Here is a 144,179-nt window from a genome sequence, read left to right on the forward strand (position 1 = left end):
CTTGGGTTCTGTTCCACAAACACATTGCTGTTTCCTGACCGAGATGTGAGAGATAAGTGAGCCGGACAAGCAATACACATAGAGCACATAAGCATATTAAAGCACCTTATACCTGACAGCGCAAATGTTACTGTGCGGTCACGCTAATATTTAAAAGATGGTTTTGCCAGAGTTTTTCGTCAGGTTAAAAAGATTCGCTCGGCCCACCTTCCTAGGAGGGACGGCAGTCGGCGCAGAGCCGGGCAGCGGGGGAGATCGGGCGCGGTGCTCCCGTTGGCTGTGGGGAGAGCGGGGCTTGTATCGCCCGCTCCCAGCCTTCGCACCTGGGTGGTGTGGAGGCAAAGCCGGCCGATGGCCGCACCGCTGCCCGCCCACCCACCCGCCCTCCCTCCCCGGGGGGCTGCCCCGGGCCGGCACTGTCAGGCGGCGGCCGTTAACGGCTGCGACCACGCGAGCCTCCCCCCCTTCCCTGATCCCGGCTCCCGCTCCCCACCGCAACCGCCGCCCGGAGCCGCCGTCGGTGTCGCCGCTCGCAGAGGGCGCTGACCCCGCTCCGCCCGGCAGCGAGGGGAGGAGAAGGAGGGAAAAGGACGAAAAGCAGAAGGAGCCGCCGGCATCGGCTCCTCACCCGGAGACGGGGAAGGACCGAGGGCTACGCGCTCACCTGGTCTCTGCCGCCCCGTCCCGCGGGACAGGAGGAGGAGGAGGCGGCGGAGGCCATGTTGCAGTGCTCCCAGGCACCTCTCCTCACCTCGCCCAGCGCGGGGGCAGAACCGTCCCGGGCTCACCCCCTCCGGCGGGCGGGCCTGTCCCTCACTGTCGCCGCCGCCCCCTCAGGTGTAGCTGGGCCGAGCCGCTGCCTGTCCTCCCGCTGCAGACAGGCAGAGGAGGGACGGGCGCTCTCGGTCACCGGGGCTCGGCTGGCCGCTCGCTTGCTCCAGGGACCGCCGCCGTCCCGTCCCGCCCCGTCACTGGGCAGCGGGGCGCGGCCTGGCAGCTGCAGGCCCCGACGGTGGGGGCGACCGGGCGCCCGCGACGAGGTGCCTCGGTTCTCCCTGAGAACCGGCAGGGCGGCTGCTGCTAGAGGGTTCTGTTGGGCCGGGGAGCCCCTGCGCCCCGTCGAAGCCCCCCCCAGCAGCAATTCAGCCCCGGGGGCAGGCCAGGTGGCTGCCACTCCCTTGTGTCTGCAGATCACTCCCGAGGATGCAGTCCAGCTAATGTTTATTAAATAAAAAAAAAAAGCCAAGTGAATCCTCTAGGTCGTCATTGAATAATTTGTTACCAAAGGTAGAAGGTTGCCGTTGGTTTCCCATTTTAAGTACGACAGATGTAGTATATTTACTATAATACAAACTCCAAGTCTCTCACATGTGAAAATAAAGTACCTCACATGCTGAGTACAACCGGGAGCTGCTGGGATGGATGAGGAGGAACTGATGCTCACTCATGACCTTCTTTAAGCCCGGGTGAGTCAGCTCCAGGCTTCCTCCCCAAGCCCCAGACAAAGCTGACAGCTGTGCAAACCTCACACCTCAGCTGCTCCATACATCAAACCAGTAGTTCCACTTGTAGCTTTTCTTAGTATTAAAACAAACTATTTGATCTTATCAAAGCATGTTTTATCATAGGACTTAAAATTGTGATAGTACTGCAAAAGCGATTACTTTAGTTTTGGCTTAAATGACTTCATCTCATCATCTTATTTTTCTTCCCCTCTCAAAAACCTGTTCTGATTCTTCAGCCTATTTTCCCATATTCATTAGAACTTGATTTATCAGCTACCAGCTGGTGAACAGGACAAATGCTATTAAGCACAAATTTACTTAAAATACTGCTCATAACAGCTTCATCCGGTTACTTTTTAATACCACAGGACTTAGCGTTGTAGGTGCAATTTACTAAGCTACTACCCATTCATATAAACTGACTCTGAGTGTTCATATATCTTTGTGATACAGTGTAACTAAGTGCTTGTCACTCTTTCTCTAAAGTGTATATTTCTTTTATTTGTATATAAAGCCAAATGAAAATATTTAACCAAAGACCTTGGCTGTGCCTCATACAGAGAAGTTAATTCCCCAACCTGTCTTTATCCCCCCTATTTTGGATGTGACTCATTTCCTGAGCTCACTCAGGGAACCAGGCCCTAGAGGAGATGGGAAAAAAAAAGGATCACAACCTCCACACTGGCTAAAAGAAGGCATGAAGCAAGGCTGGTGGTGTTTACTGATGAGCAGTGCTATCACTGGCAGCAGCAATTAGCAGCTCTGTGGTTGGGCCACACACTATTTTTACACAATTTGCAGTCCATATCATCACTGCATACCATCTTCCATTGCTCTTCAGGACCTAAATGTAATTTACAGATCGTAAAAGAAAATAAGGCTTTAAGGGAAAAAGTAGTTCTTAGATTAAAAGTGTTCTGTGAGTCTACTTTCGCAACTAATTGAAAGAGTAACTTTTATACAGATTCAACTGTAATGTGAATGTGTAAATCCAGACTTCATTTCTATGGGCTTATATACCTCACTTGTTGCAGCTACACTCCCACCTGGAAGAGTTGTCCTTTTTTTTGGCAGCTGAAATGATATCCAGAGGGAAGAAAAAGTTAACTTCCCTGGCTCCAGGAGAGGTCTCAGGTCAGGTTTCCCTGCCTGAGGTTTGGAATTTAAATGTGCTATTGCAGTGCAATTCAACAGATAGAGCACGGCAGTGGGCGGTTGTTGTAAGGTTAAAAAGGATAAACAGATCAGGAGCCCAGAGAAAAGCTGAAGTAATTGGGAAAAAAAGAGTGTTAGTTGTTGAAACAACTGTACCAGTGAACAGATTTTTAGATACAGGAATCGTCCTGACCTGAGAGAGGTTGAAGATAGTGTTACATTGCAGCGGCTGTACTGACAGCCTTAACAAATACTTAACAAAACCTGAGGGAAAGGAGCCTGAGATTGCCTTGCTCAGCTGGGGGCTCTGCCACTCCCCCCTCCACATTTATCCCAAAACCCATCATCTTCAGCTGGGGTGGGGGGTGAGGCAGCTTCCATGCATCAGGGCTGAGAGCTGGACTCCCCAGGTAATTCTGGGTGCACCTCTCCTGCTCTCAGACATCCAAACTGCAATTAAGAACCAGTTTATTGCTTTGTGTGATTTTTTTTTCTTCTCAGGTTGTAAGCCACATCAAATGCAAAAACTCAAATCAGGAAGCAGCCACCTTTTCCCAAGGTTAGTTTTACAGCGGTCAGGAGTAAAAGCTTTGGCCAAATGAAGTTAATGGGAATTTTGCCAATTACTTTGGTGGAGCCTGGATTTTTGCCCAGATGATCTGGAAAAACAAAAGGTGCTTTCTTCTTTTATTATTATTTTTTTATGCTTTCTTGGCTTGGTACAGATGCCCCATTCACCTTTTTCTTTAAGTTACTATTATTAAAATAATATCAAGGTTAGGTATCCATAGGTATTGAGTCTGCCTGTAACCAGCTGTGTGCCCTACAGTAAACCCCAACACACTCTCTGGTCACTCTGAGTACCCCTCCACTTCCTCCCAAAAACTCCTTCCACCCCATGTCCTCCACTCTCTTCTCTTCATCTGAAAAATTCATAATAAAACTTCCCCTGAGTTCAAATTCAGCCAAGATTTCCTCCAGAAAGGTACAAACCAATGAATAACTACCACACTGACATTTCTTCCTGTCTGCAATCTCATTATTTGAAAGAAAGGAATGGTTTACAATATTTCCATTACTATAATCATATTAATATCTGGATTTTTAAGGTAAAGTGGTTTAGTGCATGCTATAAACTATGCTACAAAAATCATACTTAAAAATAATTTAAACCTAAATTCAAGTACTTTAAATGCATTATAAATATTTACATTCACGCTTTCAGGAGATGGCGACAATTTAATTCTTTTTGCTCCATAGCTTCCATCCTTTTGCTTTATTTCCAAACAGTTCTCAGGAGATTGTTGCTTTCTGACATTCTGTCAAAATGCTAATGCAGGATAAAAGCAGCAGAGGAGTCCTCCACGTTTCTTGATAGTGGGAACTGTCCTGGCTGTCAAGAAGCATTTAATAGGCTAAATGCATCATCTGAGCTACGCATGAAAGAGATAAAATTTGTCTAATATTATCTTGTTTTCTTAAATGCTACTAAACCACTTCTACTGTACTTTTGCATTGTCATAATAACAAACCAATATTTTGTTTTTAACAAGTGTTAAAAGAAGCCAAACAGTGTTTGTATTTATCAGCTTCTGAGTACCATGAACACAACCTATTTTAGATACTCTCGTTGGCATTCACAAACCAGTTGACCTTTTTTAATCACATCATTATGTAAAAGACAGAATACACTTTCTCTCTTCCTTGCAGTGATGTTATTGGTGAAGAATATATGATTAAGATACAAAAGACAGACAATGCTGGCTCTTGCAGCTGTGCTCTACTCAGTACAGAAGTTGTTGTTCAGACTGTGACACTGAATTCTCAGCCAAGAATACAATTGTAATACTATAATCTGAACTTGGCATTGTAGGTCTGATCCTATATGCCTTGCACAAACAGTATTGCACTTCAAGCAAGTAGAATTTTTGGATGCCAGAAAGATTTAAAATATGTGCCACATGTGTGTGACATTAATAAAATGGTAATTAAGGTCATAGTGTTAGGGTAGACTGAGATTATTTTGCTGTTTGGCTTTGAGTATTGCAAATGGCTCTATGTTTTGATGTAAAGGGGAGCTGCAACTCCCCTCCTGCAACTCCAAGATGTAGGGACTCCCAACATCTGTAAACCTCTGTTGTCAGCAGGATCACTGATACTATTTCTTCAAGAAAAGTAAATCCCTTCAAACAAAAGTCATTAGGAATGTAGTTGCATCACTTGTCTCAAGCAGCATCACTAGCTACTGACATGTCTAAAGCAAAGATCAGCCTCAGATAAACACTGTCTAGTCAGAAAGGAGACATGATTTATATCCTGAGAATAAACAGGCAGCAGTGGGAGGGAAACATGGGGTAAGCAGGGTCAGGCTGGAGAGACATTGTACCTACAGTGTTCCTGAGTTGGTCCCGTGTGTTACAGAGCCAGAGTTGTTCTGGTGGTACTGGACTCATTAAACCCATCAGGGAGAGTTTCTCTGTGACTGTGCAGGGCAGAGTGTGTTGGACTCTTTTCCCACAGATTGCACAAGATGCAGGGCAAATTTCCATCTGGGATTTCCCAGAGTTGCAAACACCTTGTTTTAGGCAGGTAAATCTCCGGCAAGTTCTGGGAATACACCACCCAACGTAAACAGAAACACACGAGTATATGCACAATATACTGCAAAAATTCCCCAGGAGGGAGGGGAAAGTGAAGGTTTTTTAACCCTGAAACATGGGTATTGGGAAGGAGGAGCTGGACAAGCTGCCTCTTGTCTTTGCCATGGGCTAGGAAAGAGAAGGAAATGCACCATAAACAGTCCTGCCTGCTGGAATCATCCTCTGAAATAAAGGCTTCTAGGGGAGAAGCTGTAGATGGCCTGCTCTGCTTACATTTAAGAGGTGCAGTAGTGCTGTCCTTCACCAGTGCAATGAAGCAATGAAAAAATGCAGCTACTTCAGCAATGTGGAGCAATGCTTGTACCTCACTCCTGCAGGGACCCTAGGTTTCCATAGGTGCATGTTGGCCCAGGACTGTGGGCCCAGTGCTGGTAAGAAATGAGTGCCCAAGTGGATCAGCAGCTATCCACAGAATAACTATTTTTTAGGGGAAAGACCCATAAAACTAGAAATACTTTTGCTTTGCAAATCTATTTAGCGCTGAAGTTTCTAAGTATCACAATTTTGCAATGTTTGGAATAGTATTTTCCCTTTTTTTTTTGGTGGTGATTGTTTTTTTGTTTTGGTTTGTTTTTTAATGTATATAAACATATGGCATTAATACTTCCCCAGGTATTGATGGAGTGAAGTTGCAGCTGTCAGAGCACCGCCTGAGCAACGCCTGGAGGTTCCTCTTTAGCTCCATTCACCACCCTACTTTTGGGGGCTGTGACAGCACAGGGACCAATTGTTCTTCATCTGTGAGCAGTGATACAGAAATGTAATTTGCTTACAGACGTAAGTCCTGGCTTCTGGGGAATTAAATTATCAAACGACCTTTTATTAATGCACGTACTTAAAATCCAGCTTCAAAACTCACAGTGCTACTTCACAGATCAGCACCCCTGCAGACAGAAATACTGACTTTATGCTTTAGGAGCACCTAAATCTAAAAGATTTGCTTGATTAAAAGGAGCAGCAGCAGCCACAAGCCTAGCTTGATCCAAACATTATTGTATTCCCCATACCATGCAAACAGCCTGGCTGGGTGTTTGAGCAGGGACCAGTTCACCCATAGCACCCTCCCACCGCAGCCCCCGGCAGGGACGCGCCCCTGTCCTGGGGGCTATGAGGAATCACCCGCCCGCTCAAGAAATTCTACCGCCCTCAAACCAAGCGGACGCCCGTCCCATCCTCAGCTTGACGGGCCCGGCCGCGCCGTTTCCACAGGGAAGGCAAATTCCGCCTTTCGGCCTCGCTTTGGCGCCGCCGGAGCGGCGGGCGCTGATTGGTCACTTTGAATCATCTCAGAGCGGCTCCATTGGCGGGGCGATGCGGCGCGCGGCCATTCGAACACGTCGTCCCCTCCCCTGAGTGAGCCCCGGGCGGCTTGGCGGCGGGCAGCGGGCTCGGCGGCGGCTCAGGTGAGGGCGGCGGAGCAGGGCTCGGGCTCAGTGGCGGCTTAGGGGATGCGGCGGAGCCGGGCTCGGGCTCAGTGGCGGCTCAGGGGAGGGCGGCGGGGATTGGGAGAGCCTTGGCGTTGGGACTTCAGCTGGTGCCGGCCCCGCGGCGCGGTTGGGGAGCCGCTTATCCGCGGCCGGTGGCTCTCGTAACGGCTGCTGCGGGGAGGTTGTTCTCGTTCCCCGCCCGTCAGTGGGGCGAGCGGCTGGCAGCTGTGAGCTGACCCTTCCTACTCTGCTGTCCGGGTTTGCCTTCGCTCCACCGGCTGGGCGGCGTACGGGGGGACTTGGTGACCTCCCGACCGGGGCACGCATCGTTCTGGAAGGGGAGGCGAGCAGGGAGCTCGCTAGGGGAGTGGGGCCTCTCCTTTCGCCCGGCCCCTGCCCCAGGGGGGGTGTCGCGGTGAGGCGGCCCGTGGCGGCGGTGCGGGAGTGGGACCGAAGTGGGAATTCGGTGCTGAACGTGGCCGCGGAGTGAGCGGGCTGTGGGTGAGCGCTCGCCATTTTCCCGCTCCTGCTTAGCGCCTGTCAGCACTCCCCGCTGGAGCTGAAGGTAACACAGATCCGCTCCTTACCTTCTAACGCCGCTCAGCCTGGTACTAGACTTGAGCTGCCCTTGGTGAACGGGGTCAAGAGGCAGAGGAAGGGACAAAAGGCCGGTCCCAGAAGGTGCTAGCGCCTTCACGTCCCCCGTGCCTGTTTCGGTTTGTCGCCCAGAAGACTCTGCTGTATGCTTATCAAGTGCTGTGGGGCTGGTATCAAGTGCTGTGGGGCTGGTATCCTCTTACGTTGCTGCCATCAAACTTTACTATTTTCGATAGCGGGGTTCCTGCTAATGAGTAACTACATGAAACGAATGAGTAGGAAGGGTGTGTTTTTTCAGTTGTTTGGAGGTGCTTTCTTCACAAAAGCATCTTTCTCCCTTGAGCTGATGCCTGATGATGCTGTGTAATGTAGATTTCTAGTTGTAACCGTGAGTTAAATCCTGTGTTTGTGTTGTGGAGAATGGTAAGTGTTCCATGTTAACATCCTAATGATGTGAGACAGAGCTAGCTTCCAAAAACCTGTCATAATCATAGAATAATTTGGGTTGGAAGGGACTGCTAAAGGTCATCTAGTCCAACCCCCCTGCAGTAAGCAGGGACACCCTCAACTAGACGAGATTGCTCAGAACCATGTCAAGCCTCACCTTGAATATCTCCAGGGATGAGGCCTCAACTATCTCCCTGGGCAACCTGTTCCATATTCCCTCTACCCTTATGGTAAAAATCTTTTTCCTAACATCCCATCTAAATCTACTCTTCTCTAACTTTAACTATTGCCCTTGTCCTATCCCTACAAGCCTTTGCAAACAGTCCATCTTCAGCCTTCCTATAGGCCCCTTCAGGGGCTATTAGGTTTCCTCTCAGTCTTCTTTTCTCCAGGCTGAACAACCCCAGCTCCCTCAACCTGTCTTTGTAGGAGAGGTGTTCCAGCCCCCTGGTCATTTCTGTGGCCCTCCTCTGGGACCCACTCCATCAGGTTCATGCTCTTACTTTATTGAAGGCTCCAGAACTGGATGCAGTACTCCAGGTAAGGTCTTACCAGAGCAGAGTAAGTGGCAGAATTTCCTCTCTGTTTGCTGGCCACGCTTCTTTTGATGCAGTCCAGGATGCAACTGGCCTTCTGGGTCATGTTGGCTCATGTCCAGCTTTTTGTCCACCAGCTCCCTAAGGTGCTTTTCTGCAGGGCTGCTTTCTAAAACCTCATTCCCAAGCATGTAATGATAGTGCAGCTTGTTCTGATCCAGGTGCAGGACCCTTCACTTGGCCTTGTTGAACCTCATGAGGTTCACCAGGGCTCAGGTCTCCAGTTTGTCCAGGTAATATCACTGACTTGGCTGTGTCCATGTCACTAACTCTTCACCCTTGTGTTTTCTTTCTGATCGTTTCAGGGATAGCCATAACAATGGAGGATTACACAAAAGTAGAGAAGATTGGGGAGGGTAAGTATGAAAAGCCATGATCCTTGTAATGCTCCACAGTCTGAATGAATGTAGTAGAGGCCCTGGCTGCTAGAGGAACTACTGAAATTCAATTAACTGGCAAAATAAGCCTTAGCTTGACTGCAGTAATTTTCTCTATATGTAAAGGCATTCTGACTGCTCTTCTTTTGAAGATGACTTGGTCTATTTTGAACAAGTGAGAATTGTCTGCCTGGTGGCTAATTGTGTAATTTTCTCCCAAGGGGGGGTGCAGGAAATGTTTTGAGTTCTGAAACCAACATTTACATTTAGGAAGCACCTCCATTCCTTTGCATATGAACCTGTGTATCAGCTACTTCTGAAGGTATACGGTGTGGTACTCTTTGCTCAGAGCTGCTGTAAGGGCGTAGCTTGTGAATGGTTCTGCTTGGATTATATCCTGTCACTACACTTGTCAACAGAAAGAGCAGACTTTAAACCTCTATGGAGAACTGGGTTTTAACAATTTATTTATTATAAGGCACTAAGAAGGTTGTTTCAATGCAGATGCTAGTCACAACCTCCCTTTCACTGGAATCCAGTCAATGTTAAATGTATAAGTCTGTGTTTTATAATGCTTTTAGCCTTATGTAAACTTGAGAACTTGTAGTATGTTACACTGAGAAGGCAGTCTCCAAGGTCATTGCAAAATTATCTTTGAGCAAAGCTTCATAACTGAAGCCTTGTGCAGAAGTCCATCTTCCTGAAAGAAACTAGTCTGAGCTTAATCTGAGGCATTAATGCTTCAAGAAGGGTGAAAAGAATACTAAGTTGTCTTGGTTTGTAGAGGATTCTGCTTCTGTGAACACTGATGATCAAAATAGATTAAAAATTTACTACTGACTCCAGTTTTAGCTTCTGTTGAGACCCACCACCCTACCCTTTCTCCTGCACTGAGGGTTGTGCTAGAGGTATTTCTACAGATATGACAAATGGATGGATAAATCTCTGATTGGAAAGGGAGCACTACTTCAAAGCTAAACCTCTAATCTTTTAACATGCTGTATCAATAGGAAAACAATTACATCTTGGAGATGAAGCAGTACAGTGATCTTGCCTGAACGCTAATCACCCTGGAACTCAATTAGTAAAATACTTTATAACAGCATTTTCCAAATTCAAGTTTCTCACTTAGGCTAAGTACCCTGTCCTAACAAATGACTCTGTTCATGGGTGTCATGCTTTAAACAAGAAACCCTATTGTATGGTTAAACTGCCAAAACTAAGCAGCAGCTTGTAGTCAAGCCAAACGTTTAAAGACAACTTAATTGCAAGGATGATTGCTGTGTTAGGAATTCTTATTTGCAATGACTTATCTGTACCTGAAGCTGGTATTTCCCATGTGCTTTCACTGTCTCTTTGTTCAGGTACCTATGGTGTTGTGTATAAAGGTCGACACAAAATCACAGGCCAAGTGGTTGCAATGAAGAAAATACGTCTAGAAAGTGAGGAGGAAGGTGTTCCAAGTACTGCTATCCGAGAAATTTCTTTATTAAAAGAGCTGCATCATCCCAATATAGTCTGGTATGCATGTATTGGTGTTTAGCTAAACTCTTTGAAGGGCACTAGGTCCCTTCAGATAAATATCTTTTCCCCACTCTAGTGGGGCAAGAGCTACTCTGATAAATACAGTCTGCTTTACAGCAGGTAGCTGTAGTCCCAAATCCTGTGTTTATGCCAATTTTTTAATTAAAACCTCTTCATGCTGCCTCTTCCTGTTGTAGAAATATAGAAAATTTCTGTTGATTTTTGTAATTTATGTAAATTATCTTCAGCGTGGTTATTATCAGAACAGAAACAGAATACTCCTTGAAAACTGGCTGAAGCTGTTACTTCACAGAATTGGAACTGTCACAGTTGGAAAAGATCTCCAAGATCACTGTGTCCAACTATGAATATCTCCCTACACCCCCTGAACAAAATATGTGTTTATCAAAATCTGTATCACCCACTAAAGCGTGTCCTGAAGTGCCTCATCTACATGGCTTATAAATATTTCCAGGGAGGGTGATTCCACCACCTCCCCAGGCAGCCCATTCCAAAGCCTAACTGCTCTTTAGTCAGTCTACAGAACTATCTGAACTTGAGTCAGTCTCAATTTGCCACCTTGGGATAGACCATTTGAACCTCTTGGTGTTACCGGATCTTCTGTAATCTGTCACTTCCTTGCTGTTTTGTAGCAGAGGTGTTGAGTTATGATGCTGTCAAAGCTGACACATCTGAGCTATGAGTGACTACTTGACATGGAGGACTGATTGCAGTTATTGTCTTTCCCACAAAATATTTACTTGCTCTTGGACACAGCAAAAATATTTTCTTTCTAATGTGCATTAAAACCAGTCAAGTTCCAGCTGTGTAGCATCTCAGTGTATGTGTTGGGTTTAAGAACCTTAATCTATTAAAGATGAAGAAGATACTTAAAAATCTGTGCAAATCTTGCTGTGTTTACTACATTCTCTTAAGTCCTTCTAGTAATTCAGATTTTGCTGTAATAAGCCAGTTTCAATTGGAAGCTAGACACAACACCCACAGTCTTTTTGTTTTAAAGGCAACAGTGTTTTTTCCTTAGACTTCTGGTGTCTGAAATTAGGCACAAGGAAACAAAGTTTAAGAGTGAGCATACAGGGTCAATCTGGCACAATTTTAGATATAGTTGATTTTCCAGATGACCGTGTAACTTGCTGCTCCTCTTTAAAGACAAAACTTTTAAAGGTTTTCATAACAGGAACTTAGAAATGTAAATTCATATCCCTGTTGAGAAGTAAAATGTGACCCAGTCCATGTGTTCTCCAATGGAGTTGTTTGTGTATTCATTTCAGCCTTCAGGATGTTCTTATGCAAGACGCAAGACTGTACCTTGTCTTTGAATTCCTTTCCATGGATCTCAAGAAATACTTGGATTCTATTCCAGCTGGCCAATATTTGGATCGTGCACGTGTTAAGGTAATGAGGGCAAGTTCTTAACATAAGAGAAGTTAATCTAAAGATGATGATCTACAAAGCTATAAGCAGTTCTTATTTTCAGTATAATTAAGTCCTTGAGGAGAAATGAAAGGTTAAAGAGGCATCTGTGGATAATGAGATCAATGTGAGTTTTGATCTCAAATTCTATTTTAAATACTTTTAATAAATGAAATTAAACTTCCTTAAACTAACCTTAAGAATTCACTTGTGTGGCTCTATAACCGAGATTAACTGTGTATCTGCAGTGCTTTGGACTCCATTTCTAGCTGCTTCTAGCTCCATTTCATTTCTGCTATGGGAAGAAAGGCTGCAGGGAAGGGCTTTGCTGCAGAACACTGATTTGTACTAAAGGTGACTTTTTTCTTGCACTTTATCTGTTCTACAGAGTTACTTGTATCAAATCTTGCAAGGCATTGTCTTCTGCCATTCAAGAAGAGTTCTGCACAGAGACTTAAAACCTCAGAATCTCCTAATAGATGACAAGGGGGTGATTAAGTTGGCAGACTTCGGATTGGCTCGAGCTTTTGGGATTCCAGTGAGGGTATACACTCATGAAGTGAGTAAGTTGGACCATCCCCTCGGTGTTTTGGACAATGCTCACAGAGCTTTTGAAGTCCCAACATAACAGTACCAAAAAGTTGTATCTTGGTTTTGTTGTATTCAGTGGCTTTCTACCTTCCTGACTGGTTTTGCTCTTAATGTTCCAAAGCATCCTATGAATCCTTCTTTTACCTTAACAGTAATGGGCCAGAACTTGTTGTTTACTGTATTGTGAGGTCGTTTTTGGATTCACATAGTACACATGTATGAATGTTTTAGTGCCTAAGTGTTACCAACTTCATGCTCTTTCAGAAGCAGTGAGGGTAGAAACTACTGCAGTGCAGTGAGTTATGCCTCTCTGTAAAGGAAGCTTGAAACCGGGATTTTCACTGAATTTTCTAGCACTGGCAATTATTTTAACCAAAAATTTAACCCCTGAATGCTGCTTAATAATGAATGATTCACTGTGCTTGCAGTCAGAGGACCTGATTCTAAAAGCTTATAAACAATTTCTCTGTCCAATAGGTAGTGACACTGTGGTACAGGTCTCCAGAGGTATTGCTAGGATCTGCTCGCTACTCTACTCCTGTGGACATATGGAGCATAGGCACCATATTTGCTGAAATGGCAACTAAAAAGCCCCTTTTCCATGGGGACTCAGAGATTGACCAGCTCTTCAGAATCTTCAGGTATGTCAGGCTGGACCTTTCTTTACTACTTGCACAGTGTTGTGTGTACTAAAATCATAGTGGTGTATCCAGATTTCAGACTAAACTTCTCAGTACTGTTTATCCTTCTGCAGAGCTTTAGGGACCCCCAACAATGAGGTGTGGCCTGAAGTGGAATCCTTGCAAGACTACAAAAACACATTTCCAAAATGGAAACCTGGCAGCCTGGGAACCCATGTCAAAAACTTAGATGGAGATGGGCTTGATCTGCTTTCTGTAAGTAGTCTTTCTTAAATTGCTGAGTAAGAAATAGTCTAGAATACATAAAACTATATTATTCAGTCTTGGCTAGAGGGAAGATACAGAGATCTTCTAAGCTATCAGCACTAGGATGGGCTGTTCTTCTAGAAGTGACACCTCATGTAACACTTCGGTGAATAATAAGTGACCAAGCTACTTTCTTTCTCATTAAGCCATTTTTATACTAACTAGCCAGGTACAACTTGAAAGTGAGGACCATTTAGATCATGAAGTTGAAGGCACCTGCCTTAGTTTTAGCTGTCACCTTCCAGGTGCCAGCACTAATTGTGATGTGACTGTATGACTGCTGATCCTATTGGAAATGTTCTCCTTTTGCAGGAGCGTTTAGATTAAGCTTTCATTGTGGTCTTGACTGAATAAACAATGATGGGAATAGCTGAATTTATTGATTAGCTGTGAAATTGGGGGATTAGCTTGTCAATCTGTAATGTCCATCTCAATTTCTTTTAAAATTGAGCATTTTAAAAAATTGAGCTTTTAAATATTGAGCAAATTAATTTTTAATTGGTATATTCTGTGTCTACTTTAGGAGACATTATTTCAGTATCTTTTCAGTTTACTTTAGTCCTGTGGCCGTGTAGTGGAGGTACCATACTAAGCTTTTATTTTAGCTCTTCATCAGGATTTTGCATTTAATGCTCTTCCAGCTCATGCCCTGCAGACTAATTTAATTCACATCTTTAGTGTGCTCTGAAATGCACCTAAGAATGTACCTTGGTGAGTTATATAGTCCTCCTATGGTTATGTGGTGAGTTATATGGTCCTCCTAAAGGTGCATTTGTACAGTGCAGACTTATCTGGGGTGGTATATGTTGTGTTCCATGTGTCTTAAGAGCTGAAACTTCAGAACCATCTTGGTATAAGGGGAAGCTTGTACAGCAATTACCTGTGTATTTGGCCAATGTTTATAAGCAGTCACAAACAAGAAAGTAACTTATTACCCAGATTGATATGGCTATGGCAGAATACTCTGAAGTGGTGTTACCCAAGAAGCTCAAATGACCACAGTTTCTCAATTTCTCTTTTGAGAACAGTGGCTTTGAGAGCCACAGTTCAGACTGACAAACTGAACATTTAACACAGTGGTTTTGGATAGCTCTCTGAACCTTGGAGCAGAATTATTTAGAGAACTGGCCTAATCTGAGAAGAATTCCTTTGTGTCCACTGACAGTATCATTGTTAAATCAGTTTGAGGTAGAATTGTTACTGATTGTGTTGACAAACTAATACCAATTGAAGTGAATGTTCTTAATAGTCAAGTAACTGCTTAATATTCATCTGAGCTGTGGCTTCCTTGTGCAAACCAAGATTTTGGGCTGCTGCTAACAAGACAAAAACATAACTAATTCCTCAACTGGTATTAACACAGTAATAATCTCAAAGCCTATTAATAAATAGACATTTTAGTTTCCTGTTAGTGCCTGGTGATCGTGATATGGCCGAATTCTTAGGCATCTGGAATCCATTTAAGTTTCCCAGGGCACTTAAACCTGAAGGAGAAATACCACTTTAAAGGCAACAAAGCTGAATATTTCTTTGCTATAGAACAAGTTCAGATATGTCAATGAAAATGTTAATTTCTTTCTGTAAACTATTGCAGATGGAAGTAGTATTTAAAATAGCTGCCTTTTGGAATAGTGGTGTATATTTTTGTGTCAAGACCACTTGCTTGGGTGAGGTTGTAAACTTTATAAGCTAAACTACTTCTGTGGCCAGCGTTTCAGAGCACTTAAGGGCCATCACCAAAAGCCTTGGTCTATCAGATGCTAAGTTCCAGATGGCTCAGAGGAAAAACAGTCTGTCAGCTGAAATGCTGTAGTCTCATGATAGTGGCTTTCCTTTTTCATATAAATTTGCCCTATATTGTCAATTTTAAGAGAACCTTTGATATCGGTATTAGCAATTAGGATACTGTTCTGTGGTACAGTTAATGGGAGCCTGTCACTTAAGGAAATATTGGTCATAAAACTTAAATCTAGAGTACTGCATTCTTCAGGAGTTAAGAGAATATAAATGCCAATTCAGTAGTTTAAATCAACTTGGAAGACTGCAGAAGGATAAAGTCTAGAGACAGTTAAATGTCAAGCCTGACTACTGGGCAGAGCAATATTGGTGAAGCCCTGGAAGATGAATCTGTGGGGATGGGGCAGAAACAGTTGGTAGAATCCTGATTTCTTGAATTTGAGAAGTATGTATCTTTGATAAGGAGAAATAAAATCAAAGATTTTGCAGAGACTTTGCTAGTTCTGGGTCTAATGGAAAATTTTTTTACTGCTTCATTCCTTTTAGTGGTAATGGCATCCCATCTATTTGCTCTCATCAGATTTATTATTGAGGTCTTCAGTAGAGGTGACTTATTGCAAAGAAACTGAAGGTTTAAAACTGTGTTTCTTCAGTTCTGCCTCCTTGTATACTGTTCCTGTTTGGAATTTTAAGCGATCACTCTAGTATTTTAACTGTAAACTGCTGCACCAAGCTGACTGGAAGCAATTTCACATTGGTTTCTTCAATGTCAGCTTAACAAAACAAGCATAGGACTTGTCCTTATACACATTTTGGTCTTAAACAGCATAAAGCTTATTAATATTCCATAGCTGAGAAACTGAGACTTGTAATTATTGCTACTTGGTGCCTGTTTCTGTATTTAGTTCAGCACACGTTGTGCCCTGATACCTGCATGGGCTTGGTTATTGAATGGGGGGAATAAAGTTTTTCTCAGTGAGATATTATGCATTACTGCTGACTTGTAAGTAGAAATGACTTCTCCCTCTGACACTCCCTCTGACAGAAATTCTGGAATACAGGAGGAAAATTTATCTTCATTGTTATTTAATTGTTACTGTGGTTAAATATCTACTAATTTAATAGGATTTTCATTCCCATTTCATGAGGGAGTAAATGTTTCTGTTTTTTCTTCCAGAAAATGTTAATTTATGATCCTGCAAAAAGAATTTCTGGTAAAATGGCCTTGAACCATCCATATTTTGATGACTTGGACAAGTCCACTCTTCCTGCTAATCTGATTAAGAAATAGACCTTTGGACTAAATCAACAGGAACAAAATAATCATAATTATTTTTAACGTTTGTCTTTTACTTGTCTGTCTGTCTGCTCTAGAACTGTGGCTATGTTAAGTCTGTTTTGGTCTGTGTTATCTAAATGTAAATATTAACCTGTTAGTGCTGAGTTCAGATATTACTGCCATTAATGCAGTGAACTTTCTATAAATAAAGCTTTAAATTTGGTGAAGGACTAAATTTATTTCCAGACTATGGACATTTCCCAAGAGGACTCTCTTCTTCGGATTTTATGGTAAGATACCACTTTTTTTAAAAAAAAAAAGTAACTTAAACTACTAAATTGCTGTTCTTGATATGATAGGAAATTTCTCTGAAGTTGGAGTTGCTTCAGTATAATGTCAGTTTAAAACTTGAGCATGTCAGTCAATGTGCCTAAGAATATTTAAATTGAGATATTTTGAGCTGAAGAATTGCCTCTTGCTATTCAAATGAGGTAGAGGGCCAAATTCAGTTTAGGGTTTGAGTTTCTTGAAGTTATTTTCAAATCGGTGTCTGGAAAAAGCCTTTTCTGTGTGTGCTTTTGTTACCTTGAAGGCCCAACAATTTACTGAGATAGTGTTAATTTGTGAATTGGCATAGTTCCAGCTCCTGGAGCAGTTGAGGTGTAGAATATATGAAGTTTTACATGGACACTGTGTATTGCAATGTGTAACTGCTACACAGGGCCCCTGTAATACAACTGGTGGTAGTGATACAGCTTTCCTCAGTCTGATTAAAAGTAGAACCCTCTGGATTCTAGGCTGCCTTGCTATAGGAACAGTCAAATAAATGTTGACTTAACATGTGATAGGAACTGTAATAATGTGAAACTGAGATGCTGCATATCTATAGGCTTTCCTATGATTGATGTGGGGGCTTTCTGAAGCTCCCCAGTATTTAGCTTCAGAGGTGAAAATATCGTAAATTTCAAATGGAATTCAAAGGTGTACATAATAATAATTGATTTCCAATTGCTACCTCTGTTTTTGGATTTCAGACACATCAGTAGGGATGGGGTGCACATTTACTCTGTTTTAAGTAATTAAGCACTATGGTGCTCCTTGCTGGTTAGGGGCCAGAGCTTGCTGCCAAGTGTGGAATAGTAATGAAATTATTTAAGTGTCTAAATTGGGCATGTGAAAAGAACAAATTAATTCTTCATAAACAGCAAGTTTGTAATAGTCCTATAGCTGCTGAAGTGAGACTTGGAAACGAAAGCAGTGGAGATTATGACATCCTCTTCCTCAATTGCTTATTGGTTTTTATTGACGAGTTGCTGCAAGTATTAGCATCAGACCTAGTTTTGTTTGTGTTTGTTTTTTAACAAGTAACCTTTTTAGATGTGACCATTAGGGTGCTAGCACTGTTAACCACCTTGCAGAGTGGTTCTTACCCTCACCAGTGTCTGGATATTGTCAGCTTAATGCAGTCATTGAGCAGCAGAGAGCCAAAGAGGAGAACACCTCTTAACTGAAGGCAGAGGGGAACAAGATTGCTACTGATGATTTCTATGAACATCACTGACAGGATGCAATTTCAAGACAAACTTAGGACCTAATTTATCTGATTGTGAACGTAGTAACTTGACACAGCTTTGCAGGCCAAAGGATAATATTGGTGGTGCGGGCTAGTTACATCATGTAGAAAAACAAGGGGGACCTGCTAGCAACTACTCTGGAAGTCAGAAGTTTATCTGTTAAGCAAATAGTGGGCACTTTGACATTTAGTTTCTCTTCATAGTGGACAGACGAGGTCATTGTGTGGAGAAGACAGCTTCAGATAGACAAACTCAGGTTTTTGTTTCTTGCAGTATTGGTAAAGCTCTTTTTTTCATGTAAGTAGTGGTGTCAGCTTCATGTAATAGGCTGAAGTGTTCACTGTATCTTAAATAAAAGATTTCAGTACTGATATTTCTAAAGAGCTTATTTTTAAACAATAATTTATTGTAAGTCTGCAATATATCTTGTTTACCCTGGCACTGTTGATTAGTGGTGTAACACAGCCACCATTGTAGCTTGAAATGAATGATATTACTACTCCTAGGAAATAGAACAGACAGGAATGTAGCAGTGTTCTCGGTGTCTGGGGTCAGTTAAGGTGATGGATATCATACCCAGAGACATGACTCATTTTAATGGCTCCATTCTGAAGTACAGTGCAAAGCTATCAGTGATGCATATCACTTGCCTTAAAGAAAAATTGGTCATCTTCACTTTATCACTGCCCTGTGTTCTACACCCAGTAGGTGGAAGGCTTGTGTTGCTCAAGTTTTGGCCACTTGAAAGTCCAGTTGTATACAGGTGAGAACTTGGTGCCTGGCACTTTTGGGCTTTACCCTGCTGTGGGTAATAATTGGGTAGTCCTATTTATTGCTGTGTATTGTGAGAATCACATTGCTATAGCATAACATGACTGTTGTCCTGCAGTTGAGGACACTGTAGTACTTGGCAGGGTTTCCTTGGTTCCTAATTTTTATCAGGATATTTAGGCAATGGAATTGTACTACACTACGTGGGTATGTGCCCAGGAGGCAATGCTTTTCATAGGTGCAGCTCAGGAACTATCTGCTGAAAAAGGAGAGCCTTGTATCTTCTCTGAAGTGGCTGGAAGTTGGTGTATCAAGTAGTTTTTTCTTTTTTCACTCCCCAGAGTGCCATAATTTAGTACTAAGTTACTTAGCAATTAAGGTTACAAAGTCCCCACTTAGTGGTGTTACTAGTAAATAATTTAACTGTTGAATTCCAAGTTATTTTTATGGGCTTTTATAGTTAGTGATGGGGAGCAGTTTTCTTCTCCATGTAAGAACAAGAGGGGGAGCAATTACTTTGTTTCATCCAAGAACAGACTTTTCTAAAAAAAATAAAGTTCTATCATGTTGCATCAGTGTTACCTCTGGTGCTAAAGCTGCTGCTCTCTTTCTGCTAGAGGACTGGCAAACCCCTGCAGGGAATGACAAGCTTGCTGTTTTACTTGCTTGTCCTCCAAACCAATACAAAGCAGTGCAGATTAAATAGTTTGGTGTATATAAGAATGGGATTTCACACAGGATCAAGGGAAGATTTTGTGGGGTTTTGTTTTGTTTGGGTTTTGTGTGTGGTTTGTTTTGTTTTGTTCCCAAGTACTACCAAGCTTGGCTCTTTTCAAAATAGCCAGCTACCTACTAGATATTTGCTGAGTGAGCTCAGATGCTTTTGTTTTGCCCAGACAATTCATTTTAGCAGATGGTAATACCATATTCTCACTGCTTTTAAAATAAGTGGAGCTTAAAACTAGAGATTTTACAGGGAACAAATAAAAGAGGAAGAACTTTACTTTGTAAATCGTCGGATTGGGTAAATACTTGTAAAAGCTGATGCACAAAGAAGTCCATACCTCTTCATGCACTGGGGCAGGATGGTCCAGGGCAGAAGTGGTTTTTCCTAGGCCAGTACTTCTAGTAAGATACTTCTAGTAATGCCTTTATGCTTCATGTCAATGAACCCTGCCTCTTTAATTTGACCAGCTAGAGCAGCCTAACTGACAAGTATGATCTGCCACAGATTTAACCTTTTTTGAACAAAGTTTAATCTACAGTGTGCTCTTTACTACTGATTTCTCTTGTGGGTGTTTTCCTGTCATAGTTTATGTGCATTTATGTAATCTGGAGATGGAACAGTGCCAGCAGACATCTCTTCCTGAAACTGCTGCTACCAAACATTCAGAACTCTTCATACATTTTCCTTTTATCCAGATTCTCTCTCACTTGAGAATCCCTTGCAATCTGATCATAATGTGGTATACCTCTTCCTCACTTATTTTCTTCAATGTTTTCCCTGTCATACATCAGCCACTTTTAGAGACATGTTTGATATGAAACTGTGCCCTTAATTTTCTCAGGCTTTTTCTTAAAACCCCTTGACTGTGTGCTGGGTTACAAACAGTACTCTCTGCCCTACTGGGGTAGGAGATGCAACAAGTTCTGTGAAAAAGAACAGATAATGCTTCAAGTGAAGGCAAGTCTGAGAAGATCAATACCTAGCTCTTCCCACTCAAAGGCTGGAATGCTTTGCATTGGCATCTACCATCTTACAGCAGCAGCCAGAGCCTGAGGTAGAGAGAGGTCTAGTGATTTGTTTGAAGGAGAAAGAAATTTTTTTTAATTATTGTTTTCTTGCTTGTGAGGAGAGCTGGGGTGGGGATCAATCTGAAGAAGAAGCTGATCTATGAGAAAGAAGGGTTCTTCATAAGCAGATAGAGGCTTTTCAGACCAAAGGACAAAAAGAAATCATGGACACCAGAAAAAAACCAACAGTACTATTTTAATCTCTGGAATCCAGGAAGCACCTTATAGAGAGAAGGCTTAGTTTTGTTGTTGTTTTTTTTTTTTCTTCCTCTCTCAGTGGAAGCTTCTCAGAGCCAAGCTGGGAACTGCTGCCCCTCCTGACCTGCCCTGGATTTTGTTCTGTCTTGTTCCTTGCTTCTCCAAATGGGTCTGTGAGCTGCCTTTGGCACCCATGCTGCAGGGGGTTGACCTGTGCTCTAACTTCTAACAACTTCGACTCACAACTAACTTCTTGTTCTCTAAGCAGCATGTGTAAGGCTTGATCTGACATGACTCTTGTGAGTCTGGCCAGCAAGTTGTAGCTCACTTATTTGTAACCTGCTGCTTGCTCTACCAAGCTATCTGGTAATACTTGATTTAGAGAGGGGGAAAAGAGGGAGAAGCAACTCCTGCCCACAATTTCCCTGCTTACCCAGCTCTGAAAGGGTTGCACCTGGAGGGTCTGATGATATCCACCTTAGATGCTGTAGAAATATGTCAAATGTCTGTCCTAACAGAAGTTACAACTAATGGCAATTTCAGCTGCTAAAGAAAAACTTCAGCACTTAATGCAATTGCCATTATTAGAAGCAGAAGGGTGTATTTACTGCACCTGGCAAAGCTGAGCCTAGTGGAACACTGTGCCACTTGCCAGGATTGAATGTTACCTCCTGCTTTATGCTGCCTGCAAAGTTAGTGCTGACTAGAGTAAGGTTAAGGTAATGGCGTGTGTGACAAAAGGAAGGTTAATGATTAAAAAAGGATCTTATTAAATGAAGGAAAATGCTGCATACCTCTGTACAATTAAAGTTAGAAAATGTCCCTTATGCGTAAGTTGGTTTCTGACCGAAGCCTGAAGCTGCTGTTAAGTAAATCAGTGGAGCAGCTCCTGGAGGCACTGGGCTGGCAGGGGATGAGCAGGCACTGCCCTGGGACAGGCCTGCAGCAGCAGCCAGTAAATACATGTTGGAATTAATTCCTATGGTTCTAAAAGACAACCAACTTTATCTTTTCACTGCTGCCTGTAGATCTGTTTTCAGTGTCTATAGAAACAGTTTTCCCCAGGAGCTGCAAGGACGTCAGGTTCTTGTAGCACTGCTAAAAACCTTCCCCTTTATTCATTACCTAAGGAACCTCTCATTTGTCCTGGAACATGTGCTAAAAAGTGCTCCTTTGCTATTTCATCTGTGGAAGCATGGGGTAGGTGTAAGATTAATGTCGGCCCAGGGGGCAAATGGGGATAGGAAATACACCTGCTGGAGCCATAAACCACTTTTAAGAAAATATTCACTGAGATTGCAGCTGCATTTGCCACACTTAAAATTACTTTTAAGCAGCAAATGAGGCTCTTCCACAGCACAGAACTTCCTAGCATTTCTGTATCAGTATCTGGGTTTTCCTCTGAACAGTGAGTTTTGAACAGCAGTATTTCCTGTATGGTATCTACAGCCATGGTGTCTGCATGAAGATATAGCACTACTATTGGCTCTATTTGATTTAATTTTGTAGTAACTTTATAAAGACTGAGTGGGAATAAGGAAACACTGATAGAGAGGCCATGCCTCATTAAATATTTGTTCTCAACCAAGTTTCTTGCCTTATTTTCTGACAAGTTGCATCATCTTATGTGGCAAGATAAAAATTTCCTGTTGCTCTTATCTCCAGCTGCTTTGGTTTAATTCTGCTGCATCAATGGCTGATTTCAGGTCATGAAATGGGGTTTGCTTCCTCTATGTATTTGTATAAAAAATTGTCCTCTCATGTGTAAATGTACTGGGTGTTCACATCTGTTTTACCTCAGTGTGGTCTACTGGCTATTTCAATATATTTGGATTTTGTTTGAATCAATAGCAGTCTTGCTGCTGACTGCTCCAGTATAGATGGCTGGCTGACTTCAGTGGGAGAACTGGAAGTGGTAGCTCTTCCCTCTTAGTTGCTGAAATGGCAGCAATTGTGCATTTGGGGCCAATTAGCAGCTTTACAGGATTAATTATTTTCAGTTCTTTGAGTTTAGTAAGAGCCTTTCTGCTGATTTCTGTAGGGTTTAGGATGTGCTGCTGGAGAAGGGTGTTTAAGAAGATATTTTCCCAAACTAGTTTCAGTGGTAACCTACTATGTGCAAAGCAATGTGTTAGTGAGTGTGGCAAAAACTGTTTTCCTGGTTATTTCTAGCATGGATCCTTAGTCCTGAAGGAATATTCTTTTCCCATGACAGCTTAGATTTGCCTTGCAAGAAGTGTCCCATGAGCCTCTAATCCAAGTAGGACTAAAGGACCTTCCATGGTGTGAGTTTTTTGGGTTTTTGTGGTGGGTTTTTTTGTTTGTTTGTTTGTTTGGTTTGGTTTTTTTGGTTTTGGTGGGGTTTTTTTTGTTTTTCTCCACCTACTGGGTTTGTTGTTTTTTTTCCTAAAAAAGATACTAGATTTTTTGCCTGTATCATTAAAAGCCCTCACTGCTGTTGTCTCCAGCTGCCCTTCAAACATGCTTTTCTTATGCTCTGGTTTCTGAGTATTGACTCAAGAGGCATCATAGATGGACCCTTTTCAAGGCATTCAATTTAAAACCCTTTTCAATTCTCTTTGACAATCAATAGAGGAAGAACATCATAACTGAACCAAGGGCTGGCTCTGTCTGCCTTGCTTCCAATGGGGACTAAAGACAACAAGGAGAGTTACCTAATACCTAAGGCTGTCCCACCTTGACTCAATGTCAGGGAAGAGTTTAGGCTCTAAACTGCTCCCAAGGAATGGCAAAGGAGGATAAAAGGAAAGGTCAGTCCTCTTCACCTTGTGGGTTCTCTGAGCAGATCATGCTGTGAACAGATTAATGCTGTGACCTAGCAGGTCTTCAGACACCTGTGGGGATCAGAAAGGATTTCCCTACTTCAAGGAAGGCAAGGAAAAGCTTAAGTCTTCATGCCCTCTTCATGGTTCACCTTTGGTTGCTTCCCACAGGATCTTGACCTTTTTTGTGTTCTCTCAGAACACTCACTCATCCCTCAGTGGGAGCAACTCCCTGAGCCTCTGTGCTGCCCCTTGCTGGGGAACTGTGGCCAGCAGTGTGAAGATTTCACAGCTGTTTCCTGAACTGGTTGTTCTGGCATCTGAATTTATCCTACTCAGTACTATAAATGTGCTTGACACCTGCCAATCTTTCCCCCCCCTCCAATGCAGGCCTTTCTGAAATATCTTTTAACTCACTGGCTGCAAAAAGTTGGGTTTCCTTCTTTTAGATTTTTAAATTATTATTTTTTATTTTGAAACTAAAATCTGAGCATGAGGAATTGCATCTTCTATAAATTACCCCACCCAGTCCTGAGATGCACTGCAACTACTGACTTGCTGGGAAGTTAATGGTTGTTCAGTCTGACAGGCAAAAGATAAAAGGAAGTAGTGAAGGAATGTAGAATATTTGTGGATGGCTGAACAAGCTTTAATTGTTTAATGTTCTCATAAATGAAAAAATAACAAAGCCTTTCTTAAAATTTCTGAGAAATACTGATTTTAGTAGTAAAATTAAAAGAGCTTGAAGTTATTTTTTAATTATTATTATTTAATCTCATTGCAACCATAGAATCATAGAATTGGCTGGGTTGGAAGGGACCTCAGAGATCATCAAGTCCAACCCTTGAACCACCATTGCGGTTGCTAGACCATGGCACTGAGTGCCACATCCAGTCTCTTTTTAAATATCTCCAGGGATGGAGAATCCACTACTTCCCTGGGCAGCATCTGGTACTTTTCCCTTGATCAGTAATTAATACATTTTATTTCTTAGTATCTGGGGCATAATATATAAATGCATGAAAAAACCAAATGAAGTAGTAAGAAACATTCTTTTATATGAACCATGACAAGATGTAGTAAAGTCCTGATGTGTATTTAGTATAAAAATTGTATTTCCTTCTTATTCAAGTTTCTTTGTGTTGCCTTCCTCTCGCCCACGAGGTGTCACTCTGGTACCTCAGTACTGACAACCACTGCAGGGGGCAGGGAGGAGGAGAAAAATTTATCAGATTCTTCTGGCTCCATGAAAAATTGAAGGGTATTTATTTTCTGGTAGGCAGCCAGGCTGAAAATACTATCTGAATGGAAAGCCTTTCATGAAACATCTGGGCAGTTAAATTTTGCTAACTTCAAAGAATGTCCAGTACCATGTGGATGGACTGATTTCTTTCTTCAGTGAAGAATCACTTAAGCTAACATATAAAAGCCTCAGTAAAACTATTTCATGCTGAAATTAATGATCAGAATGAGTATGCTTAATAAAGCAAGTATCACAGAACTGCCAGTCAATACAGTGAAACTACAAGAGGCTCATAATCTGTCTGACAAATCCCTATCAGTTGTAGTTGTCTACAATGACCAGTTTTGCAGTGCTTTTTTTTTTTAAGTCTGCACATTTCATCTTTAGATTTCCTATCCTGTACTTGTGTGCCAAATTTGGCCTCTCTTTGTTTTGCAGTCTGTTATTTTCTAAGTACCTTTCATAAACTTGACAGGATTCTCTGTTAATAAAAAAACCTAAAAATTAAGATGATCAAGTTTACAACAGTTGAGGAACTGGTCTTCAACACTGCCTTTAATATTAACCTTGCATTTATTTGTTGCTACAGTGTCCTCCTAAATGCAAAAGCTTTTGGCTAGGAGAAGAACTATGTAAAATACTTCCCAGATGAGCCAACTGCTCTCAGTGCCATGGGATTATACAGTCACATGCCTGGCAAAAACTCACCCCAGTGCTGGGGCATGAAGCGTTGGGTTTGCTGGTTTTCCTCCTCTCTCAACATCCACAGTGCCATCCAGATATGCAACCAACACAAGCTCACACTCAATTCTGTTTGCTGTACTGCTTGAGGTAGAAATGCAGGTGCTAATGTGTAGGAGATGTACTTTGATAGTTATCCATGGGAATGGAAAACCACACCAATCATTCCTCAATTCCCATCTAAGTGCCTATCACATGAGTGAGGTAAAAGTGCACTTTAACCATAGTCAAAGAGCATAAATAAATATAAATATTCAGCAGATGTCCTCTATTATGGCATGTGGGTCTGTCAAAGTTCTTGTTCCAGTAAGCAGGGGGAAATACTAATGCTGTGTCTTTTAATGGGGTGGTTTTAAGGGAAAGAGCTGTACAAACTCATACTGCATACTCATCTCCACACATAATGTCAATTATAAGGACAGAGGTGGAGTACAAAGAAAAAGGGAGTCTCTAATAAAATCTGACATTGGCTTAACTCATAGAGTCATCATACACCATGATGAAAAGTGTATGAAAGGCTACAGGAAACAAATCTATGGAAGATGAATGTTTTTTTTTCTTAGGAAATTGTTAGGCATATCCTAATTAAATTAGAGTCCTCTGAGAGCTCCTGCCATGTACAGTAAAAACCAGGCTGGTCTCTTCAAAGCAAAAAAACCTAGAGAAATAAGGTAGAGTTTAAATTTGTTTTTGTGAGAGTAAGAAGAATAAATTTTAGCTCTGACATTATGGTCAACTGCAATTAAAAATCAGGAGAGTAAATTGCCATGTATCATTTTCTCATGCAATGCATGTCACACAGTTTGAAAATACTTTCATGGTTAAGAAGAGCCCCAGTTTAGAAAAAGGCAAATTTTTATATAAAAAGCAATGCTTGTTTAGGTTTTTTCTTCTTCAAGCTTTGAACAAACACCGACTTCTTTAATCTGCCCTCAACACCTCTATACTGCCCTCAACTGAAAGTGAGAGGATTGTCTGCATATATTTACCAGTTATTTTAAATACAGAGTTTGCAAAGCAAAAGATTCTGTTTTGTAATCTATTTGTAATGAAGCGCTGGGAAATGTTTTCATTTGGTTGCTTTTTTTTGTTTGATTTAATTTCTTTAATTCTTAGGGCAGGTGTAATGGACTTAAAATCCATTTGGTCTTTTGAAATCCAGCAAGCATCTCCCAGCTGATGAATTCAGCATTCTCAGGAGGTGTGATTTAGGGAAGCCTCTTAGTGTCTAGAGAAGATTTATAAATTTAGGCTTTGGTGTTTGTAGCCCTATTTCTGCAATGAGATTGATGGGAATGTTGGCTGTTTTCTCAGGGAAAGCCACACTCTGGGGGAAGCAAAAGCAAAGCTGCAGGCTTTGGGCCCTCTGTTTATAAGATCACACATGCCAATATTCCTTCTAAAATGTGATTATTACATTTACAACACAAATCTGAGCTGAAACTGAAAACTAAACTGTTCAGTGTAACCTCCAGGGGAGATCAAAATAAACACATTCCTGCAGTGTGCTTTTCCATGTTCAGGCTCAAATTTCACATCAAACAAATCTAGCAAGTGACAGGTCACAACACATGCCTTTAAAATACCAGGGAAAGGGAAGCTTCTTCAGCAGCAACCAGATAAACAAAACCAAATCAAACCCCCAGCGCTCTGAACAGCCTCAAAGCACATTGTCAGGTACAGAAGGCAGCTGTCAGTTCAGGAGTTAGTCCACATTCAGCAATGGTTCTTTCAGTCATTCTTGGTGTTTGAATAGGAACTGTCTTGCTGTCTGGCTTTTAAGCCCTGTCCTGAAAGTATTGTGTTGCTTCAAGTCTCTTGGGGAAAAAAAAACCTCAAACAAAACAAAAGCAACATGCCACTGCATTTTAATGCTGACTTACTCGTGCTAAGGAGGGACACAGAATGAGGAATAAGCTCACAGCTTTCCTTGCTTTACCAAAGGCACGATCAAATGAAAAGGTCATTACCACGAAGCAGCTGGCTTAGTCTAGGTAATATATGCTTTTAGTCTAAGACAAGTGGGACATAATCCAAGTTTAGTTCTTACAAAAAATATTAAAAAGACCCAACAGTCTGGTCTAAGTAACTGAGCCTTCAGAAAGTTCCCTGACCAGCAGGAAAGTTTCTCACCATCTGCCCCTATAATTTCAAAATGACAGCCTCACAGCGTCTGCCATGAATTTGACAGTGCTTGACTTTGCCATTTTAATAAGTTGGCTTCCAAGGAAAGGTTTTCCTGTTGACTGAAATCTCTTATAAGGAGATAACTCCTCTTATGAGGACTTAGTCAGCTTTTCAGATTTAACCCATGGGATTGTAGAACAAGAGCATGTGATTCATTCAGAAGTTTCAGGCTAAGGGAGTTGTATGCAAGCCAAATGATCAGTGTCAGAAAATTTTCACATTACAGTAAGTGAAGGCAGATTATTATTTTGTTATTTTCATAATTTCTGGTTATAAAATTAAGAGCTATGTGATCTCTTTCAGCCCAAATAACACTTTCTGACCAGCTACAAGAGTCAAACTGAGACATCGATGCCGTAGATTTAATGTCCCGTGGCCACATGGGATTATCAGTGTCTCTGCTCCCATTTAAAAGGCTTCTTGTTTCATCTCAGAGCCTTAAGACCTCACAGGGGGATTAGAAGGCAAAAAGCTCCATTGATATAGTAACCAGCTGAACTGGATCTGCTGGCAGGAGACCCAGTAAACTGTATGGCCACTGCAGTCCATACAGATCTATTTTATAAGCCACCAAACAATCACTGCTGCAGAAGGCATCTTCCCTGCATCAGATAAAATTACAGCAAGAGGAACATTCATCTAGACCACAAACCAGACAGACAGAGCATCTCTGAGAGCTTCATCATGCTAAAGAAAACATACAGTTCCAGAGAGCTTCAGATCAGCACACCTAAAACACGTGAATGTCCCTAATATTTTCTTCATATTTTTAGCCCCATGCATGTATTTTCTACAGAACCCTAGAACACTGTTAACAAATGCAGTGTGTAGGAAATCCTCTACCAAGGAGATGTCAAACCTGTCAGCTGTACAGTAGCAGGTCACAGAACAGCTACGTGGGATTGTTTTCCTTTTGTGCAAAGGGCAATAACACTGAATCACTTCATTTCCTCACACTTGCCTAAAGGAAGCAAAAAAAAAAAAAAAGGTTATACTTGGAAATTTTGAAGAAAATTTCATCTGGAGTCTAAATGAGAAGCAGCAGCACCCAGAAAAAGATGAAACAACAGATTTCTTTCTTTTCTGGTAAGCAGAATTTTTTTTTTTTTTTTTTTTTTTTACTCAGATCCTGTTTGAGGCCCTCTTTGAGATCCAAGATCCAAATTTATGTAGGGCTGTCTTAGGTGACTCCTTAGAGAAGAGGATGTTAAAGCTTACGAATAGATCCCCACTAAAAATATTTTTTTTCATATAAACTATTTTATCTTGTACAATGTAAGCAAGAAGACATCACTGTACATAATAGAACAATTTCAACAGGAAGAGATGGAAAGAAATAAGAATTCAATCCAATGCTGTATCTGAAATAAGCCTACTCTCCTAGTAGGTTAAAGCCCACCAAAATAAAATCTAGGGGAGAAGGAGGAGAGGCTGCAAAGGCTTCTTCTGGGGGACAGGAGGGTTACAAAAGCTGAAGCATGCCCAGCACTGGCCATCTGGCAGTTGATGGATGGAGGGGAGAAGTCACAGTCAGAGGTAAAGGAAGCAAAAGGTGGACTGCTTCATGTTTACCTGGCTTAAAATATTTCTGTTCTGTTGTGTAAGGAGTGTAAGCTAGAAAATGAGATCTGTAGCTTCCAAGGTCTTTTACAACTTTCCTTTCCTTGCATGAAATCTTCCATCCTGTGACAAGTCAGTGGTTACACACAGATTGCAGTTTGGTCCTTGCTTGTTTAACATATATGTTTATTCATAAACTGAGCTAAGAGCTCCTTACAGCATTGTCCTCTTTCTGCATCCAAGGGTTTGGTTTTCTAGAAAACCCTTCCTCCTTTCATTGAGGTTGCCCTTGTAACACTGTAGGATGCCTCTAGTGAGTAAACAGCTTTAAGCTCCTGTTGTCTTCAGTCTCTGCTCCCTGCTGCTACACTACACTGCCGTGTTAATGAAAGAGGCTTAATTAAGGAAGGTGAAGTAAAACATCCTACAACTATAGGGTTGAGTTCTCATGTGGGAAATCTTGACCATGAATCCTAGCTGGTTGCTAACAGCATGGAAAGTGCTTTGCTGGAACTTAGGGAGGGTGCTGCTGCTGGAACTTCATGCAGTGATTGGGGACAAATAGGTGTGGGGCTCTCTGTGCAGCTGATGTACTTACAATTAGTTTCCACCAAGTATTTTCATCTACTACTTTTCAGCAGGGTAATCCAGCTACTTAAAAGAGGTGCTATGGTGCTGAGTTAATTACTCTTAGCAATATGCATTTATAGCACTGTTTCATCTGCTAGAGGAAAGTTAATGATCAGCCACTCTTATTGCTTGGATCAGGCTTTTAACAGCCTATTCTGGTTTTAATTTACCTTTTTTAAATGTTGTAATGCTTTTTTTTTTGTTGTTTGTTTGTTTGTTTGTTTGCCACATTTTCATCCACTCCTGGAAACCTTCAGACTCTTCAGCAGGTGGGTAAAATGCCCTAAATCAGGGGAAGCAAGCCTCTTTTACAAGTGAATGCAATTTTCTTCCAGAAGTAGCCACACAGCTATGTTCTAGCTAGCTATGCAAAGGCAGATTTGATCTGAGGTAGCCTCTAATATGTACAACTCAGCAGAAAACAGAGCCAAAAAGAAGCCATCTGTGCAGCTGGCATGCATCCAATAGGGTATAAAGGTTGTCCTAAGTGCTCACCTGTGGTACTGCCAAACAAGCTGTGCCAGTGCTTTCCTGCAGCTGGAAGTTGGAGGGTGATAGTGCAAGAGGAAGGATTAGGAGCTCTGTGCATGTAGAAGGCTTGCAAATGCCCTTATCCTCAAGGTGAATGCAGGTGAAACCACTCATGGTGATGATTGTGCAATTAATAACAAGCCCTGGGTTCACCTGAGCTTGCCTACTGTTCAGCCTACTTTAAATATTATTTTCCTTTCTCCTCTCCCTGGTCCAAAAGGCAGCTGAAAGATGCACAGTATTTCCAAGGGGCAAGTTTGCACACCAAGATGCAGGGCCTGAACAAAAGAAATGACTCTCCCTGAACTTTAAATCCTCTGAACCTATTTTTAGGAAAACACGTGTTTTTTGTTAAGCAGCTTACTCCCAACAGACTCAGCGTTTACTCTCCTGATCAATATAATCATTCTACCCAAGGTTCAGGTTTCTAATTCAAAACCCTGGCCTTAAGCCTCATGTAAATATAGTTCTCAGTTAGCTGAACCTGGGTGCTTCCCAAAAGACATTTATTGCATATCAAGCCTTGTGCTGTGACTGCAAGCTGGTATCAGCATAGCTGGGAGGAGTGTGTTGCTCCTTTCTTTCTCAAGAAGGACTGAGCAATGTGTTGTCCTGTCCTGTCTGAAGCTGCACAAGCTCTCTATGAGGCACTTGCCCAAACCCAAGCTAAATTTTCCCTGTATGCTGCTGTGAGTGTATCCAGAATCAGCATTAATCACGCCTGGTGGCCACACTGCTGCATAGCTTAAGAAAAGCTTGAACTACCAGAGGAAGGAGAAAGTATGGGGAGGAAAGAACCATTTCAATTTTAAAGGCAACACTAGGCAGAGGTTACACTTTTAAAACTATATATAAAATCTATGCATAAAAATATGTAACTTTAAATAAGGGCATAGGGACAGAAAACCAAAGGACAGGAACTCAGAGGGACAGTTACAGGGAGCTGTTTGAGGAGTCCTCAGCTGCTCTGAACAGAAGTGAGAAGCTCCTGCTGCAGAGAGGATGCCAGGCCTTATGCTGCTAGTCTGAAGCTGAGAATTGAACTGGTGTGAGGTGGCAGGAGTCAGCAGGTTTGATGCCCCGTATTTAGGTGAAAAATTGCACGGTGAAACTAGAGAGCTACAATAAGGGGGAAAAAAAAAAAAAAGCACATTACTGATCCAGAAGCCAGCAAAGAGCCCATCAGGGACATATAAATACAACTTCACATACATTCATGCCTAAACCACTCCACAAAATAAATTGTGCTATATTGGAAAATTGGTTAAAGTCCTTAAGAAAAATGGAAAATATTATAATAATGGAAGATTATTTGTAGTCATGCAGTTTGACCTCGAGGAGTATTTTTGACCTGGAGGTATAGTCAGTAGAAAAGTGGATGTGGTTTGATACTTTGTAAGTTAAAAATCAGCAGAGTTTTTTAGCCTATCTGCTTTAAGCTTTGGGTGTGTGGACAGCTTGTAATGACCAATTATGAAATAACACAGAATGTGTCTCTGCATGTGGACAGATACTGAGAGTATAAAAGCAGGCACAGCTAATAAATAAATTGCTGATGCTTGTTATTATACTGAAGGCTCATGTCACTCATTTTCTTCCACCATCAATTATTCCTAGTGCAGTGGGAGAAATGTGATCACACTAAGTGAGGGTTCTTTGTCAGAACTGTGTGTGAAAAAAAGGAAACAAAGAAGCAAAGCAGAGGAGGCAGAAGTAGTGGCTGGACACAGGAGTTGCCTTGGCTCTCCACAGACCTGAAGAGGCTGATGGCTTCAGTTAAGGTAACCCATACCTACTATCCCCGCCTATATCAGAGTGGCTTTTTTTTGTTTTTTATAATGCTGCTGTGCAGGTCCAGAACTGGAAACTGATTAGCTCCCAACAGGCAAAAAAAAGGGCCATGTAAAGAGCAAAGTGGTGCAGGTGGCTCTGGGGATCAGAACACAAAGAGCTGATAACATGATACTCCTGTGCTTCATTACAGCAAAATAATTCAAGATTCTTTAAAATCCCTGACAGGTATTTTCTTCATGCTCTGTAGTGATTTAACAATATCCAGAACAATAACCACTGTTTGCTGGGGACCATGAAGCCAGATTACATCAGTTAGTATCTTGGACAGGACTAGTCCATCTTACTCTCAGGAGCTGGCACCTGGCTCTTCCTGTCTGTAGACACAACCACAATCTTGACCTCTTCTAAAAACCTAATCCTTTGCAAAGAACTATGCAGGAAAACTATAATCCTGCAGGAATGGATGATGGATGAATTCCTCTGCTTTCCCTCCTTTTCATGGGCTGAGCCTGTACTTACCTGTGGGTAAATGATGAGCTTTTGAACTAACAGCAGAGAGAAACAAACAGACCTGTTTTAAACTTCATTAACTGCATCGGAAGATGCAGTTATTTTTATTTCTTATTCCTCCCATTTTAACAAATGAACTTCTACAACACAACCCCTGCTGTCACTAAACAAACCAACCAACAGACCCTACATATTAGACAAAAAACCCTATTAAGTGCAGACATGGGTCTCTTCAGCTCGTTGCCACTGTGGTTCCTTTTCTACTCTTGAAAACCTGAGGAAGAAAAAGCTGTGCAACTGTGGGAACTGCACTCCCCCACTGACCACAGCACTTGCCAGAGATGCACCCAGTCACACAAGTCACTCAGTCACTTGAGTGGACTCCAGTGCCTTTGGCCAGTCAAAGGAAAGGGGAAAAACCATCTGGGGAGAACCTGCCTTAGGAGACTGGCCTGAGGGCAGCAGGAAAAGCTCCTTGTGCCCTGGGACAGCTATGAAGTAGAGGCAAATTTTAACCTCTGCAGATGAGGAGTAAGAGTGTGAGTACTGTCACTTGACTGAGGTTGTCTGAGTGCCTCACAGTTGTCTCACAGTGACACTCGACCACATTCCCTGCAGGTCAATGCAGCTTTTCTCAGGGACTCTGCTGTGCAGGAATGGGGAGGATTCACAGAGCTTCCCTGGCCTTGGAGAGTCCCTGGAGGCTCCTTAGAAACCTCCTTTCTTTATATGGTTTTTTGGAAGAGGCCTCACCATCCAACTGACTTATCATATGATTGGATTTGATAACCAGACCTTCTACCACTCAAAACATAGAAGTAATACAATCAGCCCAGGGACACACACAATTTTTCATGCAGGCTGTAAGTCTAATTGAGGACCCAGGAGAGAAATCTAAAGAAATGCTTTTGTAATATGTAGAGCATAACCCAGTATTTATAATAGCTGGGAGGAGGGAGCAATCATTTCTGATCATCCAGTCAGAATGACCAGCTTGTATTTAATGACTAAGATGCAAATGTAATCACATACTCTTAAACTGCTGATAACTGTGGGAGTTTTTTAACCACTGAGGATAATTTGACTACTCAGCACTAATACCTGGCATGCCATGTAATCCTTATTAACTTAAAGCCATAACTGGAAAAAAGAATAATCCCCATAGGGAACAGAGACCATTTTTTTTTAGTGTCAAAGGCAAGAAAATGTCTTAAGAAAATCCTCCCTGTGAAGTGGCATCACCTCGTTGTTCATCTACAACTTCAGAGCAGCCAGAATAGGGTGGGGAGAAAGTGAGAAGTCATCCAGTGTGGCTGCCTAGACCTGTGCAAAACTGAGGGATGGCACAATGGAGCTTGCTGGTTTTATTTAATGGTGATGGCTGTTTGTCTTTAAAGCTGAAAACTAGAGCTGATATCTCCAGGGAATATCTCCCTTATATCCCCCTTATTTAGCACCTTTAAATTCTACATGAAATGCTGCTGTCCAGGCTGCCAAGCAGCTAGTACACCTCTGTGTTCCATGACTCAGTTTTTGAATGCTTTTTGAAAGCTGCTAATTTTGTATTTTTTATCTTGAAGTCCCTAAACAGGACAATACCTGGCTGCCACAGAGCTTTGGTCTAACACTGTGTGCTGTTCTAGTGAAGGGTGGAGCTCCCTCATATGCTGGGGTAGGTCCCTGCTGTTCTTGAATATCCTTCAACACGAGACAAAAATAGATATCCCGTGTCCAGGAGGTGGTACTGGGCTCTTCTTCTGGAGGACAAAGGCAAAGGACAGGTTGTGGGGCACCAGTGCTGCAAGGAAAGAACCTGAAATGCATCACCAATATCACACAATGTTTTCCCTCCAGCCTGTGCCTCCCCATGCTGTGGGGTGAGGTGTAGAACCTGCACCTGACAACATCAATTGCTGCAGAACAAACCAGTGGGATGCTGAAGTTATGTAGCCTGCTTACAAATGAAATAATAAGGCTGAACAATTATAAAGGAGCCATCACAGTTCTGTTGACCCATGCTAACTGCTCTCTCTGAATCACATGTTTATCACCTCAATTTGATTTTCTCTGGAGCTGGGATACATTAGCATAACCATTCTTGCATCTTCTGATGTTTGATGTTCAAATTTTCTTCTTAGCCCCCTGCAGCCTTGAGCCAAAAGCTTTTCACATTTCTACCAGAAATCAAGATTTTTATGTAAGCAGCAGTGAGGGATTTACTTTGCATTTATAAATATATAATAGTCTTACTCTGGCTGCTAGAGCAAAGTGAATCTATTCTGTGGGATATACTCCCTGAGCTAAAAGGCAAAGGTATACATTAAGTGACAATGAATTATCCTACTGTAGAGTCTGCAGGATGAGGATTAATGCTGCTAACACAATGTCTTATCCTCCATGAAATACACATAGCAAACCTCTGTTAGCAGATTTGGAAGACAGGCAAGTGATAAGAGGTAAATTCATTAGGAGCCACCTCAAAGCCCAAAACGTGTGTGGTTGTGATATCTCATCCATTTCAATAGGAATTCTGCCTGCAGGACAGACTCACACAAATGCTGTTGGATCATTTTAATAGATCAAAAGTCTAAGGAGATTCAGGAGTGGCAAGCAGCCATCTTATAGACACCTCCCTGCATACAATCCAAAGCAAGTAAATACTGACCAAACCAGTGACAAGACTATAAAGACTCTGATCTAGGAAAAAAGGGACAGAACAGGGGCAGAACAGTAGTTTCATCCAATAAGGAAAATCTCTTTAACAGATTGCAAGCTTAAAAAGTCTGGAAGAACCAAAATATTTCACCACCTTGGAGTTTAGGTACCAAAATTAATGCTATTTAGATAGTTCATGAGATCATTACCTAAGCCTCTTAGAAGATGGAAGATTTGGGCCTCAGAGCAAGATTTCCAAGCTATCTTCAGCTACTCTCCCAGTGCTTGTTACATGGAAAAAACCCCTGATTTTACAAATCAAAAACTTATACCTTGAAGTTATTCTGCAGGGATATCTATGGGTAAGTTGCTGAAGATCAGGGCAATAAAGCACTCTGCTGCTTTTCTCTTACTGGTTCTAGTACAATCCTGCATTCAGTGCTCAGAAAGGCTGCCCAAACCAGACTCTTCTACTGGGCAACTCCAGTGCTACCCTAAAGTACCCAGATACTTAATACTATCTGGCTTACCTTGGTTGCACGCTTTCAGGCCTGATCTGACTAAAAGACAGTGATAAGTAGGTCAGTCTTCAGTGAATGAAATTAGTGAGCTGTGGCTGAAGTCTGGTCAATCCCATCTTACTCACAAAGAACTTCTATTTCTGGCTTTGGTGTGCTATTTGTGGGTGGGAAGCCACAGAAACTGGTTTGTGCTGGGATGCAGAGGAACTTGGTAGCAGAAATTCTCTTAAAGAACAAATAGAGAAACACTGCTTATAAAAAATAAGCTGAATGAAACTCCCCAGGAACAAACAATAGACAATATCTTCTAAATGGTGATAATATTTTAAAAAGAAAGTCCAGAAGATCAACAATTCTTATTTACTCCTTTCCATGCTACTGGTTCTATCAAAGTCAAGAGAAACAGTTTTACATCTAATGTCACCATTTTTCTGTTGAGCCCATTACCTTTTCTAATGGTACATTAAAAAAAATAAATTTTTCCTTCGAAAAATAACACATTGAGATACATAATATTCTCAAAAATTAGAATTAAAAAATGCATACTATGCTGAATGTGCTTATTTCAGTGTCCTTGGAGTTGCTTAAAAGCTTTTCAAAAATCACAAACATGGCATTCTTTGCATGACATCTTGAAAAATCCTCTAGAAAAACACCTGCTTTCTGCCTCTATCAATTAAACTACATTAAGGGAGGTAGCTACTCAGAGTTCACAAGTTACTATATAATGGTTGGCAAATAAGGCAGTGAGAAAGCAGGGGAAACAGTGCTTGTAAAAAGTTTAGAGCACACTGAAACCTTACTGACTTCCTGCTGTTTACTTGTATTTTCCTTCCCCATGTCTGTCATGACTAATTAGTTTCATGTCCCTTGGGTAATATCATGGTAATTAAATATCAAAAACCATGGGGAAAAGGGGTGAGAGATTTTTTTTTGCAGTACAGTTTAACAATAAGTTACAAGGACCAACCTTTCCCCGTCACATACACACTGTAGGATTTCCTTGGGATATTCCTAATCATAAATCTTATTATGCCATGCAAGTATCAGTGCACTAAAACTCAGTGAGTGGTACCACAACTGGATGTTTACAAGCAGAAAGGGTGACACCTAATGAAAATTTCGGAAGCTTCTCAAAAGAGCTGGGAGACAGTTTGTAACTAAACAGTTTTATTGACTTTTTTTTGCAAAATAAAAAACACAAAATAATGACCAAGATTAAAGGCCATAGACTGCATTAACCAAATGAACCAGCCACTTGGTTATAGTAGCTGATAACTAGCACAACTGAATATTATTGCATATACCTCAGGTTCATTTATATATCCATTACAGTTTGGCAAGATTACAATCATACAGTAGCTTTGGTTGTGTAAAACCTAGTAGCAGTACTTACTTAAAATGTGACTGGTTAACTTCTTATGACAACAGATATTTATCTCATCTTAGTCTTGACACATCTCTCATTCATTCTTCTCATCCAAAACATACATGATCACTGTATTTTAAGGAGACATATTTGCAACCATCACTTGTAGCCCTTCTCCATCACCATGTGGTGATGAATCTTACAGGGACAGGAATCTGTCACTTTCTTTCATTATAAAAGTTTGTAGAGCAGCACCTCCATCCAGACTGGGTGGCTTCTACCATCCTGTGGTAGCATCTCCAAAGAATTAGTCCATTCAGAACCCAAACGTGTAGAGGTGTATATGGCTTTCATTCCAAAGCCTTTCCAGACCTACAGTACTGAGGTTTGACTGTACTGCCTTGCCTTTGAACACAGAAAACAAACAGGTTTTCACATTGGTATGCTGAGCTGCCAGCACAAAACAATATTAAAGAACCTAATACACTATACTAAGTTGGTTACAGAATTATGCCTGAGACACTGCACAGGATTGCACATGTATGTTCTACAGTCTACGTATTTCAGTTTTGGTCTTTTAAAGAAATGCTCTTGTCCTTATGTAACCTAGTGTAACACTGAAGCTTGAGAGTAATGGTTGATAAAAAGTCATAAACACACAGGCTATTTGAAAACACTGGAGGCTTTGTTTTTTGTCTTGCACCACTTGTGCAGAATTCCTGCCTTTCTGCCATCACTTTTCCTCCAGCTCCCTGGGAATACCTACTTCCAGAGGAAATAATACAATCTACTTATCTAACATTTTGAGATCTACCTGGGAAAAGCTATAAAACAATTTGGGTCAAATTAAAGTTTGAAGACCCTTCTTCATTTACAAAATGTAGTAACACTAAATAACACCTACTTGGTTTTGCAGCCCTTTCATTTGCTTGCACTGAAGCAAAAAGGTGTTGGGCGTGAAGAATGGCTGCGTGGTTAAGATGCCCCAGAACAAGGTAACTGCCATGCAGTAATTCAAATGCAAGCAGTATGACTGCTTTTTAAATTCAGATCCATACTTGTATAAGGATATAAATTAATAAGCCCTTCTAAATGAAATTTGAAATATCCTCTTTGATCAAGACATATAAAACCTCTGAATACTTAGAATCACTAGATTTCACATAGTCATAATTATTTGCACCTACATGGCAAATATTAGAAATACATTTGCCTGCAGTTGAGCACATAATTATACTGCCTATTATTCAGCTGAGTAAAGATCAAGCACTCTTTATCTTGCAGTTATTGGATCTTATTCTAACTCTTTACTTTAGAAAGGTGAAAGAACCATCTAATTATATTACCAGTGCACAGTACTTAGTTTAAAAAAGACAACCTATACCAAGCAACTAGATTTTTTCCTAAAATTACTTTTTATGAGATACTCTAAAAGCTGTCTCTAATGACTGAAGATTGTCTATTTCACTGAACTCGCATAGTAAAAATAGTTAAAATCTAATTACAAAAAGCTGCTACATGGTTATTTTGTGGTCTGTAAAATAAAATGGTATCCAGATTTTTATCTGAACAAAATAGACCAGACAGTATAAAAATATTTCCCAATTGGAGATTGAAACATTAATGCTGGATTATTTTTTTTTCTTGTATAAAAAGAAAGGTAATAGTGGTAGACATTTATTTGCTTACTAGCCAAAAATATACGTATGACTCTGAGGAGCTGTTCCAGGCTCACTTTCAGTGAGATTGTGCTTTTGGCCCTAGAGCAATAATAAATGCACACATGGAACAAATTTTCCTGAAAACCTGAACTACATCTTATTTCTAACAATAAGACTAATTTCTGACTCCAGCTATGGATTTCCACTTATTTGCTTTGTTCAGGCAACTACAGCAGAGGGATTCCAGAAGCACCACTTCCTCTTTGAATGGTGTTTATTCAGTGCAACATCTTCCTTTTCTCTTTCCTTCTTAACTCGCTGGTAGTGATCTTCTTCCTTTAAATACCACACAGGTGGCCAGCGGTGCCTCTCAAAATACTCCTGATTATCTGCTTAATAAGAAACAATCAAAAAGCCCCCCAGACAAGCCAGTTAGATACACAAATCCCAGAAATGTCTACAAAAAGTTATGCTGCTATTCCTTTACCCATCTCTATGCTAGCTGGCTTATCAGGGACTCCTCCAGTTTCCTCATGCACTTACAGAGTGAAAAGACTTTGGAAGTTGTGCTCAAGATGCCTTAGTCCACTGAAGAGTATAAGAGAGCAAGACCTTCTCAGAGGGTATTTTTCATTGCAGAGCCTGAAAATGGCTCTGTTCCTTTTAGCATAATTGAAATAGGTATAAAAGAGAATGCTTGGCCAGGAATCAGGCTAATGATTGCAATCTTTCTTTACAGATAAGAATTTAAGGATACTATTCACGACAGCACAGAGGTTCAGTCTCCTGACTTAGCTATCTGAGCTCATCTTTACCTTCCTGTTTAATCAAATGGGTGGGGTGAAAGAAGGGGAAATATTACAAAAATTGAGGAGAAAAGTTGCCCATACCTGCAGATTTAGCTTTGATTTCCTTGCGGAATTTGGAGCAAACGCTGTTATAATTGGTGCAGATGTAGTGCAAGCACCAGGCTGCCAGCTGGTGAGCATTGTGAAACTGTAAAGAAAAACAAAGAGCTTACTCCATTTCCTGAGGTTATTTTGCAGCCCCAATTAACAACTAAAGCTGGGATGGATTGTACCTGGCAGGATTCTCCCAAGCATATAGGGGAACTTTTGAGGCTAAAGTGTCCTCTGGATGCCTTAGACCTTGTCACACAATTCTGGTGAAACAACCATTGACTCAAAAGGCTCATCAGTAGGTGCTTGGCATGACCAGCATCTGGCAAACTGTATCCATTACCTTACAGACTCTGAAGCCAAGGCACGATGGACCTGAATGCTCTGGTATTATTGTACCAGCCATATATTCCTATCAGTTATTGCAAATACTGCTCTGCCCTGGAAAACTATGGTCATTGACAGAATTAAAACATTGCTGAAAGCTTCATACAAAATCATGTAAAAGCTGCTTGTGGTCATAAGGAAGAGCAGCTATAATGCAAGTCAGATGGTATAGCACCTGTACCTATCTCGGAATTCTGACAGTCTAGTATGATCTTGTCAGGTTATAGGCACATAACATTGAGGCAGGTACCAGGCACAGAGGGTATCCTAACTGTAGTTAAACATATTACTTCTGTCTTCAGTCAGGGAGAAAAAAAAAGGATGAAAAACCAAAACATCAAACCGTGACAATAAAAAACCCCCAACTCCTCATAAATCAAAATTAAGTGAAGCAAGCTGCCTTTTCTTGGAAGGGGTTCAGTCCTGGTTTTGCAACAGCTTTTCAGGTATTGCAAGAGAGGGACTTGAAAGCAGCTGCAGGAAATCTTGCATAGCAGTCAGCTTGTGCTGCATTTCAGCACTGCATAAGCCCCAGACTTAAGCCAAACTGCAGCCAGGCTCATCATTAGTGTAAAATCAAGAATAGCTTTCTCCAGCCTACATGTCAAGTCTAAGAATATATAAAAAAAATGACTTTTGCAATACAGGCCTAAATATACAGGAATTGAATCAGTCAATAATATAAAGCTGAACAGCTTCATTACATTACATTTCATATTACTGAAACATGGCCATGCAAACATGGAGCTTTGAAGCTCCACAATGAAGAAAAAAGAAGTATGTACAACTCATGCCAGATTAGTTTAAACATCTATTTCAGTACTGCAGAAATCTTCTTTACAATAGGTAATAAAGCTACATTTTATTTTCAGTCACCTTCAGAACTGCAGACTTTGAGCCACTTTGAAGCAATGCTCAGAAGCAGTACAGTGCTAAAAGCAAGTCCTGCAGCTGGCCAGAATACTCTTGAAAAACAGAACAGACTGACCTGAGCCAGTTCCAGATAGGACAGTACTTCTCCATCTATTACAACGCCACTCATGGAGGCTTTTGTCAGCTCTTGTACTCCATGTTGTTCTGTCAGAGAAGAAAACTCATTCACTCACATAGGATAGGCACATTTCAAGGTCAGATCATCTCCAAGTAATACATCCAAGAAGTCATGTTCTCCCTACTCCCTGTGGTAACTCTAGCATTATGCAAGTGGCACATTCACCCAGATATCCTGAGCAAATTCAGATTGGGATGAAGTTATTTTCTGGTGTTTAGAGTTGTGGCTGAAGACTCTGCAGCACACATATAAACTGTCTTGTCTGGGGAAGATAAGCCCATATGGGGTCTTGCCCCTTTCCTTCAAACCAAACTTTATTTCTGGTTTCACACCCCTTATATCTTTCTTACAGAAATGGAACCTGCAACTAATAACCACTTATAGAAAGACAAAGTTCAGCAGCCAGCAGTCTCTTTCTGGCAGAATGGATAGGAGCAATATCAACATAAATTAGAAATATGGATCAGCTCTTTCTTAGGCAATACAAATGCAACAGTCCAATTTTTAGGCAATAGTGCCATTTCACTGTATACCCACAACATTGATATAGAAAAGTTTGCTTCAGGCCTTTGCATTCGTTGTTCCTAGGAATCCAGATGAAATGCTGACCAGCTCCCCCCAAAGTTACTTCAATTCAAGAGCCTCAACCCTTTCCTAGAAGCATAAATATTTTAGAGGTTTGAGAGTTCCATGGCAAATGTTGTCCAATGATCTAATTCTGCTGGATCTAGTTGTTGGCAGTTGCCTTTGGACTCAAAAATATTTCATAAAGAATTAAATGAATAAAATACCCTTAATAGTCTATTTGTATTTATGCTGTAACTACTTAAAAGAAAAATCAAGACTTCAGTGAAAACATATATAAAGCCAGGCAACAAAGATTTGGTCTGCCAGGATTAGTGAATACAAGGTACACAGTCCTGATGCACAACTGAAGGTGAGCTAGGATTTGGTATATCATTAAATTTTGCCTACATTTTGTCCTATAAATTATATATAGCTTTGCATCACCTGCCTCTCAGTTTTTGTCTTGGCAATGTCTTCAGAACCTTGCCTAGTTATATACACAGAGAAAAATAAATAAATAACCCTGCTCTCCTGGAGGTCTGTATAGATTTAATGTTTAAAAACTAAGTAATAACCTATCCTTTCTTTTTTCCTAAATATGTGATCATAAATATGAAAATTTTTTCTTCCTGAAATGGGGATTGAATCCCCATCTATATATCAAAATAATCCAATTCCAATCTGAACAGTGAAAAGGGACCTGGACAGCATTTCTAAAAAATATTGTGATCACATAGGTCAGTTCTGAATCAGTTCAGTTACTCTCTCTGTATAGAAACATATAATGGAACACTTCATTATGTAATGGAAAGCCTGGAGTCCATCCTGCTTTCAGGTTTAACAACAGAATTACAAATTACAGACATTAGATTGATGCTAAAGAGAAGGTTTACTCTTTCTGTTTTTAAAGCACAGAACGCTTGAGAGCTGGTTTAGCATAAAATTAAAAAAAGGCAAAGGCAAATCCATTTTTCTAAGTGAAAACACCACATGTATTACAATATTCCTTTCAGAAAAACAATTATTTCTTTTCCATGATATTTTAGAAAATCCCATGTTTTCCAAAACCATTTGAATGCATTTCAACCATTGCAAAAGACTGCTTTGGACAAGGCCACCCAATCTTACCTGCTAGTGCAACCAGGTGAGGGAGGCAAAACCTATTTGCCAATGCAATTAATTCAAGTGTGTCCAGTTCCTGACTGGTGGTCAGCTGCTTGGTATACAAGTAATCTAAAACAGCTTGCATGGAAGTCTTGTTTATGTTGGGTAGAACTACCTGGAAAAAGATATTTAAGAAAAGAGACTCTAATAATTGAGGTGTTTTCATACAGAGACCATATTTTGTTTCTGTCTCTTTGTTGGACTCTCATTTTCTCTTAAAGTCATTTTACAAATGCAAGGAAAGCATTAATGGGAAACTGAATAAAGTTCAAGAAGCTGCCAACAGGTGAGCATACCTCCAGAGTCAGTTCCTTTGCCAGTTTGCATACAAGCAACTCGGTACCAAGTTACTGGAATTGGATCCACATCAAACAATGAATCTGTTCAATGCTTTCTAGCCTGCAAATGGACAACTTTGTGGGATACGTAAAAGTCACTGAGAACTTCCCACGTCAAACCTCCCTTGGTAGACTTCTTGAAGAATGCAATTTATCCACTCCTGACAAGGGATATTCCAGGGATTCTGAGAATAACAGAAACCAAAGGATAACAAAAACCTCAGCCCTCTCAAACTGTTTGTAAATAAACAAATTATCCAATTAAATGATGGTTAGGAGAGGACTGAGAGTTGAAGAAATGAGGCAAAGAAAATGTAAACAATTTGCCCAGGGGAGCTGTGGATGCCTGCTCCCTGGAAGTGTTCAAGGCTAGGTTGGACAGGACTTTGATAATCCTGGTCTAGTGGGCGTTATCTCTGCCCAGGCAGGGGGTTTGGGATTAGATGACTTTGAAGTCCCTTCCAACCCAAACCATTCCATGATTTCTGCCACACATGTACAATTAATGTAACCATCATGTAATGAAACCACCAAGACTAGGACAAAAGCTATCTGGTTTCTCGCCAGCGCACCCTTAACTCAATTTCATGTCAGGGAAGCCTAAAAGAGGAGGAAGGAGAGTTAGAAAGGCTCAGTGTAACCTATCACTGTACTCAGTATAACCTATCACTCAACTACAGAAACACATACAATGTGGGACTCAAGGTTGTAGAAGCTTTGAGTGCTTCCACTACTCAAACTAATTGATCCCACTCCTCAGCACTTTGTCACGTAGATCTTCATAACTCAGAGGGATGCTGGCATCGTGGTATTCTGAAGAAGTTTCATTTAGAAAAAATGGCAAAGCAGAAAAATAGTAATTTTAAAACTTCCAAGGCCATTGCTGAATGCTTTCCACTCTACAACATGGAAGCGAAATATTTGGAATTGGGAAGATGAGCTATAACTGTTAGGGTAATTATTAAAAACAGGCTGGTAGAAAATAAATCTATATTCTTCATTATCAAATGAAGTTGTTCACCAGAATCAAGCTGTATATTTTAATGAGCCACTTGTTAAGCATGCCTCTGGGAAAGGAATTATATTTATGGCTGTATTAGAAGAAGCAAGAAAATTCTAAGTAGAATAAAATCTTCCAGAATATTAAACGTGAGTAACTTGAACTCTTCAATGAGCAAGACCCATAAGTATGGCAAAGAGCAGGAAAATCAAAACAAAATACAAAACCTGGGTGTGGGTAAGACACGAGAAAAAAATGTTAGCAGAGTGTTAAAATTTGAAAAGCAGATGGTGAGGCACCTGAAAATACAAGCCTTCTGCTGCAACATCTTAATTCAAAGCATGAAGAACTGCTTTACTCAATAGGACAATAGGATGCATCAGGGAATCTGAGATTAGTTTCTTCTGAAATAAAGCCAACTTCCCTTTTCTAGTTTATCAGTCCATGTTCCTTAACACTTTCTCCCCTTAAATTTGTTTAGGAATGCTTCTGTCCTATCTACTCTTGCTAATGTTTCTGATGGTGTAATTGCATATTCACACAACTTTAAAACTTATTTTAAATTATTCCAGAAATTCATATTTCATTCCTCCCCTCCCTGTTTAATATTTTTAAGGATTTCAGGTTTAAACACATGCTCCAGCATTGCAGGAAATCTGATGCCTTGAAGATAACATGTTATCCTCCTACACATCCAGGTTTAATGCCTTAAGAAGAAAAGCATCCCACAGGAAGAATAAAGAATCATTCCAGGGCTTATTGAAACCCTTCCAATAGATACAGAATGATGCCTCTATTACCCTAAATCCATCAGATATGACAAGCAAAATGGACAAAAATGGACAATTACCTCACTGTTTGAGCTTTCAATAAATGATCCTCCAAACATAGCAGACATCCATTCACAGCTACAAATCAGAAGTGGCTTGTGGGCATTTATGGTTCCGTCATCCAATTTAAACGTCACATCTGCCAGGGGAACAAAGAAACAAGCAAGCTGCAAATCTGCATTTAAAGTCAAAATGTTTCTCAAGAAGGCATGTTTCACTTGAACACTGTTAACCAGGGACTTCTTTCACTTCTCACCCTGAAGATAACTCTAGCCTTTTATATTGTTAAATAAAACATCTTGTTTTAAAGGGAGATAACTGGACATTCATCACTTTGGAAAATTGGGTCACGTGTTTAAAAGCTTGCGGGCAGAATTTGAGGAATTCTATTGCAGAGTCCCAGGTTGGAACAGTTGACCCTGAGTAACACTAGAATTTTGGGTTCATCCCTTCTCTCAGAACAATGCATGTTGTCACATTTTTTGAAGCCTGTGAAGCAACAGCAGCATGAATGAGAACATTTGATGTTAAAGCATGTACTTGCTTACCAGAAAATGTCCCTTTGCAAAGGCACTCTTTTATCCGATTAGCTTTCCTGACATGAAATGCTTTAGTGATCTCTTGATTCATGAAGGCTTCTTTATTCATAATATTCTCCACCATCATTCTCAAATCAAATACTTCCAAGATTTCAGCAATCTGAGCCAGTCTTGAGAGATCTTTTTCATTTTCATCCAGTTGCCCTGTGTATAAAAACTGCAAAACAGTTTTAAAAGGTCCAGCCTGCACAGATGAATCCATTTTTACCACAGTTACAGGACACATCCTATTTGATACAGGATTCACTTGCATTTCCTTATGCACACTAACAAACCCCTTTCCCCAGGATGACAGAGATCTTGCTGCAGAACTTGTTTCACCAGGTTCAGGTTCTGGCATGTTTAAAGAGTCAGTACTTTCTGGTGGAGGAGTTTTAACATCAGCAGATTTCAAGGATGTGTCATCACTGTCACCATTTGTCTCAGGGTGACTTGTTAGAAAATCTTTTTTTGTGTTTTCCTTATTACACTGTGTTTCATCCAAGTCTGGACTTTCCTCACATTCCATTAAGAAGAGGTCATAAAACTTTGAAGAGGAGGTAGCTAGGTAAATCTTGTGAGCAAAAATGCAGTCCTGCTCCTGGAGAACAAACATAACATCTGCACACAGTGGGCTGTCCAATAAATATCCAGCTTCATTCATGCTTGGTATGGGACACTCAGGGATTTTGATGACTGGAGGAGGGGCTTTTGGAGGTAGGAATGGAGCCTGAAGCAAAGGTTTTTGGACCTTCTTCAAATGAGATTTCCAGAACTGCAGGTGTCTTCTGGAGATCAAGGCAGCTCTAATTGCATTGTCAAACACATCTTTAATCCCAAACTGGTCAAACACACTTGTTTCATAGTATGGTATCCCAAGTTCCTTAGCAACCTCTCTGCCTTTTTCTGGTGGCAATATATCTCCTCTTTTTATTGGCCTAGGGTTAAACAAAACAAATAAATAAACAAGTCTTCTCACACACAAATCCCACAAAGTTACTCCAAAAAGCATGAACTACCACAAAATGTCTCGCTGCAAATTCTGAGATAAATCTCATTCAGAAGAAACAAAATATAAAACAAAGCCCACAGAGCCCTTTGGAAATCTACAACCATGACTCCAGTGATTTTTAGAATGGCATATGCTCATAATTTTAAGTTTGGTGGTGGTGTTGCTGTTACTAAAATATTCAGAAATCATTTGCACAAAATGGAGCAAGGCTTCTCTCTGATAAAGAGAAATTTACAGCAAAAAGTTGACAAGATGATGCTTGAGAACTTTATTTTTAAAAAACCCTCCAGCATCTCTTTCTATTCAGATATTCTGTCAGCATCTTTGTACCCATCATTTAAACTCAACTTGAAATTCTTATGACATAGAAATGCCACAATATAGCTAAATATGAAATTAGTAATACTTCTTAAGATTATGCTTTTTAAAGAAAATCATAATAGCCTATGACAAAAATCTAACTGGGCACACATTTTAAAAGACAGGCCTGTTTTGGCTGTAGAAGCATTATGTGGGAACTCAAACCACTCCCTTATGTGATGTAGGGTAAACAGACCAACATAAAGTCTGAGCTGGGTTCCATTTTCCCCCCCCAAAAATTATCTCACCAGAAGGCATGACCCAGCAGTGCATTCTTTCAGCAAACCATATTGGGCAGACACAAGCTGGCACAGACTTCACATACTACAGACAACAGCTTGCTTTAGGTGCCAGCTAATAAATAATCAGTTCAGGTGGCAGAAGTCTGTACTAGACATGCAGAGCTCTTATTTAATTTTCATTAATGGTGAAATCAGCAAGGATTAGGGAAGAAGAAAAGGGAATTTTGAAAAAATATTTCCTCTTAAAGAGTTAACCAAAAAGCCCACCACACCCACACAATGAAGAAATGTTTAATAAACAACAGTATGAAAATCACATTGCTGAGTCAAGAATTTTAATGCCATACAATTTTTTCTACAAGCCCATGAAATATTAATTCAATCCTTTTATGGAAATTTGTTACAGTATAGTCGTTAACTACATCAGTATGGATATTATTTCCATGAGTATACTCTCATTCATATTTACATAAGAGGAGGAAATTAGAAGTGAGCAGGTAATTTTGCAATGGTTTTGCCCAAACATGTGAATGCTTGTTTTTTGAATCTGGGAAAAATAAAGCTTCTTCAGAATAACTCTGAACAATACTTTAATCTCAGAACTTTAAAAAAATTTAATTTGCAACCACTTATTTTCTGCCAATATCTAGGATTACAAGTACAAAAAATAATAGTTCAAAATTAAAAAAACTTGAGTAGAATCTATTATTTTGAAATAGTACCTGACAGTTGTGACAGGACATGGTACCCATGCTCAGATGGAAAATACATATATGAAAACCTCCAGTAACCATTATTACCTCTATATTATCAAAAAGCTCAGGCAACCAAAGAAGTTTAGATATTCAACATGCAAAAATATTGTGGGAAACATTTGATAACTGTGTGCACTAAAGAACTAGCTAACTCAGACATCAGGAATAAAAAGAAGAAAGCACATATATTCTTATTTTACAAAAAAACAAAAAAACAAAAAAACAAAAAAACAAAAAAACAAACAAAAAAAGGAAACTAGGCTCCATAATTTCTCATTTGAAAGTACTGTACATGATCATGGTGATTTAAAAAAAAAAATCTTATTTTTGTTTAAACTTTACCTTGCCAAAGGCCTTCTGGCTCTGTTAACAGCCTCAAGATCTGCATAGCGTAGATCGAGCTGGCAGCCCACCAGAATCACAGGGGTGCGGGGACAGAAGTGCTTGATTTCTTGATACCACATCGTTTTCACATGATTCAGGGAATTAGGATTAGCAATTGAAAAACACAGAACTACTACATCGGACCTAGAAAGGCAACAAGAAAATACCCCCAATTAAAACCCAGCAAAGAGGTTTTTCCTGCAGCTTCACCTACTGTCATCAATCCAGCTTAAAGCTGCTCTGCTCTACACTGTGAATGTGACACTCAGATGTCACAATACATGTTCAGGTTTGATAGAAGCTACACATTTTACCACAAAAGCACAACAACACAAAGCCACATAACTATGAAGCACTTCCCCTCTAGGCCAAGAGATGATCCCTGCACATTTGAACAGAGCACAGAGAGGGGTAGGGCTTCCCATTTTCTACTTTTACGCTACATTTATTCACACCTTGTCATTGCTCAAGAAATAATTCTGCTGACTGGACACTGAAATTGCAATTCTAAGATCACTGATGCTTAGGAATTAGAAGGAGTTATACAAAACTTCACAACAGCGACACAGGCAGACACAAGTCTCTTCTGAACCTGTTTTGGAGAAATACCTACACTGGCACCCTTTTAGATCTTGAGGTCATCTCCTTTACAATGTACTTTGCACAGCAATTCTCTTAACATATTTTACAAATAACCTGTTAGAAGGCCAAATTACTGCAGAATCACAGCTTTTGCAGTATAATCAAGAATAAAAATTGCAATGAAAATAAGGTCAGTAAAGTGTAGAATGTGACAGTGCTTTAATCCGTAACCATAACAATATCTGCAGGATTTTAAAGGTTTTGAGAAAACAAGAAGTACTTCACTAAATAAACTTGCTTTATAAATTGTAAGTATGAGGATTAAGGTTGACAGTTCACCCACTAAACCACCACCTAACTCTTGTCAGAGCTAGCACCCTAAGGCAGAGAAATGCTTCAATGCTTTTCTCAGGGCTTTCTTAACTTGGGGCAATTTCATTATTTATAAACTGGGCTGGGATGTTATAAAGCAGTTCTCAAGCTCCTGGCTGTCCTATGGGGAAAAAAGAAAAGAAGAAACAAAAGTTGAATTGAAACTCAAGAAAAACTGAGGGGAAGGGACATTTTGAGGAGGTAACAATGTTACGGAACTGTCAGCAGAATAAGATCAGCAAGCCCATGTCTATCTCACTTCTATTAATCTTTAATTTACAACAAATGTGTTGAGCCTGCAATTTGTGTAATGTATCGAGCAGAAGCAATGAATCTTAATATTCACCTTCTAAATAATGAAATACCTCCTCAGTACTACTGCTTTCAATATTTCACTGAGGGCACTGATATACCCAGCAAGATTGTTTCTAAAGATAGCTGCACACAATACAGGTACTACTGTGAAGATGAACTTAATGCAAGAGAAATACTCCTACTCCAACCCTGTATATTATATAAAATGCAACACATCTCTTGTATCTAGATACAAAGCTTTTTCAAGCTGGAAAGTCATCTACCAACAGCAAAGCAGTAATCAGCTAATACACTGGTCTACATACTCAAGGCAAACACCCTTTAAACTCAAACTTGCTCTGTTCAAGGTCACTTATGAGTTAAACCTAGGCCCCAGCAGACATTTGCTTAGCTCTCAGAAAGGAGAAATCAGTGTACACCTAAGATTAAAAAATAAATAAAATTACACATATTCTCATCTTGTCAGTTGTTTAATTCAAGATCATCAGGACTGCCAGAGAGGCAAGCGTCCTAACTATACAAAGCATCTCAGACAGACTGCCTACCATCCTTCAGAAATTAATACCTAAGCCAAGAAATTGCAGTCACAAGTACCCAACCCTTCTGACTTAGTAGAGCACAAGACACACATCACATAGCTCAGAAAGCAAAAAGGAAATATCTCCAGCAGGACTTCACAGGCAGGAGAGGACAAGAGCTCCCCCATGGTGCTGCTGCTGACCTATGCGGAGCTGACCCCAGATCTGGGCTCCTGAGATCTGGTACCCTGGACAGGACAAGTCCAGACTGTCCAGCAGACTGGCCCTAGCACAGCCCTGCATGTGTTACAGCCCTTGCCAAGAGAGCATCACATTTTTTCCACAAAGCTGCATATGGTTCGTGAGCAACTAACTCATCACCTCTGACCTTCCCTGGGTGACCATAAAATCAAGCTGCAGAAAGCTGGGTTTTTACAGAGACCTCGCAACAAAAGTAGTGCAGCACCAACAGCACATTTTCATCTTACTCGCTTCATGATGAAGTCAAAATAGAAAAGGATAAAGGAAAAAAAGAAAAAAAAGGAGGTAAAAAAAATGACTTGCATATTATTTATTCTGTGCTAAAATCTGGACTTCCCCATAAAATGAATATCCTGAGAGTTCTGTACCAAGCAGGGAGAAATAAACAGCCCTGTGCTATAAACAGGATAGATGAGAAATCACTGGGTTCACATGCTGGACCAGCACCACAGCTGGGCCTTCAAGCTCACAAATTACATCCACCTTACTAAAATAAATTAAGCTTTCATTCAAGTCATAAGCATGATTTCCCCTTAGTAAAAACTGGAGACAGTAAGATACGAAGAAGTTTAACTGTCTACATAGGACTGAACACTTAGGGAAAACTGTCCTTTGGAAACTTTAATTAAAATACCTACAGTTCCATTTAATGTGAAAGGCACATTTACAACTTGCTAATACCTCAGTATAAAGTTTGGTTTGACATTTGTTCATAAAAACCAGAATGTGCCAGCTTAAAATAATGCATTAATATTTTCTAAACATTAATAATTTACCAAGATAGTGCATTAATATTTTCAAAACATTAAAAATTTACTAGTGCTATTTTAATACTCTCAAGAAACATAAAAGAATAGGATTTATAAAGCCTACCTAATTTATTGTCATTTTTGTACAGTTTGATTACTTGGAGAATGGGAAAAGATTAATCAGATTTACTTCTACTTTCCTCTTTCACTCAGCAGCAATATCTTCACAAATACAAGCTGCTTTTGTTTTCTAAAAAAGAAATCTCATAACCATCCCCCAGTAAAATTCAGGAATTATTCAAGAAGGTTTTCCACAGACTGGAATATCAAAAAGTGCTTTAGAACTTCTCCACCACATTCCTTCAAGAGCACCACCCAACTGAGATGGGCAATAGTTAAGGCACTGTGTATATCCACCTTTGCTAAATACATCAAAAGCATATGCTTACACTTACACTTACTGCATACACTGATGTTTGATACTGAAGTATCACAATAAACAAAGGTAAGTATTAGAAATAACTCAGAGAGAAACAGTAGCTTGGATATCCAATGCACTCTCTTGTAGATTCAGTGGTACATCTTGGACATCCATAATTTATTTATTCTTATGCAGTGCTTTTCATAGGTTTATCAGAGAAATTGTAAATCATTTACCCTTATTATTTGAAACATCTGTACATGCTTAAGTAACACCAAAACTCCTAGGTTTTGTGTGACTTGCTCTAGTGTGTCATCAGCCACCAGTGAAACAAACTGAATCACCAGTGCAAGGGAAGTATCTTTCCACTCACAGGGGCTCCAACCAGAGAAGAGCACAATGTAGATGGGTGGAACCTGGCAGGTAGAAAAGGGGAACATGTTCTCTCAACTGGAGGCAAATTTACCACCACTCACAGCTTTGTCACTTTCTGGCTGACCAGACTGAAAGTCTCAAATTAAAGCTTAACAACAGTGTAAGAAGACTTCAAACACTCCCCTTGGAGTCATGGGAGTAACTCTCAATGCAAAACATACACAGCAGAAGTCAGCCCAGACTGGCCTAAGTTTAGTTATGGTTTTCCTATGGGAGGCTCCTGTGGGCACCATTCCCAGAAGCAACCCATACCTAACATATTAACTCAATGCATTCAGCAATATTATCCCAAACCTGGATAAGAAGAACTTTTGATGGAATCTGTTACTCCTTTTAAAATTTCAGAAAATGAAAAGAAACCCTACTGATGACAAAACCTCTGTCAGGATTCAGTATATTGTGTGCTGTTACCCTGTGAGCTTCAAGTTCTGAACTGTACCAGGTGTACAGAGAGCAGCCCAAGTCACTGCTGAAAAGCAAGCAGCATAGAACAGATAAAGACAAGACAGCTTTAAATTATCAGCCTTGCTCAAGCTACAGGTAACCATCATAACCAACATGAAGTTACCACAACAGCTGATTTTTATATATTTATTTATCAGGAAAAGTTGTTTTGCTTTTACTTTTCTGCTCTCAAGTTTTTTCCCTACACACCCCATACTTTCCCCAAGGTTCCTCAGAGATTCTGCATCACAGCTGAGCTTACTCCACTTCAGATCAGAATTTGACAAGAGCTATCTCTAGTTTGCACCTGCATAGTCCTTCAACCACCTAGCAGGAAAGATTGTATAGGGTAACAGCCTGCGTGCAAATACCAGCTCTCCGTTTCCCAAAGACAGTAGGTTCAGGCAGCAGAAGGTCATCTAAGAACTAGATTGATAATCTCATTTATAAATGAACAAAACCCTGCTATATCTCCATGTAAATCCAGATACATTTTGAAGAGAGCGATTCACTCAGTTATACATTTTTAATGCATGCATCTCACTGAACTGAAAAAAAAATTATTGTGCAGATAAGCAGGGCTGATAATGTTTTTAGTGGAACCAGTTTTTAGTAAATGCATTTGCAGCCATCACATGAAATGAGAAGAAATTCATTAAGTGACTGGTGAGCGTAACAAGATGACCTGAAGACACAGGACTTATGTGCACACACTCAAAACAGATGAGAGACTAGGAAAACTAAAATGCAGGGAGTGCCTGGCATGTGAAGAACTGAAGATATAGGTAAGGCAGGGCAAGACCATGCAGTGCCCTGCATGTGAGAAGGAGAATCAATGAGTTCTATACTTTACCCATAGAAGTGAAGCTTCTTAAGTACTGGTGTAATGTGCAAAACTGTCAAAATGCCCTGAAATATATTCAGATTTAGTGGTGAGTAGCATGCAGATCTATTTCTAAAATTTCTGTAAAGTCATTTTCAGTAGGAAACAATAGTAATAAAAAGAAGATAAAGCTACCTTTAAGAAAATTGCGTATTTCAAATACTGTGCTTCAAAAGTGGAGTTTTCCCATACATTCCTTAAAAAAAATCATTTTTAAATGTTAAGCATTTTAAAATCTCTTCTATTTCCTTTGAGGGAAATAGTTTTCCCTACTTATGGGAAAACAGTGGTGCATTTACAGAAAGTGATAAAAGATGTTTTGATATCCCAAAGAATGATTAAAACATCTCATTTTCCATTGTAGAAGTATGTACGAGCTACTCTTAATGTACAAGTGCCTGACCAGCAACAGTGCTAACAAAAATGGCAGCCATGTAAACAGTGTAAGAAGAGGCAAACAATTTTAATTTTAATTTAAAGGACTGCTTACACAGTGTCAGAATTTGATTTTTTTTTTTTTATTGCTGGATATGAGAAACAAATTTACCCATAGTTCTGGGTCAGCATTTATGTGTGAAAAATCCCAGCAGTTGAAACAGGCTGTCTGCAAGGTACACCAGCTTGATTCTAGGCCAAATTTTGCAAGTAGAGTCAGTAAAACTCTCTTTGGATTTAGGTATGTCTTCAGCATAAACATCCATATAACATAGCAATACATGATTTTTTTCCCCTCTTCTCTGGGGCAGAGATCTTGATTACTGTACTACTAATGCTTGAATGAAAATTCTGTGATAGATTTCTAAAGGTAGTTGAGTTTGAAATACTGAAATATTCTGTGTATCACATGCAAAGCTGGGGTTTATAAAAGGAAGGCACAAAGCCAGAACACCAAAAAAACAGAGCAGAATAAAAGAAAACGACAGAGCAAGAGATAGTGCAGGGCTAGCTGGAACACATCTGATCAACCTGGGGCAAACACCAAAACCCACAATATCATGCCAAGGGACAGATAAGGATATAACTAAAAATACTTTCATGAGACATATCAGCTGACTGCTGTCTCCAGACAGCTTTCAGAAAATAAAGTGAGGCCAAAGTGAGCCTGCTCCTCCTCCTCCTCTTTTGTTATTAAAAAAAAACAAACAAAAAACTGTTAAGAAATTTTAACTGTGTTGACATCACAAAGTTACTGATAATAACTCCATTTAAAACAGTTACATCTGATAGTGCAGAGTGGTTTCCATATTGTGACATAGGTATGAGGAAACTCAGACAAACATCCTGTGATCCTTGGACTAGAATACAGCTTAAGAAATCCACCTAACACCTATTCATAAAGAAATAATTCATTAAGATCAAGATTTTGATGGAACAACATTTCTTGGGTTTAGCACTTCCAAAAGATTCTGATGTTGCCTTGCAGATTTCTAGGGTAGAGACCAACTGCCCTCTTTCCATTCAGCCATTCACATTAGAGAGCAGGGAAAAATAGAAAATTGTGTAATGACACATTTAATACACACTTCTTCATTCCAGTCAAGGAACGCTGAATATAAGGAAGGCTTAAAGCATTGTAGTTTTCTCTCTATTATAAATAGATTACATATGCATCAAGTTGAGCCTCAGACCCCACCTCCAGTCATTTGGCATGTATCTCTTAAAGAAGGAAGGATTCCTTACAGCAATTTCAAGGCAAACTACTCACAATATGGAACAGCAGAGAAGTAGTAGATATGCATTAATTTCACTATTAAAAGTATATAAAGCATATACTTGCCCATTAACTGAGTGAAAAAGCCTCAAATGTTCATGTAGGTAACAGAAGTGCAAACATCTCTATAAGAATAAAATTACTGGAGAAAGCTATCTCTCTGTGAACCTCTCTGCTTATTCTAGTGTTTCTTGGGGCTGATCTGAGTCAAATTCAAAGGAGAAAAATAAATAATGACAAATAAATGTTTCTTACTGCAGTTCTCCAGGATTGCTTGATGAAGATCCTGAGTAGCTTATAAATCACTGTAAAGCAGATGGGGAAGCCTGCAAATTTTGGTATTTGAAAATGCTTCAATGATAGCGTATATCACTTTTTGTGACAGCAAAACACATCAAAAGGAAGCAGCCAAGGTGAGAGACATTTGTAAACAACTGGATTCCCTATCAGCTGACTCTTTGCTAAAAAAGCAAAAGACTGTCTTGTGCCTGTTAAGTGTTTCTGCTGTGAAAACACATCTTTGATGATGCCCTTCAACCATGGCAGTAAATGCCCCATAAGGCACATGGAAGGCAGAAGAATGTCATAACACTAAAAAAAAAAAAAAAAAAAAAAAGACTAGGAAGACTGCAGGGGAAAGCCTGGGTTTTCATTCAAAGCACTTATGAAAACTTGGACAAGCTGCTGGCCCATTCTGAGCTTAGGCACAGGAAGTGAATGACAGAAGGCAGTGATCTAACTAAAGGAAAAGTGAGTAACCCTCCGAAGACACCCACCATCTCACTGTGTTTGCTGAATGCAAATACAATTTTACATCAAATGTAACCAGGTTTTGCTTTTATAGAAATACCATTATCACTGTCCTTTAAGAAAAAGAAACAGAAATCGAAAGAATACTGAAGGGATCGGTGGAAGACTTAAAATAGTGAAGGGTCTACCCTTTTCAGCAACACTCAGAAGTTGTATGGATTCCATCACACTGAAGTAACTGGTTAGGGGAATTGTAATCACACAGAACAAGATGAATGCCTGTGTTTCTCTGTGTACATACGATACCAACTAGGTTTATGAAATCCATCCACAAGAGAGGAAATACTCTGAACATATTTTAAGACCCTCTGTCAGCAGTCTCATAGCAAGACTCATTCACATTTGTAAGTCATGAGGAAAAAGATGTTTTCTGTCCATGCTGTATGAACAGATTTTGTTTGGTCTACAGCTCATATTTAAGTTGCAAGTAAATAAATCATCCTGGCTGAATTAGCTGACAAACCACATCCATGGTATTGAGAATAAATATTTGATTGGGACTGAATTAACTCAGCAGATTTGTGCTCATGTTTACACATAGAGGAGCTGCATGTATCAAAAAACAGGATATGCAGGATATTAATCAAATTGTACTCGAATATGTTTACTTGAAAAAAAATTTAAAAAGCAAGCATGCAAAAGGAAAGAAAGCACAAGCCAGTCTTTTTCCCATTTTGCTTTTAGGATTAGTTTGAACACAATGACGTGGTGACACTCTCGTTCAGAATCAGAGTCTACAGGAGGACAAAGGATGGTGGATCCTGACAACCTGAAATGTAAATTAAGCTATTTTCCTGTCTTCACACATAGAGTTGTGTGCATCACAGGAAAACTGACACAAAATAACAATGAGTTTATATAAAGTTCCCATCTTATTTTCAGGCTTAAAAGAATACCATAGCACTGAGACTTGGTTGTTTTTAAACAAGGAGGTGACTAGGAGCTGAAAACAAAAATGCTGATCAAAACTAAGACATTGTCATTTTACAACACTTTGGAGTGCATCAAATGAAACCCTGTGAGGCAGTATCAACAAATGACTGTTTGGCATCACATAGTAGCTGAGATGAACCAAACAGGTACTTCTAAATCTAAAGCATACACTCTAGATAAAGGAAAAAAACTCACATAATGCTATGAAACCGCAGCAAATATTTCTATAAGTCCCTCCAGCCACATCCCCCCTCCCTCCCTCCCTTAAGCTGTCAAGAACTGTTTCTCAAAGCTCCTGGAGGACTGTGATTATTAAACTAAACTCCATACAGTAGAATACAAGCTGGATCTCACTTTTTTGGCTTCCATTTTAAAGGATAGTAGCAGAAACATAAATTATTCTTTTCTCAGTGACATGCAAGCATGTTTCTCTCTGTCATACAAAAATACTGAAACACATTTTTGTCATTCTCCTTTCATGTTTCTGTCTGTGAAAAATAAAAAATTAACAAGGATTTTTCTTTGTTGCAAGACCTATTAAGTGTTCACCCTGCCATCTATAGCATAATCTGTTTCTGTAACATTTTATAAAGCTGTATGGAGCACTCTTTTACAATGAGTAGCAGGTGAATTAAGGATCTGCTGGTTCTTGTAACAACACCATGTTTAGGACAACTAAAAGTCCTCTCTGAATGGGCAAAAGAAGCCATCCTCTGCACAAGGGACACATGCATAAAAAACTGAGGGATGCTAAAGGGTTATATTATAGAATCCTTCAGACAATTAGAAATATAGGCCACTTGTAGCCATAGCCTTGAGCAATTTGGTGTAAAATATGCCTTTCACTGTACTGCAAAATTTGACTCAGCTATGAGTAGACTGTTGTTGAATGTGCAGAGATAATTTAAAATAAATTCCTATAAATGTCAACATTCAATATTGGAAATCTCTTTTTAAATTGCTAGAATAGAGAAAATAATAGACAGCTGTTTTCAAATGAAACATTAATACTTTTCAGAACAATGAAGTACCTAATCAGTGCTTACAATTAGGAACTTCTACAAATTACATTCTTTTTATAGAACAGTTTCTTTAGAGTTTGGAGTTACTTTCTGCATTAACAGACTTGCAGAAAAAACCCCAAAACTAACCCAAAAAAACAAAACCCAAAACCAACCCCAAAAAGCAAAAGCAAACCACAGACAAAAAACCCAACAGTCCAGTAACAGAACAGCAGGTTTCTAGAACAACCTTTTAAAGTCCCTCAGGGTATATCAAACCTGATTCTACACAGGTTCAGTTCTGCTAAAATCACAAATGAATCAATCTGTTCATATGCTTAATCCCATGAGATCTCAAGTTACTCATGTAGTCCTTGGTGTTTGCAGGATTAGATACTAAGTATGTTATTTCTCCCCTCTCTTGTCCAGTTAGTAAATGTCAGATCAGAGTTCAGAACATGTCTGATTTTGTTCTCCTAATCTCTAGTAATCTTCTCAGTGACACAGTATCTGTTGCAGAATATCAGGGGGCCACATCAAAGAGCGACAGTTAGTGGAAACATTAATTACATCCATATTTATCAAAGTAGCCTCCATATGTTTCCAAAAGGTAAAACACTATCTATTCATATACTCAAGTAGCACTAAATATTAAAGTCAACATTACCTTAAAGTCAGTAACTTTCCACACTCCCACTCCCACAAATGGGTTGTGTAGCCCAGATGTGTCCCTACTTTGGCCACTGACACAAACCTCAAGCTAATTCATGACTCTGTGAAAACACAACCAACACAGCACCGTATACAAAGGAGGGTTTGTACAAACTGCCATGTGGAGTTTTATGTGGGAAAATTTAATTGCTGGATGCAATCAAAAGAACCCTCTCCAGCTGTTCTAAGAGGTGGAAAATAGAAGAGTGCATCCTTTTTCACCAGGTAGCACAGAGAGAAGGAAAACAGTAAGACAGTACATTGTAGCAGCATGGAATCCAAAGCTGGGACACACTCTACAAGGGGTATTCCCAAGTGTAAAAAAAAATAGTATCTGTCTATGGAATTTTTATAATCTGCAGTGGCAGAAGCACACAGCAAAAGAAAATTAAAAAGTGCAAGAGTAAAAAGAACATGCAAGGACTAAGGTCTGTCCGAAACCAATCTTCATCTCACTATTTGCCCAGTACAGGTTATCTGTTCTCATACATGTTTTCAGATGCCTGCTACTCGGTGCTCTTCTGCCTGTACTTCCACAAGGCCAGATAACTACCATTAAACATAACAGAAAGACTGATAGTGGCCTTAGTCCTTGTTGAAACTATTCTAGGTTTGTATTATATGTGCTGGAATTAATCTATATTACATTCCTTTTCATTTTATTTTTTAGAATTTCCAGACTAATCAATTGGCCAGCAAACATTCGTTATTTATAGCAGAAAACCCTTTCCTTTCCTCAGTTTTAATTAAGAAAATACAGAAAAGCCTCACCTTTCATGCAAATGGCTCTGCTTTCAAGAGGTTAGCAGCCCATTGAACATCACTGCTTTTAATACAATAAAAATTCCATTGAGTAAGAGTGATGTTTCCCAACATCTCTCCTTGATAGATGCTTGTTAGGCAGTTATATCACACACTGTCTATACAGACAGGGAATGCTGATGTTCAGTTTTGTAAAACTACAATCTTATCTTATAGACTGTTCTTTAAAATTTGAAACAGGACAACAGTTGTTGACGGAGCTTAGCAGGCTATTCAAGGAAATATAGTGTAGTAAGACTATGCTGCTTGAAAAATATTTATATATTTTTAATCCTTGCAACAGATAATCCTCTTTCCAGCAGGCAGGAATATGAATACTCTTCACTGTTTTCAAGTCTTTGCTTTTCAAAATTAAGATTTGCCTTTTTTTTTTTTTTTACAATAATGATTACTTAAAATTCTACTTGGATCAATTTACCTTCCATAAGCAAAGCGCCTGTCTTTGTGGTGGTCCCCAAACGTATCCCACAGCCTAAGGGAAACACTCACTTCATCCACAACATCTCTTGAGCGTTCAAGGACCTAGAAAAGAAGACACAGGACATTTTACTTCCCTCTATCAATCAGGTACCTTTCTAATTTGCCCTTTAAGAAAGTCCCTAGTATACAAGACCAAGAGTCTACCACTTAGAGCTTTCGTCAAGTGGTGTATTTTAAAAAGCAGGCAAAATATGCATCTTCCTAAAAATACTCTTGATTAAAAAAACATTTACTTTGGAATGAGGGACCCTGAAAGATGTGTTTCAGACCATGGCTGCAGTAGACACCACGCATAAAATACATCTGAGCTCATTGCTGCATCCTGACAAAGAAAGGCTTGCCAATAAATAATAGTACAATATCACAGCATGTGCTCCATATTTTGTACACCTGCAGTCCTTACCTCTTGGCAGACACGGTATTGATCAATGGCCCAGACAGTTGGTACGTGAGTTGCCAGCAGCTGATATTGAGTCAAGGTTGTATTGCATGCTCTTGCACAGATCAGACGAGTCTTCCCCACTGCATTATCTCCCACCACCACACACTTGATAGTTTCAACGTTGGGTCTTTCGTAGTCCATGTCAGTGGCCATTTATCAAAAACTGCAACGAAACAGTTTAACCAGTTAAACTTGTTTTCTACTGCTGTGCAAACCCAATGTTACTTAGAAGTGCCTTCCACAAGAGATGCCTGAAAAGGACAAACTCCTAAGGAAAAGCTTGTAGTAAGCTGTACCAAAGGGAGCCAGCCTTTCCTTTAAATACAGCAGAGTTAAGCAAATGCATGACTATTTTGACCGCAGTTGGTTTATGCTGTTCACGTGCTATTTTCACTTTGGTTTTGGTAAACACAAACCTGTGTGCAGAAGATAGATCTTGATGAAACAAGGACAGCTGGCACAAACTTACCTCTTTCAATACTTTCTATGTCAAGAAGGAGAAAAGACTGGATATCAGTGAGTTTAACCTGAGGGATCCAGTATGAACCTGCCTTCTGTAATCTTGCCCATTCAGGGTTTGATTTAGGGCTGTCCAAATAATATTGCTAACAGCAAGTCACATAGATGGTTTTAGTTACATGCACACAATAAAACTGACTTGTAAGATGACTCCAGAGACTGTTCTGTACAAACCACAGACTCCCATTATATCCTGCATGCATCTCATGCTCTTAATTTTCCAAAGAGAAGTTTGTACAGATAATGGACTAAAATGAAACCAAACAGCCCAGCTTGAACATTCAAATATACTCATGTATATCTACAAATTCTTTTTCACATGACACCAGAAAGTGAAGAGAAGAAGACTTTTGAAGACACTATCCTCATGGAACATTTCTAGTGAAAATATTTACTTAAACATTCTATGGCCACATATTGAACAAATACCTGGACATAAATTTAATCTGGAAAAAAAGTGGGTATTTGAAAAACTGAAGATAAATCCTGCATATTTACTACTCTGTCATTCTCATACAAAGGAAAGTGGGATTTTCTTATAAAGGTATGTAGGGTCATGGTTTGATGTATCTGATTTTGGTTTTCTAATGTCTAGGAGTCTGATGAGTGATCTGGTCTCTCAATCAAGGAGGGAGAAATGTGAAAATGTAAGGCACAAACATATTCAGGAAAGCTTACCTAATAATTATTTCATCAAGGAAACATATAGCAATTTAATTGACAAAACACAGGTCATCATCTGGAGTGATGATGTCCTTTTTCATGAGAAGCACTACAGATAAAGAAATGAAATTATTTGCTTTAATATCTCTTTTAAAATTCACATCTCATCTGCACATAAGCATAAAATATATATTAACTGTCAGGCTTTTTAAAATGATAGATTTAAAATGATAGATAGCTGGTTTACTGTCCATTTTTTCACTGTCAGAGATACTATGTTCTGATTTAAGAAAAAACATGTTTAGAAATTACTAGCCAAACACTACTTTTAACTTCATTCTTTCATTATTTAAAGCTCTGTAAACCAAGAGACAAAAGTCAGTATTATAACTAAATGTTACCCATTTATTTAACATTTTGAGCATGGATAGAATGCTAATAGCTATAATGGTACAGAGCTTACCTTTATTTACATGTGGATGGCAGGAGTTAGGGACCATATAGACAGCAAGATTTAAGAGGGAGCTTATGCCCCTACGATGTCCCACTGCCATCTTTTCACAGAGCTTGAATACTTCTGTAAATGCTACAGCACAGACTAGAATGTAAGAATACATTTCAGAGTTGTCCTACACTAGACATAGAAACATGGGCCAGGGAACTCCTCATTCTAACACAAGTATGTGGTTGCTACAGCTTTACAATCTGCCAAGTGTTGAGCAAACAGCTTCAAACACACATGCACATTATCTCTTGTATGTAAACACTACTGGCCTTGTGGTACCAATATGCTATTTTAGCAGAAGTTTTAGTTTATATGGATACAAAGTTAGTAAGATAGTGCCTTTATCCCTTCAGTTGGAACCTGCATACTGAAAGGTTTCTTGTGTTAAGGTAAAGGACTGCAGAGAGTTCCAGTTACCTGTCTGTCATCCAACCATAGCTGCTTGTTGGATGGCCCATGGGCTCCGTACTACCTGCAGCAGTCCACATGCAAGAAGAGAAATGAGACCTAACTCTTTCCTCCTCCACATCCTTTTCAAGAACACAGTTATAATATAATTATAGTACAAAACTTTTGTTTTGTTTTGGCTTTTAGACATTACAGAGAATGAGACATGTTTGTACAGTGTGGCCTCATTGACAAGGCCCTGAATGAGCAGCAAAAACCAAAGAAGTTTCAGTATCTGATCTAAAAAAGTTCAGTTTCCAGACTGAGAATAAACAGCAACCCCTTGACACAATACATAGTATTAAATTACTTCATATTTTATTCATGCATGGACTAGACATCACAGATGGAATGTGGAAATGTTTACAAGACTGGAAAACAAAATGAAGAAGCATGGCTAGCCAGTGTGTCTAGATGGTTTTAAACTATTAAGCAGAGAGATGCCAAATCAATTTTTCTTCCAAACAAATATTCCATAAAACATTGCCACAAAGATTAGCTGAGGTTTTGTATAACATATCTGGGATTAAAATTCTTCAGAAGTTCTTAAATGGCAAGTCTGCAAAAATGCACCTCAGCCAGTCACAAAATATATACTAGCTACACAGCCTGGAAAAATAAAAAAAATTCCAAGAGGATAACAAAGAGAGTTTAAAATTAATAGGCAAATCTAAATACAAGTAACTAGAAAAATCAATGTAATTATCTGAGAATCCTAGAAATGGAACACACGAAAGCAAAAATTTTAAATTCTTAATTTGATTTTCCAATATGCTTACTAACTTCAAGAAAGTTATCACAGAACTCACACACAGCATGCCCAATTGCTCTGTTTTAGATCAGAGGCAGTCTAATGAAGATATTTTTGGCATGACTCAATACTACCAGGACAGAGATTAAAATAAACTGGAAATAAAAAACCAGACCTTTGTGGCTATGTGAAGAAAAGTTCTTAAATCTACTCCAGTATATAGAGAGTACCTATGTACTAATAATGCAAATCATTTTAATATGGTTCACTAGTTTTCAGAAGGGGATTAAAACAGAAATAGCTGCTGAAGAGACTAACAGACAAAACCCTGGACAGATATTTAGACACCTCAAGTAAAAACAGATGATAGTAATGAATTACAGAATTAACAATTAGCAAAATATGTGGATTAAATAGTTATAAATGTAACCAGAAGCAGTCTGGCTAATAGAATGATTAAAGCCAGGAATACGTACAAGATCTTAAAAATACAGCCATGGTAGCCTCTAGGTTAAGCTTGTGCTAAACCTATTATACAACCACAGTGATTTAAAATGCTAAACACGTATTTACAAAACTTAAAAATAATATCCAGATTTGAGCTTGAAAGACTGGTAACATCTGGGAAGACCAAATGGTACTGCAACAAAACTCGTCAGACAAAAGCAAACCAGTGTATATAAACCTTAATTTAAAAAAAATAAAAATCCCAACAGCACCAAGAAAAACGCAAAAAACAGAAAACAAACAGCATAAAATTCTAAAACCAATGAAATACTTGCTTGAACAAACCTACAACCTGCAATAGTTTAGTTTAGCTACAAAACAAAATTGGATAAAGAAAGAGGAAGGTTACTGGAAGTGTGAGCAGTCTCAGAGAGGACACTGCAAAAAAAAAAAAGAGAGAGAAAGATAGGGCATAAAATGAGGAGCAGTGAGAAACCTACCAGGGAAAATATCTTACTTACTATGGTTGGTGTCATGTCCCCCCTAACAAAAAACAAACAAAAAACAAAACAAAACCCCACAACCAAAACCAAAAAAGGTGAAAGATTCTGTTGCTTAATACAGTTCTAAAGAAAGATAAACAGATGGATGGAAATAAAAAAAAAAATACAAGAATAACACAGGATCTCAAAAATCTCTTAGGATGTTTCTATTTTTACATTGTCACCTGTGATTGTTTGCAGATGACGAGAAGACAGAGGCAGCCAAAAAGCAGTAGATGTGATCAGACTCATGATCTAAGATAAAGCCATTTAATGAATTCACTGTATTAGCAGTGAACTATTCTGAATTAAGCTGATTTTTTTTTCCAAAGAAGTACAAGATTACTGTTCTGAGCCATGGCTTGCAGGTAGTTACAGTGACTGATTTCTTTCTCTAGCTTCACTTCAAATTGCTGTAGAGTGGTTGGTTTTGTGTTTAATTTTTCCTCATTGCTGAATGAGTTGTTATTATTATCACTAAAACCAGTTGTGGTTGCCATAGCATGCAGATCCCTTTTGCAAGTCACCCTCAGTAATGAAACACTGCACTTCTAGAGAAATTTTCCAGAAGATCTGTCGATGAAGTGTATCACTTGATTATCTAGTCCAGTGGTACACAGATTAAACACAATAGATGTACACAATCTCTCTACGTACTAACGTAGATATATTTAGCTATGAAAGATAACCAGATCCTAACTATGATCTTACCTTGTTTTAAGAATGTAGTTTAACACATTTTAAAGCTATAATAGCATTTTTATCTGCTGGAAAGAAAGAGGATGAATATCCAAACAGTGTTCTCCCTTTGCCGGATCAGGAATCCACATCTATGGATCTCACTGCCTGTGCAGCTAACTGCACATTTTGCAGTTTCTAGGTATTTAAAGCCATCACTTTGTACATTAGTGTTTACAAAGCTTGCTCAAGATATTTTTTTCAAAAAGCATCAACTAATTATCAATCCTTTTCTTCTCAGAAAAACACCACATGCAAATCACTAAGAGTGTCTACGTTAATCAGTGATTATGGAGTGATTCTGTAGGCATTTACTTCTTAGCTCAGTACTTAAACACCCCAGTATGACTGAGATAGCACCTCTTAGCATGAAAACAAGCAAGCATGTTACTCAGGTTACTTAGCTCCTGCATTAAGAGCAAACTCTTCAGCTGAAGGTTCAGAGTGACAGGTAAGAACCTTGACTGCTCAGTAAAGTATTTTTCAGTTTTTCCATGGGAAAAGAAGATAATTCCAACCTCTTCCAAGTACACTGACCAAATATGCAAACTAGGAAGCTCTTCAAACAAATAGGTCACCATTACAACATCCCAATTATTAAAGGAATCTAATGGAAAGAAACACCAAAATCTGTAGCAGGTTACTATGAACGGTGTGAGTGGTAATTACATGAAAAATTCAGGTCATCAACAAGGTGGTAAAACATCAAGGCTTATCTCTGAAATAGTCTCCTGAAAATATATAACAGTGCATTTGTTGGTACTCCACATGTCAGTCTGTTCTGGAGATGTATTTTAGAGAATCGTTTTGGAGTGACTTTCAGAGAGCCATTATGCAATAATGTATCAAAAGGAGCATCAAAAAAAGGTATAAGACTAAGCAATGATTACCTCCATCCCCAACTTACTAAATTACTGCTTGCAACTATGGAAACTGAAAAAAGAGATGCAAAATGCCAAGGTCTTCAAGCACTGAAGTCAGTACATTACCTTGCAGAATCCCAAGGCACAAGGATGCTGGCAAGAAGCAAAGAACACCTGAACCAAAGCAAGCATGTGAAATGTTCATTCTCAATATACAACCTGCCAGGTGTTGTTTCAGAATCTTGCAGGATTAATACATAAGGGAAAAAGCAGGGGGACTTACTGGTTTTTTTGTATGAGAGCACAGAACTCACAGGCAGCTCTGATTTGGGGAAAAGATAAGGGCCAAAAGTTTTGTGGTTGGTTTGGCTCATCTTAATCACTGAATTTATGGCCCCACCAAGTATATTTGTGAAATAAATCACAATCTAGTATCAAGTAACAGAAACTATAACAGTGCTGAAATACCATCACAAAACATTTTTCACGAGGTATAAATTAATGTTAGGATTTTATTAAATTGCAAGAGGGACAATGAGGAGATTGCTTTAAAAACAAAACCAATTCCTTGTCAGCATCAAAGAACCAGATGGTGACAAAGCGTAATAAGACTCAAGATGGGATCCGATCACTAGGTCACCAGGGGACAAGGATGGGCATGATGTACATCAAGCTGGATTTCTTTCCAGGATGAAGAAGCATTGCCCTGCTGCCATTACTTAACAGTCTGGCAGTTTACATGGAAAGACTGAAACAGAAGAGACTGACATGAGAAGAAGAAATGAAATACTAACTCTGGAATTTACCAGCTACTTGCCCTACATGGTCCATCGTCAGAAGATAACAACAAATAGAGCCAGTGCTTGGAAATGGAGAAAACCTCCTATATTCTAAAGTAAACTTAATCTGAAACATGAGACCCTCACATCTACCATGACTAGGAAGAGAAGGGCAGCTGACTCAAATGATGCTTCACAGGCGAGGTGATACATGAGGTAATTGTAGCTGCTGCTGCTCACAAAAGGAGAGCGCAGGTCAGCGGGAGTGCCTGGTTCTAAATTTTAGTTGTTCTGGGATAGTTGTGACGTTTTGGCTAAAGGACAGTAGCAACAAAGAAATAAATCACTCTGAATGGTGACAGAACTTGATCCAGTTGGAGAAGATAAGTATTTCGGCTGTCATCAAGACAGACTCCGCTTGGCTTGCCTGAACCAGCTTTTCAGACAGCTTTTGGCCAACAAGAATCCGAAAACCCTGGATGCTACCCTTACTGTGTATTACCTGCTGGAAGAAAGAAGTTCTCAGAAGCCTCTATTCAGTGGCCATAATCCCATCTCTGTACCTCCAGATTAAAGAAGGGAGTTAAAAAATTATCATGGCCAAACAGAAAAGTGAAAGGATAAGCCTCTAAGGAAGATGTAAATTTGAAGACAGAACAGGAATATCTATTTAACCAAAAACTTCTCAGTCAAATAACAATGACCTCTTTGTAGAAAGTGTAGAGACAGAGAAAAATAATTCATGACTTATAATATCAGAAGTTAACTCTTTCTCAGGGTGCTCGACTCCAGCTTTGTTCATTTCTAAAGGGTAGTTACAGGGACCCTTTCTCAAACCTGACCAATCTCTGTGATGACACAACATCTGTAAGTATGGATGAGCAGTAAGAATGAGCACTTCTTTGGACAACCAAAATCAGAGAAACTAGCAAAATACAATTATTCCCACATTACTGTATAAAACATTGAGCTTCCCTGAAGCTCAGTACCTGAGCATGGAAATCACCAGTTTTAGGTGCAATAACTGATTCTCTTCAACCTCCTGAAAATATGCAGCCCACAATATGCAGCCTGTTCCTTGTGTTATACGCAATCACAGTCAATCAGACCAAATAGAGTTCAAAATGCAAAGCTCAGCATTAGACTTGAACTAAGTAAATTTTCTGACAAGTTCTGGAAGACCTGAAGGGCAGAAATCAACAAGCTGTAATACATTGAGCAGCTTACATACTATTTTGACCTGTGACATACATTGCAATATCCTTTGTGATGAGATTATCTGTCTAGAAATTAATCTGTACAGCAGGTGAAGGACATCTAACCATCTAGAAAAAGTGTTATGCTGGACCTTGTTCTCACCAACAGGGAAGGGATGGTGACCAGCATGAGACTCAGGGACAACCTTGCCTGCAGTGATCATGAAGCACTTTAATTTAAGATCCTCAGGGCATCTAGGAAGATGTATTCCAAGCTTACAACCCTCGCCTTTAAGTGTGCAGACTTTGATCACTTCAGTGATTTGCTGGCCAAAGTACAGTGGGACAAAGCCCTAGAGGGAAGGGGCGCCCAGGACATCTACTTAGTATTTAAGGATCACCTTTTCCGTGTCCAGGAACAAGGTGTACCAACAAAGAGGAAGGCAGGAAAGAATGCTAGGGGACCTGCCTGGATGAACTGGAGCTCCTGGACACATTATCACACAAAAAGAAACTACAAGGAATGGAAGAAAGGACAGCTAGAATGGGGGTCATATAAGGAAGCTGTCTGAGCAGCAAGAGACCTAGTTAGAAAAGCCAAAGCTCAGAACTAAATCTAGCCAGGGAGATCAAGGGGAACAGCAAAAATTTCTGTAGAAATTCTGAAGATCCAGGGAATTATAGGCTGGTCAGTCTCACCTCTGTGCCCGGTGAGATTATGGAGCAGACCCTCCTGCAGGCACTGCTGAAGCAGAAGAATAACAGAGGTGACTGGATATAATCAACACAGTTTCACCAAGGGCACATCACTCCTGGAAAACCTTGTGGCCTTCTAAGAAAAGGTCACAACATCAACAGATAAGGGAAGAGCAAGCAATATCATTTAGCTGGACCTGAGCAAAGCCTTCAACACTGTCCCGCATGACATCCTGGTCTCCAAGCTGGTAAAACATGGGTTTGATGGATGGACCACTTGGTGGATTAAGAAGTGGCTTGATGACCATACCCAAAGAGTGGTTGTCAATGGGTCCGTGTCCAGGTGGAGGCCAGCGACAACTGGAGTCCCTCAAGGACCAGTGTTGGGACTTGTCCCCTGTTTAAGATCTTTGTCAATGACACTGTCACCATTTGAACAGGATGAACTAAAGAGGAAGGCTTTTCAGACTCTGAGAGGGGCAGGGTAGACAGGACTCAACACGGAGTTCTCTGTGGTTGACCCTGAGTAACCTTGGAAAAAACATGAGTAAATGGGATGGCAAACCCATTGCTACCCTGCATGCAAGAGTACAGGACCTGCAAGGTAATACCACTGGGGGTAGTGTTTCCAGAAGGATGGTTGCTCCAATCTCTCAAGGACCATCCATTGCTGGCCCCAGCTGATGGGTCTACAATCCAACTGTGAGTCAAGGAAGTAAGAGAGAGGGCCCAGTTTGCCACACAAACCCTTCTGTTCAGTGTGGGCACTGTACTCAGCAGCAGAGTGCAGGCCCCAGTTTGCTTTCACATGGTGGGGTGTCCAGTACACCTGGAACTGACTGCCTCAGTGGTGGAAGTGTAGTCCCACCATCTGGCATGGACTAATCCACACTGCACTGGAGAAGGGTGGAGCTCCAGACCATCTGCAATATATTGACACTATTGTTGTATAAGGTAATACAGCTGAAGAAGTCTTTGAAAAAGGCAGGAAAGTAATCTGCATACTACTAGAAGCTGGTTTTGCCATAAAGAGAAGCAAGGTCAAGGGACCTGCCAGAGAGATCTAGTGGCTGGGAGTTAGATGACAAGATGAGCACCGGCACATCCATAGGGATATGGTCATCAAAACTGCAACCATGTCTTCACCCACTAATAAGAAAGAGATGCAGACCTTGGGTGGGTGGAATTTTGGAGCATGCACCTTCCTTGGTACACTCAGACTGTAAAACCCCTTGATGATGTCACTCAAAAGAAAAATGGTTTTACATGGGGCCCTGAACAGCAACAGGACCTTTGAGCAGATAAAACGAGAGATCGTCCATGCAGGGGCCCTGGGACCTCTCTGAACACGACAGGAGATGAAAAATGTGCTCTCCCCAGCAGCCAGTGATAATGGTCCCATGTGGAGCCTCTGGCTGAAAGCACCCAATGAGACTCAACGCTGACCCCTAGGGTTTTGGAGTCAGTAGTATAAATGTGCAGAGGCCAACTACACTCCAACTGAAAGAGAAATATTGGCTGCTTATGAAGGGGTTTGAGCCACTTCAGAACTGACTGGTACTGAGGCAACCTCCTGGTACCCCATCTGCCAGTTCTCAAGTAGATGTTCAAGGGGAGGATCTAATCTATGTGCTATGCCACTGATGCCACTTGGAGCAAGTGGATTGCCTTGACAACACAGTAAGGTCAAGTAGGGGGCCCTGATCATCCAGGCATCATGGAATTGACTACAAACTGGCAAGAGGGTAAAGATTTTGGAATGCCACCAGATGAGATAGTGAACTGTGCCAAGGAAGTCCCTCCATATAATGAACTTTCAGATGATGAGAAGTTTGCTCTCTTCACCAATGGATCCTGCTGCCATGTAGGAAGTCAGTAGAGGTGAAAAGCAGCACAATACTGTTCTTGGGCTTGAAAGGCAAGTGTTGTGGTGGCATGGCACCCCAGAGAAGATTGAGTTAGACAATGGCATGCATTTCAAAAACCATGTCATAGACAACTGGGCTAAAGAGCATGGTGTAGAGTGGATATACCATATCCCCTATCATGCATCTGGAAAAATTGAACGCCACAATGGCTTGCTGAAAACCACCCTGAAAGCAACAGGTGGTGGGACTTTCAAAAACTGGAATATGCATTTGGCAGAAGCCACTTGGCCAGTTAGCACTAGGGGATCAATCTATCAGTTGAGCTGGTCCTGCTCAATCAGACCTTTTACATAAAGTGGGTGGGGATAAAGTCTCTGTTGTGTGCAAAAAGAACCTGGTGGGAAAAACTGTTTGGGTCCATCCAGCTTTGGGCAAAGACGAACCCATCTGTGGTGTTGTTTCTGCTCAAAGTCCGGGATACATCTGGTGGAATATGCAAGGAGGATGGGGAGGTCCATTGCATATCACCTAACTCTAGACAAGAGAATCTAGTTTCACTTTTTATAGTTTTAATTGTTATATAACAGTAATTAGTTGTATTAAGTTTTTTTTTCCCCCACAATAATGCAGTGGTGCCCAAGAGTCTCAGGAAGAGTTTGCAGCACATGAGGGCATGAACCCTGACAGACCCTGTACCATCTGTCTTGCTTTGAGAAACTGCCATGATGAGGATCTGCAGCCTGGACTTAACAAAATCTTGTTTAAAGACAGGGCATCTCCAGGTGAATGAGTATGGAGAGAAATGGAATGGAATAAGGGGTGGAATGTCACTATTTGAACAGGAGGAAATAAATAAGGAGGGCTTTTCAGACTCTGACAGTGGCGGAACACAAGGGGGGGGCTCTATTCCCTCCCATTTTCTGACATACTCTATAAAAGATCAGAAAGCCAGCAGCTCCTCCCTTTTTTTCCTCTCACCTCCTGCTGACCATGTTGCTGTTCATTCCTGCCAGCTCGCCACATGCTACTGGGTTGTGTATATATATATACATATATACATATTATTTTTTTGTTCTTTGTTACCTTATATGTTATTACCTTTCCCTCATGTTAGTAAAATCTGTATCCACTTGTTTTCAGTTTCCAACTGAAGGTCTCCAGTCTCTATTCCCCTTTTATCTTCCCTTTGTGGGGGGGACAGATAGAGAGGAATTCTGTCATTAGGTTTGTGGCCTGCCCAAACTGCTAAATCCTGACAGACATGGATGGTGGCATTGAGTGCACCCTGAGGGAGTTTGCTGATGACACCAAGCTGTGTGGTGCAGATGACATGTTGGAGTTGGGGACCAGAGGGACCTTGTCAGGCTGGAGAGGTGGGCCCGTGCCAACCTCATGAAGTTCAACAAGATCAATTCCAAGGTCCTGCATCTGAGTCAAGGCAATCCCAAGCACAGGCTGGGCAGTGACTGGCTTGAGAGCAGCCCTGAGGAAAAGGATGTAGGAGTGCTGGTGGATGAGAAGTCCAACATGAGCCATCAGTGTACACTTGCAGCTCAGAAAGTTAACTGGATCCTTGGCTGCATCAAGAAGCATGGCCAGCAGGTCGAGGGAAGTGATTTTTCTCCTCTACTCTGCTCTCATGAGACCCCATCTGGAGTATTGCATCCAGTTCTGGAACCCTTTCTACAGGAGGGACATGGACGTGCTGGAATGTGTCCAGAAAAGGGCCAAAAGTATTATCAGAGAGCTGGAGCACCTCTCCTGTGAAGACAGACTGAGAGAGTTGGGGTTATTCAGTCTGGAGAGTAGAAGACTCCAAGGAGACCTTATTGTAGCCTTCCAATATCTGAAGGTGCCACAAGAAACCTGGGGAGGGACTTTTTAGGATGTCAGGTAGTGATAGGACTAGGGAGAATGGAGTCAAACTAGAGAAGGGTAGATTTAGATTGGAAGTCAGGAAGAAGTTCATCATAAGGGTGGTGAGACACTGGAACAGGTTGCTCAGGTTGAAGAGCTGGTGGAAGCCCCATCCCTGGAAGTTTTTAAGACCAGGCTGGACAGGGTTCTGAGCAACCTGATCTAGTGGGAGGTGTCCCTGCCTATGGCATGGGGGTTGGAACTAAATGATCTTAAAGGTCCCTTCCAGCCCTGAAAACTCTATGATTCTATGATCTCAGAACCTCTCGTGAGAATCTGGGATGAACAATTTCTATACGGTGGGAGAGCCTGCAACAGTGCCACCTTAAGAATTCTCCAGGGTCTGCCTCAAGAACAGACCACAACATAGGACAGTCCCTTGTGGTTCCCTTGTTTATTGTTTCTTGCTGTGTAGCGAGATGTTAGGAAGGGTGACCACACTGCACTGATCCCTGGAAAGAGGGAAATCTGTAGCCAGCACATGACTAATTTAAGGCTTGTACCTCAGCTTTGCAGAAATGTATTTGTTAGGATCCTGGATACACCTGGCTATCACTTACTGCTCTTCCCATTTGCCCAGGATGACCACAGCAGGCACAGGGGACTTAGGCACTAACCAAGATCTGTCATTGCTGTGAGTCACAATCTGTCATATCATCACAAACTGAAATTAACTGTGGTTGACATGAATAAAACTGTCTGACAACCAAGTAACTTAAGAACAGAAAACACAACGCGCACTGATGGTGATAACCATCACAAAACAGCCTGCTTTATAAAGCAGCCACACATAAATTGCCATTGAGCACCAAGTCCTTAAGACTGGTCCTCCAGCAACAGAAGATCACACTGCAGGAATAGATTAAGGGTGCACCTCTATTTGCATTTTAGTTCAGATAAACAATACAGTTTTAAAATAAATATCCTATTCACCACCACCTACCACACTTTGGTTCACATCAGGTGCAGCCAGTGTGCACAAACTGAATTCCTCCCAGATGAACCTGATGTGGAAGATGTGCCACCCATCACTAACTAGCAAGCATTCAGTCCATGGGATCAGATGAAAAGTAATCTGAAGTACACCCTTTGTCCATGAAATCTGTGCACTATAAAGTAGAAAGCATAAAGGACATTGGATCCTCAGCACCAACTTTTTCACCTCCAGATCTGCTCCTACTGCATCACATGAGCCACTAAAGTAGATAGAGCATCAGATGCTATGGCTCCTGGTTTGTTATTTGGATCAACATATCTGCAGCAAAGCTGCAGCTGAATCCTTAGTGACTGCAATACTCAAGAGTATCTGGGATAATATAAAACACAAATTTAAAGCGAGAAGGATCACTAGAAAAGCCTGGTTCATCACTACTGGGTTACATAGTAATAAACTCCATTAAATCCCTGATTTTACTGTTATGTGATTAAAATAATCAAATGCTTGTACAGTGTTAAACTGCTGATGCTGTAGCATAGGTTGTTACTTATTTTAGCCATTCATATGGACATAGTATGTTCTGTGTGCTATGGACATTATTCTTATCAGTGTTCCCAAGAGCAGGAAAAAACCCAACAATAACCACAGAATAAGGCACTTTCCCATTTTTTTTTCACATTTCTGTGTGGAAAATATTTATCAAATTTTGCTAGAACAACAAAATAAAAAATATCCCAGAGACATTGGTGACCTTCTAGCACTGAGCTGTTAACTTTCTGTTGTTTTCCTTCCAATAGACAGAATCAGGCTCTTGTTTCTTGAACTTTATGTGACATTTCTCAGGCATTTTCCTGTTTGTTAACCAGTGACGTTTGAACGACATTATACATTATATGTGATTTTATTCATTCTTACATGTGATTGCTACAAGGCAATTACACAAGAAGAGACCTCATAATGACAGCAAGTAAAATCCCCTCAAAGACCTAAAAACTTATTAGAATAGTAAATACTTCAGAACAGCAGACTTCAGATAAATGCTACTTTCAGATCTTAGGTCAAGTTTTGCATTTATGTATCAAATGCAAATCCAGCAACCTTAACTGAATTGTGCAGGAGGTAAGTAGCTGTAGAGTTCATTTGTCCTGCCCAGTGCCACAAAGACTCATTTGAAAAGAAAAAAGAGTATCAAAAAGAAGAAATTGACATATTCTTTCATGTCAGACGGAAAAAAGAGGAAAAGAGAAAAGTCGAATGGCAGTGGATAGGAACAAAAGGGAACCCATAATTTGATTTCATGAACCTACCCCTAGTAACACAGGGTCCAGCTGTCACCACACATACTGCAGGCTTCACCACTTCTAGCTCAGACACTGTGCCACCACTAACTCCTTCAGCAGGAGGTTTTGAGCTCTTCTATGGAAAACCAGTGATCCAAGGGTCCATTCACAAAAGTCCGACAACTCTTACTATGAGCTGCTCTCCAAGTCCACTGTATCCAGCAAGGACAGCTCAGTCACTCAAACACACCCCCCACACCCCTATCCAGAGCACAGAATTCATTCTACATTTGTGCAACTCTTCTGGCAGGACAGATGGGAAGAAGCAGACGCCTGTTGCTCCTTTGCTTCTCTTACTTCAAGGCTTCTCTGTCCTTTTTATCTCCTTCATCACAGAGCAACATCTGGATGAAGGACATGCATTTTTTTTTCCAGTGAATAAAATGTATTAGCAAAGAAACAAACACAGGGATTTACTGGTCAGCTCATCAGCTCTTCCTCTCAGCCTAATGCTCTAAAGTATTTATGAGGCCTGGAGTTTTAAAAAGGCAGAAATTTTAGAAAGCTCTCCACAAGCTAAAATTGGTGTTTATTTCTTCTTGGATAAAAAGACTTGTACATATACAAGCCTGTTCCAAATTTTAATGCTTTTGAGTACTATGCCACTTAGAGAAAGAACCTTGGCAAAAATGACAAAAAATAGGAACTCACCATTTTTTTTTTCTGCTAATAATGTATAGATACGTTGTGTACCAGAGACATAGAATAAGGCAAACCCAGTGTATACATAAAAGAGAAGTACAACCTAAGGGGGGAAGTCAGGGCAAAAGTATTGAAAAGGAACTAGACTGTTCCGTTTCCATGAACTGAAAATACATAGATATATGTGTATTTTTTTCCCTCATGCTTTATTTTTGCATAGAAAGACTGGTAGCTTAAGAACTCCCCTTGAGCATACTGAACAAAGTAATTCCCACCTCAGCTTCTGTTACAGCTCAAGCTGAACATTTGGCTTTGAGTCAGCTGCATGTCCTGAAATAGTACACAAACTGAGGATGAACAAAGTCATTGAGAATATTCTGGCATCACTTCCTTGCTCTTGCTGTGACCATATGCAGAGTTACAAGGGCTTTCTTTTATTATTATCCTTTTCAAAATAAGTATATTGCTTCCTTCAGAAGGCTAAATAGTGCCTTGACCAATAAAAAGCAACTTGGAGCTCTCTGATTAGTCTGCACCAGTCTGTCCAGTGACCGATTTCTCATTGCTCTCATTGCTGGATGCCACAATACTCACTAAACGTTGACTTAACCAATTAAAATCTACTACTGTTTGTCTCCACACCCTCTTTCTGTGGCCCCAGAACAGGTCCCGACAAAGACATCTGATAAGCTCTGTCCTACGAGACCCCACAGCAGCCTCCTGGTGTTGTCACCAGCAACCCACAACACACTCCACAGACACAGCGGGGAGAAATAAAGGGGACGGGGCAAAGAACAGAAATCCTTCAGGTTTTTAGTAAATGACACTCAGAGGTCCCAAGCGCCAGGAGGCTTCTACGTCCTGTACACTTCGTACCCTTCCTATTTTTTTTCCTTGCACCCTGTGGCCTCGCTGGAAGAGGAAGCCTGCCAGATCTGCTTCATCAAGGACTCGGCCTTCTCTGTCCTCGGGGGAGGGGAGGATGCCTCCTCCTCCTCCTCTCTCCTGACGAGGCGGGAGCGCACCTGCGGGAGACGGGACGCACAGGGCACCGCCACCCGAGCCCAGGGAGACGCTGGCTGCCAGCCCGACCCTGCCCCGCACACGCAGCCGGCAGGTCGGAGCACGATCACGCCCGGGCGACGCGGGACCTACCCGGGAGGGCGGGATGACCGGCAGCCGGGGTGCAGGCAGCGGGGGTGGCTCCCCGGCCCCGGCGGGACAGGATTGGGGTGGCGGCGGCCGCCGCGTCCCCTTCCCGGGGCTCCTCAGGGCGGCGGGGCAGCGCCAGGAGCCAGCCCGGCGCGGCAGGGCGGCCGCATGCCGCCAGCGTTGCTCTGCCGGCCCCGGTCCCGGTCCGGTGCGGCCCGGCCCGCCCCGCCCCGCGGCAGTAACTCGTGCGGCGGCAGCCGCGCGCACAGTGACGTCTGCAGCCCCGCGGGCTATTTATAGCCCGGCGATTGGATTTCATTCATGAAACGGCGGCCGCGCGTAAAGGGGCGGTGGCGAGAACCGCGCCCGCAGCCTCCGCCCGCCAGAACCCCCAGACCCGGCACCAGCGCACTGGAGGCTCTTTTGACGAAACTAGCCAAAAATTAACGACTGCACACACACATATCTCTACATACGTCTTTAAATATCTAAATGCATAAAGAACGCATAGGTCCTGAAGGCCTCCCTGGATGGTCCCCTCACCTGGCTGCACAGTTTCTTACTGCAGGCGCTGCTGTGTTTTGAAACTCCCTCTCTCCATTTTAACTAACACCGGAACCCTTCATTTAGAAGGGTGCACACAATTAAAGCGCAAACCCCCTTAAGTTGACAGTCGAGTTTTATGGCCAGTGCAAGTGGCTCAAGGCCCTGTCGGTAGCTAAAGCAAGCACTCACGATTTAGCCCAGGCTCCCTGCTAAAACATCACTCTTCCCCTGTTGTGTTTACCACTTGATGTCAACAACAAATTCAAGTAACCTTTTAATGCAGTGAGGGGCATGGGCACAACTGGTGTGGGTAAGCAAACTTATTTGATGCAGTTGTAGCTTGCTGAAAGGCAAATACTCTCTTAGAGCAACCTTGACTCACACATTGCAGAGTCTTATAACAACAATAGTAATTTTTCTAAAAACATAGAGTTGGTTCTAAAGTCCTATGTCCAATAGCAGCCAACAATACCAATAACAGGTTAACAGCATCCAGATTCATTCAGTTGTAGTCAAATACATTTTTCAAATACCCAGAAGCCAAACTCCCATTAACCAGGTCAGACTGTGACAATTTTCAATTGAGTACATCTATGTCAGGAAAAATTACAGTTTGCAGCTTTATATCACAGGAGGCTATTAGGTACAGAAGAACAATGTGCATCACTACAGATATCACAGAAAGATGTTACATTCCTAGCATTGCACAGTCTTTGAATGAACAAGACAAATGCATCAGAAACTAAAATAACTCTCACTTGTGTATCTGCTTACAATCAAAGAAATATCAAACTGATAATGCAGTCAACAAAAAGTAAATAAATGTCAAATCCTATAATGCTACGACCTAATGCCCTAAAAAGAGTATTAATTTTACTGGACTGTTTCATTATGGCAAATCTTAATTTCTAATTACTATATTTGTTTTCCTGTCTAAATGATTATTTTCTGAAGATAAATGATGAAGACACTCTATGTCTCTATTAAACACACCTAGAAAACTGCTACACACGGAGTGTTACTGTCATAACAGCTAAGTTAGCATCATGTCAGAGAAATTCATACAAAGCAGCATTATTTGCTCTGATACTGACTCAGGAAATATTGTACTATAATATAAGAAGCCCTCTATATCTGCTTGCAAGCTTATTACAGAGATTTTCTGAAGGAATAAAAGGGCAGCAAGAAGGGAGAAAGTGTTATTTTTAGTGCATACAATATAGTTAGCAGACTACAGCAATGGCAAAGATTATCCAGGTGGTTAAAAGAAAAACAGGTCTTTGCTTTTGATGGGGATAAAGAAAAGGTCTTGAGTTTCTTCCTCTTTTACCTATTTCATCAAGGGGTACCCAAAGCCTAAAGGCTTCTGCAGCTGTGAACACAGCTGTGAACACACCTAAAGGCTACTCTGTAGTTTCCATTTTAATGACCATCTACAGCTACTTTTGCCATTCGGTGCTTTCCTACCACAAACATGCAACTTCTTATATAATTAGGATTGTAACTTTTACAGTAAAGTATAAAATAAAAACCCAGGATGTCTAGAATCCCTCTGCTCTTTGACACATAATCCTATTGAACTGTATTTACGTTTTTCCAAACTTACAAACAGTAGAGTTTTGGCCATAAACTTGGGTGACACACCTTGAGAAGTGGCTGGAATGCATCCCTAAGAGGCAGAGCAACAAACAGTTTCTAGGCTTTGCTACAAGAGAGTACAGTAATAAACCACAAGAATTTCCACTGAGTTTGCATAAGCATTAAAAACATCAGAGTGATAAAGCTTCATTCAATTAGATGTTTACGTATTCTAGGTAGCAAGCTTGGAATTTTTTTTTCTTTGTTTGCTTTCAGGGCAGAATAAAAACTATCAAGGAAACAGAGAAATGGAAAATCTCCATCTAAAGGACATAGCATTGGACTATGGCTGGCATTTAACTATTGAGTCTGCTTTTGCCAAGTCCATACAGCTTTCCAAAACATGATTATGGGCTGTTAAGTGTGCCCCATCATTGCATCTCCATTTTGTGCTTTTAACACCACCATACAACTTAGAGAATAACCAGATGAAAAAGAATAATAATTTTAAAAATGCATTCATACCCATGCAGAATTCTACTTATTCAGAGTTATTTTAGTTTTCGAAAACACAAAACAGAGTTGAAAGTGCAAATCTAAAGGTATGCTCCCATATGCTCCAATATCTTAATTTTTACTCTGGGGCAAAATTAACCTTTTGTTTTTGAGAATATATTTCTCAGACAATTAAAAACCATCAGGAGAGAACATCAAGTTGTGCATAAACCATAACTGAATTTACAAATAACCTTTCTAGTCATGAATCTGAAGAGTTAGTTTAACTTCAGAGGCTGCTCCAATGTGCAGTGTTAGCAGAACTCCTTTGGGAGCTTTCTACCAGCTCAGAAATGCTGAAGCTCAGTGCCCTCAGGCCCTTCCATCCTCTGCACTCCTGAGACACCAGAGAAAAGCTCAGTAGTAATTTTGAAAAAACACTGGTCAAGAATAACATGAGGTGCAGGAAGAGGGGACTACAAGCACTTCAGCTTGTTTGTCAAGACTCCACTGGAAGAAGAGGAAATGGAATACTCTGGGATTCTTAGCACCCCATTATAATCTAAGAATAATCATAAAATCATAGAATTGGCTGGGTTGGAAGGGACCTCAGAGATCATCGAGTCCAACCCTTTTACCACCATTGCGGTTGCTAGACCATGGCACTGATAAGTCTGTGCTTTTTTTATATTACTGTTTACCAGAGAAAGTCTATATTGCAGACACATCAAGACTTGAGGCTGTGGGGAAGCCAAGTGTTCTTTCCTGTATTAGAGGTCCAGGTGGACTCTATGAAAGATACTTCCTAAGATAAACAAACACAAATAAATCTAGTGATGTGGCCTGTTGCTCCCTCTGAGGACACACTCAGGTTTTTCATCAGGACAATTCAGATTATTTCCTCTCTGCTTTATGTAGTACCAGCCCAGCAGAAATGCAGTTTCCTAAGACAAGTTACACACACTGACAATGCCAGCATGGACAAATGCAGGACTGGCTTGAGTGTGCACTGAGGACAGAGCTGACATTGCAAACTCAGCCTGGGACAGTCCAAAAATGAAACTCAGAACAAACTTGAGTTCCTCTTGAGTTCCTTGTCCTCTCTTATCTCTGGATGCAGAGGCCCTTCATATTAGAAGCCTTTAAGAGCATTTAAGATTAGAAGACTGTTAGTAGTTATAAGTTTAAATGCATAGGAATTAAGCAAAAAAAAAAAAAAAAAAGGAAGTTAAATCATCCCATATGGGCTCCCTGTTGTATATGGCTATCTCACTGGGACAGAAGATTTTCTATACTGCTTTCAACAGTACAAAAGAACATGAATGAATTAGGTATAATTAAAATAAGGGGCCATGTAGTAATTCAGTTATGGACTTCACCATCCACCCATTGTATGTAATATACGTCGTTTCAGTCAACTGGCAGCATGCAAACTAAAATATTAGAATTATTCAGCTCCTGTCATTGAAGTCTACATTCTTCCACAATTATCTTAGAGGCTTTAATTTTATGTGGACAGATTAAAATAATTTCCAACTACTGTAATGGATTGATATATATTCCACTAAATTTTATCTCTTAAAAATTCATAAAGAGAATAAATGCCTTGAAAAAAATGTTAATATGTATTCTATACCCATTGAAATAAAATTCAAGTAATTTCCTGTCAATACAATTTTTATATTAATGGATTTGAATTCAGAACTGTAATGCATCCCTGCCAAATGCTTATGCATCTACAATTAGCTTTCCCTTCAAAACTATTGTACATTGTACACAATCCATTTTTCCTATGGTGTAACAAGGATGGAGTTTAGTGTTTGATGTAAGGTGTTTCTATTAAGTGATGTCAACATCTATTCTCAGCCAACTGCCCAAGCTGATTAGGCCAACTGCATCTCTTTTCATACTGCTCCACACAATTCTCAGAGATGGAGACATGCAATTTATACAATGATATCTGCACTGTGTACAATAGACATTCTAACAGAGACCACTATGCATTTATTTGTAAGGGGTTTGTTGTTGTTCAGTGCTAAATGGATATATATATGTGTATGTACATAAATACAGAATGCTAAATATAATGAAAGACAATCATCACTTAAGAAACCTGCAATACAACAGAATTTATTGGTGCATTTTATGAATGATATATAGCACCAGTTATTTGCATTGTGAATTGTATTTCCACATGTGTTTTCACTAGGACAGGGATACAAAACGCTTAATATACACACACAGTTTAAACAGCTGGGTAAACATGAAAGGGATTATCTAGAGAAGGAAAATGCTAATACTTATAATTTGGAAACAATTATAAATTGTTCAGTGGGTTATATTTCAGCAATGCTGCAGTCTAATCACATGTAGGATATTGGCTTGTCTACCCACACTTCCATATTAAGCCTATTACTTATAGGACATTGATCTCCTAACAATATAATCACTTCTGCCTCTTGCTCTTTTGTTGTGCAATTGTGAGAATGTAGTTTCCTCTATAACACCTTGTTAGGTACCTGAAATATTAATTAAATGTCCTCTTAGCCTTCTCTTCTGCAGACCAGATAATCAGCTCCCTCAGGCTGTCTGTGTACATCTTGTTTCAGTCCCCTAACTGTATATTAGTGGTCCTTGCACCCTCTTCAACTGGTCAGTCTCTCTTCAGTATTGTTAATCCTGGAATTGGACACAGCATTGAGCCCCTCACTACGTTCATCCTCATGCAGGCACGTATATGGTTAGTCCCTATAGCTGGGAGAGTGCCCTGACTCAGGTATGTCTCAGCCTGTTCACTTGTGCTGTCAGCATTTCTCTCATGAAACCTTACAAAAATCACTATCTTTGCTACTGTACTTTTCTTTCTATAGGCTGGTCTTAAAAGAGAGTGGATTCGTTTGAATAGTTCCAGTTTGCAGTACCAGAAAACAAGCGAAATATAATTTTGGCTTAATATGAAGAACAGCAAGAAAAATAGGTGAGAGGTTACTTGAGTCTCCCAGTGAAAAAGTGGCAGAGTTATGGCTCACTGCATTCACAGCCCAGAGAGGACAAGACTGTACTCAGAATTTGTTGTAGAACACAATTTTATATTAGATGTGATAACTTTGACAAAGTTTATATTTGATGAATTTCTGCTTCTAGATCCTCAGAACTACAGCTTGGGTTAGAAATATTTATCAGCTTATAAACAGCTCCAAAGAGAAGCAAAATGAGAAGAACTGACTAGTAGGAGGATTTCTATTTGAACGTGTGTCATTTTGCTGTACAGCTAGGGAGTGAAACTGGAAGTGATTGCATCAAAGTGTCATAAGGCTTTTTCCTAACTCTCCAAAGCATGCCTGTGTAGTGAAATGAGGCATCCAGGTGCCACTAATTACCAGGTAGTGGGCATGAGCTTGTCTTAAGCCCACCTGTGCCTGATTAGGGTGGGCCAATAAAAGGCCCCCCTAATCCTACTCATGCGCAGTTGGGGCCTACCCTAATCAGGCACAGATGAGCTTAAGACAAGCTCATGCCCACTACCTGGTAATTAGTAGCACCTGGATGCCTTATTTTACTACATGCCTGATTTATCTGCTATGCCCAGTATTTAGGGGTTTTCCAAGGCACAGGAGATTCATCTTTAAAATCAATGATTTGCCCTCTATGGCAAGCTGTTGTATTGTTATATTTTATAAAGCTCACTGACCAAAATTACAGGCAATGCTATGCTTAATGCAGCTGTGAAAGGTGACTTATATAAGAACTAGTATAATATCTTGATAATTCTGTCTCTACCTACTGCTTCTGTTCACAGACTGGGACACACCAGAAATACATTTTCAGCCCAGAATAACTCTTTATTGTCACTTCACAGGACAACATTCACATATACATGAAACATTAATCTCAGTGCAAATACTCACACTGAAGAACTGATTTCATGCCTGTTCTAGATTACTCATTTATCTCACTCATAACATTGGCATCTGCACAATTGTTAAGAGTTTCTTAAAATATTTCTGCCATCTAATCAGATGTTAATGGATGGAAAGAACTAGGTAGAATGAGATGAAAGTCATAGCAAACAGGCAACTGGGGAAGACTTTTCATCTGTTTGACCTTCTGGCTTGCTGTTGGTCTCTGCCCTCTCTGCATGTCAGACAAAGGGCACTTCTGTGAGTAAGGAGTTTCAAAGAGCAGTGGTATCTTGTAACACCTTTATACTATAAGAGGAGGTTTTCAATGGCAAACACAGTCTTGGCTTCTCACTCTTGATCTGAGATATTGAGCTTTAAAAGACATATATAAATGGATCAGCTCTCATTCTTTACAGCCTCCCTGTTGAGGCTTGTAAAAATCATTTAATGCATTAAAAGCTTTGTGACTTTATATGCAGAAGAATACAAAATGAAGACCAAATTTTAGAAACTGAACTATTGGTCAAAGACTGCATAAATTCTACAGCATTAATAGAATTAATTATTAATTAATTAATTACAGCATTAATTAACTGCACTGACATGCCATTACTGCTCTGAGTTGCTTATACTGGTTCTATAAAGAGATGAGACCAATCTTGAACATAGACCTCTAATTACAGAAACTGGAAAGTGTAGTGGTGAGAGGAAGAAAAGCAAAACAGATTTTCTCTACTTTTTCTAAGTTGCCAATGACTAGTATTATTGGTTTCTGACTTCCTGCTTATAAACAAGAAGAGCATCCAACAGCCATATTCTGATCTTTACAGGATGCCAAACCAACAGAGTAGGATTAAGTATTAGAGTCAAGGGCAGCTTAATCTCACCATCATTAATCTTTGAGAAAGAGCCTTCTTAACTACAACTTACTCCTCTGCACCTCTGTCCCACAGTTAGCTAGACACAAAAGCAGAAGACTCCAATTGCAGTTTAAGAGCCTGATACAAATCCTACTGAAACTGATGGAGTCCACTGACTCCTCTTCAGAGGGTTTCATTTCAGGTGATAAATCAAGCAAGAGTCCACAGAATTGCTTGCAGCATTATACAGCAAACCCGAGCAATGCTGAGGCTGTGAGTTCGAGCCTCACCCTAAGGGTGCTGAGCTCTAGTAGCACAACCAAGTTAGTGAGGTGCTGAGTCAAAAGCTCCAGTGGTTCAATCAGGTTAGTGCAGTGCTCATAGAAGCAGTACAAAAAAAAAGCAATACTGAGGTTGTGACTTCCACTATGAGCTGAGCTTGTGTTCCAGGCTTCACCTTTTATTGGCCCCCCAGTCCTGCTCATGCGTAGTTGGGGCCCACCTTAATCAGGCACAGGTGGGCTTAACACAAGCTCATGCCCACTGCCTGGTAATTAGTGGCACCTGGTTGCCTCATTTCACTACACAGCATACCTGTTCTAGAAAGATGAAGACATAAATTAAAGTAGCTGGAAAAAACCAGCACTGAATGAAACACCTGTCACTTGAATATTTGCTCCATTAGGTCTTTCAAAGAATGCCCTGGTTTGGATTCCAATTCCCTGCCTAAGATTACACTGCAGATCTTCATTTATTTTGAATAGTGTGACTCTGCACATTAGCTACTCTGTGGCTTTAATAATTCAAATTTATATTCTAAGTCTCAAATTAGAAAATCCACATTTTCTAATTTTGAGCCATACACTTTTTTAAGTCTTACCTTTTTAGAAAGACCTTGTGCCTCTTACAACCATTTACACCAGTTTAATGATATGATTTAGTTACATTAGTACAGATTGCCTTGCAAAGACTGCACTTCTACAGCACAAACTTAAATACAATGTGTTAGACTGGCTTATATCAACAAAAGGTGTCTACTGCTCAAATATTGCTCATCTACTCTAGCAGCTTACTTCAATATGTCTAAGCAAAAGTAGTTACAACTTTTTAGTTTCCCCAAAGAGTCAAGGCTTTAGCTATCATACAGAAAGAATATTATTGGACTCAACTCTAAGAGACATCTTTTTCCCCCTGAAACACTTTCAATAAATTCTAGTAAAACTGGGTAGCTGAAGTATAATGCTAATTGCAGAAATAGCAGAGGAATGCACACAAGTGATCCATACAAGTGAATGCACAAAACTGATTCCAAGTGTAAGAAGCAGGGAAGGAAAGCACATTTCACCACTGGCTGTCTGATGAGGCTTTCCCAAATTATGTTTATTAGGAATAGTTATGAAGAAGGATTCTGTTCTTTGTTAATTCTGCCATTCAAAAGCCACAGACCATGAAAGCACATCTTTCTTGCACATATTTACAGTTTTTACAGAGGGTGTGGAATGTATTACCTCCAGGAGCTGTCAAAGTATCATTTTTACAGGCTTAAAATACAAATTAGACTAAAGACAGCTTAAAGGATTCAAGCTACTATGTACACTGTGTGATCTGCAAAGTATGGAGAAAAAGACATCAATTTCCAGTTACACATACACAAACAGATAACTGCAGCAATTAAATATGTCAGGAGCAGAATTTACCCTCATGAAATTAAAACCAAACTAGAACTACAAGCAGTGGTTTTGAACTTAATCAGGCAGTTAGGAAGCTTTATAAAAAAAAATAATCAAAGGTATTTCACAAACTCTCATTGCTTGGCAGTCATTTGCCAAAGCATCATGAATTCTACTAACAGCTATTTTTTTCTTTTTTCAGTAAAGTAGTAAGGCACATAGGTATTTACTTTTAAAAGAACCCTTTACAGACTTTTGTGAGTCAGGCCCAACAACGTTTTTCTGGGTAAGAATAGAAGAGAAGAACTACAAAGGTATCTGAATTGTCAGTTAAATTAAATTGCTAGACTCTCTGCTGTAGTAGCTAACACATATGTACTTATTTTATTCCACGGACTGTGAAGAAAGTAATTTCCAAGAGAGAAGAGGCTTCTTTAACCAGAGAGCTAAATTTACTACAACTCATCTCATAATGCCTCAAGAGACACACAAGCCCATAAGCAAACATACTGTGACCTGGCTATTAAGGAGCAAATAAGAGCAACACAAAGACCTTGCACAGATGCAGCCCTTTCTGACTCAAGCACAGTGAGAAGTTAGTGCAACCAACTTCTGTGCAGACCTGCGGGTCTCTTATCTTCAAGAAGTGAGACCCAGTCACAGAAGCAACAGAAACAATTGTGCAAATAGTGAGTTCACAGAATATATTTTCCCAGAACATTATTCTGTAACTAAATTACATAGGCTGTGTCTGTTACCCAGAAATTCATTTAGAGACAGAAAATCAGGCTGGAAAGTGAGATTCCACATTGAGAGCAGAGGTGAAGAGAGATACCAGAGTTCTGAGGTGTGCCATTTGCCTTAAAAAGTACTTGATTATGCTGAGATTGCTCTTAGTGTATATTAAATAATTCATGGGTTCACAACTTGCATACATGTAATATTATATACTGGCTTTTATGAAGTGCATTACCTATAAAATGACCTCTATTTTTGTTCACAAAGTATATGTTTGTCTTTGGTGATGTGCTGGAGGGGCTCATTAAATTACTAATGTAACTATAAAGCTATTAAATTACCAATTTTGAGGGAACAATCCAAAACACATTAAGATAAGCATAAATCCAAAGTAAACCATGAGTCTCTCCACTTCAGTGACCCTTCTATGAAGCTCTGAATGCTGAAGTCTTTCTCCTGGCAGCATTAACCCCTTTGTATGAACCTCCCCAACCAAAACACTGAAGTAGCTCTTTCTAGGGTGAATGAAACACTCTGTTAGTAGATAATGATGGGAGGGAGCACTTGGTTTGTGTTTACTTGAACTCAGGTGAGAGATTGCTCCCTAAGCTTCCTGACAAGATGCTTATATTTATTCACATTGTCACTATGTTTTCCCATGAACAAATATTTATACTTCGGAGGAAATGTTTCAGCTACATGTATCAAGCAGAATAAGAAATGTGTTCACTTCCCTTCTCTTTATTATGAGAAAACAATTTTGCTCACATGAGAAAGTAAATAAACAGATTCCCTAGAGATGCCTGGGAAGGGGGTCATTCTCATAGGGAACCCATCTTGAAAATACTGGCAAGCACACGAGTGTGTTAGATGACCTGTAGAGGTTCCATTTGTAATTGCAAGAAATTAATACATCAAAGAGTTATTGGTTGTTTCCTTTGTTCAAAGAAACAGACAGTTCTTGTACAACTCCATCAAAACAGAAGCATTTTCCCTTCTGACAAATTTTAGTAGCATGTTTATATTCCTAGCTGCATTATTGTAAGGTACATTTAATACATATGGCAAGACAGAAATCCACCTTTTGTTAAAGCTTCTGAGCATTTATAAACTGAGAAGGGAAATTTGTGAAAATTATTTAACTTCCTGACTATTTGAAAATTTGAGTAGGAGGCTACACAATTTCATCTCCTGAACTTCCTTACAACTTAAATTTTCCTGTGATACTAAATGAAGATGTCATTGGTTTTACTAGCTTAGAATCATAGAATCATATAATTGGCTGGGTTGGAAGGGACCTCAGAGATCATCAAGTCCAACCCTTGAACCACCGTTGTGGTTGCTAGACTATGGCACTGAGTGCCACATCCAGTCTCTTTTTAAATATCTCCAGGGACGGAGAATCCACTACTTCCCTGGGCAGCCCATTCCAATGTCTGATCACTCTCTCCGTGAAGAAATTCTTTCTAATATCTAACCTAGACTCCCCCTGGCACAACTTAAGACCGTGCCCTCTTGTCTTGTTGAAAGTTGTCTGGCAGAAGAGACCAACTTACATGCTTACTGCATGAATCAGTGAAGGTATGGGTGTGAAATTTGACTAAGCATTATTATTATGCACTTGCAACCCAGGCTGAAAAGAGCCCCACCTTTTCCCCAGGCTGCACAGAGCAGGGACAGAGAAAGTTGCTTGGTTGCATAAAAGGGTACTTGTGTATTTGTGGTACAAACTCTTTCTTCATCTCAGGATCTCAGTTGTTTCCTCCCTCTGCAGTTAGTCTGTGTAAGAATTCACTCTTGAAAAGTAGACTTAGCAACTTCTGTTTCTTTGATGCCTTGAAGAGCAGGACATCAGGTCAAAAGCTACTACATGCAGAAGCTGCCCATTACACTAACTCTGCAACAACAGAGATCCTTTAGACTTTTGTTTTTATCCACTGGGATGTCAGAACAGAGCTAACTAGCCCTTTAAGAGAAAAGATTAATTCTAGGACTTTTTGGTTAAGATTTTCAGTACAAAGTTCTCCAAGTCACAGATTCTATAAGTGTAAAATACCTGACCAAATGCTGCTGGGGTTTTGTTGTTGTTTATTTATTTGTTTTAATTTCTCTATGGGAACACTTACCTCACGAGAGAAAATAACGTTCACATCCATTTTTAACAGCTTGATCAAAAGCAGAATTCCATGAAAGTTATCTCATGTCCTTCTCTTACTGTGGCTCTCCTGAAAGTGAAAAAACAAAAGAGAAGAATAAACTCCACTATTTTCAACCTAATATTACAATACATGCAATATCACTGATATCTCATGACCCATTTTATATTGTAAAACAGGCTTGCTTGGTCAGCAAAACAGAGTTTCAAACAGGTAAACTGAATACCTCCATTAAAATACTAACTGGTCACTCCAATGCACTGAAGACATCATGGGTAGATAGATGAGCTTTTGAGCATAACTAGAGACTGATACAGCTCTGTCAAATAAAGCTGTTTCTTGAATGATTTTCCTGGATTTAGATTTTTAAAATCACCTTGAGTGTCAGAACCAAACACTGCTGTATCACAGTTAACCAGCCTTTCATAGGTTAGCTAAACTTGAGAAGGGTTTTTTTGCCTACCTTCAAGAAAGTCACAAGACTTTAAAACACTGGCTTACAGCCTGGTACTGTGTGAACTGGGACTTCTGTGTTGCTTCCACCTTTGGTCCCAAATGAAATCAGTTATAGAATCGCTGTTTAGTTAAATGTCTGCATTATTGTGGTTTGGTTCCCATCCAGGAATGAGGTTGAGGTTTTCCAAGAATCTAAGGTGGGAGCAACATTGATCTCACCTCAGACACTGCCCTAAAAGCAATGCTCAATGACACAAGTCACTTTCAGAGGTTTCATGCTAGGTTGAAAAGCAGAAGTGAAATGCAGATTGATTCTTCCACTGAAGAAACTAGTGACCTGTTGAGCTTTTCTAAGCATTTTGCCCTCCCTGACAGCAACATTTCAGAGATGAATTTAGGTCTGAAGTTAGTTTCTCACAGAAATTCCCACCTTTTGTAGATACACTGTGAAAGACAACAGTGAGAGCAAATACAGAAAATGAAGTAACACCTCATTTCACCTTTGTGGAGTAGGCAAGCCACTGGAATTGACCCCAGAGCTAGAGGCATGATCTTTATACATATCTCTCCATCTCTACTAATCTACTTATCCACAAGCATTTTAGTGGCAAAGACCATATCTGTCTTCCTGAACTGCTACATTGCATGCAGCCATGACTGTTGAGAATCTTCTCATCATCTTTTCTATTTTCTTCAGTCTGACTTTCTTCATGGCAGCTTCCACATGAAACTCCCTTTGTGAACCCTAAAAGTAACAGCCTTATCCCACATTGAAACAAAACCCCAGATAATGAATTACAGAAATGCATTAGCACACACTGGGCCCTCTAATTGTTTAAATACTGATTTTTGTGACACAGTCCCGTTCATAACTATTAATTTGTTTCTTTAGAACCAATGGTACTGAAGATGGTTTATCTGATCATTTCTGTGTTTGGCTGAGATCTGTAACATTTCAATCAGCTTTTCTCTGTTTTGTGCTCATTAAAATCTGGAGACTTGGCCTCCACAAAGATACACAGGGATCTTTTTCACTCTCAAAGCAGGTATGCAAAGCCCTTCCACCAGCTCATTCATAATTCTTTTTCTGAAATCATTAATTATTTACATTGTTGGCCCATTAAAGGCCACATTGAGTCTCTTCTCCTTGCTGAGAGATTTTTTTAATTGTTATGCTGTAAAGTCAGAGCAGTTGATTGAAGACTGTAAAAAGATAAAAATGTAGTTAAACCTGATTTTCATCATTACTGAAGCATAAGCCTAAAAGCTCCACAGAAAAAAAGTTTCTAGCCTCTATCCGCCCTGACTCTGAATTTTCTTTCCACTTTCTGGTTTTAAAGATTGTTGGGTCCACAAAAGAAAGGTTCTAATCTTAATTAGCATTGTGCTGCCTGATGACAACTCCAAATTAGAAACATCTCCCCTACTATGCTACTGCAGGCAGATCATCTATCTCTGTGATTATTATCTGCACTCAGAAGAACAGAGCAGCTAAACATTACATGCAGCTTCCTTATCTGAGTCTTGAGGAGCTCACAGTTGAGGAGAGAGCTGGCTTTATGTCACACTTAGCCTGTGAGCCTGCATGAGAGAGCATCAGTTCTGGCTGTGGCAGCACCATTCCTTCTCTCTTCCACCTGCTCCTCACCCAGGGAGGCATTACCTGAACTAATGCTCACCCACCAAATCAAGTGCTCTGTGGTGTTGTCTGCAGGACATGTGGTAAGGTCACTGTCAGCTGATGGAAACCAAAGCCAGCTGGAGCAAAGAGTAATTCAGTGAAGAATGTACTTATGTGGTCTAGGACTCCAAGGTAGGAAGAGGAGGAGCAGGTGGCTGTTGCTGCAGGTTGGCAGGTGATCTAATCACAGTGCAAACCTGACACAGAAGGAATGCAGATGAGACCATGTGGAACACTGGGCTCCCTGGATGCCTCCTTGGAGCCAACACATAACAGGGCATGTGTGAGCTGGCCCAGGAGTCTCTTCTGCTGTGGACAAGACATTCCTCTATTGCAATGACACTGGAGGGAACTCAGATAAATTTTCTCCTCAAATCCACTCCAGCTTCACCTGTGGGTTGTTCAGTAGCCTGGGCTGATCCAGACTTTTTCCACCATGTGAGGTTTGTTTGGTTTTGTTCATGCGGTTTTGTTTTTTTCATTGTTTTGTTGTTGTTTGTTTTTTTAAGATTATTACCAAAATGACAGCAATAAAGATTTTATCTTTTTATGCTACTTAAGAGCTTTCTTTTACTAGCCTATCATATCCTTGTATTATTTTCACATTTCTGTCACATCACAGATTTCCAGTACATCTGCCCAGAAATTCTTCAAACGAACATCAAGAGGATTATGTGGAAGTAACTGCTAATAAGCATGAAGTTTCTACTTTGTTTAATATGATCTTACTTCAAACTTCAACTTTAGAAGCTGAAATACTGCAAGAAGTTCAAGTAAAAGAGCAGAACCTTAGCTGACTGTTGTAATCTTTACTATGACACACCTCACTTACTGTACATTACATGGTTGAATAGACAGTAGAAATTTTATTTCCCATTGATACCTAACCCAACACTTCCTCTCAACATATTTTCAAACCTTTCATGCTCCAGAATCCATAGTATATGCAAATGTTTTGCCAATCAATGTCAGTGCTTTTTCTGCGTTTCCCTTAGAGATGAATGTATTGATTACATAAACAAAAGTAACTGATGACATGTGACGTAAATACTTTTATTTAACTAAGTACAAATGATGGGGTTTGGCTAGAAGTTGACAATCAAGTTCTAAGGCAAGATTTTGTTCTAAGGAGACTATGACCGCCACTAAACTCTCACAAGGACTCAGTTAAACAGCTGCTCAGCTAAAGCCTATGTACTAAAGCTCCAATTTCCTCTGGTTCCCTACATAGGGAAACATTTTTCCCTTTTCTTATCCTTCTTTTCTGAGAGCTGCAAAAGAACTGGGAAGGATACGATCCACACTGCTTCTCCTCCAGAGGTCCTCAACAAATGTGAGGAACAGAAGGGGCTCTCTAGCTTCACCCTTCTGGTTTTGTGGTTTGTTTGGGGTTCTCCTGGTTTTGGGTTTGTTTTTTGGTGTTTTGTTGGGTTTTTTTTTGGTGGTTTTTTTTTTTTTTGAGATCTGTTCTTTTTCATAACCAACTCTTCTTTTATCTGATCCTCTACAGCACTTCCACTCTGTACCAACTGCAAATGTCATTCATGTAATGCAGAGACCCATTAATAAATTAAGATTACAAAGGAACCTAAGGGCAGGAATATTCCATTTTTTGCTCATGTGATAGATGTTACTCTGCTAGAATGTCAACCCAAGTTATCTTTGCATGTGCTACATTAATTCAGTAAATTGCTTTTCAAACAAAGTGCACTCAGAAAGTGCCTGGAGAATCTATATGAAAGTTTAATTCTTATTGCAAATACGCCAGATCAATATCTCTCCAGAACAAGACATATGAACGGATTTTAGTACTGCCCATCAAGTTTTCAAAAAGAGCAGATAGCCAGAATAAATCATATCAACAAAACCTCTGGATGAACAAGTCATACCCGATGTAGTGATAAATATTTACACCGTATTCAACTAGAGAAATAATGGGTAAGTCTAACAGTATTTAATAGCCCAACAGCCCTTGCCCCGGGACTGCCTGCACACCCCAGAGCTATCAGCGTTTTAGAGGTATCAGGTCGGGCCAAGCAGGTGCTGGGGCTCCCCCAGGGCCGGGACGCTGCAGCCCCTCTCAGCGGCCCCGAGGGCTCCTGTCAGGCTCTGCCCTCAGAGCGGTGCAGCCGCCCCCCTCCAGGAGCACCGCAGCGCCTCAGCCGCTCTTTCCTGCACGGCGCTTCTCGCTCCCTGGGGCCCGGCGGAGCTTGCCACCCCATCCGGCACCGCTAGGTCATCCGCGTCCCGACGCGCCCGGCTCGGCGAGCGCCCCGGGGAGACTGGGGCTGCGCCTGACAGCACCGTCTCCCTCTCTCCGCCCCTCTCTCTCCCTCCCTCCTTGCCTGCCTGTCCTCTCTGCCCCGCAGGAGCGCGACCGGACCGCAGGTCTCACCTGAGCGCAGAGCGGGACCCGCCGGAGACAGCGTGTGAACGCCAGCCGCAGCTCAGCCCGGCGCGGCCCGCCTCTTCAGCTCTGCGGTGCGCTGCTCTGCGGCCCGCCCAGCCCTGCCCAGCCCTGCCCAGCCCAGCCCAGCCCTGCCCGGGCGGCGGGGAGCGGAGCGGAGCAGAGCGGCGGGCGCGCCCCAAGCAGCCGAGCGGCCCCGGGGCGGGCTGCGCCGGGACGTCACGTGAGCGCGCTCGAGCACGCGTTGCCGTTACGGTGGTTACAGCCGCGCGCGGAGGCAGCGGCGGGAAAAAGGGGAGGGAGGGAGAGAGAGGGAGCCAGGGAGAGAGAAGAGCGGGCTGGGGGTCGCTGCGTCCTGTGCAGGTGAGGTGAGGGCTCTCGCCGCCCGGGCAGCCACCTCCCCCGCCGCCCTTCCTGCTCTCGGGAGAAATCGTTTCCAGGAATTGAGGGGTTGCCGAGGCAGGAAATCCTGCGGGGCCCTGTGAGGGGAATGGCTGCGCTGGCCGGGCCGGGCGTCCCCTCAGCGGGGGGATCCCCTGACCCTCTCTCTTTGGTGTGATCAGCTCTCTGTAAGCACACGCACGGTGAAATGTTGGGTCCCGTTGTGGGATCGGGGTCTGTGTGCGGTTCTGCGCTTGTAATTTCTGTCTGCTGAGTAAATTAAACTGCACTGTTTGCCTCAATTTCCCCTCAAAGAAATCGGATGTCAAGTAGTCACTATAAAGCAATGTTAAGCTCGTTTTCCCATCAGGATCCTTCTCATTTACACTGTCCTCAGGGTGTTTGACTTCTATATCAATTGTATAGTAATAGAACTCCTCATGGAACAATAGCAGGAAGTCAAAAGTAAACCAGTGAACTAAGCATGTAGAGCATAATGCTGAAACACTCAGCTAAAGTCCGGGGAATGGCCCAGCAACCTGATATTAAAGGAATTCTCAGCTTACTCAGTGTCTTGTACTTGATTTTCAGCTCTGGGTCTTTCTGTCTGTGGGTTCAGGAGTTGTTTAGATGACTGTGAAGACCAGATAGTCAGCAGCTGCCAGTGCTTCATGTCACTCAGCAGTGACATTTAATACGCAGGGTGATGGAGGGTGTCTGACACTCCCAGGCTAGCTAAAGAAAAAGTGATAGAGAGCATAAAGAGAGCAGGAGCCGGCAGCTTTACAGGCAGAGGCAGGCTGTCAAAAATGCTCTCCCATTTGAAGATCAGTGGTCACAGACCCTTCTGTTTACAACTAATGAACCAGCCCTCAGCAGCGTTCATTGAATTCGCTTTCTTTTTTTGATACTTTGTAATTCATGTGCTTCCTGGCAGTCCTGAAGGCCTGAAACTCACCTGTTATATACTGTATCAGTGCTGCTGTATACATGTATACTGTATCAATACGTGCTGAATCGATCTGCTGAACTGTGCAGCAGGGTGAATTAGCCTGTACTGTGCATAGCTGCAGTGGACAGACTGCCTTCAGCACATAAAGCACCACTTTAGAGGACTGTCAAGCATTGGCTTACCTTGTGCTTTAGATTTGTAACAAAAATGTGGGAGGATAGTCACAGGATTCCAGAAGCTGGGCCTTTAAATTGATGAAACTTGCTATTGTGAGCCCCTTTTTAGGGGGAAAAAAAAGAAAAAAAAATGTTAATAACTTGGCTAAATTTCTGAAAGAGAATTGCCTTTGTTACATGTATGGTACCAAAACTCCACCCTCCCCCCCCCCCCAAAAAAAAAAAAAAAACAAAACAAAAAAACCCCAAAACCAAAAATCCCCCCCAAAAAAACAAACAAAAAAACCCCACTAGAAATTGAAGGATTATTGATTATTTTGTTTGGGCAGGATCTATTCAGAGTTCTACTTACTCATATTTAGAGCCCCAGTGAAGCAGCCTCCACAGTGCTTCCACAGTATTTGTGTGTAGTTGCCCAATTTCAATTAGTACAAACAGTCTCAACTGTTATAACTTGTGCTGGAATCAGTCATTTGCAAGGCAATTGTAGCAGACATCTAAGCTCACAAGGTTATCATCTGTGTCTGTTCAGAAGATGGCCTCAAACCTTGTATTGGCCAACATTTTTAGCTCTGCTAAGTAAATCCATGTGAGATAAAAGTCAACCCATGCAACAGGTTCTCTGCTTAAAATCAGCTGTGCTTTGTGAAAAATGAATGGCCTGCTTCTCTTGTATTTCTTTCAGCACTTCAGAATGTATTTAGGTTGTTTGAAAGGCTCTTGCCTGACAATTCTGGAAATTGAACTCCTGTGTTTCATCCCAGATGGGGACAGCATGAGCAAGCATCTCAGTGCTACAATAAAGCAAACTTTGCTGTGCTGAGGATCGTCTGTTCACTTACTTTCTCATGCCAGCAATGGCAGGATTTCCTATTTCTTCACTGCCTCGTAGTTACTGGGTCTAGGATATTTTTGTTACATCAAAAATATTGATGATATTCTAAAAAATATCATTGATACTCTAAAAGTTCGATTATTCTATTTCAGCTTTAAATTAGGTAGGCTGTAGTTTGGAAAGCTAATGGTCTTTACAGTACACTTGTTCTGTTTCCACCAACTTCGATTTATTGTCTTTATTGATTTTGCAAATTAATTTGTGCTTTTAAGCTGCAGCTTCTTCTTGTGCAAAATTGCAGGTGTTGAAGCTATAAGCAGAGATGGAGAGCTGTGATATTATCCTTCAGAGTGCACACGGAAAAGATGAAGAAAAGCTGTGTAAGTCCTAGGCTTCCAGGAATGGATGCCAAAGCATTTTACTGAATTTGCTGTTAAGACTAATTGTTGGCTGACAGTTGTGTAACTTTTATGACACTATCTTTTGAACCCAGTCACGAGGCAGACTGATACCAGTCATGATGTCAAGACTGAGATTACATTGCTCCCCATTTATAGAAGATACTGTGGTGACAAAAACATTTATGGTTGTGAGTCTTTTAATTGCTGCACCATTGCAGATGAACTGCAGCTAAGTTATTCTGACTGTAGCAGTACCACAAGACTCACATCTTCCATTATACATCTGAATTCTTAAAGAATAGTTTTGACAGAGGTTTTTGTTCTGTAGAGAAGTGATACAAAATCTGTTCTGTTATGCCTGGTTCATTTTTTTTTCTTCAGAAACCACTAAACATATAGGATGGAGCTAGACTGTACGGTCTGAAATTCCTAACACCTATTTTCAAGCATTGCCTGAAAGCATTAGGTCTCGAGTGTAGACCTTTGTGCTGCAGTGGAATAGGGAGTGTTTGTGCACTCAGTTCTGCCAAGTGAGCTGTGGTGACAAGAGAGGTCATATGGGAGGGGACAAAAAGCAGGTCAATGAAGTAATGTCCCAAACCTTCCCAGCTAGGCCTGGGAGCCAACCTATCTTTATGCTGCAATTTATTAAGACATTTTAAAATATTTTCTACTTTATTCCCACAAATAGATGCTTTTAATATTTTACTGTCTATGGTCTTTGGGTTGTGGCTGTGGTTACTGTAGCTCTTTATTGACAGGTCAGACAGAAATAGGATTCTGTAAGTGGCATTGCATCACTGAGTATTCTCTGACTCTGCCCATAGCCCCCAGTAGGCTATGCCAGCTCTGGCTTACATTCCTGTTTCCCTTTATCTGGTTTAGGGTAGGTAGAAATCTCATTCTCCACATCTCTGCGTGGCAAAGATTTTACTGACCTTCTGGCTGCTTCTTTATTTTAAGAGACATCAGAATCACAGTGATTTAGCTACTGAGGGCTTTAGAGCTCTTTTTAGAAGGCTTTATGGCTTTAAGCTCTAATACAGCAATTAATTCCAGGACAGGAATTTTTCAGCTCTTTACAACAAGATACTGGCAAGCCTACACTTAGAACAGTATTCATAGTTCAGTGTGAGTTGTGAGCAGAGTGACAGATGAATAAAATATCAGAAGGAATGTTATAACCTATTCCCAAAGGTTTTACATTATCTTTACAGCTACATAAACATAATAAACATAATAGTCTAAACACTGAAGCAATCACCACTGTGAATCACTTTGTGTTTGTACTAGACAAATCTACGTAAGACTGTTGGAGATAAAGATACTGTCTTGGGAACCACATGGCAGAGGAAGATTTTCAGTGGCAGATTGTTGTAGCAGTGAAATATTATAGCCTGAGCAGAAATATCAGTTAGGTTTGGAAAATGCTGAATCTATAATATACAAAAGTCATGCAGAGGGAATCCATTCCTAATCTTGTCAAGCCTACCTGAACCTCTCATTTCTTTAGGGCTCGGAAATAGCAGGAGTGAAATGGCAGCAGAATTCCTGAGGTCCAGTAGTTCTAACTTTTGTTAACTCTGCTTTGTGGACAGTTTCTGTTTATCCAGCATAACTCAAAATGGTGTCCTCATAATACTCCTTTTTAAATAAAAAAGGCTATAACCAGGCCAGACAAACTTATGAAGAACACACTCCAAAGAACAATAGTGCTGTATAAAGAGGATAAAGAAGACAAACCATTTCCCTCTTTACTTTCCATAGTTTCATTAAACCTAGTGAATATTAGCAACACCCAGCTGGTCTTTTGAAAACACAAAATTCAGCAAGGAAAGCTTATGTAACTTTATAATAAAACAAAATTGAGACAGGCAAAAAGGGATCATAAAGTAAAGTGTTAGACTGTCTGAAGCTTTTCCATCTTATTCAGCTGTAAAACTAAGAGCAAGAACTGACAAAAGTATTCTATCCTATTCCACCCCATCCTGTTCCACCCTTTACTTGCATTGTAACTCCAGAGTTCAGGGATGAATTTGCAATGGGGAAGGAGAAGGGACTAAGACCCTTCATTCATGTGGGTGGGGCTGTGTGCTCCTGGGACATTTGGTAGGATTGTATCCATATAGGCTTCCTTTGCCTAACCAGAGTTGCAGAATTTAGTCCCTGCTTGAAACTAAGGTGGATTGCAACAATGGATAGTGTGTGCAGTTGTTTACTCTGCCAGTACAGAGGATACAGAGGATTTGCACCCACATAGCTGCATTCCTTGCAAATCCACAGTATAACAAGCCAAGGCCTGTGATACCACCACCTGGACTTAGTTCTCAGCAACCTTTCACCATTACCTTTTACCATACAATGAATATAAAATGTTATCAAACTAGAACAGCACGGTTTTGCTCTGAGTTTGGAAAGTATGAGTGACCAGAGTAAGCAATGGAGAGCAGGCCCACAGTGAATTAAATGCTGGTTAGCTGAAAATGTCCATTACATTTAATCAAATTATCTCTTTGCCTGCACAAGTTTTTCTGCTGACTACCAGTTTCTAATAAAAAGATCACACTTCCTGGATTCAGCACAATGCAAATGTCAAATTGTTTTCTGTGCCTTCATTACTGATCTTGAAGTCTGGAACCACTGAGGAGAATGAGAGCAAGCACATTACCTTTCCCTTATCATCTAGGAACAATCTCCTGTTATGTAGTATGCATGGGAGCCTCTCAGAAGCATCACTCTCTCATAAGCACAATTTTTGTAGCAACTGTATCCATCAGTTCAAATGCTGGTTGCTGTAAAAGAGCTCTAGAGAATATACTGGAGATGCCATGCTTGCTCCCTCCCATTTCCCATTTATGCTGTTCATAAGTTAGAACAAGTAATTAGCAATATGAAACATGACTTTGTGTCTATCCTCACAAAACCACTCAGTACCAATGGAATTTGGCCAAAACAAGCCAGTCTTCATAATTATAGGAAAAACAGTGCCTTCTGATGTCTAAGATTATGACGTGCATGCAAAAATGGTTACACACCTATCTGAAATTGCCACACTGTCCATTTTGATCATTTTCTCAAGCTGGTACAATATGTTACTGTAATCATGTTTCATTGTTGAATGACTGAACCTCATGTAAAGATCCTTTTCCAGACCTGGTAATAGGCTACTGTCCATAAATGGAAATTTAAGTATAAATAGTATTTCTACTTCCTGTCTATTTTCACTTCTTTGTTCTTTCTCTCCTTTATCAAATATAAAATGTCGGTGTTTATATAATATTTGTCAACATATATTTTTGCTTCTAAAAGGGCCCAAAACCAAGCCTCAGGCTTCTTACATGACAGAGCCAGCAAAGCACAAAGCCATCTCTGATAAGGCAGAGGACCTGTATGTCAAGTAGGCCTTCTTTGCTGTACGTGTAGTTGGAATCCCTAATTTGTCATTAACTTATGAGACTCTAACAGAAGTGTTTGATTAAGGAATCACCAGGCTATGACAGTGGAGACCAGACCTATCTTGCTGTAAGTAAGAAATACCTGCTGCAGTGGTCGTGTCAGTAAACAGTCCTGGTGTCTGGAATCACATTCTGACCTCCTTGTTTTAGCAAGATGCTGGATCAGATGACTGCCTCCAAATAGTCTGGATTTGAACTGTTTGTAGAGCTGGAGATCAAAATAGGATCAAGAAAGAGGGTTATGATTCTCTTATTACTTCTATGTTTGAAGATTGTGGTAAACTGCAAGACAAAACATTCAGATTTTCTTTGTGCATTTTCCAACAGAAGAGGTATTGAAAAGATGCCAGATACATTTAAGTGAACCCATTAAAATCTAAAATAATGTGAAAATATGAAGAAAAAGAAAGAGGAAACTGAGTACTACTTTTAAATTTTTCAGATTTACATTTTAATGAAAATAATTAAACAAATATTGCCAAACCAGTAATTCATCTGAAGAGAGCTTCACTTGGGCTGAAGGTCTGTATGTCTTGATAGAGAGAGAAAGGTTGTTTTCTGAATACACAACAAGTTCATGTAAACATTGCATACTGTACTTGTAAATTAAAAAAAGGAAAAGCAGGAGTAAATTTTAGTGCAGATAGAAAATTGTGGCAGTCTCCTGTGTTTTGTCACCAAGTATTTAATGTTTTCAGACAGAGTGCATACACCACTAAACTCAAGAGATTTTTCAATTGTCCTTAATGAAATCAATCACTATTAAAGCTCCATCAGTTTTTGTAGGTATTGATTGCTACTCTGCTGGAACTTTCAGGAAACACCAGTCTCTAGAGGATCATAGTTTGAGATATTCCAGGAAAGTTCAGTTGGTTTGGAATCTGAGAAAAGCTCACCAGTTGGTATAAAGAAAGTTGATACTGTTATTTAGCTAGCAGCTCTTAAGCAGGTGCATTGAAGAAAATTTTCAACAGTTTGCAAAGAGTTATTATCTGCATTCATTAAGCACTTAATATTTTGGTTCAGCCACTACAGTTATAACTATTGATAATACTTTTTTTGTCCATGGTATGCTTAAAACATATTAATCGTACACTGAACTTCTGAATATTAAGTTTGCCTTTTCATATAGTTCAAAAGCAATGACATATTAAGATTTTCTTTTAAGGATTCTATAAGTTTGGTAATAACTTCCTGAAATATTTTTGTCTTCAATTATAGTCTGTTATGAAGAGAACACCTTTCTCTCTGTTCCTTGTCCAGTAGACCTCCAAGCACAAATGTTACCGTTTGACTGACATACACAGTTTAGAAATATTTGCTGATGTCTTGCCAGCCTGAGTTTGGAAATCTTGACAACTTCTGAAAAAAATGTTTAGTATTTCCATCTTCTGGAAATGTAGAACAATGCTTTTGATGTGACTTACTATTGGCACCCTGGAATTTGTCAGTGCTTAGGTTTAGCACAGTCTAACGAGGATCAATTGACATTTCTGTCTCCTGGTAAAGTTATGCACCTTTTCTTTAAGCTGGGACTCTACACAAAGCCATCAGCCAATACTGGGACTGGAAAGGGGAATCTGAAGAATCAAATTTGGCCACAAATTCTGAAACAGCCAAATAATCTAAAAGAGCCCTGTCAATGTAGATGGCAGCAACCAGAGTTGCTAAGAGTTTTTACAAGTTACCTGCAGGAACCTCAGTTATTCTCAATTTCTCTAAGTAAAATTTCTGAGACACAAGGCCAGAGCAGGGTTTAAGGCTGTCTATGAATCTTCAGTAAAGTCAGACTTCAAGCTTCAGAGAGGAAGGTCTGGCAACCCTGATACAGCAATCACCAGCAGAGCCTACAGGGCATCAATATGCAATTTTGTCAAAAGGGATTTGGAGTTGCAGCTTTGCAGTGACATGCACTTTCCCTACTCAGTACTGAGGAGGATCACTTCTGCAGGGTCTTTTTTTAAGATTACTCTTATCACCAGCAGGTCATAGACCTCAGTACTGATAGCAAATCTGTTACAAGAGCCCACCCCAGCAAGTAAGTCATAGAGAGGAAATCACTGTTGGTACTTCTGACCATAGAAAGTTTCCCTCCTTTCCAACCCTGAGACTATTTAGGCTTTTTGAAAGATAACATAGCAATCTGTCCCATCATCTGTTCTATTGCATCAGTTATACTGTTGCATATTGTGGCTCTAAAGAACAGAAAATATAGTGGAAAAACTTGACAAAAGCCGTAGTTAAAAGCCAGGTTATTTTTTATTTTGGGGTTTGTTTTTTGGAAAAGATATGACATTGTCATTTCTTAGGTTGATGTTGATCTCCGAGGCAAAAAAAATGCTGTAGCTCCAGTGACATGATTTGGTTTGTGAATTACTTAGCAAGGACATTTGTATTCTTGGTATTACCATGGGCCATTAGAAAGAGAAGAAAGAAGTAGTTTGTGATTGGCCACTGTAAAATTAATTAATAAAGCACATACATTAATCTGAAAAATTTTTAGGTTTTAGACTGCATTTCTGAACTTTCAAGCGTTCTTTTTAATTCATTGATAATTTGTCCTGTTGGAAACTAACAGCAAATAGCACTAACTGAATAGTGAGGATAATATGGATTCAAATCTACTTTTTAGTGGCAGATTGAGGTAACGAAACTGAAAAAGCCAATGGTGTGACTTGATGTAAAACTGACAAACTCTGGGGATTTTTTGTCTGGAATGAGCATCTTTAATAAACTCAGTGTCTTCAGTAGTTGCAGTTTCACATGCCTGGAGAGCAGAGCTGTCATTTTTGCAACCAGAAGGCTACCAGGAAAGGAAGTAACTGAGCACTTCTGTGGCTCTGCCAGGGCACCCTGCCTAGTTTATGTCTCTCTCTTAAATTACAAATAGTTCTGCGAGCAGTAGAACCGAGGAAGATTCAATTTCATGTTTGCTTCTTCTGGGGACCTAACAGTGCTTGCACTATGACCAAAATTTTCCCTATATATATTTAGGATACTTTTTGGCTGAAATTGTCTAGATATTAGTATTGGATTGCATCTATGCATATAAAGAAAGTGTCATGCCATAAGATTAGTTGTTAAAAAACAACTTTTCTGACTAGCCTGATTTTCTGCAAAATATATTGTGTCTTACTTTTCTGCTGCCTAATAGATTCGGTATGCTGAACTAAAGCCCCCCTCCCCTTTTTTTTTTTTTTAAGTTGTCCCCTGGTATAATGCAGCAGCAGCCTGCCCAATAGTTGAGGCATCAATAAGGGTGTTGCTGTCGGCTCTAACTGCCATTAACTCAAGTGCTGTTTTGGGCCAATGTGATTACATTGCTTTTGGTTCTGGGGCAGCATGGGCTTCCTGGGTATGTATGGTGCTGATCTCCTGTCCATGTTCTGTGGGAAGCAATGGTCCATTTTCAGGGCCTTTATTTATGTTGATGCACAATTTCAGGCATTGTCACAGCCCTAAGGAATTTAGCACAAGATCTTCCTTAAGGAAAAAATTACCAATATGAATAAATGAAACACAATTAATTTGTAAGAAATAATACCTAAACTTTACAAATGAGGTGTGCTAAACTCATTGGGGGTTGAAGCTAAAAATAAGGTTTACCATAAACAAGAACTTTGCTGTTTAGCAATGCCTTCACACATGGATCATTTCAGTTCAATTCATTTTGCTGCCTCACTGTTAGCTTTTTCCCTACTTTCAAATCACAGGTTGAGGGTTTAAAGATCATGTGTCTCAGCGTTTGCGGGTGAATGGAAGGTTAAACATTTTGACCAGCATTCAGGTGAGTCTTGTGCAACCAGTCCCAGTGATACCGACGTCATCTAAGAGGGTTGACTGTCATGGGGAGAAGAAAAGGGAGGAGGAAGGAGGGGAGGCTCTTGAATATGTCTTCCAAGTTTGCATTAGGAAAAAAAAAACAACAAACAGTAGGGGCTTTGCTTCTTAGCTGCAGCTGGGTTCCTAGCTGGTATGAAGATGTTCTGAGTGCTGGCACAAGTGTTCAGAAAAGGAAAGAAAAAGGGTTGGAACCCAGAACCCCTCTGTTCACACTCTTCCCAAGGTGGCAGGTGGGTGGGCAGAGTGGAACCTTGGCTGTATCCTGTAAAATAATGACTGTTTCCTTGCATGGCCACATATACTTGCTATTCACAGCACAGATACACAGATACACATTTTGTGATGTGTAGCAAAGGAAGACAGTTCATCAGGAATATCTGATCCACTGTCTGCAGTAAGATGCTGAAGTGTGTCAAAGATTTTGATGTTCATAAATACACAAGATAAGCTATGTTTAGGTAGTCCAAAGATTATGATAAGGGTGATTAGAGATTCTTCTTTGGCATGGAGCTCAGACTTTAACAAGTCAGTTCTAGTAACGATACCCACAGATGTATCATTATACAGTAGTTAAAAGAAATTAGTTTAAAGCTTAAGGTGAGAGACAGAGATGCATGCTTTGCATTCTTTTTGAGTTCCTGTTTCAGTCAATGAAGTGCTTTCAGCATATTGGTAGCCACCTGATGGTTTGCAGTAAGTTCATGTTCTTGCCAGATGGGAAATAATTTTTTGTTTATTTTGTATACAAATTTCCTGAGAAGCACTCAGTCAAGTCCACTTCCAATTACAAGTTCATCTACAAATCACATTTGCTGACTCAGCATTGAGGGTTTTTTCTTCTAGAACATTTGTTTTGCTGAAATGACTGTGCTCCACCAAATTTCTATTCTTTCTGGCTGCCCTCCATGTAAAATTGGGAAGCAAAATACCTTTTTGTAGTCTTATATGTCCAAAATATATAGGTGAATCATAATTTCTACTCTCTTGGAGTTAGTGATACAAGCTAATGTTATTTGAAGTCTTGAATGCTTGGGCTATTCCATAGGATACAAATGTCTGTTATCAGGGGACAGATATTATGTGTCATGTCATTACATAGAAGACATAGGTACAAATTCTTTCAGATTTTGGGTTATATGCTGGTTGTGCAACTGGGCATTTAGATATGAAGAACAGGGGTAGAAAGGAGCAGATTGAGTACTTTTATACAACTAATGTTTACAAATTCATACCTCATTGAAAAAAAAAAAAAAGAAAAAAAGAAAAAAAGAAAAAAGAATTTGAAGGACAGGAGGTGGTGGGAGATAATAGAAGAGAACATGAAAATTCATGTGTCCATAGGGATTTGGAGAGATTCAAAGGGTTATTTAGAATCTTAGGAGAGGTGGGACACAGATGCAATGGGGCAGCTGTGGATAGCAATGCATTCCCAAGCCGTTCTGCAGTTCTGTACAAGAGGTAAGAGATAAAAAAAGAATGGCACACAGACAGTGGATACCTTATCCTCTCAAGAGTGAAGGATAGCTTGTGTTCTCCTCTACTTCTTAGTTTTCTGCTGCAGAGAGTTCAGCTACCTGAGTGCTTTTGCCTTTATAATTGACAGAGATTTACTGAGACAACAGTCAGGCACCAAGGTCACTTCGCCCCAGACAGGAGGGAAATGTAAATGCAGTTTATAATGGACATTAAAGGTGACTTGCACCCCTTGACCTACCCTGCCCCCTCCCCACCCTCCAATAAACCACATACATTTTTAGTACCATGTGCCATCACAGAGGGTGGTGTTTGGTTACATTTTTTAATTTAGTTGCATCAAATAACTGGGTGAAGCACGGCAGAAAGCAGATATAAACTAGCCAGGGAATTTACATAATCCTCCTCTGTATAGGTCTAGTGACATCTGCTATAGCTGTTGCTGTATCATGATTCTAAGGCAGCTGTATGAAAATTTCTGCCTACTTCAATGGACACAGCAAATGAGAGTTTCCTGTAAATACAGAAGTTTACAGCCACTAATCAAGGTACCTTATGTAGAATTTATTCTAGGATTTCATAGCCATCAATTTCCTTACGGCTGCCTCTTCCAGTACAACCATTAAAACACATATGTTTTGCAGATGCTGGCAGGGTTTTCAATTGCCTAATGCAAAATGGAAAAAGGACATTTGCCCTTAATACAATTGATCTTTCTTACTGAAATAAAACATTTTTTTCCAAGATATACTGGCTCATTGCTTTTAGTGGCAGTTCTGTTCTTTCTGAAAATTAGGGAACATTGGCCCTTTCAAAATCCAGTCTTTTCAAAATGTCTCAAATTTGACATCCCAAAATTAAAGTACTCTTCAGAATCCTGGCTTACTCATCCCAGGTCACTACAGATTACACTACAGGGCTTTTGCTTATCATGAATTTTTGTTTAAGTCTGAAATCTCTATGAGGCAGAGATGTTATTACTGTTCTATTCCATATTTAAATACAAAACCTTGTTAGCCAAACCTAAAGCAGTGCTCAAATCCAGAATGAACATGGCAGTTTGGCTCCATAAGCTTGCAATTACATTCCAGTTTTTCCCAAATGGTACTCTATAAAACAGCATGTAATTTCCTTAGCTACACATTTTGTACTTTGTGATCCCAGGCAGAAATAATGGAAAGAACCTACTTCAGAATAATGAGGAAAGGAACTCTTGTAGTAATAGGTCAGAAAACACTCATGGCTGTGGGGATCTATCAACTTTTTTTCTCAGTATTATTAATCAGGATAAAGCTAATTAAATATCTTGCATGCACTGGAGATATATAGAATACATATAAGTCTTGAACCCTTAGCAGCCTTACCTAGCTCCTCAGTTGCTTAATTACTGATACTAAAGTATAATTCTTCAGACACACAAAGGCCATTTTAATGCAAATTAGGGAATTTGCATTTGAGCCCAGGAGCAGAATGAATGAAACACACTCCTACTCCAGTAAAACTGTAGTCTTTGGGATCCATTTGGAACAAGCATGTCAGGGTGGGAAGAAGGTAGCTTATACTTTCATTGAGATGCAGGGTCTTGCATCTAATGCTGTTAGAACTCCAGATGATCACCTTCTACATCCCCTGGAGTAAACAGGCCATTTGAAAGAGGAGTGACAAATGTGGTCATATAATATCTTCCACCAAGAAGCCTGGCTCTGTTATCCCTTGACACTAATACAATTACTGATTCCTGGCTGTGATTCTTAGGGTTTATCCTGTAAGCCTACTTCTGTCAGTCTTCATATCTGTATTTAGAGGTTCTATATATGCCTGTGTGGAATATGCTGCTGGATTCATTTGTGGTTCCATTCATACACTGTTATGTAGAAACAGACACACTAGAGATCACAACTACATTAAGCCTTTAAGGGAAACAGTATGGAAAGAAATAGGTCACTGAACAGGTGGTAGAAAATTGAACTAAATTATCTGATCAGAATCTGAGTTTTGTGAAATATACTGTGTAGCTGCAGATGACAACTTCAGCCAAAACCCCTACATTTAAAGCAACAAGGTAAAGGAAAAGTCATTCCACAAACAGAGAAACAGTGGCTTCCTGGAAAAAATACCAGCAATTCCACCCTTTTCATGTGCAGATTTCTATCACTGTAATGTGACTGTGCAGGTGTGCCATAAATAATTCCTGACAATCCCACCTACTGTGATTGATATCACCAGAGTATAAAGGAGAACTTCTTATCTGGCAGCTTGCACAAACATTGCAGCGAGATCGTCCACAGTCCGGTTGAGGCTGGTAGAAGGCTCCACTGTGGCTGCAGAGCTGTGGCCATCCCAGTGTCAGACTGGTCACCAGCACGTGTGACAACAGCCCTAGCCCTTGGGATCTGTACCAGCAGAGTGCACGTTGTCTTCTCCTATCTGTGCCTCTTGCAATAAAAGAGGCCTGCTGGAGAAGACAGGGAAAGCAGCTATTCTGTCAGCTCCATGCCCTCTGAGAATTTCCTCTGTACAACAAAGATCACTCTCACACAGTCAGATTCAGCAGCTTCATGATGCTTTGAGCATTCCAGAAAAAAAAATTGATCAGTGACCCAGTTCTTCCATTCCATTTGATTGCTTTATTGAGCCAGAATTCTTGATGCCGAGGGAATCCCTAAGGTCTGAAAAATTTTGTGTGAATAGAGATGTTTGAATTAAGCACTTTATGGATGAAGAGGGCACAACAGCTCAACCCAACTCGGGCTGTTTCTGCTTCTATTTAAAAACCATGGTAATATTTGGAGTCTGCCTGTGGCTTTTAAATGGAAAGAACTCTTTCCTTTGCTATACTCTAATCTTTCATACATAATTTATAGTAGGCATACAATGCACTGCTAATACTTTAATGTGTAAATCACCTTTTATATTTAAAGCTTAATAAAAGACGTTCCCACTTCCATCAGGCTTGTAATTCAAAGAGTGTCTGAAAACTAGGAGAAAAAAAAATTTGCAGGCCTGTAAGTGGGAAGCACCTTTAGGAATGCCCCCTCCACACATGGGACAAGATTTGAGAATGTCTTTGTTGTTTTTTTTTTCCTAATGAAGTGAATGCTAAAGCTTTGCACTTTTATAAGTGATGACCATATTTACTGAATGGCACATTTACTGGGTTTATTTCTGATGGTAAATATTTGTATCATGTTATTGTAGCCCACAAGCATGGTTCATTCTCCCGAAGTTCATCAACAACGCTGCATTTAAAAGGCTCCCTGAAAGCCTGTGGCACAACTGCTGCACTTAGGAAATTTCATTTTTCTTTTCTCTAGCTCTATTTTTACTGTTCTGTAACACAGAACTCCACCAAGGGTAGACTGTTGCTGGTACACTTAAGAAGAGCTCAAGTATTAAGAATGTTACTGCAAACTACTATTTTCAGTGAAATCCCCAATCATTTAAATGAATTAGCAACTTTATATATATATAATTAATCTCAGTTGAGTGAAAATAAGAAGTCAAAAAAGATGAGTCTAGTGAGGTTATTCACATATATAAAGTGAACGTGATCACAATCATGCACATCCCCAGCTTTTGTCAGAGTTCAGCCTCCAAAGTGCTGAGTGTATCCATACTAGTTTTGTGAAGGAAGCACTAACAAAGACATCAGTTTGGAAAAAGTTCAGCTGAAAAGCCCATTCTGCATCTAGGCAATGTGAGAGATTACATCAGTCTGGACGATGTACATTTCACTGTTGGAAACCCAAAACTTAAAGATTAATATCGAGTTATTAACCAGCCATGAATACTCATTCTTGTCAGGCGTCCCTGCATATTGCTTTTAGCTTCCTCTGATTCTTCAAGGCTTACTCATGAATGACTTATAACCCACACTGGAACAAATACCATGTAATTATGTAAGAAGATTGCACAAGGTGCCTCTCCCATGATGTAATTTACATTAAAATGTTAATCATAAACCTAGGGCTTCTCAGCTCTAAATAGCAATTACAGCTGTTACACAGCAAAATGAAACAACATCTGGTGAAATTGTACCATTCTTACTGACTTTTGTTGAAAGCCATATTCTACATGTAAACCAAGAAGAGAGCAAAACCTTGTTTCAAAAACAAAAATTTTCTTTATGGGAAGGGTGATGAATTTTGATAAATTTATTTTAGCAAGGGCATGGTTTTATTTGGTCTTTTCTAGACACAAGGGAAAACCTAACTCTAAGGGAAATAATTTACTACAGCTTAGTGTTGTGTTGTATTATTCTCTGACAAGATTTGTTTGCTACGTCAGTTTTAAAAGCAGTTTATAAACCAGTCATGTAGATCAAAACCAGAAAGCTAAAATGTTCTCAAGCATTCATTGTGAGGCATGACTTTTCCCTTAAAACAAATCCTCTTTCCTTTTTGTTAGCTTGACTAAGAAGAACTTTTGCTATAATGATGATTGGGTAAAAAGGGTAAACTGAAGGTTGTGCAAGTTGGCTGGAATGTACCATTCCCATGGAGTTATTAATCCTAAGACAGTCTATAAACAATATTATGTTTCTCTGCATGGAGTAGGCTAAGTAGCTTGCAGCTTCACTGTTCTTAGCCTAGCTTAGATTCTCCAATGATATAGAACTTCAAGTAATGCCTATTTCGTTCCAAGAGGTGTGTTTATAACATCACATAATTTGTTTTATTGAAACTTTTTTCTTTTTGTTTTTTGTTTTGACATTCTTGTCCTACATAGGTAACAGTTGTGCCATGTTTATGGAAGGCAAATGAACTGTGTACTATTACATATTACTATGCATGTTACAGTACTATAGTACAGTACCTTGCCATGTAGGGAATTTTAGATTCAGTGCTTATGCAAAAAAAAAAAAAAAAAAAAAAAAAAGTCAGATAATATTAAGGTGGTTTAAAATATTTTAGGCATTTGTAGACAGATCTGTACATACTGGCTCGTCCCTTCATATCTATTTGGGCTAATGTAAAGTCAGCAATACTGACTATGCTGGTCATGAAGGGTTCAGATGTAATTGCAAAAGAATTTTATGGTATAATCCAGGCACAGTGGCTGGGCATGCTGTTTGACATTGTCAAATGAGGGGCCAGGTTTGTATGGTGCATCATGCTAAAGCTGTACAGCAGTCTGAGTAGAGGAATAATAGATCCAACTGTTGAAGAGAGCTTCAGATCACTACATTCTGCTGCAGTGTCATAAGGCAAGAAGACATGTTGAATGTGGAGAAAAAAAATAATAAGACTGGATGAACAAAATAATGTTTTATCAAATGTATAGAACCCAGGTATCAGGGGTTGCCAGCAAATATTAAATGAAGTGCAAAAGAGTTACACTTTTTTTATGACACTCTAACCTATGAACAGTCTCTTTCTCTACTTCACACACAGAATTATATGAAAGGGGATGAGTAAAGAGGAGAATTTAATTTTGCCTTGTAATGATTCTTTATTTGTGACTGCTGTGCCAGCTTTGATTTACAAAATAGGCAAAGATGTGAACCCACCCCTGCAAAGTTTGTATTGTGCATGAAACAGGTTTTTCACACCAGTGCTTCATGATACTTGGATGAGAGAAATGTTGCAGGTCAAATTCTTTGCTACTGTGAATTTTCCAAAATGTCACTTCACTTTCTATAGCAAGTCCTCCCAAGCTGTGCTTTTTATCCCCCAGGACTACAGGAACTAGTTTGAAGTAGTCCTTGGACAAAACCCCGTGGCTGTATTTCTGTGCAGGAGACTTACAAAAATTGATGGAGCAATAGATTCTCCACTAAGAACCACACATCTGCCCCTGTGCTTTGCAAGACCTGGTAGAGAGCCTGGATATAGGGAGTGGGATAATTCTCTTCCTCCTCCTCTGTGCTCCCATAGCCTGGCAGAGAGTTAAGTACAATTCTATTTCTATGCCGGCAGTGCCCAAACCAGCTAAATTCAGAAGTCAAGGATTTTAGAGGGTAATTTAAAACTTTTGTACAAAAATTATATATTTTAAGAATCCATTAGTAAGAGGAGCAGCTTCCACAAGTTTTCTATCAACAGTTAAATATGGCTGAAACTTGCTGTTTCTCCTTTCTGTCTCCAGTTAGGTGTTGAGTTGCCTTTCCTGGCACACCCTTACCTGTCAGTCTCTTGCCCAGGAGGCTCGAGCAGTGCTGAGTCAGACCTTAGCTTGCAAGTCCATGTTTACAGTTGGGCTCTGTGTCCCAGCCCCCTTTGGCTGGCACTGGCACTTTTTGCCTAGAGCTGCTGGTGGCTGAACTCTGTACTTGATGACACAGTGGAAAGAATCTTAAAATATTGCAGTAGGTGCAAAAGTCAATGTGTCACTGTTGGTGCCTGTAATTACCTTACGTCAGTGTAGCGGTATGGCATGGCATGCTGTTTTCCTCTGCTGCAGGCCATATATAGCCTGTTACACTGATCTGCTCAGCAAAACAGAATTGATTCCTTTTGTCTGTAAACAGCAGCTCAGTAAAATGAAAGGGTAATGGAGCCTGAAGGTATTTGATGGATTGGCACTAGCTTGGAATATGTTCGCTGACAAGAGAACAGCCCAGATGTTTATTGCCAATGTCAATTTGGTCTGTACTTATTATTGCTTCTAGAGCACAGCTGTGATCTAGATTCACCTTGGGAGGTGTGATTCTGGAAGGAAAATGTGGCCTGACTAAACTGGTGTGATGTGCCTTCCTAGGGCACTCTCATCACATGAGCTATTTGAAATAAAACTTGCCTGGTTCTTGGCAAAAAGGCCATTCACTATCTGATGAGTAGCTTGCACCTCCTGTTACTTTTGAACATGGTTCTTAGTGTTTGAGGGACGCCAACTACGCAAATAGAGCTGTTTTCAGCACTCATCAAATGCAAAGCTGACTTAAAATGAGCACATGGAGGCAAATAAATGGGTTGTACTGCCACTGAACATGTCTGAGGATCAAGGAGGACCATCTGATACAGAATAAATTCTTGCATTTAGAAATATCAATTACTGAGCAAGTGTCCACAAGGCTCAAAAGTTAGCATCGTCTCAATCTATTTTATCCCACATTTTCTAAGCAAGTGTTCAGGGTTCACATCTGCTTTATTTTCTGCCTGTTAGATTTAATGCATTCTTACAATATAAAGAAACATATCCTCAGTCAGACTTGAAATTTTAAAATGGGATTATAATTCCGGGGTCTTCAAACACTCATGCTGGAATGAATAAAAGCAGACTTTCCTGCTTCATTTTGCAGGGCAGAAATGTTTCTTACATGACTCATATTGTATAAAGTGATACAGAACAGCTCTCTTTTTGACTGTTAAATAACATACTTAGTAACAAGCATAGATGGTGAATGCAAAATTCATAACTCTTACAGTAAAGTGTGGAGTGTGAGACATTAAAATTCTTAGCACACCAAAGGGTGTCAACCAGATTTGGAAATCTGATAGTGTTTTTAACACCTCTTTTAAAATTAGGTAGGTGCAGAATAATCTAATCAAGATGTACCAAAGTATGAAATGAAGTCTACTTTGAACATAACTTCTTGCATTCATGAACTGCATATCCGTGAAGGTCTCAAATAAAGCAATGTACAATCCAGGTTTCTTCCTCTTAATTGGCAGAGAAAACGTGAGATACTTAAGATTGTAGCAATGCTCAAATGCTGTGGGTTTGCAACACTCTGCTTTAAAAGTAAACATTAAAAGCAATCTCAAATGCAAAGGCAAATGAGCTATTTCATGTGGTAGCCATTCACATCGAGTCAGCTGCTGATGAGTAATCACAAACCTGCTTTTGATTGTGGTGCAGAACCAGACCTGATGAAAGCTTTGTGTGGCTTTGTGTGGCTTTGTGAATTTGCAAATGCAGTGATTGAAATCACTTTTAGCGACAGTGAGATTGCTGCAGGACAGAAACACAAATTGTGTTCTACCCTTGTGATAATAAACACATTCCTCAGGTTTAACATAAGTTTGTTTTGACCCTGGTTAAAGTAGATGGAAGCAAGGCAAGCTCTTTCCTTAGCATCCGAAGTAGGGAGTGCTGGGGAGAAAGGCAGGCTTAAGCATAGAAGTGGTAGAGGAAAAAGTACTACTTTTGCCTTAGCAGAAAAAAGAAGTTACCTTCAGTGCTTTGAGTCCTTTTCCATGTCTCATCTTTACGCTGTTAACCTGAAAATCTTTTAGTGTCACATAGTTTGCTAATCTTTCCTGTGGCTGAAATGATTCCTGTTTAATTTTAGTGGCTTCTACTTAGGTGTCTACAGCAGGAATGAGTTACTTAAGCAAAGACATTTAGTGCCATTTCAGTGCCATTTCACGGTGTCATTTGAGACACCCTACATTTTGTAAGATACTGACTTAGGTCTAGCCGGTATTACACAGGACTGAAGTCAAATCTTTGTTTTTTAGGAGCAGCAGTGGTTATGCTAGGTCATCTCAAATGGGACTAGATTCTTGTGGTTAGTCCATAGCCTAAACAGATTATCTTGGCCCTCTGCATGGTCAAAGGAAGAGGTGAGCCCTTCAGATGGTGCTGCGTGCCTGTCTTAGGCATCTAGACAAGTCTGTCATCCCCTAGAAGAATTTATCTCTTCTTCTACAGGGGAGCCCAGGTAACAAAGTAAGATTAGAATTCTAATTTAAAGATGGTAGAGAAGTTATGGTAAATCTCACCCTTTCTGAACGAAAAAACCCAAACACCACCACCCCCAAAAAAACAACCCCAAAACAAAACAAACAAACAAAAAAAGGGATTTAGGGGGATTTTTATATAAAGAGCTTGCAGAGATTATAGATGAACTGGAAAATCCTGGGGATTAAACTAGCTAAAAATTGCATAAATTAAAGGTGCACTTGCAAATCTGAATTTTAACTTTTTTCCTAGTAGTAGTTGGTATTTAGCTTTACTCCACACTGTTACTGGAAGATGTACACACATCTTTTCATGTTAAACCATTCCTCTCAGTTGTAAACAGGTTTGTTAACTGTCACCTGTCATCTAATCGAAAGTAGATTTGCTTTGATGTTGTGATGGTCTGGGAATACAAATGAAGCATGATTTGTGAGAGGTGACTTCATATTATCTTTTATTAGACCTGCTACTCTAGCAGGAGGGAACAGCACTCAACCCACTCCTTTATGCTCTAGCTTCTCTGTTTTCTTCCATTATTTCAGTGCAGCTATTAAAAGATACTCCCCTTACAGACCAGCCTCGTTTATTACTGTCTTAAAAAATGGAGATCTATTAATAGTGGAAATGAGGTAAGGAGGTCAGGATTGTGAACAGAACACAAGATATAACCTTTAAAATTGTCCCTGTCTCACTTCAATTAGACTCAAAATGATAAAATGATTCCTCTGACATTCTAAAGCAGCACAGGAAACACAGCAGGGCAGTTTAGTGTGATACAGTTTCCAGTGCCATGTGAATGCCAACAGCGTGACTCTGAGGTTTGGGTAAGTTATTCAGCAGAAAGCTCCAAGAGGGAGGAAAGGACTATTTATGTCACTGCCACATATCCTCCTGGCAGATTCACACAGGATGCAGGGTGAACACACATCCTGTAACAGAGAGCAGTCCCTACACTGTCTTATGCTTCAAGTGGAGACCTGTAGAGTACAAAGCACAATCAAGTACAAAATTGGAATCTTCCCATTTATAAAAACATAACTGCTTAATTTTATATCACTTTATATCACTTTCCTCCCCTTTTAAATATTCAGGTATCATTACTGACACAGAATCCCCTGCTGTAGTTTTAGTGGATTCTGACATTTTAAAACAAAATGAGAGTGGGAGCAAATATATTTCTTGGCTTTGAATTTAAAAGCTTTGGAACCTTACTTTAGTAAATTTATGGGGTATAAGTGACTAACTTTTGGGTTAGGTCTGCCAATAAACAATTAGCCAGTGAAGAGACTGAAGGATTTACCTGGTAAGGCTCAACCTATAAGAGTGGAAAGCCCGTGTAAAGCCATCTATAGGATATTAGATGTTAAAATGAAGTTTAAACCTCATGTAAGTGTCTAATAACTGTCTGCTGGGTTTGAGACCTAATGTGATCTCCTGCCCCTTGTTTGTTTTGATATTGGTATTTTGACATTGGTATTTTAAACGTATGCAATGATGATGTTATTCCCTTTGTACTGGAAAATTTCATGTATAATGGCCACAACTTGCTGAACTCTGAATATTTATTATATTTGTTTCTTTCTTACACTTTGTTGCTTGCTTCTATGTACATGTAGAAATATGTATGAATAGTTCCTTCTCTGGATTTCTTTTGTATTCCCTTCAACCACTTTACAACATTTTATGTTCTGCCAGCGATCTTTGGACCACAGGATGAAGAACATTTTGAGCCATGAACACAGCTGTCTGTGTGCTGTGGAAAAAAAAAAAGCTAGAAAACATAAAATGACTGCATGCCATTAGTTGCTATTGAAAAGTCATAGTCGACTAAACTAGGATTTATTAATAAATCACCAAAGTGTGTAAGGTAATTAACTGATGAGATAGATACAGTCTGCTGGAAATATCTGAGGACTTCTTTGAGGATTTTATGCTATATTCTTCTGCTGAGGTACTAATGATGAGAATAGTTAACAGACCTTGTGTTGAACAGACTGCAGGATTCAGGCAAATAGGAATGAAAGGTCTGCAGAATTCCCTGGAGCTCGTTTCAGAACTGGGCCACAGCAGCCAGCATGTGAGAGACATCAGTGGCTGCACAGGATCACTGTTTCAGTAAGTTGTTTGGCATACTAAGGCTCTGTGTACTTAAATGACTGTTATAGGGAGAAGGTTAACCATGGTTCCTTATTTTAAAGGTTACCCTGGGAATACTGAATTAATTATTAAGGCAATGTAATGTTCCTAGCCATACTAAATGAAGTAACTGTTGATTAATGTTTTTTTTCCATTGTAGATCTCAATCTGAAGGACTTCTATAACGCATGATCCAACAATGTATATTACTGATAAGGTATGTGATACCTTCTTGATAAAATCTTTCAATCACTTTTTCTTAGCTAACAATGTTTTCCAGAAATACAGATGTTTGTTTTGTCAACTTTGAACACACAGAAATGTTGAGGCATGTCCTCACAAAGTAACCTTGTACATTATGTATGAATTGTTTAGTTTCACAATGTACTACATTTTTATGATAATCATAACATTAGAACAATATGATACTACACGTGCCAAGATTGATGACATTCCACACTGCTTGAAATTCAAGCTTTCAAAAATAGCTAATGATAAATTATTTGATGTTAATTCTTCTGGAAACAAATAAAGAAGTTAAAAAGTTGAAATCTATTATATTCAGAGCTCTCAAATACCTGACTTTTATTTTTAATTACAGCAAATAAAATTATCCTAGCCTGATTAAGTTAGTCCCTTAAAGGCAAGTTTATATTTTAGAAAACTGTAATTTCACAAAAAGTAGAGAACTACTAGAAGTCCCTGAGAAATTCAGTAGAATGTGCTTTTACACGGGAAATCATGGATTTGAACAAGACCAAATGTGTAATTATCTCATTCTCCATCTTTCTACCCAGGGTCTTTCATTTTATCACCATTTATCTTCATTTGAAGAAATTATTTTGTCAATTCCTACATTCAAATGCTGCAGCTGAAAGACTGTTTTCTACCCAGAAGCCCTCTAGATTGATGTGGTTAGGGCATGGAGATCCAGTGCTTCAAGAGGTCCAGAAAAACTGTATCAGGGAATTTATATGACAATTTATATGCAGCCACTCTAAAATCTCTCCATAGCACACATGGGAAACAAGTATAGGGCAGACTTGTTATGGCAGGAAGAGCCCAAACCACAGTAGTGCCTATGATCTTATGGTTTATCATATAAAAGTCAGTAAATTTTGGTCCAAGGGTGGCACAACTATTTGCATTAAATGGCAATAAATATATCATATAACTGGAAAATCTGCTACTTGTTTCTGAATGTGTTAAACTAGAAGTTCAAGCAAGGTAAAACAACTGTAATAAGAGGCTTTCATAGCATGTATACATAAACTTCTGACAGAGATTTGTTTTTAATGCTTACCCAGTGACCTTAGTCAGACAGTACAGTGAAATCTGCAGAAGTATTGACTCAGGTTGTGTACTGCTTAGGTAATCTTAACTTTCTGTCTTTGAGAGAAGTTAATAAATCAGACCAATGGATCTAACACATAATCTGCTAATAGCTCCTGAAGAGCCATGTGAGCACTTGATCTAATGCACCTTCTAATCCATAGTCCTGTTTGCAAAAAGTAAAACTCAGCAGGAATTTTGATTTTCTGCAGAATCATGCTGTTATCATGCAACTAATGTTTTTCATATATATGCATTCACATATATGTTTACAGTCTTATATGTATGCACACACACATATGTAAGGTGTTCCACATTTTAGTGTGCTTTAAGTTTATGAGAATTATATGAATATTGTGGTTACTAACACTTTTCACATAATAAATATCTGTTGGCACTAATAGGATCTTTATTTCTTAATACAATTTCTTGATAACAAATGTATCAATTAAAAGCTAGGAGTCTTCAAAGAGGTTCCACTCCTGTAAGATGTAAACAAACATACTTCTCTGATCTATCAACAGGAGAAGATAACTCAACAGTGACACTGAAGCTATTGTTTTCCACTACCTTCATTCAAATCTGATAAGAAAGGTGGGAGAATCAATGACTTGGTGAGCTGGAAACAAACTTTAAAAATGAAAGTGAGACAGTTATAGTAGTATACTAAGCAAAGCTTTACCTGTTGTTTTATTTAATCAAGTTTAGGTGCCTTCTGAAAACTATTTGGGCAAGCACTAGTGTTGTCAACAATATAGAGGTGGGATAGGGAGCAATATGAGTTTATTTCAGAAACCATATTGAATGATTTTTTACTCTTGCAGTCATTAAAATTATATACATCAGGTCAAAGAATAAGTTAAAATTGTATCTGGCTATTTGTATTCATATTGCTTCATGTAAAATACTTGTGACTTAGTTATTCAAGGCCATAAATTATGAAAGTGCCAAAGGCCTTCGAAACACCCACCATCTCTTCAGTGAAGAGTTTTGTGGCAGAGTCAGGGGTCTGCTGGTGACCATATCACAAAACAGAAAGGATAGATAGGAGAAATGGAACTGGGCACTGATTTATACTTCATAAAAATGAGTGGGCTCACCTCCACAGCAGAAAAGGGCACAATATGCCTTGGAGCTCATTGAAATAACATGGGTGTGAGAAGAGCTTGGTTCCAGGATAGATATGAGTTGGAACTCAAGCCCCGAATACAGTGTAGATCTGGCCTATCCATTTGATTCTATAGGTTCTGGAGAACTGGGAGTGGTGAAGCATCCTGGATTGATGGAAATATTTTATAGCTCAGGATTTAGAAACCACTGTCAGGTCTTACATTTTCAGAGTAGTATTTTTGTCTTAAAGCATTTCATATCTAACTCTTTGTAGTCTGATGAACAGCAATCCCATGCCAGGTTTATGAGAGCTGTAGGATTGCTTGCTTCTTCACAGACTACAGAAAATAAATGATGGGTTTGATAGTGACATTGGTAAGTCATGAGGTCCATCTCTTTGCTTGAAAATGGCCTTGAGAACCATAGCTAGAGAATTACTGGCTTAAAGTGGGATGAAAAATTTGTGAAACATCTAACTATCCTCTTCTGCCTTAAAAAAGGCATTTAAATAGACATTCAGATGATTCTGCATGGCTTAGAACTGGGGCAGCTGCAAATGCAGCAGCAAATTTGATCACATCTCTGGGTTTGTTTGCTCAGTCCCTCCTGGAATTCCATCAGCATCTGTGAAAATGCACAGTAAGTACAACAGATATTACCAGAGTACAGGGCACCTTGTTCTCATTCATAACTGAATGTTCCCATGTATCATCTTCAAAAACTTATGGGCATAATAGGAATAGCAGGAGTCAGAGATTATCAGAGCACAAAACCATGGTATTGTGGTCATGACTAATAAAAAACCTGTGTGAGACCATGTGAGTCATATTCTCTAGATTTAGTTCTGCAAGATAAGTGGTTATTTGCATCATAGCAGCCACCACATATCCAGCACAAAATACAAGAAGGTACCAATTGAGCACCCTAACCACTACCAGAATAATAGGTTGTTTTGCCATGCTGAAGGTGTCAGCAGAGCTGTGTTTTGGTGGAAAGTAATAGCCTGTGACACGGAAGGCAAGACTCAATGCAATTACTTTACTTAAAACTTATGCAAGATGAAAGGTACTCTCAAAGCTTTTCATTTTCTACAAACAGCAAACATGTTCTCAAGTCTGCCTTCATCAAAACTTGCATATGCCTGATGCCAGCTGCTAGGATATTGGGCTGGTTCTAGCAAAAGCTATGTCTTGTTGTTTTGTGTATGATTTGTGCAGATACAGGAGCTTTTCTAGAGAAATCATTTTTCATGGTGGCATGGATGGTTTATCACTTGTTTGCCTTCATGCGTTACCAGTGAAATAAATGTTGTTCAGGCAGATTTCAGTTTTTTAAATCCAATTTTTAGCTTTAGTTTCCCAAATTTTTATGTATTTTCTCTTTTTTCATGCCAGTGGGGAACCTGAACTCTTCAGTGCTATGTCAGCTGGAGGTTGTTGACCACACCAACCCGAGATACTTGCATAGCGGGGCTGGGAGCTTAACATCACGTGAAAATCTCCTCAGCACTTTCAAGGGAATTTCCTATTACAGGAAAAGCAGATATTTATCCCAACCTCTCCAGTAAGAGAGTCCTTGGAGAGGGAATGAAAGTCTGAAAGGCTGACCCAGTACTTGATTGGTTTTAATTTTCTCCATGAGTGTAGTGTTTTTCAGAACACCAGCCACATAATCATCAGTGGTGCAGCTTCCTAGGATGTCCTCTTAATTATTTCTTCTCCTACAAATAGTAGCAATTTCTCTCCACAGCACTGTGTTTTTGACCCAAGAATCAGCATGCTAGTATAGAAACAGTCTGCTAGAGGTAGCAAATTTTTAATGGCTTTCGTAGTACCTTCAAAAGTTAAATATCTATAGAGTTGCTTTACTCAGTGGCCTTACTTAGCTGCAGCTTGCAGAGATAAAGACACTTGAATGCTCTGCCAAGTGTGTTTGAGTGAATTAGTTTCTTTAAGGGAGCTATACTGGTATTTATATGCAGAAATTGAACCAAATTTTCCCTTCATACCTCAGTAAAAAAAAATGCTTTTTCTCTGCTTATTCTCCAGCCGTACATTGCTAAAGATTTTATTTGCAAGTTTGTGTATACCTCCTTCCCTAAGGAAAATCTTCCCCTCTTTTTCCTGTTACAAAGCTGAGAACCATGGAAACAAATGAAGAATATATTTTTTATCCATTCTCTGGTACTCAGATATTCCTTTTTGTAACATGCCACATTAATTCTTAAGGATTGGGATTCATTCCAGTAGCAAGAGTTGTTATGGATGTGCATTACTGAGTATTTATTATCTCTCGTATGGATTTCATACGCATAGATGCATATGCAGCATGCCTGTGTATAAGTTATGGCTGCAATAGAGATGTCCTGATATTTGTTCAGATACTTGGAAATCCAAGGAAAATAATGTATTCCTAGTAATATTACTTCATCTGCTTCTTCCATGCCTTACATTAGATTGTTTTATTGTTGGCATTCTGCAGTGTGAAAAAAGTGTATTGTGTGTAGGCAGCTATTACTGGAATCAACTAAATGTGGATCAAACAATGACTGTCTTATCTGACTTCCAAATACAAAATAAATGCAGCCTAGTTAAGCAGCATTTGGGTAGAAGATAATATTAGTGTTAGTCTTTGGTCTTTAATTTAGTTATTCTTATTACACCGAGAGACTACACATCAGAGAGGTTCCCTCCATGTGCCATCTGTTTCCTTGCAATTGGGAATGGTAGAATAATTTTCTGAAGAATTGCTGACAAGATGTGCAGAGGAACAGTAATCCATAAGGACGAGATTTCTCATTAAAGTCACTCAGCTCATCTGTGATACAGCAAGTTCTTGACTTACACTGGTCACCGCTGGAGCCGGGAGGACAGTGACTGGTAAGTTACAATTTTTATTGCACAAACTAATGGTGAGGTTCTTGACAGTAACTAGGGCTGCTGTCAGATTAGCTTTCATGGCACTGACACACTTATCTAAGTGAGATTATTCTAGTTAGACAGTTTATCATGATAACAGATGTGACCACAGATGCCTTTTGACCTCAGTTACTTCATGATGTCTTAATGTTGGCTGGCTCTTGTCATATTATTCCTTAGCATTTGCTAGGAAGGGCGGATGGACTGCACAACGCCCCTCATGAATACTTCTCTTTTTGGTCTTAGAGGACAAATCTTTATTTTTCTTTTCTTTTCTTTTTATTGTATGTACTGTACTCCTGGTCTTCTCTCATGAACAGAACCATACTGCACATCAATGCTTTTAGTTTTGCTAAGTGGTCAGTTTATTCCATATTGGCACATGTAGATATGCCAGCTGACAATAGTTACAAGCAGACAAAAAAATTGCTCTAGGACAATTTAAATATTAAAAATCTGCCATGGAAGATTGACTAGGGTGGAGGGGGCAAGGAATAATATGATATAGATGAGAGACAGAATAACACACATGATGGTTGGAACAGATGCTGCAGGTCATCTAGTCCAGCTTCCTCCTCCTCCATTATATACCTTGGAGGGCTGAGAGCATAGGGGAGCATACATAAGTAGGAAATAAATATACCTGAACTAAAACAGAATGAGGAGTTTTTCTCTTCCAGTAAAATAAAAGCTACTTATAAGTTATGATCAATTCTTCTCTACTCCTTTATTTCTATACATCAGTATTTCACAATAAGTACCAGAGGTCTTTTCAAGAGAGTCCTCAAAGTACTTGAAAGTATAGGGTAAATTAAGCCTCTATATAATGTGAAAAAAGAAGAATCCTCTCTAATGTAAAAAAAAGAAGAATCTGTTATTATCATTGACTGGAATAAAAGAGTTACTTCTCCTCTTATAAAGGGGAGCTGCTTTGCTTATTTTTTATTCTTAATGTATGAGAAGGCTTGGGACAGAGGTCTCTTCCTTACACAAATGGGAGTAAGAAAGTGTAAAACCTAGTCAGCTTTCAAGCAGAATCACATTTGGTTTTGAGCTGCCAGCATTGCCAAATGTATTTCAGATATGGAAGTCTGTGTTCCTTCTGGCTTATCCATTGTTAGCAGGAGAAAAACAAATGAACAATCAAAGACTGGAATTTCAGCCCAAGCCCTGAACAGAATAAAAAATGTGCTTAGATTCCTGTAGAAATGTAGTTAAATGAGCTCAGGACATGATTCCAGCACAATTTATGCTGTTGAAGGAGCACTGCCTTAATTATCCATGCTGACTTTTGTGACAGGATACCATGGAGTTTTAGCAGGAGTCACAGTCTGCTATGTGTCTCACCTTGCAGAACAGGAAAGTAAATAAAGATGTTTCACAATGCTTTACTCCAAACTTTGCTCTAAACAGTGATTATTCTACCTCTTCCTTCTCTCAGATGCTCCATGGAAAATGTGGAAATATGGCTGGACACAATAAGAAAATTAAGATCACAGAACAACGTAGAGTTTCTAATTGAAGTAGCTATTTGGCAGACAAAAGGGTACACACCTTCAAGCAGTGAGAGACCCAGCTCTGTCATGATTTGCTTCCTGACAATGCACATTTGCTTGGTTTTTGTTGCAAGCCCACTGGTAGGGATTTTCTGGAAATAGGAGCCTGGAGGAACAGCATGATTGGCTTCAAAGATTATTTTGTTGCAATTGCTAAACCAGCTGCACTTTTCCACCAGCTCACCATGTCAGATTCATATATGCATGCTCCAGTGCATAAACACACTTGTAAGATGCTGCATGCAGTCAGCTGTCTCTTCATTCCTCAAGGGATGAGATAAAGAGGAGTGTGAGTGGCAGTTAATGAAGGAAAAGACTAGCAGATTACAGAAAGACAGACTAATCACTGAATTCTGAGTTCATTTAGTCAGAATCTCTTTATACTGCCTTAATAATTCACTAAGACTGAGGATATTTGGAGCTAGGTGCAAAGAAATGGAAGATTCTAGAGGAGCCACTCTGTTATCCTTCTCTCACAAATATGAAACACTGGAGCAAAATTTGGTTTTATGACTACAGGTAGCTTCTCATGAAGCAACTCAAGAGGATATTCCTAGAGGAAATTTTACAGTCCAGCTGTCTCCATCATAGTCTTTCTAAGATGGTCATTGCTGCCTGACTTTTTCCTGTTGACTCTTTCTCCAAGCAAACAATCAAAACATTTGTGTGACCCTAACAGTCTTCTAGAATACAAGCTCCTTGTGTTGAGATTCATAATTCTCTTACAAGATAATAACACAAAACATCTGAGTCAGCCCAACAACTTCACTTGGCTAATAGAGTATAAAGGCAAAATTCCATTTCTGTTGTCTGGAGTATTGCCAGGGTTCATTAGAATCAGTGCACAGGCACTTGAACATGTTGATAACATGCAGCTTTATAAAACTGTTAAATTTTTGAACAAAAAAATGCGAAACATTGAAGAACTTGTATATGAAAATGCTTGGCTTAAATTGAAATTTATAGGAATGACTTTGGAATTAAGCAAATGTGTTTAAAGAATGGATTAGCAACAAATTATTTTTGCCAACTGTTTGTTGGACTTTCTTTCAGAAGTGAAAGGTATAACTCCCCATTTGTAAATAAATACTTCAGACTTGTCCATAAATGCATGTAAATTACCTATGGATTATTTGAAAATCAGTTCTGTGCCTTTGTTCACTTGCATTTGCAATCTTGAGTATTTACAGTGAGTCTGCTACTGAAACCTCAGTTCTGAAAATACATCATTTCTATGTGTGAACTCCTAACTGCAAAGTAAAAATAAATTTTTAAAAATGCTGTAAACTTCTAAAATTTAACCATCTTCAGGTTTTTTTCATCATGGAAAAAATCTGAAAATTTGCTACTTCTGTAATCACAGCAATGTCTATATTTGCAAGTTCCATGAGGCCTCAGCAACCTTGGAATCATCACACAGGAGAAAGGTTAAGAATAAAGCAGTGGTCACTGATAGGGTATTTATTATCATGGATCCTTTTACTATTTCTTACTTACCTTGCACAGGCAATGAAAAGGCTGAGAAGAGCAGTGGTGCCTTTTTTTCACCTCTGTACATGGCCCCCTCACACAATATACTCATCTATGCAGAAAGAGGAGAAGCTACCCCCGTTATAAATGTGCTCATGAAATCAGGCTGATACTTTGATTTAAAAACTCTGTTCATGTGTTTGAATGTTCTTCTTGGTGATTTTTTGCCATTAGTGTTGGTGGATACAAGCACAGAAATACATGCAAAGTTGAAATGCACTTAGGAAAAGTTCCCAAAATGCAAAGCTTACAGTTTTTAAAGCTAGGTGGTAATCTCATGTTTGACAGTGAGTATTGTTTCTGAAATCAAATCTATGTGCATCCAAGCAAAGAAGAACCCCTTCCCTCAACTCGTGTATACTGCTTAAAATCTTATTTTCTCTACTTTGCCAAAGAAGTTTTGGCAACTCCCAGTGAGTTTACAGAAGAGCAATAAATAATAGAGCTGAATTAATAACCACACTCTGAATGATACTGTGGAAAGTAAAGAGCAGCTTGAGCACTACGGAACATTCCATGTACAGTATTTTCTCCCTGGTTGTTCCACTGGGTGGCACAACTCCTACATTGCCTTTTTCAAAGGTGTTACTCGATGTCTGAATATGTTATTTTTCCATGTTATTTTCTGCTGGCAGCTGCAGCTTTGAGTTCTGACCATGACCTAGCCAGATGAAATCTAATGTATTAGGAAAAAATGTAACTCAGGACTTAGGAGCAACTAAAGCTTTCCACAAACAAAGCACTTCGGTTTCAGGAAAGAAAAGCAAGAAAGTGTCCACTCCCTTCATGGCAACTACTTGGTGACAAGTATTCTAAAAAATTCCTCTGAGACCCTCATGCTTCCCAGGGTGGATGGAAGAGATAAGAAAACTGTCCTGTACTTCAGATGGATCCACCCAGTCTTTTATTAAATCCTTGACAGTGGCAAGAGAGAAATCTAAATCTAAATCCTGTCTGCTCAGAGAAATGTCAGTTAGAGCTCAAGACAATGTTTTTTCTTTCTGTGTGGCTGCAATGCTGATGAAGAATATCTGATTTTGGCCTTGGATGTAACAAAATGGCCTGAAAGATTAACAAGACCCATCTGTTTCACAGCTCTCCAAGTTCTTATTTACTCTCCAATCCTTCATCTCTTTAAGGCTTTTCCATTAAAAAAAAAATAAATTAAATGATAGTTTCACCATATTTCCCACTCTCTTCCCTATGAAAGGCAGTTGAACTCATGGCATTCAGTCCCCATTTCTAAACCTGTGAGGACCTTAAAACTTTAGAACTAGTTGACTCCTAATCTGACAAGGCTACTCTGTTACCTCAGCATAGGTCTTTAGGCATAGCACATAGAGTCACAACGCCAACACAAGCATCACCTTTAAATTACATGTTTGCTGTCTTTCATGATGTATAAGTATCACTAAGGAAATAGATTCTGCCATTTTTAAATGAAATGTTTTTTGTTTGGTTTTGTTTTCATCATAACAGGGGTCTGAGGTATTTCTGGATGATGTATCTTCTATTTCGAAGGTGATTGTCCAAGGAAAATGCTTCCATAGTGTAGTGGTTGCCCCTACTTCAAATTACTTTTGAGCCCAGGGGTTAATTTTAGTAAAATCTGAAAGCAGGATAGGACTCAGAGGTATTGTAATAGATACAGAACTTGGGAGAACTGGCCTGTCACTAAAAGAGAACCATACAAATGAAGATTCCCCCTGAGAGAAGAGTTATATGTAACATTTCTTTGTAGCTGATCAGCCAAAATACACCTGACCGTCCAATTAGTATTTGTACATTTGTCTGGTCAGCTGTAACTCTGCTTTCTAGCTTCCCCTTGCAGGATGCAGCTGGAAATACTGCTGCAGGAACTGGGTCAGGACAGTAGGGGACAAATCTATAAGAAAATCACTTCATCAGTTATGCTGTTCATGCAATAACTGATTTTAAATGAAGGGAAAGTTTCAGTAGTCAGGTCTGTGTAAATATTTTGTGCAGAAAGTTTATGCTTTTATCTTTCAACACACTATGTTTTTTTCTTTTTCAAATAATTATATTTGGGTTTTGAATATTTACTTCTCTGTTGCTAAAATTCTGCTATACTAACATTAGTTTCTTTGTAGTTATAAAAGGACCAAGTCTGTAAAAGATATTCTAAATGGCAGGTGACAGCTCTTGAGCAGTAAATCAGGATTTCTTACTGAGACTTAGTAGTTTATCCATTTAAGCAAACGCCTACACCTCATTTTTGTGTCTAAAGTGCTACAACTTTTCTGCTTTCTTTTTAAGCTACAGCTGCTATGCCCCAAGATCTTTACACACATGGGATAAATTCCCCTTGACTTGAGTGGAGTTCTATCAGCCAGAAATTTTGCTTCTGGCCTTCTTTAGGACTTAAATTGTGTGTGTTGGAAGAAAATGTCAGATTAGACTCAGGAGAAAAAGAAATACAAAAAATACCCACATGTCTAAACTATAGGCAGAAAAAGGAGAGTGGGAACTGATACTGAATTATTTTAATTTCAATTAAAGTTTTTATTTGCTTGGAAAATCCAACTGTGGCTTTAGCTTTCCCAGGTTAAATAACATCTGAATTATTGTTTGAGGGAGAAGATAATTAAGAGAAAGCTGACAGGAATAGAAGTTTGAAACATCTTTTTCTGCTAAGTGTTTTTGTGTCCTAAAATAAAAGGTGGCACTTTTAGGAGAAAGAAAGAAGATATTTTAGAAAAAATCAGGTTTTCCATACTTAAATTTTCCCCATTTCTAATTAATTTCATCAACTTTAACTTTCTTTTATAGGAAAAGTGTGCTACAAGTGGGATTTAACTTGCCAAAGACCTTGGTTTCTGAACTGTATTTAATATTTGCATTGCTTCTGCAGTTCCAATTATACTGATGTACCCTGATACCATGGATGTGAATTAACGTCCTTGCTAGCACTGATGTTATTAGTTCTGCAGTTCTGCTGCATCTCTTGCTGAAGTGCTGTGACTTTGCTGAGGGCTTGTCCTTAGCTAGCTTGCCCTAGCAGATGCCTGGGAGAAATGAGGTTCTGTGAGGAGTCTGAATGGGAAGAGGAGAAATGACAGAAATGAAGGTGTTAGGAGATACATGGCTGTGGATGTTGAAAAGGTGACTATGGGGTAGTGTGGGTGACAATTCAGCTCATAATACCTATCTTTCAAACAGTAGCTTGTCTGGGTTGCTAAGGGATTGCAGTTAGGAGAAAAGTATTTCCCCTGTGGGCACTTGGAGGCTGTAGGTGCTCTGCACAACCTTGTCCTTCATGTGAAAACAAGATCTGTAACTATGTGAGCAACCAGGGTATTCGTGTGAAAGGAAGAGGTTCAAAGTGAAGCTCTGCCTGAATGAGAACCTACTGGCAAGGTGAGAGTACTCTTGCTGGGAGAATAGTGAAGAACAAGATCAGGTTGCTTTCCATGTTTTCTTCTCTATGTTCTGTTCTCTTCTTTTCTCTCTTATCCTTTTGTGGCAGGGAACAAAGCTGCTTATCCCCTTGATGGCCTTTGTTTTTGAGAAAGCATTTTTCATGCTGGCAAATACCAGCTCTGAACATGATTGCACCAGTAGAAACAGTGAACAGAAGAACAGTTTTAGAAACACAGCTTTCCACTTTGTTTTGGGAACAGAGGGAAACTGTGCTGGTCAAAACACTCTTCCCAGGCCTTCTAAGCACTTCGACCCTCAGCTTCATTAACAGCTTTGCTGGTTTGGAAAGGAGAGTTGGGCTTTGGGTTATTGCATACAACAGTTCCAATGTCTGTAACTTGGAACTTTACTTCTGCTCTTAGGAAATGAAACATTTTGCATTATTTATTACGCAGGGAATTGTCTTCATGAACTGCTATCTGAAAATAGCCCATATTATATCCAACAGAACTGCAATGAATGCTTATAAAGCAAAGTGAGGGTTTAGAATTAATTGTAGTCACTCGTTAGGGTGTGAATCAAGTCCTTCAAACATTAAATTGCCAATTTTTTCCTCAAACAATTTCTCCAGCTGTGATAGTAGCCCACCTGTATAGATGCATAACTAGTTTCAACATCAGAAGGACTTCAAATAGTACAGTGCACTGAACTGGGTGGTCTGGTTCCTTTAAAGCACTTGCCTACTGCAAAACTGTTAGACATAGAAAACGTGGATTTTTCCTGCAAATTTTAACTTTACACCCTTGCTTGCACAGGTAGCTTTGGTATTATTAAAAATAAAAGCAATAGATAATTTAAAATATTTTTTAAAGACAACATTGCACAGCACCAAATTCGGTGTTCAGGACACATCTGTAGGGTACGATGAATTTGTTGTTAATGTGTAGAAATTTCTGCTATTGGCTCACTAATACTGTTGTTCTTTGGATATCTAGCTCAAAGGCAGTTCAGATAACTTTATCTACATTGTGTCCTGGACAGCAGGCATTTCCAGGCAGGAAGTATGTTTCTCTGCAATATAAGAAGTAACGGCACTTTTAAGTGCTTTTAAGCACTTTTAAGCAAAGAAGACAGAGAAGGAAATGTAATAAATCCAGCACCTATTTTAGCCAGTTGGTGGCATTGAGGTGTCTATCATGTGGTGCATTTTCCTATAGAATGCTTTTAAGGCCTGCAGTTTAAGAAAATACATAGTGAAGACTGAAGCATGGACTTGTAGTGTAACAAGGCAACCAGGTGACCCTAATTGCCAGGGAGTGAGCATGAGCTTGTGTCAAGCCCACCTGTGCCCAATTAGGGTGGGCCCCAACTGCGCATGAGCAGGACCAGGGGGCCAATAAAAGGTGAGGCCTAAGACACAGGTGGGGCTCACTCCTGAGCTAGCCAGCAGAGAGGTCAGTTGGTCTCAGAGCCACAGCACCAATCCAGGCTAGTCAACCCTGTGGGCTATAGGCTCGGAGCACTGTTTGTGAGTCTCTGCTGGAACACCTGGTTGAACCTTGAAGCGCCGTACCCTAAAAGAGGTTTGTCTTGCTACATGGACTGTGGCAAAGAAGTCCAGCAAAAAATGAGAGGTGGTTAAAGCTAGCCATAAAGGTTTAGGAATATGGAGGTTGTAGTGATTCAGGTCATGTAAGAACTTGCAGACAGTAATACAGGAAAGAACTTTTCAGATGACAAGTGACAGAATATACTGAAGAGCAAATAAGCCTTAAATGATTTTGAATTATGGATTCAAAGTTAAGAGTAACAGCAAAGAACAAACACTTAGCTGTTTCTGTAGAATTGTTCAGGTAGTTGTTTTTTTTTTACTGTTCTTAATTAAAAGGGTACTGAGGATGTTGAGAAAGCAGGCTGATATGGCAAGATCTCTGGTAACTACCTGTGGAGGAGTCCCAAAACCAGTATTTGAAGAATAAAGAGAGATATTTTTAAAATGTATTATTTCAGTGAATATCACCCTCAAAGTACTCATATTTGCTTGTGGGTACTCACAAAGACTTAAAAACTGCCAGGCTACCAAAGAGCATATGGATGGCTAAAGGCAAACTACTAAAATGTAGATCAGTCTCCAGAGGAACAGGGAGAAAATGAAGTGGCACAAAACTCAAAAAGTTTGTGCTGGATTCAACTTCAGTACTGAATTCAGTTGTATAATTGCTGATGTATGTGGAGTCAGTGGTTTTCCTGTATGTATCACTTTGCAAAGTGGGGTTGCAAATGATGTAATGCCATCTTTTATTTCAGTATTCTCACATCAGTTTAACTATGCCATAACTCACAGAAAAGTTTTCTTTAGTGCTGTTACCCACTGGGAAGATGACACATGACATTAGGTGTACCAAGTAATATCTTTCTGTATCAGTACATTAAGGAAACCTGATGCATTCTTTAAAGAGGGAAAACAATAGAAAAAAAAACAAACCAGGAATTCAAGATGTTAAGGTTAATAGGTCAAAATCTAACCTAAATAAAACTCTCATTGAGAGTTTTGCCTGGGCAAGAACTGTGGGATTTAGCCTTAAGAGAATTAACAAGGTACATCAGGTCTCTTCACTCTTCTGATTGCCAGAAGCCTGTCTGGACTGTGTCCAGAAATTAACTCTCCATCACAGCAGATTAAAGCAGCTAATACAGGAAATTATTTGTACTGTTTTACTTTGTCTGTTCTGTTTCTATCTAGACAGGTACAGTAATAAACATAGAGAGAAAATAAGAGGCAAAAATGCAGAATTATTTTAATAAGCTGATGTTTTTCTTATCTACCTGTTTTCTGTAAGTGATTATTCCATGAAATTCTAAATTGTCTTTTAAAAATCCTGTTACAGTTCTTTCTTCACCTTGGGAATCTTTTTGATCTTTTAAAGCTGTTGTGGATCCCTCTCCCTTGAAAAAAGTCTCATAAAATGTTTACAAGTCTTGTTTATATTCCCGTAACATTTTTCATTATGCTGTGACAGCTTCACTGAAAAATTATTTTAATTATCTCAAAATGAATCGCACAAAGAGAGAATATGAAAATATAAATCTTGTGTCTGACTGTACTTTAATTGCTTCAGCTAATGAAAGAGGCATGAGATATCTACACAATGTGAAAGCTAAATTGCAGGAACAATATTACAAGTGTTAGAAATGTGCTGAATCTGTAGTACTCACCCTGCTTCAGTGGGAAGATATGGGGACTATACTTGTTTTGCAATGGTTGTTTTCTGCTCCTGATATGCTAAGCTTATTTCAATGGGAAATGGTCTTTAAAACACCTAATAGCTATCTCTTCTGTTCTCTAGATCAGCAGCATGGAGAAATTAATGAACAAAACAAAGAAAATTTATGTTCCAGAAGCTGTGGGACTCTCCTGCCAACCTACCCACAAGAGTTCAGTATGTGAGTAGTTCTTACATGACAGTCTAATGTGAGCTACTGTTACTATAGCAAAATGTCCATTGATTATAGTGAGTAACCTATTCTTACAGAAATGTCAATGAAGCAAGATGAAAGGGGGCAGAAAAGAATAATTTTAAATAGATAGACAAGTAATAGGTCAAATCTGTAGGTCTAATTAGGTATTGCCTGTTCACACAGCAGAAATTTTTGCTTCATCAGTTCCTTACCTTGTGATCTTTGACTGAATTTTATCTAAGACATTGCACACTGGCATTTTACTTCTACAGACTGGTAAACTTTCAGCTGTTTATTAACTATTGGTTGAAGGTGATGAATACAACAGTGAACAAGGATATGACAGAAAAATAGTGTTGGAACTGTTCCTTTGTCAGTGACTCTTCCAACAACATAATGCAGGAATGCTGCAAGGTTATTAACCAACAAATCTCTCCCTTGTAGTCTAAAAATATCTCCCAATTGGGTGCCTCAGTGAAATGCCATGTGTTATAAATGGCAAAGCTGATTTCCAACTTACAGGGACAGTGAGGAAGGACTGCAAGAGCTTTGATATTTAGCAGAGTCATAATGGACGTGTTGTTGTACACGTAGCCAGCTCTAAGTGATTGTTTTCCTCCCTTAGATTAGGTGCTGTTTATCTTGTGATAATACCCTAAGTCAAAATCCTTCCATTGCTTGCTATTTCCTTTGTAAGGCTGTTCCTTTTTTTTTTTTAGCCCCACTTTTGGGATAATAATCTTTAAATCTCAGAGAGTTTTCCCTTGGTTCACAAATATTGTACTGAGTCGTAAATCTGTGTGACCAGTGACAGGGATTAAGGGACCTCGCTGACTCAGGAAATTGGTAATGACTGGGAAAGGCTTTCTCTTAGGGCAACTGAGCAGTGACAGGAGGTTTTTGCCATCTGATGGCTGTTTCAGGTTCATACTGGCCCTGGATGCTTTGACTTTGTATCACACATTGCCTCTTTTGCTAGGGTGTTTTACATTCTGTGTTTCCAACAGTAATAGTTTTATCCAGTATAGCAGTGAGCCAGCTTTGTTATTAGTGTAAATCAGAGTGAAAATACACTCTTTTATGCCAGCTGTTCATGTGACTGCATATATCTCTAGCACAATGACAGGAGGGCATCCAGCCAAAACTGGGAGGCTTTTTCTGGAAAATCTAATCTATGTGTGGTTTGTGGGAGAAAAATGTGGATATATGTAATTAATGCTCTCTTCTCACATTCAACAGAATCTCACAAGACAATTTCAGTTTCTTGCAGTATAAAGAAACATAGCCAGCTATGTTATTTCCAACTGTTAAATATTTTTATCCAAAGTATGTCTTTTCTAGTTGAGATTTCCTTGCCTCTACCCATGACATTGCAGTCCAGTGTCCTGACACTTTATTGTATTGCATTAACCTGTGCTGGGCAGAGTGATAATCTGATTCTGTCATTATGAACACCCTTGCTACCAGGGGCATGATTAGATCCTTCTCCTCCATGGTAATGTAATCCCTTGGGAGTAACCTCTCATGTGATATTGAAGTAGTGCTCAGGTTGCTAATGTATTTTCCTGTTATTTTGTTGCTTTTTAAAAGAAGAAGAAAATTTCAAGTGTTATAGAGAGTGCAAATATAAGTATAGTGAACATACAGCAATTTCAGGGGTCATGTTGCAGACACATACACAGTTACACATACATATTAAGAAGCCAGCTGATTAAGCAGGATGATTTTTATAATGTTGTTGCATGAATATGAATAGATTTTCCTTAGCTGAACATCTACCATGTTAAATTAGTTCCAAGCTGTTGATTCACCTAAGCAATATCCCACCAGTGAGCAGTACTATCTGTACTCTTCTTTCTAAATGTTTAAACTATGTATTATTTCATAATAGTGAAACATTTCAAGGCTTTATAGTCTTTCTATAAAGACTATTTTGGAACAAATAGTTTGGAATCTGTTATTGTGTGCTCTGCTACTAATTCTGTTTCACCATAATTGATATAAGTGTTTACTTAGCTTCTTCCAGTGACTTGATGAGCAAATAAGTCCATGGTGTGCTATCTTTCTACATATTGCAAAACAAGTTACCACAAAAGGCAAGTTCAGTACTTTAGATGAGATTATCTGTAGCATTTTGCTGGATAATGAGTAAATACTATGTGCTAAAACCATTGTAGCATATCATAAACAGAGCAGCTGAGATTTGCCACACAATTTTGCTATTGTTAATTGTTAATACTTTCTTATACTCATCAGGACTAATGAGTGAATTTGAACATTAAGTGGGAGTGAAAAAACTCCACACTTTTAACAGAGCATTAATATTTTTAGTACAAAAAGGAGTAGGTTTAGAATCTGAATTCACTTTTTAAGCTGTACTGAATCTTTGTATTCTTCAGTCTTTGTAATATATGCAGAAAAAACAGTAGCTAAATGAACTACAGAAACAAAAATTTTGTACAATGTATCCTGAGGAAAATCTGCATGCTTTTACTAATGTAGGATGAAGCTAATGTAACTTAGATGGGTTCATTTGTGAAAATGGTACCATTTTTAAAATATATTTGAAGAACAAAAACTGCAGTTGTTTATGAGCTAAATTGAATCAGGAAATGCTCTGGGAGCTAAAAAGCTATGGAGAAGGCTGTGCAGATAAATTGCTGTGGTACTCATAACAGGAACAGGAAAAATGACAGTATAAAGAAAACTGATTAGATTCCCAGAGGGAACTTTTAGTCCTATTGAAGTAAATGGCAGTTTTGCATCTGATCTCAGCTGTACCACAATTTAAATATATCAGAATGAAACTTTGGAAGAGGCACTTTTGGTTTGTGCCTCCATCACTGAAAATACAGCATTAAAGGATTTAATTTTAGGGGATTAAATTTTACTTTGTTCATTTGTTTTTAATTTCTTAATACTCCCTCTCAGTTCCTTAATTATTGCAATTAAAACAAAACAAAAAGCACTGAAATTGCTCTTAATAACCCTCTTAATGTTTAGACACAATCTCAATGGTTGTAGTATTTTATTTGTTTTACCACAGCATCTAGGAGGTGCCTCTCAGGACCCAGTTATCATACTGTATTAGGCCAGAGTCCTCATAACATAGTGCAACCTCCAAAGAATTAAGAGAACATGAGAAGTTAGTATAACACTCCCTGAACTGAAGTCAGGCTGAAGGCAATGATAGGAACTGAAAGCCTAGGAAAGGCTGTTGGCATCTTATTTAAAAAAAAAAAAAAAAACCACACAAAAAAAATCACAAATCCAAGAAACTTTCCTTTTTATTTTCTTCTCCAGTTCTCCTTTCAACACTTAAAATTTTCCTCCTCTTCCCTACAACTTTCTCTGCATTTGGTGGAAAAAACAATGAAGAAAACAAAAAAAGAGAATGAGGAGAGGACAAAAATGAAAACAAATTTAGATTATCAGATCAATATTATACAAAGATGCTAAAATTTCTAAAAAGAAAACATATTTCCACAGGAATATAGCCTGTGGAAAAAACACAACAAATAAAAAAAAAACAGTTTTAAGCAACTGCAACGGATAGAGGTTGATCTTTAAAAACAAGCCTGGTGTGTACAGCTGTAGAGCTGGTGCAATCATTGTTCAGTGGAAGGTGACACACAGGAGGCAGAACAAACACTGTTTGCTGATCACCTCGAAGGAAAACTTTCCCAACATGTTTCTTATTTCCAAGTAACAAAGCCAACTTTAAGCACTGGAAAAAAAGCCAGTGAGCATCTTCTACAAAAGAATACACACTTTCTTGTGAGGATTTGATAAAACAAGTTCAAGAAATTGGTGGAGAAAAATGAATTTTCAGTCAATAGAATGTAATGAAATCTTTGGACTTGATCTTTGTTTCTTAACCAATTATATGTACAGGGAATTTATGGTATAAATAATTTCCTTATGGGCCACATAATTTTTCATTGTGCCATAAAGCAATGAAAAATACAATGTTTTCCTATTACAACTGACAGTGAAACAGTGTGATTGTTTATCTGCATGATTTCATGAAAATTAACCCGTTCAGTGGGATTTTCTTTTGTGTGTTCCTGGGTGGAGAAATGTCTCTGTGTGTATATCTATAAACTGTAACCTCTAGTTCTGCTGGAAATACACTTACTCAACATGGAAAGGATTTCACTGTAAATGCCACAGGCCTGCACAATTCTTACTGAAGTTGAAATGTTGTCTATCAATTCTTATTTCTGCAATCTGGAGAAAACCAAGCAGGGAAATGTGGGTCATATAAGTTTGCTTTACACTGTGTTGTGGTCATGATGGGGGTACTTTTCATTTGTGTCTCTGGATCTGGGGGGAATGTTGTTCTGTGTTTTGTGTGCAGTTACTGTTCCGGACATGGGGAGTCACTGTAATGTCCAAAATGTCTTCAGTATTCAAGCTCCCTGCAGTTGTTACTTCTGCAGCTGTCCTTCCTACAGCTGTACAGCCCACAGTGGTCTTGGCATATTTACTGGCCCTTAAGGGAATGTTGAGGACCTCTTTCTCCTGGCTTTCTGGCTCCTACTCTTCTCCTATAATTTTCTTTGTTCAAGCACAGCTCAGCTGATGCTGTACTTGTGCACTGAGTGACAAGGCAAGGCCACAGAGTACACAGCCAATTCAATAATATGGCTCTTTAATCCATTAGGCACAAGTCTGAAAATAAGATCATTGATGAGGAAGAAGTACACTCTGTGGATCAAGAAGGAAACAGTTGTCTTCTATATTACCTCACACTATGGCCCCAGGACAGGTGGTCTTATTTCTGGGTAGAATGAGGAACTTCAGAGGAAGCTCTATGGACAGGAATGCCCCTTATGTATAGCCAGGTCTGGGTGATATGATGTGGAGCAATAGCCTTGCACTCAGCAAGCAAAGAAAAATAAAAGTGGGCCTCTAATAATAGTGAACCTAACTGCATCTTCTGTGTAAAAAAGAGCATGAACATTTTAGTTCATTCAGACAATGAACCAATGAGACAGAAGATTTTTTCTATACTAGAGTTGTTACAGAGAAGGGAATAGTTCTGGGGTTTTGGTTTTTGGGTTTTTTATCCGGTTGTCAAATCAGAAATGTCACCCACCTGGAGTATTAAATTTTGATCACTGAATCAGAATGTCACAGTTCTTTTGCTAGGTCCTCTGAAATTAGAATGCTGCTCTGTTGCTAGGCTAGGTCTCTCTGAATCAGGATTTGTGCTGTTTCTGTTATGGTTTGCTCATGATTAATAAAATATTGTCTCCCATTCCAGGCAGAAAGGAACAGATGGGGGAATCACCTGATCTGATGAACCCTGTGTGTACATATACACAGTCAACAAATAATCAGAAAAATAGGAAGGATCATGCTCAGATGTTACCTATTTAAAAATATTTATAAAATCACACATAAATAAGCTGCCAAAAAGGTGGATTGACTAAGGAAAGTTTATTATAGTATGCATTATTTATCTGCTCTTTCATTCATAACAGGTTTGATTAAAAAACTGCAGTTTTTCTAAATATTTATTCATGATGCTGTTACTAAATGTAAATGCCATTTTGCATACTGTCATTCTTAAATTTTTCTATTATAATTTTAAGAGAAGTAAACAAATCATGAGTATTTCTTAGGAGGCATTTATGTGCTTTTCATTTCAGTAGCACTAAGTCAGCTGACAAAATTGTGTAGAAAATAAATATCTATTATAAAGTAAGAAATGGCTCTGGAGCATATTCAGAGTCTCATTGGCATTTTTAGGGTTGCAAAACCCAGCATATTGGTCACATAAATATAGCCTGAACAAAACAAAAGACTGAAACCAAAATAATCCTTGGCTGATAAAATAAACCTGTATAATTACCTAGTTTACCTGTTTCCCAAACAGTGACTCATGCCAGTGATAGAGGTGAAATGTCTCAAAAAGCAGAGTTCAGCCCCTGAAGAGAAGTTGCCAGCCTTGGGGGGAGTGAATGAGGCCAAGGGTGCTGAGAGAAAGTGGAGTGAGGTATTCCCAGTCGTGGCTCCCAGACCAGGAATGACAGAGGCATTAATACTCAGTAGCTGTCATGCAAGTAGGGCCACTTTAAGCCAGTGGCTACCCTGAGGAAGCAGATCTGGACAGGGTTCTTTAGTTCAGAATTGTATCTGTGGAGAAATGCAAGGCAAGCGGAAGATGTCTAAAAGGGAGTACAAGAGCTTCAGTGCCACAAAAATGCAGCAGCCCACTTCAAACACCCCTGGCTTGGGCTGGGTGTTCTCACTGATTCAGTTTTAGAGGTCTCAACAACCAGTTTTGCCCCCAAAGCTCCCCAGGTGCTACCACTGGCAGTACTGAAGTCTGACTTCATGCCAGGCTCAGGGATGCAACACTCACAGCCCTGCTGAGTACCCAGGACTATAAAAGGTCCATGTCCAACAGAAGTTATGCATTTTTGTGCATCACTGGGTTAACCGTGTTTAAAGGACCGTGACTGAAAGAAGGAAAGCTGTATTCATAGGACAGTTCTGAAAATGGGATTTACACAACCCAAACTGTGAATAATATTGTTTCTAACCTTGAACAAGAACCACAGAAAATTGATTTAACTTTGGACATGGTTCGAGATATATAAAAGACAATTTGCTTGTCTGTGTTTATAACTTTTTTGCTTCAACCTGGCAGTCTTTCACTGAAAGGTGATTTCCCCATTGAATGACAATCAGGCTATATTGCTATTAATAGAACTGAAGAAGTACACATCTGCTCTACTCTCCCCACTTGCTGTCAAAGCTAAGCACCTAGGAGACAGCAAATGTTTCTGTTTACTAATGGAAAAGTACCTGGACAGACTTGTCCTGGGAAGGCTAAAAAGTGGGCCACAGGCACTCTCAAGATAAAGAAAGCCTAGATAGGAGGCAGAAAAAAAACCCCAGCTCTGAAACAATACAAAGAAAATACATGGAAAATTTTCCATTACGTCTCCTCATCCTTGTGAATTCCAGCCAAGATGAACTTCACTGATGGCTTTACTCTTGGAGGTAGCCCTTCCCATCAGAAGGCCTGTGATAGAGAAAAATTGAAATTTTCCCAGTTTACGACCTGCTAACAGGACAGGAATTTTAGGGATTGAGAAGCTGCCTTTCCTCTCTAGCTGCCTCTCTCCTGCCTCTCTAGCCATCCTACGCTACAAAACCATGATTCATTGATAGAGCACCTCATTTTGTGTATGCACAATATTCTGCATATATTTGTAGGATTCAGTTTTTGTTATAATGCATTTTCCCACCTGAATATGAATAATTTTTGAACAGATTTCCGACTGCTGGGCTAAGAACCATTATGCAGCATTTCTAGATGCCAAGTATTATCAGATGCTCAGGATGATCTTAGGGAATGACTCCGTTCCTTCTGTGAATTTCTGCTTTCATTTTGAACAAATGCCTCAGCATTTTCTGTCTATTGCTGAGGAACTGCATCCTTGAAATGGGGGGAATGGTCCCTGAGCATTCAGTGCAGGTCTCTTTCTCCAAATATCTTATTTTGTACTCTGGTAACACTTAGTACTCAGCATTGTTGTGGTAAGCCTAGTGCATCTCAAAACAAGTGTCAAGTCCCTGTAAATTACAGACTATAAAAGCTGTAATTTCCCCTATTTCCCACAGGCAAAGTGTAATTCATATGTAACATTATTCTAATGGAAATCTCTTATTCTGTTCCTTGGTGGGGAGGGAAAAAGGTAGAAACTATTGCAGTGGCTAAATAGTTCTCTTTGGGCTTTCATATGAATGTTTAAGTTGATTTTTCATTTCATTTAACACAAATAGTCTGCACTATCAGGGGAAATTATTTTGCACATATTTTCAGTGTTACTGTCATTCAAGGACTAATTTGTTACGTACAGCTGTTCTGAGGTGGAGGTGAAAGAGAAGTGAAAGGAGAAGAGGAAACTAAACTTCAGTAACAGTTTAAAAGAAAAGAAAAGAAAAAAAGAAAAAGAAACAAAAACTTATGCAAGCCAAGCCTTCTCTACTGCCCACTGGGCTAAGTGGGAGCTGTTCTGCAAGCTTTGACTCATCTAGGAAACATTTGTGTTTGAATGATTTTCGTGGTATTTATAAAACATCCTGAGGGGAAAAAAAACCCAAACTCAAACACTTTTTATGGCCTGTGTCTCCATACCTTTTCATTACAGGATCAGCTGCTTTTTAAAATTTTAAATGAGAGCAGAATGAGGCTTAGTGAGAATATTACAGTGATCTTTACCAGACTGTTTGGGATGAGAGTGGTTGCCACTAGGGATTACATCACTGTTTTAGGGAAATTGTTCCAGATGTTATGCTCTTTAAAAATATGAATCTTTTTAGAAGACTAGGACAAAGTAATTCTTTAAATATCATGGCTGACAGACAGTTACTGTATTTCTAAATGCAGGTTTCATGGAACTTGAAGTTCCTGCAATGGAGTAAAAAGGGGAAATTAAAGAAAGAGTAGGCATCTACCCAAAAAGAAGTTGAAAAATAAATATTTCATTGTTTTCAATGGAATTTGAGATGAAGACTTTGTCTTTTCTCAAGGGAGGGGAAAACTCCCAAAAAATATACAATAAAAAACCCTATAAAAAAGGGTTCACTCATCCTTTTATATTGCTAATTAGATTATACAATACATACACCAAATCAAGATTTTTAAAGATGAAGCTGAATAGATGCTCCAGATAGCAGAATTTTCTGTGCATCACAGAGCAAGACAATCCTTAAAATCAGTGGAATGTATGAATGGTCTCATCGAAGTTATAATGTTGCATAAGAGTATTAAAATCCATCCCAGAGGACTGTACACGTGAGAACCCAATTCATGCAACTCCTGTTATGCAGAATTGTTTCTCAGAGTGCTTACAAGCAAATTTTCCTTGTTAAACATTTATCATCTGTTAGAAAATATTTGAGAAACCATAGTTTGATGAAGGCAAATTCTTAAATAAAACACAAGATTCTCACATTTGGACATAACTATTCTCCTCAAATATGCACCAAGAGCTGTTCAAGTGGTAAATGAAGAGTTTGTTCTTCAAGCCTTTAGTGACTCTGCTTCTGTGCAGACAGACCTTTGTTTGTACCAAAACCATAGTGAATACTGACAACTTCTAGTTCATGGAAACTACTCATTTTTACATATGGTTATCTTAATCCAGTTACAGGTCTTATGAGAGCAGCAGGTTTCAAGGGGAGTGAACACAACTCGTCCCTTTTACAGAATACAAGACTTTATCTGATGGAGGATGATATTAAATTCTAGATTTTGTATTAGGTAGAAAAATTGTACAGAAGCCCTTTGTTGATGCTGTAAAGCCTTGAGTTAACTATGTTTTTAAATTTTCAGAGCAATGTGATATTCTTAGAAAACACTTGTATTTCCAAGTATTTTAGAGTCAACTGTGTGATAGTTCAGATAACACATTTCAGGGATTAATTTTAGTTGCTTGTTTACCAGGATACACATGAAATAGGATGTGGGGTTTTTAAAAGATACAGATAATTTAAAATTATTTTTCCCTCAGTGTTTTTTGACCAGCTTGAGATACTAGTTAAGGTTTAAGATGGATTGGAACAAACACTAGGTAATTAAGAAGTGTATATGGTAGAGATGTAGAGAGGCAGAGAAAATTAAGATAACAAAATTATGATTTGTGGGAGGAAAGGGAGAGTGGGAGGGAAGGATGGGAGGAAAAGAACAAAACAAAGAGAGAGATGTATCATGTGAGTAGCGAACATGTCAAGAGAAGAAAGAAATAGTATAATGTTTTTGCAGAAGCATAAGTTTTTTCTGTGATTTACAGTGATTTTTTTTGGCTATAAATAACAAAACTTTACTAATCTTTTCTGAGTATATACAGATATACATAAAAGTTGGTTCTAATTTGGTCATGGCTTTAATAAAAACAAAATGAAATGCAGCCTGCATAACAACATTTGGCTCTGATATCCTGGAGGAATGGATTCCATGGGCTAAGACCAGATTTTGAGAGGCAGTATGACCAAAGGGAACGAGGTGTCTCCATACTATTGGATGTTTGTTACCTACAGTGCTGAGACACTGGGCCCTCACTGCACACAGGGCCACGGCATAACTTGTTATTAGGGAAATAAGATGTCTGTGAGAGTTACAAGGATGCTTAACAAATTTCAGAATATGAGCATTCAATGTCATTTTTCCTTAAGGTACTTAAAAGAGTAATGAAAAAATTAGCACACTGTGTGGAGCTACACTTCTTCTATACATTCTACATTTAGAGCTATTAATTCCAGCTGAATTCCTGTCAGAAGATATAAAAGCAGATATATCAGAAAGGAAAAGAAATACCTCTGCAGCTATTTCAATTATGATGCAGAACTCTGGATAATAGCCTTGATGTATTTCCTGCTTAATGAAGTAACACTCTTGTATGATGGGTAATTGCTGCACCAGGGCTCTGTTCAAAGAGATTTCTTCTCTCTGCTCTTATTCTGCACTCACCACTGTGATACCTCAGCTTCTCAAAGTTTAGGATGGTCCTTTCCTTTTGTCAGCTGCAGTCATAATAAGGGCAATTGCTCCATGTTGGTCAGCACTGATTATTGGTTATGGGCCCTCTACTGCAAGTATCTCTGCATGATCCCCACTGACATTAATGGGGCTGTAGGTAGGCAGTTTGCTGAATAACATTCGCAGTTAAATGGAGAGACTGAGCTTGAATATTTGTCAGATTAAGGGTTGAATATCCCTTTCGTTTGGTGGGAGCAGGGCAGGGAAGAGTCAGTGGCATAAACTGCTGCTTAAACACAGAATCTGGAGCAGTGCTGAGAGCACTGGTCCAGCAGCATTTCTCTTTGTATTTATATTACACAAATATTTATCTTTACTACCGAGTGTGTACCGGGAACATTCAATGGTCTTGACCAAACAGGGCACTGGCCCACGGACAGAGTTCAGTGATCGTTCCACTAGGGAACTGATGTGTTTCTGTATTAGTCAACACTGAAACAAGAACCAGTCAAAGGGAAGGGAAGGAAACAGATTTTGAAAAAAATACCCCGTGCCAATACTTCTACTTTCATCACTTTCATCTGCTGTCTGCCTCCAAGCTGCATCAGGACATGGTTCTGAACTGAGTCCTAAACATGGAAACTATGAAGAAAAGCAGTGGCCAAGATGAGTCAAGGGTCTACTCAGATACTCAGAGGAGCTGGGAAGTAGAGAAACTTGGGTTTCAGTTTCTCCCCATTTTTCCAGGTTGCTTCTATCACTACTGTGCCATCACTACTGCTGACTAACAAATTTGCTTCTGGACCATGTTGCTGCTATTGTAATAAATGCAACAGCTGCACAGGTTAATGCCTAGTCTGTGTATTACCTCACAGCCCTCTGCACAAACTAATATTAAACAATTTAGGTGGTTTCCTATCAGTGTTCTAGCTTACAGTGTGAAGAAAATGTGTATATTCTTTGTTCACCTACACAAACATACACATATATTTACACACATAGGTGTGTAAGTGCAATAGTGCAATAGATGTTTTGTGTTAAATACTCTAAAATGCTGATAAGCTTTGAACTCACATTAAATTTTGGGCAAAATTACACGCTTACTATGCTCTTTCCCAGTACTTTCTGGGCAGCCAAAACAACTGAACACTTCAGGGAAACTTTGGTAGAGAATTTATTGGGCTGAAAAACATCAATAATTGAGGCTTTTCTACAGACTGTTTCTAATTGAAAGTTAGAAAACTAGAGGTCATTGGTGTTTTTATAAGCAAATAACATTCTTTCAACAGGAATTCAGGGGCTGGCCATCTTTATGGAGTTTAGATTGCAGCCATTTGAGATCTCAGTCAGAAAGGAGGATGAGAAGGTTAAAGTACATGCAGAGAAAATTAGCTCTCTTATTTTCCTTTTGGTTTTTTTTTCCTTTTTTAATTGTGTGAAAAACTTTGTTTCATTACATGGCTAAAGTGGCAATGCTATTTTCCCTTTGATTCAATTGATGGCTGTAGTAATACATGCATGTACGAATCACGAGCTGCATCTCTGCAATTTACCATGGTAAATTTAGCAGTTTCAATGCTGATGAAAACACTGTGTTCTGGACCACTGTCTGTCCCACTGCTCTATGGATTTAGGTGACACCTGAGCTTATTTTTCCCCAGGATTATTTTCCATAGTGCCCATCTCTTCCATAGTACTGGTTGTCTGAAATCAGGAGACTTGTCCTAGCAGAGCCTTTGTGTAACAGTGATTTCTTCTCTTCTGGGCCTGACCATATCAGCCCCAGAAGCAAAGCAAAAAGCTGGTCACTTCCAAGTATAAACAAAAGTAAAGAAAAGAACCTGTGTTAAATGATCCATAAAGAAACATGGTCAGTGATAACTGACCATGCACTTTCATGATCAAAAGTCATACTATAGAATATCTTTAAGAGAAACTGGTTAACAATAACAACAAAAAAGCACCATAAAACCCCAGCTAATTTAGTTTTCTTTCCATCTGCCCCTTGTTTAATTCTGGCAATCATTGCAGACTCTATATTTCCATTTCAATGCATTATTTAATGATAAAGAGAGTTTGAAGAAAGGGAGGAAGATAGTTTCACTTGGACAGCAATCAGAGAGAATTTCTGTAAACATCTGGTTCTGTTTAAAACAGTTTTAAAGCGTTTAATATAAAACACTATTAGAAAGTAACAAATGAATGCTGAGCATACTCACTCTGTACACAGTGCATTTTTCCCTCCTGGAAGTTTGTATGAAATTGAACTTGAGTCAAGTTTGTAGATCAGATTTGCAAAGATAGCCTTGCATTATGTGAGACTTGCAAGAAGAACAGTTAAAATCATTAAAGACCTCTTTAAAAAAGATGTTCACAAGATGATAAAGCCCAACTGGACACATTTCAACCAGCTGGATTTCAGTAATTGAACGAACATAGTTGAACAAGTAGTTAGAGATGAAAAGAGAGTAGTGAATAAAAATGGAGACAATGGAAAATTCATGACACAATGATCCAGTCTTTTTCTCATTTGGACAGGACTCTGCAGATAACTTGGAGGATTGCCTGTGTCTTTGATATTCTCATATGAAGTGATATGCTCAAGTGATAACATTGAAGGGTATATTTCTAGCACAATTCATTATTAATAGCATTGTCTTGAAACACTTCAATCACATTTTGCATTCACTAAAAATAAATGCTCAAAAAATAAAAATAACATTAGTGTCACAGCTGCACTTAGATGTACTTGATTGAGAGATTACATTGAGTAATTGCAAATTTATAAATGTTCATTCACACAGGAAGTAACACAGGCCAGGAATGAAAAATGCACTTTTGGACCCTATCATTCAGGCCTTCCTATTCTGCAGATCAGATGGTGTCAATGCTTGCTGAGCAGGCTATAGTCAAAGTACTCCTTCTTTGAAGAGTTATTCTTTGGTCAAGTTTTCATTTTAGAACAGAAATTCTGAATATATCAAAACAGAATGAAGACAGTAAACTTCTCATTTTCAAGGCAAAGACCACAAAAAGGTACCTGAGGCCTGACTAAGCAAACACATTCAGTGACAACTTTAAGTAACGAAGTGTGGAAAACATCCACTATCATTCTTGAAGACATAACAATTTGAGAGTTTCCTCAAATGCTTGGGCTGAAAAATGTAGGATTTTGTATACTTGTGAAAATCTGAGATTACCCATGGGTAATGAATTGATATGAGGCAGGTGATACAGGACTGGCTCTTCCCAAGCAGATTTAATCTGAACAAAGCAACAGAACACAGGCTTAACTTTTTCAAGAAGCCACTGTAAATAAGACTGTTTGTGAAAAGAATACTCAGAATAAAAAAACCTGCATCTCTGCAG

The 144,179-nt window shown here is 39.6% G+C and overlaps 3 protein-coding genes across 11 annotated transcripts in view; 1 reads left to right on the top strand and 2 right to left on the bottom strand.

Annotated features, from left to right (window-relative positions):
• ANK3 (ankyrin 3) overlaps positions 1-895 on the bottom strand; it is a 356,895-nt gene extending 356,000 nt beyond the window's left edge. For both annotated transcript variants that reach the window (XM_030453513.1, XM_030453512.1), the window contains exon 1: positions 665-895. In XM_030453513.1, the coding sequence (XP_030309373.1) occupies positions 665-721 (57 nt within the window). In that variant the 5' untranslated portion in view covers positions 722-895. The remainder of the gene's footprint in view (positions 1-664) is intronic.
• Positions 896-6,658: 5,763 nt separating this feature from the next.
• Positions 6,659-16,422, top strand: CDK1 (cyclin dependent kinase 1). Of its 2 annotated transcripts, XM_008502164.2 has the most exons (8): positions 6,659-6,723; positions 8,693-8,743; positions 10,129-10,285; positions 11,581-11,704; positions 12,111-12,281; positions 12,791-12,954; positions 13,068-13,209; positions 16,175-16,422. In XM_008502164.2, the coding sequence occupies exons 2-8, from the start codon at positions 8,707-8,709 to the stop codon at positions 16,286-16,288; spliced, it is 909 nt and encodes a 302-aa protein (XP_008500386.1). In that variant the 5' UTR covers positions 6,659-6,723; positions 8,693-8,706; the 3' UTR covers positions 16,289-16,422. The 2 variants fall into 2 exon arrangements, with proteins under 2 accessions (XP_008500386.1, XP_008500387.1); XM_008502165.2 differs by lacking the exon at positions 12,111-12,281 and having other exon boundaries at positions 16,175-16,417.
• A 20,499-nt stretch (positions 16,423-36,921) lies between these two features.
• Positions 36,922-92,905, bottom strand: RHOBTB1 (Rho related BTB domain containing 1). 7 transcript variants are annotated; one of them, XM_030453371.1, is made up of 11 exons: positions 92,735-92,904; positions 88,173-88,271; positions 60,217-60,418; positions 59,752-59,855; positions 48,324-48,509; positions 45,583-46,550; positions 45,055-45,173; positions 42,831-42,981; positions 41,073-41,161; positions 39,689-39,794; positions 36,922-37,542 (listed from the first exon to the last, which is right to left on the bottom strand). In XM_030453371.1, exons 3-11 carry the CDS (start codon positions 60,406-60,408, stop codon positions 37,454-37,456), a joined length of 2,004 nt encoding a protein of 667 aa, XP_030309231.1. In that variant the 5' UTR covers positions 60,409-60,418; positions 88,173-88,271; positions 92,735-92,904; the 3' UTR covers positions 36,922-37,453. The 7 variants fall into 7 exon arrangements, with proteins under 7 accessions (XP_030309231.1, XP_030309230.1, XP_030309228.1 ...); XM_030453370.1 differs by having other exon boundaries at positions 37,453-39,187; XM_030453368.1 differs by having other exon boundaries at positions 37,453-39,190.
• Positions 92,906-144,179: the final 51,274 nt, after the last annotated feature.

Source organism: Calypte anna, chromosome 6, assembly GCF_003957555.1.
Source record: "Calypte anna isolate BGI_N300 chromosome 6, bCalAnn1_v1.p, whole genome shotgun sequence".
NCBI lineage: Eukaryota > Metazoa > Chordata > Aves > Apodiformes > Trochilidae > Calypte > Calypte anna.

Excerpts from the sequence above, each read along its gene's own strand:
- CDK1 (XM_008502164.2), top strand. The coding sequence starts at position 8,707 with ATGGAGGATTACACAAAAGTAGAGAAGATTGGGGAGG. Across the intron at positions 10,286-11,580 it reads CATCATCCCAATATAGTCTG|CCTTCAGGATGTTCTTATGC; the intron begins GTATGCATGTAT and ends TATTCATTTCAG. Across the intron at positions 12,282-12,790 it reads TGAGGGTATACACTCATGAA|GTAGTGACACTGTGGTACAG; the intron begins GTGAGTAAGTTG and ends TCTGTCCAATAG.
- RHOBTB1 (XM_030453368.1), bottom strand. The coding sequence starts at position 60,408 with ATGGCCACTGACATGGACTACGAAAGACCCAACGTTGAAACTATCAAG. Across the intron at positions 42,982-45,054 it reads TTGAAAGCTCAAACAGTGAG|GTAGTTCTACCCAACATAAA; the intron begins GTAATTGTCCAT and ends ATCTTTTTCCAG. Across the intron at positions 39,795-41,072 it reads CCTATCTGGAACTGGCTCAG|TTTCACAATGCTCACCAGCT; the intron begins GTCAGTCTGTTC and ends TTTTCTTTACAG.